This window comes from Nicotiana tomentosiformis, chromosome 1 (assembly GCF_000390325.3).
Source record: "Nicotiana tomentosiformis chromosome 1, ASM39032v3, whole genome shotgun sequence".
In the NCBI taxonomy this organism is placed as follows: Eukaryota; Viridiplantae; Streptophyta; class Magnoliopsida; order Solanales; family Solanaceae; genus Nicotiana; species Nicotiana tomentosiformis.
The window spans coordinates 97,022,040-97,166,218 of NC_090812.1; the positions used below are offsets into that span (position 1 = coordinate 97,022,040).

General features: G+C 37.9%; 3 protein-coding genes and 3 non-coding genes across 12 annotated transcripts; 3 read left to right on the top strand and 3 right to left on the bottom strand.

Moving 5' to 3' along the window:
• Window positions 1-58,843: 58,843 nt before the first annotated feature.
• Window positions 58,844-65,745, bottom strand: LOC104099393 (uncharacterized). The gene is made up of 3 exons (XM_009606362.4): window positions 65,181-65,745; window positions 59,752-60,088; window positions 58,844-59,306 (listed from the first exon to the last, which is right to left on the bottom strand). Exons 1-3 carry the CDS (start codon window positions 65,612-65,614, stop codon window positions 59,079-59,081), a joined length of 999 nt encoding a protein of 332 aa, XP_009604657.1. The 5' UTR covers window positions 65,615-65,745; the 3' UTR covers window positions 58,844-59,078.
• A 25,074-nt stretch (window positions 65,746-90,819) lies between these two features.
• LOC117277517 (small nucleolar RNA R41) lies at window positions 90,820-90,915 on the top strand. The gene has a single exon (XR_004507816.1). It is a non-coding gene; the product is annotated as a small nucleolar RNA R41 (small nucleolar RNA).
• A 74-nt stretch (window positions 90,916-90,989) lies between these two features.
• Window positions 90,990-91,071, top strand: LOC117277518 (small nucleolar RNA Z155). The gene has a single exon (XR_004507817.1). It is a non-coding gene; the product is annotated as a small nucleolar RNA Z155 (small nucleolar RNA).
• A 321-nt stretch (window positions 91,072-91,392) lies between these two features.
• Window positions 91,393-91,473, top strand: LOC117277519 (small nucleolar RNA Z155). Its single transcript, XR_004507818.1, has one exon. It is a non-coding gene; the product is annotated as a small nucleolar RNA Z155 (small nucleolar RNA).
• Window positions 91,474-91,564: 91 nt separating this feature from the next.
• Window positions 91,565-101,081, bottom strand: LOC104099394 (metal tolerance protein 2). 7 transcript variants are annotated; one of them, XM_009606365.3, is made up of 12 exons: window positions 100,589-101,080; window positions 99,899-99,968; window positions 99,271-99,368; window positions 99,034-99,188; window positions 98,170-98,285; window positions 95,273-95,312; window positions 93,600-93,684; window positions 93,205-93,267; window positions 92,960-93,074; window positions 92,413-92,555; window positions 92,069-92,160; window positions 91,565-91,970 (listed from the first exon to the last, which is right to left on the bottom strand). In XM_009606365.3, the coding sequence occupies exons 1-12, from the start codon at window positions 100,946-100,948 to the stop codon at window positions 91,808-91,810; spliced, it is 1,500 nt and encodes a 499-aa protein (XP_009604660.1). In that variant the 5' UTR covers window positions 100,949-101,080; the 3' UTR covers window positions 91,565-91,807. The 7 variants fall into 7 exon arrangements, with proteins under 7 accessions (XP_009604660.1, XP_009604658.1, XP_009604659.1 ...); XM_009606363.3 differs by having other exon boundaries at window positions 95,273-95,369; window positions 100,589-101,079; XM_009606364.3 differs by having other exon boundaries at window positions 92,960-93,065; window positions 95,273-95,369; window positions 100,589-101,078.
• A 970-nt stretch (window positions 101,082-102,051) lies between these two features.
• Window positions 102,052-113,331, bottom strand: LOC104099395 (homeobox protein LUMINIDEPENDENS). The gene is made up of 13 exons (XM_009606369.4): window positions 112,808-113,331; window positions 112,134-112,161; window positions 111,526-111,656; window positions 110,553-110,902; window positions 110,365-110,458; window positions 110,178-110,271; window positions 109,208-109,337; window positions 109,083-109,134; window positions 108,951-108,994; window positions 108,792-108,880; window positions 108,077-108,499; window positions 103,644-104,173; window positions 102,052-103,181 (listed from the first exon to the last, which is right to left on the bottom strand). Exons 1-13 carry the CDS (start codon window positions 112,970-112,972, stop codon window positions 102,264-102,266), a joined length of 3,048 nt encoding a protein of 1,015 aa, XP_009604664.1. The 5' UTR covers window positions 112,973-113,331; the 3' UTR covers window positions 102,052-102,263.
• Window positions 113,332-144,179: the final 30,848 nt, after the last annotated feature.

Genomic DNA, 144,179 nt, shown 5'->3' on the forward strand with positions numbered 1-144,179 from the left:
GCTCTGGCGCATCATTCAGCGGTTTGAGACCCTGAGCAGCTTCACTTCAGGTATTATGACTTGTACGTATGGTCGGAATTGAATTTCAGAAAGTTCGAAGTTAGTTTGGGAAGAAAATCTAATTTCGGAAGCTTTAAGTTGGAAGAAATTAACTAAGGTTTGATTTTTGAGTAAACGACCTCGGAATCAACATTGGAAGGTTCCAACAGGTTCGTATGATGATTTTGGACTTGGGTGTATGTCTGGATCGGGTTTTGGATGACCCGGGAGCGTTTCGGCGCCTATTATGGAAGTTGGAATATTGTAAGAATTTCCTAAATTTGGGTTGAAGTGTATTTCAATGTTGTTGATGTATGTTTGGGATTCCGAATCTGGGAATAGCTCTGTAAGGCGATTCTGGTATTGGGAGAGTGTCCGGATGTGGATTTGGAGATCCGTAGGTCATTTTGGGGTTATTTGGCGAAAGTTAAAAATTTGAAGGTTTTTGAGAAGTTTGACCGGGAGTAAACTTTTTGATATCGGAGTCGGATTCCGATTCCGGAAGCTTGAATAGGTCCGTAATGTCAATTATGACTTGTGTGCAAAATTTAAGGTCAATCGGATGTGATTTGATAAGTTTCGGCATCGAAGGTAGAAGTTTGAAGTTCTAAAGTTCATTAAACTTGAATTGGGGTGCGATTCATGATTTCGATGTTGTTTGATGTGATTTGAGGCCTCGAGCAGGTCCCTGTTATGTTATTGGACTGGTTGGTGGGATTGGACGGGGTCCCGGGGGCCTCAGGTAAGTTTTGGATGCTTAACGGGTCGATTTTTGGACTAAGAAAAATACTAAGGCAACTAGTATCTGGTGTATCCGCACCTGCGAGGTTTTGGCCGTAGGTGCGGAGCCGCAGAAGCGGCCAGGAGAGTCGCAGAAGAGGTTTTGGGCGAGCTGGGCAGTGCCCACAGGTGCGAGACTTCTTCCGCATCTGCGATGGCGCAGATACGGCCTCTTTGAGCGCTGAAGGAACTTTAAAAGGTTAAACTCTATTCTTCTTGACCGTAAATGAGAATTTGTATTTCTTGAATAGTTGCCTTAATAAATCTTGAATTTGGTTGTTTTAAATTATATTTTCTCTTTTGTGGAACGGGCCGAACGCCTCGGCAGATTAAATAAATGCATCTATGGTTCACGTCGTTTGACCCTCGACAGTGCACATTTTAAATATTTATGTTGGAGCGGGTCGTACGACCTCGGCATGATTTGTGCATGATATATCTTTAGAATTGATAATAATTGATATTGCTTTCATTGGCCAAAGGTCCAAAAAATTATTAAATGACGAAAATAAATTTGAAAATTTATTATTAACAAAAGAATTATTTACTTATTTCATGATATTGAGCTTTCATCCGTTCTACGTAATCCACGCTTAGTTATATCATTGATATTTTATTTATAGTCTATAGTAAGTGTCGAAGTTGACCCCTCGTCACTACTTCTTCGAGGTTATGCGGGATACTTAGTGGGTACGCGTTGATTTACGTACTCATACTATACTTGCTACATATTTTTGTACAGGTACATATATGTCTAGTGGCCTTGTGGGCGCAGAGGCACGATTATTGCGGGGACTTAGGTGAGCTGTATTCTATACTACGACCCGCAACCAGCAGAGTCTCCTTCAGAGTATTTATATTTCCCCTGTCTAAATTTGTATTTCGGACAGATGTTGTATTTTAATTTACATTCCTAGTTGAGGCTCATGCACTTGTGATACCAGGTTTTGGGGTGGTTATGGGTTGTCCGGTATTGAAATTGTTAAAAATATTTTTATTTATTTTGTAAATTTCATCTTTTACTATTTAATTGAAGGAAATATGATTTCAGAAATATTAAAATGAGAACCCAATTAAGTATTTATTTTTGACTTGCCTGACAGCGGTGTTCGCGCGCCATCACGACCTTTAATGGATTTTGGGTCGTGACATATAAATATTTTTCATCTCCTCCAACTCTATCTACAAAGAATAATCCTACTCTATGAGAGTCAACTATTTTTAATATAGTCTCGAAAATTTGCTCTTGATCATGATTTAGCTTTGATTGGGCATTGGATTTTCCACATGTATTTTTATGGACTTTCTAAAAAAAAAAATTTATTATGATAAAATATTATCATCTAGCCCCTGATCAAGTTTAGGTGTATCATATTTTTCTTACACTTTTGCTCGTATTCTCTAAGAAATAATTAATACTTTTCAACGCGTATTGTAGTTGATTATTAGATGAACTGTCATGTATCCTTCTAAATTTGTCTAACTTGTTTCCATAATATGTTTCTCACAATTTTATAACATCGGTTGGATTATACTGCAACAATATAGTTACAAATATATTTCGAAAGGACTGTCTCACCTAATCACTCTGAAATGCTATAATCTAATTCTAGTAATCCTTATCTTTTGTAAGTTTTTTGAATGTTTTGAAACTATCTTCCATTAATAGTAAGACAATTTTTGAATGAAGAGAGTTCTCTGACATAGTCATTAATAATAAATTAAATTTAAAAAACACATATTTTTTTTAGCACAAGTACTAATTATGCCTTACTAATAGGTTAACCAAATAGAAAATATTTGTCCATATCTTCAGTTGAGGCACGTTCCAATACACTTAGGGAGCAATGAGCATGATTAGATTTATATTGTTGATGGCACAACAATTTATTAATTTTTTCTTTTCTAATAATATATTTTTTTCTAGTAGCATATAAATATTTTTTTCAGGTTTATTGATCCAATCTCAAGATTTTTAAGGTCTTATGACTAAATCAAAATAATCTTTCAAGATTTTATAACGAAAAACTAATACTACTATATTTCACCTTATCTGAACGGTCTTGGTTAATCTAAGAAAAGGATTTGTCATTTTGAAAGTTTAATTTTTCTCTTTCTTTCCTCAAAGTCAATAACTAAAAAGGTTTTGGATAATTGATAAATATCATTTTCCCATTTCTTCATGTTTCCCCATTTTCCTTTGCGATGTGCTAATAACTAACAAGCTCATATTTTCTTAAAAAATTCATTGATCATTAGCAGAAAAAAGTAAGATAAATCCAGTGGAGAGTTTACCTATAATTTCTTTTTCCCAATTTAAGAAATAAAAAAATTAGCCTTTAAATCTAACACCACTGCCACGTTTCGGAGTTGTCACGTTGCTCTAGGGAATACTTATTATTTTATTCTAAACAATTATAATTGTAGTCACACAACAATATTTAGCTAATTATTAGTTGAACTAAAAGTTTTAAGTATAGAGTGAAATCTAAAATATTACACTTTTATTCAATATGCAATTGTACCTTCAATGAAATAAAAATATATTATAAATTTTTAAAAACTCTGTTATTAGTTTACTTTAAAGTTTTAAATATTTACAATCTTATCCAACACAATGTTATTTTTATAAAAATAATTTAACTTTGGAAGAATATAAAAGTAGTTGGTTACAATTTTGACCTTGATAGGAATAATAACTTATTTTACTTTACTATATTTTTCTTTGATATATTGTTATTTTAGATATTAGATTATTCTTTGTTTTATCAAAAAGAAAAAATAATAAATAAAAGTAAACCTAAATAAAACTAAAGAAAACACTCCCCAAAAGATCAGACCCAACTCACGGCCAACCTTAGTTTCCAATAAGAAGTCTATTTCATTGGAAGTAATATTTCGTTAAAACTCTATTTATATTCTTTTATCAAGATAACCTACATATTTATGTTAATAATAATGTAAAAATAATATAAATATAGATAAATATATAGTTATTTTTTACAATTTAGTGTGCTAAGACACTTGTTTCTATTAGTGTGGTGAGTTATAAGAACTTGGCATATAAGAAGATTTGGCAATTACTTATAGTTGTATATGGCAACCGTAAGAATATTTTATTTACACCCATAATATTCTAGGAATTAAAGTTCCTATACGCAATACTTTGATTCCTTCATATTAGGGGAAGTGCTTCTAATATAAGAGTTAAAGGTAGTACTGGGAAGTACTATAAAGAGAGTTCTAGGATGAATAAATTCTAGTTCCTTCTCAATTGATAGATGATAGTACTAATTTTTTTTAAAATACACAGTTTCTTGGATATAATTTCGTTGGAAAAAGGAGCAAGTTTTATCTATTTTTAGATTTAACGATATTTCTTATGGCGTTTAAAAGTGGCCATGATATTAGAACTTCAAAACAAAGTTGGAAATTGGATTATATGGTGGCCCTAGCGTTCTTTTAGGGTTTTGGTTTAAGTATGTCCAAAAAATTAGGCTTCACCCTAACATGTATTATTTCAATGGTGTCCTTTTCTTGGTAGTAATTGTGCTTCTATATTTTAGGGCTATTTTAGTCCATCAACATAGTATTCATACTTTTATAATAACTAATATTTATGTACGTGCGTTGCACGTAAATATTTTATCAATTAAAGGGTAGCTCAGTGCACAAGGTATCCCGCATTCACGCAAGGTCCAGAGAAAGACCGCACCTCAACGGGTGTGATGTAGATAACCTACCTTAATACAAACATTATTTTATATAAAAGATGTATATATGGCTTGTTGTAAAGCAATTAATATGGAAAAAATAATAAAATCTTTTAAATGCAAAAAATCATTGTCATTACATGGGAAAAAAAATCAAACATCGTCTAAACTTGCATATGTAATCAATTTAATCAAGTTAGATAGTATTTATATTTATTGATAGTTTAGAAATATGCAATATGGTCATATCTTATTTAATATATTTATTTACTTTAAAAACATGCAATGATCAAGTAATATTAAATTTTAGGTAGCACAAAATTATATAAAAAGATAAATTAATCTTGGATATTTAAAGGTAAACTCGCAGAAGATTGTTTTTTAATAAAGTAGCATTTTTTCAAGAAGGAATTAAATTGTGTTTAAAGTAAGAAAATACATTCCTAAAATTCCTAACCTAAACTGAATAAAAAGGTTTTAAAAGCATCCCTAAAATTTCTAACTCAAATAAAAAGGAAAATATATTTTTAACGAAGGAATCAAATATTTTCAATTCCGAGAATTCTTATTCGTAATGCAAATAAAAGAGGAAATTACCTTCTTAAGAAAGAATCTATTTTGTTCCATTCCTAAGAACATAACAAATAAAGAAAGGAAAATATTTGCTCCTAAATATAAATAAGAGAACGAAAAATAGTGACTCTACAGAAAGAGTCCCATCAAAATCGTTGCCCTGTAGAGCTTGATTTTTTCATCCGAAGTAATTTTAAGTTTTTCTTCTGTCTATTACTTTAGAGTTTAGACTATATTATAAAGAGGTCAATGTACTATTTTGACCTTTCATTCCATTTTGTGATTATAGTAATTTTTATTCTAGTACTCTCTGCGAAAACAGTTTGATTACGTGAATTTATTAAAAATTACTGCTTCTATGAAGACAAAATTTGGTAATGTAATTATACATATGAATAGTAACTTTGGAAGTTTATTTATTTAGAGATTAACTTTTCCGTTACTATACGATGTGTTTATTGTTAAAGTTATTTTGGCCATGAACAATTGAAGAAGTTCTTCAAGTCCCAAATACTGTAACAAAAATTACTTAAATAAAAATAATAATAAAGTGACTAGGGACTATGATTAGCAGTATCATCAACAATAACAATAACACAGTATAATCTCACGAGTAGGTATAATTAGCAGCATCAATAGAAAGAAAATTTTAGATAACAGGACATAACAAATATGAAGTTTAGTTATAACGCTACATAAACTACCTCTTTGGTCTCGTACAAATTGGAAGAGAGATCGTTACAACTTGCACCTTGTAAAACTACAAGAGGAATGTAATTCATATCACTTTATATAGTGGTTTAATGGCGTAAAATTTGTTTGTCTTCGCTAATAGGTAGGACACTTGATTGGTATTAGAATCCCATGCAAATTGAATCATACTTGCTTTTAAAGACCATAAATAGTAGGAATTCAATTAGCGATTGTTACTATTTTATCCCAGATGCAATGAAGCTTAATTTAATTTCTTAAGATTAAAAGAGTCGATCAATATATCAAGGATATTTTTGTCATTCAATATTTAGTGTGTAACATTCGTGCTTTTATAATATATATATATATATATATATATATATATATATATATATATATATATATATAGAGATTAATCTAATATTATCTTTTAGAATTTAGTTTTAATTATTCCTTTTTAAGTTACGGTCAATGCATGGACCTCATTGGTGTAGATATTAATTTAATGGACATTGACCTACCTACTCTAGTAATGACCATATATATAGTCGGTGCCGATCTGCCTTATTTTCTTTCTTGGTTTCTCTCTTGATTTTGATTGCTATTGACTAGTATATATTGTATGACAATTTCTCATTATTCATCACTATAATGATTGCATCTTAATTATAGTTGCATGCAGTTACATGGACTTTTAATACTCCGTCCATCTCACTAAAATGATTTTGATTAGCGCGTGCACTTGAAAGGATAAAGTTCAAAATTATTTACAATTTTGATTTTGGTAAAATAATTTTAATAGGTAATTTGAATTGTTTGAAAAAATTAAAATACTTAGTGTACGATATGTTCAAGAATGGGAAATCAATGCAATATTTGATATATCGCGGGACTTGTGAACAATGTAACAAGACAGGTGGAATGAAATAGTCCCAAAGTTATGCCTCTGCTTGACAAAATTTGTGAACAAGGCAAGATTCGTCCATATGGTAAAACGTGTTAATAATTGAGTGAATACCCTAAAATCTCCCTAAATTATCACGTTTTTGTAAGTTATATACTTAAACTATCAGTTGTCCCTCCCTAAAACCCCCCTAACTATATCCCCCTATATATTAATAAAAAACTCATCGATTTTTTAATGAAATATGTAAGGTAACTCGTCAAAAGACGCGTGAGAGATAAAATTATAAGTAAAAATGGCCCAATTGATTGTCTCTAACGGTTAATTACCGTTACCCTCTTTAAAAAAATTAATTTTTCTATTTTCCTCTATTTTCTTTGTATTCTAGCCTTCTTCTTCATTTTTTTTTTTATCTTTCTTCTTCTTTTATTATGGGTTTCATCTGGAAAAAATTTCTTCTCTTGTTTCTTCTAAAATTATCTTTCTTCTTCATTTAGGTTTTCTTCTTTCAACACTATTTAGTCCATCAAAAGCCCATAATTTTTACCAAACCCTAAATTTTTCTATCCCAAATCTCGCATTAAACTAAAATTCCCAATGAAAACGAAGGTTAATAAAAAATCCAATGTTTAATCGAAGTTTAATGGTGAAAATCACGATTGAGACATGGTGTAGCCATTATCTGAAGAGATGGAAGAGATTTTTTTATTTTTTTTACAAATGACCATGTGTTTATCCCTTCATCCTCTTTTTTTGATTTTTTAACCCCCCAAACATTTACTCATTTAATTATTTTTATTATTAGTTAAAATTCTTAATTAAATTGATATATTAGATTAGGCTGAGTAAATTGAAGGGTGTATCACACTCACCACTAACAAACCAATGAGGGATTTTTAATATATAGGTGTATATAGTTAAGAGAAATTTTGGGGACACTTGATACCTTAAGTAGGTGACTGACAAAAACATGATAGTTTAGGGGAATTTCAGGGTATTCACTCTTTAATAAACCAAGGACAATGAAGATAGTATCAAATTATATATAACCTACCAAAACTTGTGAATAAGACTAAATTTACCCATTAAGAAAAACTTATAAATAATATAACAAAATATGCAGTGAAGATAGTACCAAGTTATGTTTCGTCCGACAAAACTTGTGAACAATTGAACAAACATAATTTTTTATTCTTCCATATGTGGTAATGCCAAAGCGATTTTCGCAAAACATCCTTGAACACGAACCCATGTCACAATTGCGACATCAACAGCTGATCAAAAGGGCTGAAAGTTTAGATTTTATCTCATATTCTCTCATTTTAGAACCCTAGACTCAGTATGAGGCAATTTGGAGAGGGAATTTTCATCTACAAACTTTGGGTAAGTGATTCTAATCTATTTTCAATCATATTCCATCGAGTTTTTGACCATTTTCATCCCTGTTGTTTCACCTCACCTTTCACTACATCCTTATAATATCCCACTTAATTGAAAACATCCCTTAAGTTTTCCAAACTTAACCAAGAACAACCTTCTGTTATCTTTTCCATCACTTTCTAACAGAGCTTTCTTTTTCTCACGTGCACTTCATGTTTTCCACTGAGAAAGCTTTTTTGAAATTCTGTATCTGAAGCCTTCTTGCATCACAAATGCATCACGGATTTAATTTGTCAAGGTTTGGGCTGGTTATAGAGAACGACTCTTATTTTCATCTACAGATTGCCAAACTAATTGTTCGTGAAATGCTTTACATTTTACGGTCACCCAAAACTAATTTACTCCACTAAGAAATTTATATTCTTATTGAAGAAACTAACCCATTAATAAAATAACAGAAAAGTTATTAACTTAAATTATTGAAACTAGAGATCAAATCTTATATTATCTTTCCTGCAGGTTCTTGCTATTCTTCTTCATTCACTCCCTGTGATTCTTCTTCCCTCCCCCTCCTCCCCAAAAAGAAAAAAACCTTACTGTCTCTGTAACGACCCAACTTGTCGTTTTGAACATTTACGCTCCTTCCAACTATTTGAAGTCTTGAATAGATTCATATGATGTATTATGACGTGTATGAATCATCGGTTTTATTTTCAGGTATTTCGGAACATGTTCGGAAGAATAAATTTCATGTTGGAAGCCTTAAGTTGAAAGAGTTGACCAAATTTGACTTTTTATTATTCTGTCACGACCCAAAAAACTCACCACAAGCGTCGTGATGGCACTTAGTCTCTAAGACTAAGTAAGCCGATTATAATCATAATTCAAGCTTTTTTTTTTATAAAGATATAATTTAATACACGTGTCGAAACCAAAAGTGGAAATAATTTTAAAAACCTCCCAAGACTGGTAATACTGAGTCACGAACTCTAACTGAATACATGAAATGATCGTAAGGATCGAATACTCAATACTGTTTGAATAATAAATAATAATACAATAAAATGAAAAGACTCCAAGGAACTGCGACGACCAAGCAGTTCTACCTTGAATCCTTGCGGTCCCACTCTAACTCTGTACGAGTCCGATATCTCCAATACCTGGCTCTGCACAAAAATATGCAGAAGTGTAGTATGAGTACACCACGGTCGGTACCCAGTAAGTATCAAGACTAATCTCAGTGGAGTAGAGACGAGGTACAGTCAAGACACTCACTAATCTAATAACCTGTGCAATATGATATATAAAATAATAGAAAACAAATAGCAGTTATAGCAACACAAATCAACTAGTAATTTAAACAGCAAGGCAACATGAATACCGTAAATATTACTCAAACGAATAATAAACACAGGTATAACTAATTAATCAAGTCATTTCAATATACATCTTTTATCTATAAGTTTTTCAATAAAAGTCTCTAGAATATAATCCTTTTCAATAAATATATTTCGAATATACTTCCTTCAAATAAATATCCTTCTATTATAATTCTTTCAAATAAATATCTTTCGAATATAATTCTTTCAAGTAAATATCTTTCAAATATAATTCTTTCAAGTAAATATCTTTCAAATATACTTCTTTCAAGTAATTATATTTCTAATATAATTCTTTTAAATAAATATCCTTCTAATATAATTCTTTCAAGTAAATATCCTTCAAATATAATTTTTTCAAATAAAAGTCACCTTGTGACATCTCATTTAACTTTCCTGGCGTGAGAAATATATTCAACATATCACATCAAATGGCACGACAATACCTTCGTGCACTTGTCTCATTCTCACCCAATACATATATGTAGATCAAATCAATTGGCACGGTAACACCCTTCGTGTATTTATATCTTTCTCACCGTGCATACATATAACAGTATCAACTAGGTGGGAGAAATGCCAATAACAATAAAAGAAATAAAGTGGAGGTACACAGGAAGCAACAACGACTACAAGTCACATAGAAAACAAAGGTGCACAATAACATCTCAAGATAAAGGCATGAATGTATACACAACAAAATGATATCACAATATAATGTATGTCTCTCGTCCTCGCCTGCACGGAAACACCCTTAGTGCCATGAATATATGATAATATAAAAATAGTTGTACGGCATCACCCTTCGTGCTTTTACTCTCATCCTCACTTGATAATATAAATGAAATAGCATGGCATCACCCTTCGTGCTTTATACTCTCAATGGAACGGCATCACCCTTCGTGCTTTACACTCTCAAATGGCACGGCATCACCCTTCGTGCTTTACACTCTCAAATGGCACGACATCACCCTTCGTGCTTTACACTCTCCCTCGCTTGATAATATAGTTCAAATGGCACGGCATCACCCTTCGTGCTTTTACTCTCAATGGCACGGCATCACCCTTCGTGCTTTACACTCTTCCTTATCAAGCACATGTATATCATTAACAAGTAAGGTAGAAAGCATAAATAACATCAAGGAGAGTGTTTAAACCACAACACAATACAACAATTCATATCACAATTTTTCACTGACCAAAATCAAATTCCAAATATGTAGCAGAATCAATAAATTCTTCAACAAATAGCCCAAGGCTCCAAAAAAATGTATATAAAACCTCAAAACAATCAACAGAGGTAAAAAATACTCAGTATAGGGCAACACCTTCATCAATCCAAATTCTTGATAATTATATTAACTCCTCAATTTAAACTTATTTAATAAATATTTACAGATAAGGATTCCATCATGAATTTAATTCCAAAAAAAATATCAAATCAACAAACACACGTAATTCACATAAAATCCAAATAACAATAACACCAAGTTATTATATAAAATACAAACTTGACAAATAAGGAATGAGGCGTGATAATTCAAGAGTTTACTAATGCCAACAATTATCTAATTTAATACATAAGAATGCCTAAAACTTTAAACCAATAAAATTTGCACATATAAATCTGAGTACGTACTCGTCACCTCGTGTACACGGCTTTCAAATCACACAATTTCCACATAAGACTCAATGCCTAAGGGGTAATTCCTCCACTCGAGGTTAGGCAAGATACTTACCTTATTGAAGTTATGTCGATATTCCAAAATCGCCTTCTTGCTTGAATTGACCTCCGGACAGCTCAAATCTATCCAAATTAATTGTACTACTTCATTAAAATTCATCGAAAATAATTCCGGATAATAAAATACCAACTTAAAATTTTATTCTAAAAAGTCAGCGCGGGGCCCACTCCTCGGAACCTGACAAATATTTTACGAAATCCGAACACTCATTCCGTTATGAGTTCAACCATACCAAAATTATCAAATTTCGATAACAGATTGCCCTTCAAATCTTAAATTAAAGTCTAGAGGATTTCTACCATTTTCAACCCAATTCACTAATTTAGTGATAAAAATAACACTAGATTCATGTAATTTAACCAAAATCAAGTTAGGAATTCTTACCCCAATGTTTTCCTTGGAAAACTCTCAAAACATCGCCTCACCCGAGCTTCTTTGGTCCAAAAATGGAAGAATGAGACGAATTTGGACTTTATTCTGCTGCCCAGGGATTTGTTCTTCGCGTTCGTGACCCTTCCCTAGCGTTCGCGATGAACAAATTCTCCAACAACCATTTTCAAATTCTTCTCCAACAGCCTCTAGTATAATGCTCATAACATTTTGTACAAAATTCCAAATGACAAATGGTTTAACGATTTGGAAACTAGACTCAAAGGGCTATAACTTTCATTTGTTGCTCATCTCCTCATTCCTTATAGATTGCGAGATATAAGCTTCCAAAGTCAGCCCTGTGCAATAGAGATTTCCAAACTCTTCCCAGACAGCCTGTAGTATATCCACCATAACATTTGGTACACAACTCCAAATGATAAATGGTTCACCTTTCTGAAAATTAGATACAAAGGTCTACAACCTTTTTTTTTGGATCATCTCCAAATTCTGTATAGATTGTGAGATATGAGCCTCCAAAGTCATTCTATTGCAACAGAGATTTCCTTCTTCGCGAACGCGAAGAACAAAATCCCATAAGTCAAATCCTTCTTCGCGAACACGAGAGGCTCCTCGCGAACGCGAAGAACAACACCAGATATCAGCAAATCAGCATCCAAAGTAGCCCAAAATGATTCGAAACACACCCGAGGTCCTCGGGACCTCAACCAAACATACCAAAGTGTCTCATAACATCATAAAAACTTAGTCGAACCTTCAAATCACCTTCAACAACACCAAAAACATGAATTCCACACATATTCAAGCCTAATGAACTTAGAAATTTTTGAATTTCACAAATGACGCCGAAACCTCCCAAACCACGTCCGAATGACCTCAAATTTTGCACATAAGTCATAAATGGCACAACGAAGCTATTCCAATTTCCATAATCGGATTCCGACCCCGATATCAAAAAGTCCACCCCCCCGGTCAAACTTCCCAAAAATTCATCTTTCGCCATTTCAAGCCTAATTCCACTACAGACCTCCAAATAATTTTTTGGACACGCTCCTAAGTCCATAATTGCCATACGGAGCTATTGACATTATCAAAATTCTATTCCGGAGCAATTTGCTCAAAAGTCAACTCTCCGATCCACTCTTTACATTTAAGCTTATAAATAAGGATTCTTCTTTTAATTTAATTCCGAATCTTCAGTAATTCAACTCGACCACACCCGCGGGTTATAATACATAATGCGAAACTGCTCGAGACCTTAAGTCACTGAACGAGGCATTAATTCTTAAAATGATAAGTCGGGTCGTTACATATTCGACCTCGGATTAGAGTTTTGACAGTTTTCTTAGGTCCGGATGGTGATTTTGGACTTGGGCGTATGTCCGGATTTGCATTTGGATAAGTCTAGAAGGTTTCAGCACTAATTGGCGAAAGTTGAAAATATTAAGCAGAAAAGGTGTCTTAATTTGAAAAACACCTACCTTTGGACGGGTATAACTCTTATAATGTGAAGATACTTTTCATGAATTTTACACCTAGAGTGTAGCCCTTTGAGTCTAGTTTCTAATGCATCAAGCCCTTCATCATTTGGACATTCCTACTAAAAGTTATGATCAAATTACCAAAGTTAGATCACCCAGTTATTTTGGCGGACAGCGAAGTGAGGGTCACTTTGCCAGACCGGGCGCGGATCCTGCCTTCTCTTGCATGCAGTGGAAAGTGAAGTGAGGGTCACTTCGCCAGACCGGGCGCGGACCAGCTCCAGCTCTTTTTAAACTAATTCAGGGCTCATTTTCCCCATATCATTTGGACGAATTTTGGAGCTCTTCTCCACTCTCTCAAGATCACCAACTCCTCCCATCTTCAAGGTAAGCAATACCCATTATCTTGGTGTGAAATTCCATCATTTCTACACTAGTATTGATGAGATCTACACACAAAATACATAGATCTTCAAGAGCTCAAAGGAGGGTTTTGCTAGATTTCTTCCAAAAGATAATCCTATACCCTTAGACATACATGTATGGATATATTAAGGGAATATGCATATGAATTAAATATTAGAACTTATGATATGGTGATTGGAAGCCATATGTTCCCAATTTAAATACATAACTATTCTAGAGATTGAAATGTGATTATTTAATGGAATTTTGTTGGTTGGGTGTGGACGGATGGTCATGTATGTGATGCTGGAAGTTATAAATTATTGGTAAATAGTAGTAGTTGGATGACCTAATTCTATGATTAAGATATGTAGAGATTCATGCCTACAAGGTGTTTGATAAAATGCTTAAATGACCAAATTTGGAAATTTATTTACTAATATTGGTCCAATTGAATTATGTTGATGTAGATTGAAGTTATAAGAGTAGTGAGGAGTTTTTAATATCACTAAAGAACTGAATTAAGAAATCTCAATTTGTTGAGATCTTATTATTGAGGGATTTTCAAGAAAATCATCGGGATTTGAGCCGTTCGGAGGTTGATACGCGTGGAATGAAATTTCCGGAGTATTGTACAACTTGCTCGGTATTGGATTTGGCTAGTTTGAGGTACGTAACTCTTCTAATCTTGGAGCTGAGGGTATGAACCCTGATTATACGTGTTATGTGTTTGGTGTTGAGGTGACGCAAATGCTAGTTGACGGGCGTGTGAGCGTGCACCGTTTGAACTGTGACCCCGTTATTCCTGTGGTACTGTGTAGTTACCTGAACATATCTGTAATCATGAAATCTCTACGTACTAGAGTTATCGAGTTATGACTCTTGTTTGAAAAAACAATGCTTAGGCAAATGTTGGTATTACTGGGACCCATAGAGGTCATTTCTACTGTCGATTTATTTATTTAAATTATAAATTCATACTCAGTCATGTTCATTCATTTAATATTATCTCTCAGTCATGTTCATTTATTTAATATTATCTCTCAGTCTCTGTTGCTATTTATTGATTCATTATATCATCATTTTGGGCTAGTTTCATGACATTGTGAGCCCGAGATACTGGAGAGATTGATCACTGAGTGATGCTTAGGGCCTGATTGTGAGGAAAATTATGGGATAAGGCTGCACGCTGCAGCATGCCATATTAGCTTTATATACTTTATTATTATGGGATCGTGGTTGTCACGATCCAATTTTACCTATAGGTCGTGATGGCGCCAACACTACAGCTAGGCAAGCCAACTAATAAGTCAAACGTACATTGGTTAAATTTTTATTCTAAGAAAATAATAAAATACCAACTTCTACCAATGTGTGTGTGCCAAGACCCGGTGTCACAAGTGCATGAGCATCTAGTAGATTATACAAAATTCCAAATATTGTCTGAAATGAAATAGACAGAATATAAATATAAGAAAAGATACTGGTAGAAGCAGAACTGCTCAGAAAGGCATCTCACCACTATGCCTCGAGATGACGTGGGTATGTGATGATAGGTCCTCCACTAGTACTTGTCTCAGATCCTGCACAAAAAGTGTAGCAAGTGTAGTATGAGTACGTAAACAACGTGTACCCAGTAAGTAACAAGCCTAATCTCGAAGTGGTAGAGACGAGATGACCGACTTTGACACTCACTATGGGTCAATAATAATAACTGAAATAAAACTAGGATATTTAAATCAGCATGATTTACAAAATTTACAATAATTTATTTAATCAGCAGAAATAATCAAATTCCTTCAAATGTAACAATTCTCAATATACTAATTAAATTCTTTCAGTTCAAATAATTTCCAATTTATCAATTAAACCTCATTTACAGGAGTAACAATTAATTCCTTAACAAGCAAGAATAATAATTCATTAAATTTCAAGGATTTTTTAATTTATTAATTAGCTTCACAAGCTGAAATAAATTATTAAAGTATCGTGTAATTATTATTATTAAGCACGATTTCTGCCGAGGACGTATGACCCGATCCAGAGTGTCGTGTACACTGCCGAGGGACGTGCAGCGCGATCCATAGATGTATCTATCCTGCCGAGACGTTCAGCCCGCTCCACAAGAAAGGAGGATATTTTTTTATGTGCCTCTGGAAGGAGAGTATATTTATTATAAGATAAATTTGGGAGGAGAACAATTTCTTTTAACAATTAATTAATTAAAACAGACAATCAAGCCTATGAGATTTTCATCCTTTAATATCTTTATCTAACAATTCACAATATATATATATATATATATATATATATATATAAAAAAAATCAAAGAATACAATTTACACAAGTAAGGCATCTCCTAAACTACCCGAACTTTAGCATTTATAGTAGCTATGCACGGACTCTCCTCACCTCGTTCGTACGTAGCCCCCGCAATTAGCAATAATTATTTAATTTTAATCACCTATGAGGTAATTTCTCCCTCACAAGATTAGACAAGAGACTTATCTAAGAGTTTTCAACTTCTACATTCAATGTCGGAACCTATCAAATCAACTCCGATTGACCTCAAATTTTACACACAAGTCATAAATTATATAACGGAGCTATGAAAATTTTCGAAACTGGATTCCGACTCCGGTATCAAAAAGTCAACTCATCGGTCAAACTTCCAAACTTAAGTTCTTGTTTTTAGCCGTTTCATGCCTAATTTAACTACGGACTTCCAAATAAAATTGCGAACACGCTCCTAAGTCCAAAATCACCATACGGAGCTGTTGGAATTATTAAAATTCTATTTCGGGGTCGTTTTCTCAAAATATTAACCGAAGTCAAACTTAGCACTTTAAGGCCAACTTAAGGAGCCAAGTGTTCTGGTTTCACCCCAAACACTTTCAAATCCCGAACCAACCATCCCCACAAGTCATAAATTATTACAAGCACCTACGGGAAGTTTTATTTTAGGGAACTGGGTTCTAAAAGTTAAAATGACCGGTTGGGTCATTACATTCTCCACCTCTTAAATTAACGTTCGTCCTCGAACGGGTTTAGAATTGTACCTGGAGTGCTGAATAAGTGTGGATATCTGCTCCGCATGTCTTCCTCGGCCTCCCAAGTTGCTTCCCCGACAGGTTGGTCCCTCCACTGGACTTTTACTGCAGAAATCCTCTTGGATCTCAACTGGCGAACCTGTTTATCAACAATGGCAATTGGCTCTTCTTTATAACCCAAGCTATTATCTAGTTGAACTGTGCTGAAGTCTAACATATGTGATAGGTCGGCATGATACTTCCGGAGCATAGATACGTGAAAAACCGGATGAACTCCCGATAGGCTGGGAGGCAATGCAAGCTCATAAGCAACCTCCCCAACTCGTTTCAACACCTCAAATGGGCCTATAAACCTTGGGCTCAACTTGCCCTTCTTCCCGAATCTCAAAATTCCCTTCATCGGCGAAACCTTCAAGAGAACTTTTTCACCTACCATAAATGATATATCACGCGCTTTCTGATCCGCGTAACTCTTTTGTCTGGACTGTGCTGTACGAAGTCGCTCCTGAATCAACTTTACCTTTTCCAAGGCATCCCTTACCAAATCAGTACCATATAACTTAGCCTCACCTGGCTCAAACCATCCGATAGGTGAACGACATCGCCGACCATATAAAGCCTCAAATGGAGCCATCTCGATGCTGGATTGGTAATTGTTATTATAAGCAAACTCAGCCAAAGGCAGGAAACAATCCCACTGACCTCCAAAGTTAATCACACATGCCCTGAGCATATCCTCCAAAATCTGAATTATCCTCTCTGACTGTCCATCGGTCTGCGGATGAAAGGCTGTGCTAAGCTCTACACGGGTCCCTAACTCACTCTGTACTGCTCTCCAGAAATGTGAAGTAAACTGAGGACCTCTATCTGATATGATGGAAATTGGCACACCGTGCAACCGAACTATCTCCTGAATATAAATCTGAGCCAACCTCTCTGAAGTATACATAGTCACAACAGGAATAAAATGTGTCGACTTAGTCAACCTGTCAACAATCACCCAAACTACATCAAACTTCCTCAAGGTCCGCGGCAACCCAACTACAAAATCCATAGTAATTCGCTCCCATTTCCACTCTGGTATGGTCATCTACTGAAGTAGGCCACCTGGCCTCTGGTGCTCATATTTAACTTGCTGGCAATTTAGACACCGAGCTACATACTTAACTATCCCCTTTTTCATTCGTCGCCACCAATAATGCTGCCTCAAGTCACGATACATCTTCGTGGCACCTGGATGAATAGAATATCGAGAACTGTGTGCCTCCTCCAGGATCTTTTTCCTCAGTTCATCCACATTAGCAACACACAGATGATCCTGGAGTCGTAGAACACCATCTGCACCAATAGTGACTTCCTTGGCACCACCTTGTAGTACCGTTTCACGAAGAATCACCAGGTGTGGGTCATCATACTGGCGAGCCTTGATCTATTCAAATAGTGAAGACTGGGCCACAACACATGCAAGAACTCGGCTGGGCTCTGAAATATCCAGCCTCACAAGTCTGTTAGCCAAGGATTGAATATCTGAGGCTAATGGCCTTTCCTCTGCTGAAATAAAAGCCAAACTACCCATACTCTCCGCCTTTCTGCTCAAGGCATCTGCAACAACATTTGCTTTGCCCGGATGATACAGGATAGTAATATCATAATCTTTTAGTAACTCCAGCCATCTGCGCTGTCTCAAATTTAGGTCCCTCTGCTTGAAAAAATGCTGCAAACTGCGATGATCAGTGTAAACTTCATAAGACACCCCATAAAGATAATGCCTCCAAATCTTAAGAGCGTGAACAATCGTAGCTAACTCCAAATTATGTACCAGACAATTCTTTTCGTGGGGCTTCAGCTGACATGAAGCATATGCAATAACTTGCCCTTCCTGCATCAATACACAACCCAAGCCAACGCGCGAAGCGTCGCAATACACTGTATACATCCCCGAACCGGAAGGCAACACTAACACTGGTGCTGTAGTCAATGATGTCTTGAGCTTCTGAAATCTCACCTCACAACCATCGGACCATCGGAAAGGAGCACCCTTCTGGGTTAATTTGGTCAAAGGTGCTGCAATAGATGAAAAACCTTCCACGAACCGACGATAATTACCTGCCAAACCCAGAAAACTCCTGATCTCCATCGTCGAAGTGGGACGATGCCAATTCTGAACTGCCTCAATCTTTTTGGGATCAACTTTAATACCTTCGCCCGATACAATATGTCCCAAATATGCTACAGACTCTAGCCAAAACTCATATTTAGAGAACTTAGCATATAGCTTTTGTTTCCGCAATGTCTGAAGCACTACTTTCATATGCTGCTCATGCTCCTCCTTACTACGTGAGTAGATCAAAATGTCATCAATGAAGACAATGACAAATGAGTCAATATATGGCCTGAATACCCTGTTCATCACATCCATAAACGCTGGCGGGGCATTAGTTAAACCAAAAGACATTACCAGAAACTCATAATGACCATATCTAGTACGGAAAGCAGTCTTCGAAACATCCGAATCCCGAATTTTCAATTGATGGTACCCCGACCTCAAGTCGATCTTAGAGAATACCCTAGCACTCTGCAACTGGTCAAATAGATCATCAATACGCGGCAACGGGTACTTGTTCTTAATAGTGACTTTGTTCAATTGGCGATAATCAATACACATCCGCATTGTTCCATCCTTCTTTTTCACAAATAATACTGGTGCACCCCAAGGCGATACTTTCGGTCTGACAAACCCTTTGGCTAGTAACTCTTCAAGCTGTTCTTTCAATTCTTTCGGAGTCATGCGATACGGTGGGATAGATATAGGCTAGGTATCTGAAGCCAAGTCAATACAGAAATCAATATCACGATCAGGTGGCATACCTGGAAGATCTGACGAAAATACATCAGGGAACTCCCGAACTACAGGCACTGAATCAATAGCCGGAGTCTCTGCAGTAGTATCCCGAACATAGGCTAGATAAGCCAAACAACCCTTCTCAACTATGTGTTGAGCCTTTATAAAAGAAATAACTCGATTAAATAAACTAACAGGCGAACCCTTCCACTCCAGCTTAGGCAATGCTGGAATAGCCAAGGTAACAGTCTTGGCATGACAATCTAGAATAGCATGATATGGAGATAACCAGTCCATACCCAGAATAATTTCAAAATCGCTCATCTCAAGCAATAGGAGATCTGCTCTAGTTTCATAACCATAGAATGTAATAATACAGGACTGGTAGATTCGGTTCACAACAACAGAATCGCCCACAGGAGTGGACACATAAACAGGAGTACTCAAGGACTCACGAGAAACACCTAGGAATGGAGCAAATAGAGAAGACACATATGAATACATAGATCCTGGATCAAATAATACTGAGGCATCTTTGCCACAAATAGAAATAATACCTATAATCATGGCATCTGAGGGCTCTACATCTGGTCTAGCCAGAAAAGCATAGAACCGAGCTGGAGCGCCAACTGTCTGGCCTCCGCCTGGCTGACCTCCACCTCTAGGACAGCCCCTACCCACCTGTCCTCCACCTCTGGGTGGTCGGACTACTGGTGGAGCAACTGGTCCGGTAAGCATAGGCTGCTGACCCTGCTGTACTGGTCTACCCCGAAGCCTGGGGCAAAACCTCCGCATGTGACTGGGATCCCCGCACTCGTAACAACTCTTCGGTGCGAAGGGCTGCTGACTAAGTGTCTGGCCCTGGGGACCTGAATACCCATTGAGAGGACCCTGAATAGCTGGTGGGCGGTAAGAACTCTCTGGGATAGCACTGATATAAGGTCGCACTGGATCACCTCGAAGAGGTGGTGGTGCTGGATATGGGGGTCTGCTAGACTGTCCCCTCACGAACTAACCTCTACCCCCAGACGGAGCACCTCTTAACTCTCCAGAGTACTTGAACCGTTTATCTCTCATAATCTGCTCTCGGCTCCGCTGACGTACACCCTCAATCCTCCGGGCTATCTCCACAACTCGCTCATAAGAAGTACCCATCTCAACCTCTCGAGCCATAGTGGCCTGAATACCAGTATGTAAACCGGCTACAAACCTTCGCACTCTCTCTGCCTCAGTAGGGAGTATCATTAGTGCATGGCGAGATAATTCAGAAAACCTCGCCTCATAATCAGTCACTGACATCTGACCCTGCTGGAGCTGCTCAAACTGAAACTGCAACTCTTCCCTCTGGGAGGATGGAATATACATGTCCAAGAAGATACGGGTGAACCTGTCCCAAGTCATGGGAGTATAATATGCTGGTCTGCCAAGAGCATAAGACTGCCACCATCAACGGGCTCTACCCTCTAGCTGAAAAGTAGCGAAATCAACCCCATGTGATTCCAATATCCTCATGTTGTACAGTCTATCCTTGCAACGATCAATGAAATCCTACGGATCCTCATGTCGCTCACCCCCGAAGACAGAAGGATGTAGTCTAGTCCATCTGTCCAATAGTTTCTGAGGATCGGCGGCTACAGCTGGCCTGGGCTGAGGTATAGCTGCTGCTACTGGTTGGACTCCACCCACGGGTAGTGCACCCTGGGTCTGATATACAGTAGCTGCCTGTCCATGAGCCTGCGCGGTAGGGGTATGTGCTCCCCCGCCCTCCTGAGATGTGGCTGGGTCTGCCGAAAATAAACTGGCCTGAGTCATATTGTCCATGAATCGCAGCATACGACCCATGACATCCTGAAATCCCAGTGCAGATGTGAAGTCCACCAGAGCTGGCTCTGCCACAGGCACCTCACCCTGATCCTCAATAATGGGATTCTCTGCTGGATCCACTGGCGGCATAACCGGAATAGTCCTGGGACGTCCTCGCCCTCTACCACGGGCTGGAGCCCTCCCTCGGCCTCTAGCAACTGGGGGACTAGCTCTTCCCTGGTCTGGAATCTCATTAGAGCGGGTTCTCACCATCTGTGAGAGAATAAGAGAAGGATATTTAGTACTACATCAATTGCATGATGGAATATGAAGAAAGGTAGTTTCCTAACACCATATAGCCTCTCGAAGATAAGTACAGAAGTCTCCGTACCGATCCGCAAGACTCTATTAGGTCTGCTCATAACTTGTGAGACCTACGTGAACCAAGTGCTCTGATACCATGTTGTCACGACCCAATTTCACCTATAGGTCGTGGTGGCGCCCAACACTACAGCTAGGCAAGCCAACTAATAAGTCAAACGTACATTGGTTAAACTTTTATTCCAAGAAAATAATAAAATACCAACTTCTACCAATGTGTGTGTGCTAAGACCCGGTGTCACAAGTGCATGAGCATCTAGTAGATTATACAAAATTTCAAATACTGTCTGAAATAAAATAGACAGAATATAAATATAAGAAAAGACACTGGTAGCTGCAGAAAGGCTCAGAAAGGCATCTCACCACTATGCCTCGAGATGACGTGGGTATGTGATAATAGGTCCTCCACTAGTACCTGTCTCAGATCCTGCACAAAAAGTACAACAAGTGTAGTATGAGTACGTAAATAACGTGTACCCAGTAAGTATCAAGCCTAATCTCAAAGTGGTAGAGACGAGATGGCTGACTTTGACACTCACTATGGGTCAATAATAATAACTGAAATAAAACTAGGATATTTAAATCAGCATGATTTACAAAATTTACAATAATTTATTTAATCAGCAGAAATAATCAAATTCCTTCAAATGTAACAATTCTCAATATACTAATTAAATTCTTTCAGTTCAAATAATTTCCAATTTATCAATTAAACCTCATTTATAGGAGTAACAATTAATTCCTTAACAAGCAAGAATAATAATTCATTAAATTCCAAGGATTTTCCAATTTATTAATTAGCTTCACAAGCTGAAATAAATTATTAAAGTATCGTGTAATTATTATTATTAAGCACGATTTCTGCCAAGGACGTACGACCCGATCCAGAGTGTCGTGTATACTGTCGAGAACGTGCGGCGCGATCCGTAGATGCATCTATCCTGCCGAGACGTTCGGCCCGCTCCACAAGAAAGGAGGACATTTTCTTATGTGCCTCCGGAAGGAGAGTATATTTATTATAAGATAAATTTGGGAGGAGAACAATTTCTTTTAACAATTAATTGATTAAAACAGACAATCAAGCCTATGAGATTTCCATCCTTTAATATCTTTATCTAACAATTCATAATATATTCATATAGATATCAATTAATATAAATAAATCAAAGAATACAATTTACACAAGTAAGGCATGCTTTGATATATATATATAATACAATTTACACAAGTAAGGCATGTTTTGAGTCCTAAATTACCCGGACTTTAGCATTTATAGTAGCTACGCACGGACTCTCGTCACCTCGTGCATACGTAGCTCCCGCAATTAGCAACAATTATTTAATTTTAATCACCTATGAGGTAATTTTCCCCTCACAAGATTAGACAAGAGACTTACCTCGTCTTGCTCCAATTTAATCCACAATTTTGCCTTTTCCACGATTATCCAACTCTGTCTGGCTCGAATCTAGCCAAAATAATTCGATACAATCACTAAAAATTATAGGAAATAAATTCTATAAGGAAATACTACATTTTTAAATAAAAATCCTGAAATTAATTAAAAATTTGCCCGCGGGGCCCACATCTCGGACTCCAGCGAAAGTTATGAAATCCAATTACCCATTCAATTACGAGTCCAACCATACCAGTTTCACTCAAATCCGACTCCGAATCCATACCGAAATCTCAAAATTTTATTTCTATGAGATTTCTAAACTTTTCCAAATTTCAATCTCAAAACACTAATTAAATTGTGAAAACAATGATATACTTGTATGTGTAGACCAAATCCGAGTTAGAATCACTTACCCAATATTTTTCCCTTGAAAATCTACCAAAAGTCGTCTCTGCTCAAGCTCAAGTTCGTCAAAAATGGCAAATGGGACGAATGCCCTCTTTTTATAAAACTGCCCAGCAGCCTTCGGAACTGGTCCTCAAACTGGGCCTCGATCGGGGCTTCGATCACAGGCTTGAGCCTGGACCTCGGTCATGGCCTCGATCAGGGCATCGAGGTTGTGCCTTCAATCAGGGCATCGAGCATGGGTCTCGATCCTAGCCCTCGAGCCTTACCTTCGATCATGCCCTCGAGCCTTGCCCTCGAGCCTTGCCTTCGATCATGGACCTCGAGTTGGACCTTCGATCATGGCCCTCGAGTTGGACCTTCGATCATGGCTTCGATACACTAGCTCGAGCATGTACCTCGTCAACCCTGGGCTCGATACCTAGGCTCAATATCTGGCTCGATATCTGGGCTCGATATTTAGCTCGATATCTGGGCTCGATCACATCCCAAAATGTCCAACAGAAGAAAAAAATTGCAGCAACTTTTTAACTCAAATTTTTGATCTGTTAACCATCCGAAACTCACCCGAGGTCCTCGGGACCTCAACCAAATATACTAACAAGTCCTAAAACATCATACGAACTTAGTCGAACCTCTAAATCACATCAAACAACGCTAAAACCATGAATCATACCCCAATTCAAGCTTAATGAAACTAAGAGTTTTCAACTTCTACATTCAATGTCGGAACCTATCAAATCAACTCTGATTGACCTCAAATTTTATACACAAGTCATAAATTACATAACGGAGCTATGAAAATTTTCGGAACTGGATTTCGACTCCGGTATCAAAAAGTCAACTCATCGGTCAAACTTCCAAACTTAAGTTCTTGTTTTTAGTCGTTTCATGCCTAATTTAACTACGGACTTCCAAATGAAATTCCGAACACACTCCTAAGTCCAAAATTACCATACGGAGCTGTTGGAATCATCAAAATTCTATTCCGGGGTCATTTTCTCAAAATGTTGACCGAAGTTAAACTTAGCACTTTAAGGCCAACTTAAGGAACCAAGTGTTCTGGTTTCACCCCAAACACTTCCAAATTCCGAACCAACAATCTCCGCAAGTCATAAATCATTACAAGTACCTACGGAAAGTTTTATTTTAGGGAACGGGATTCTAAAAGTTAAAATGACCAGTTGGGTCATTACAGGGCTGCACGCCATAGCATGCCAGATTGGCTTATTATAGCACATGAGTTGTCCGTGCGGATACAGATGTTGATACTATAGCACGTGAGTTGTCCATGCAGAACGTGAGTTGTCCGTGTAGATTATAGCGCTTGGGATGAAGGAATCCCTCCGGAGTCTGTACACACACCCAGTGAGCACAGGTACCTATTGAGTGCGAGTGCCGAGTGCGAGTGCCGAGTGACTTGGGAGGATTGAAAGATTGTGACGCATGCGTGACTGGGAGGATTGAGTAACTGGGAGGACTGAGTGACTGAGAGTATTAAGTGACTGGGAAGACTGAGTGAATTGATACTATGAGAGTATGCATATGGTTTTATCACTATGTTGCATTGCATTGGCATGCACATTGATATGTAGGCATAGAGATGCACTTTCCTCATGCTATTTGAAAAATGAAATTTCCTGTTGTGGAAGAATGATTTTGGGAAAAATCACAGTTGTTTTTTCAGACTTACTCGTATGTTGGTGATTTCAGTGAAAAGAATTGAGTTTTACTATTATACTTGAAAAGAAAATGTTTATTTTTTCGGAACTGTGAACGAGCTGAGCATTTTATTATTAAGTTATTCTTTGTGCTGCTTTAATTAGATTGTTATGAGATGTTACTGGATATTGGTGTGGACTCTGACCTTGGTACAAGCTCGTCACTACTTTCAACCTAAGGTTAGGTTTGTTACTTATTGAGTACATAGGGTCGGTTGTACTCATACTACACTTCTGCACCTTGCGTGTAGATTTTGGATGTTGATGTTGCCATGCATGGCGGGAGCTAGCATTGAAGATGTACCTGAGATCCAGTCACAGTTGCCTCTTATTCTTGGTAGCTTTAGAATTATTAATCTGTTCATGTATATTTCAAACAGATGATGTATTTTATTTCACACCAACTTTGCAAATTCAAATCTTAGAAGCTCGTGATTTGTACTACCAGTCCTTGGGGAGTGTATTAGAGTCAGTTAAATATTAATTGAATCGTATATTTGTTATTTGGCTTACCTAGCAGGTGAGGTTAGGTGCCATCACGGCTAGTCGAATTTTGAGTCGTGACATTCTCTCTCCCACATGGGCTAACCTTGCATATGAGGAATCTAGTGATATGTGTTGAATATGCGAGGTTTTGAACATAAAAAGAAGGAGAAATATTTGGAGAAGGTGTGTTGCCGGTTTGATGTCGGACGACTAACTAGTAAATTATTTCTATTTTTTAAAGAGATTGTCAGCTTGCTGGAAATTATCGGGAAAAAAATGAAGAAGAAGCAATGCACATGAGAAAAAGAAAGCTCCGCTAGAAAGTGATGGAAAAGTTAACAGAAGGATGTTCTCGATTAAGTTTGAAAAACTTAAGGGATGTTCTCAGTTAAGTGGGATATTATAAGGATGTAGTGAAAGTTGAGATGGAACAACTGGGATAAAAAAGGTCAAAAACTCATATTCTATTAATATATCTTAGATTTTAAAATCAAAATCATATGAAAGTGAAAATTTGTGAAACTTTGTCAAGTTCTTGAAAAATAAGAATTTGAGTTTTGATAGTCGATTTGGACTCGAATTTTGAAACTAATCACATATATGAACTTGTGGGGTCATGGGTAGTCAGAATCTACCATTGGACCTGGGTTTTGACCGGGCGAGCCTCAAGTTGACTTTTGTTGACGTTTTGGGAAAAGTGTAAAGATCATAGATTTGTCTATTATAATTGATTTCCCTTGCATTGTTTGATGATATTAAGTCGATTTTGGTTAGATTTGAGCTGTGTGGAGGCGAATTTTAGGGGAAAAGCTATTTTCGAGAGTTGAATTTGCTTAATTGAGGTAAGTATCTTGCCTAACTTTGTGTGGGGGAACTACCCCTTAGGATTTGGGATTGACTGTGTCATTTGTGTTATGTGAAAGTCGTGTACGTAAAGTGACGAGTGGGTACACGGGTTATAGGTGATATTTGACCTATTTAGGCTACTTAGACTCTTCCCATGCTTTAATTGAATTGTCGTATCATGTTCTAAATTCTCATAGTTAATCTACTCTTATTTGTATTAGTCTATCTTCACATTCCTTAAATGACTTTGTTAATACTTGTTCATATCTTACTTGATATTTTGCTCTTATGCTTTAGTTGAACTTGTTGCTTCTCTCATTGTTACATGTTATCTCTTTCATTATTGAGATATTATTATTTGAAGTTATTGTTACATGTTATTTCTTTCATTATTGATTATCATCATCCGAAGTCATTGTTATATGTTATCTCTTTCATGGTCAATTCTCCTTATATGAAGCCATCGGTATATGTTACCTCTTTTATTGTGAGTTGTTCTTATTTAGTATCGTAGTTACACATTATCTTTCTCATTGTTGAGTTATTGTTGTTGGAAGTTGTGAAAGTTGTTATCACGTTGAGGCAAAGTGTTAATTGTTGAGACCTCTTTCTTGTTGAGAATTTACATTCATTGTTGTTGTTGATATTGTTATACACATTGTGATGGAGACATGGGCAATTGTTGTGGAAATATTGATATTGTTGATTATTCGCAAATTACGACATATGGGCACTTGTGGTGCGAGTTGATATTGTGATGTGATATTGACGCGCATACGGCGGTATAAGGATAGAGGTTAATGTGCATGCGGTGGCATAAGGTGGGACTTATGTGCGTGTTGCTTGTAAGGGAATTACGGGAAGCCACACGACATCATAAGGTGGGCTAAAGTGCGTGTAGCTATTTCAGAGAAAATATTTTCAAAACTATTTAAATGTAAGTCTCACGCTACGGTATAAGGAAAGATTGTGATTGAGATTGTGAATTGTGAATATGAGGCGGTACCTCGGTTGTGATTCTTGATATATACACGAGGCGGAACCTCGTTGTGATGAAGAGTTTTGGTGGGAACACTTCTTGTTGTGTTGTTCTTCCTTGTTCTATGAGTTATTGCCCATATATGATCATTGTGGTTCTCTTTTATTGATTTTCTTATGTTATTTCCATGCTTACAATTCCGGTATTAGTTCATGCTATTAACTTGTTTCGTATCCTTATTTCTCCGCCTTCCATTATTTATCCTTATTATGTTTTCATACTACTTATTTATATCCTAGTATGTGTCTTGACCTGGCCTCGTCACTACTCTACCGAGGTTAGGCTTAATACTTACTGGGTACCGTTGTGGTGTACTCATACTATTCTTCTGCATATCTTTTTGTGCAGATCCAGGTATGTCTGCTCGAGCCGGACATTAGTGATCGACTGTTAGCTGCTTTACAGAGACTTCAAGGTATGCCTGCTCGGTGTCCGCAGGCCTCAAAGTCACCTTACTTTATCTTTACTTCCTGTTGTATTTTTATTCAGACAGTGATGTAGTAGACATTTTAGTTTACTCTGTAGAGCTTATTACTCAGTTCCACCGATTTTGTGAAGTGCGATTTTGAGATTCTATTTCAGAAAATTATATTAGTTTATCAAACTTGCTTTAGTATTTTTGTCAATTATTTATGTTAAGTTATTATAAAATGTTAGGCTTACCTAGTCATAGACACTAGGTGCCATCACGACATCCTACGGAGAGAAACTGAGGTCGTGACAGCTGGAAAGAAATATCATCTTCGGTCTCTGTGGCCATCTGTAGCCTAATATCGAAAGTAAGTCCATTAATGAACCTCCTCACTCTCTCCCTTTCAGTAGGGAATAATATAACTTCATGGCGAGCTAGGTCCATAAATAGGGTCCCATATTGGGTAACAGTCATGCTACCCTACTGAAGGCACTCGAACTGTCCGCGGTACTCCTCTCTCGGAGTGAAAGGAATAAACTTCTCTAGAAACAACTGCAAAAATTGATCCCAAGTGAATGGCGGTGAACCAGTTGGTCTGCTCCACACATAATCCTACCACCATGGCTGAACCAGTCATCTAAAACACTGCAAAGTCAACTCCACTGGACTCCACAATAGCCATAGTGTGTAACACCTTATGGCAACGGTCCAAATAATCATGTGGGGCCTCCGAAAGCGCACCACTAAAATTCATAGGAAAGATCTTTGTGAACTTATCCAATCTCATCAATCCCTGAGAAGAAATCGTGAGCCTCTCCTCGGTATGTGTAGCAACAATATGTTGAACTACCCCAACTGGCGGAACTGTCGGAGTCTCATATATGGGATCCATCTGCTCCGGAGTGTGAGTAGCGAGAGTCTGTACTCCTCCCCCAGCCTGAGAGACAGCTGGTGCCACCGAAAATGCACCGGTCTGGTCCATGTTCTCCATAAGGCCCACCAAGCGGACTAGAAAGTCCTGAATTACTGGGGTGGTAATAAATCCCTCCGGGACCTGAGCTGGCCCCACTGGAATGGGTGTTGTTGCATGTGCTCTAGGCTAAGCTCTGCCTCTACCTCGATCTCTGGCTTAACCTCGACCCCGGCCTTTACCCCTTGTAGTAGCTGCAACAGGGGGCTTCGGCTCTTGCTCGGCTGTAGATGTTGTGTGTTCTCACCATTTGCGAGAGAACAAGAATGAAATGGTCCAAACATCAATGATAGAAATAAATCGCATGATAGGGAAAAAAGTGAAGTGTTCCTCAAGTTTCATAGCCTCTAGAAGATAAGTACAGACGTCTCTGTACCAATCCTCCAGATTCTACTAAGCTTGCACATGACTCGTGAGACCTAAGCAACCTAGTGCTCTGATACCAACTTGTAACGACCCGAAATCCCACTCCCAAAATCGTGATGGTGCCTAATACTTCACTTTCTAGGCAAGCCAACGCTAGCTAGATTATTTAACCAATTTTAACAATTTAAAATAAAACGCTAATAAAAATAAATCTGAATAGTCTGAAATGGAATAATAAAATATATATAACGATATCTAAACATCTCCTAGAATCAGGAGTCACGAATACATGAGCAACTAGAGTACTACACATATGTTCTAAAGCAAATACAACTGTTTGAGAATAGATAAACAGTAAAATAGATAAATAAGGGGACTTCAGGGCTGAGGATGATGTGCAGCTATAACTCAAGTCTCTGAATATAGCTGAATCCGAGCAGAACATCACTAGACGTTGCTGGGATCAACACCAATATTTGCACAAGAAGTGTAGAAGTATAGCATGAGTACAACCAACCTAATGTACTCCGTAAGTGTCGAGTCTAACCTTGATGAGCTAGTGACGAGGCTATGATAAGACACCTATGTAAATTCTTGCACAGATATATACATAAAACAACAAAATAACAAGTAGAACAATTAAAATATTAACTGGGAGGGGACATTCTGTCACGAACCAAACTCCCTCTATATAACGCCGTGATGACACCTAGTCTCTACGACTAGGTAAGCCTAACAAATTGCAAAAAATAACAAAACGAAAGTAAAACTTGGCAACTAACAACAGTGGATAACTGAATAACTAGTAACAATACCGCTCGGCATGTACAATAACCAATACTCTATAAATACACAGTCTTCCCAAAACCCGAAACATCGTAAGTCATAAGCTATAGAAGGGAAACTAGTATCTCTATACACCAGAATCTAATAAAAGGAGTACGGAAGGTAAATGACATAGGAGAGAATAGATGGGGACTCCTAAGTCTGCGGACGCGAGCAGATGTACCTTGAAGTTTTTGAAACAACAACAAATGCACAACTAATAGCGAGGCTGGTATGATGAACCTGGATCTGCATATGAAAACATGTGCAGAAGAGTAGCATGAGTACATGATAAGTGGGGATTTTGACTACTTATTTGTGCCTTTTGACTTTCATTTTAGTTCAAAAATGCTTAAAGGTATTCCTGAAAACTGATGAAATATGCTTACTTGCAGGAGTATTGGAAAATGAGCCAAAGTGATGAAATTCAACTCAAGAAGTAGTGATTTTGAACAAGGACAAAAATCAAGCAAAAAGGCTAAAGTGCGTACCGCAGAATTTTGTCTGCGGCTGCAGAACAAGAAGAAAATTTGACAGTGCTGCAATGCAAAGTGCAAGGTTCAGAGAGTTGGGAATTCAAGACAATTAAGATCCGCAGACCACACTATAATTGTGCGGCCGCAGAAATCAAATGTGCGGCCGCACCCAGAATTGTGCGGTCTGCAGAACTCAAGAAGTGCGGCCGTAGTTCAGAATTGTGCGGCCGCAGATCCAACTCCTGTCAGGAGCTGAAGCAAAGTGCGGACCGCGCATATAATTGTGCAGCTGCAGAACCTTCGAAAGGGCAATTTTGTCCGAACATTCCAACTTTGTATAAATAGACTACTTTCACGAAATTAGGGCAAGTTTTGAATACCAGAAAGTCTGTAGCCGTTTTTCTTTACTCTTTTAAGCAACGTTTTCTCATCTTGTTGATTTTACATTGGATTTTCATCTATTTATCTTTCAATATGAGTTTTATCATCTTTTCTTCTTTATTTCTTCATTACCCACTATGAGTAGCTAAATTTCTAGCTAGGGTTATGACCCAACCCTAGTGTGCGAACCTAATGGGTGTTTGATTTAGGGCTTGTTTATGGCTGGGTGTGTATTATTTAGCCTAGTTCTTGCTATAATTGTAGAATCAATGGTTGCAAACATTGGTTCAAGCCTATTTGATTTGGTCTCTACTTGAGAAAGAAAGACTTAGTCTAGAAAAACTTGGTTAACAAGAGTTTGGGATGAAATCAAGAGATTGATAGTCTCAATTAAAGGTTTGAACCTAGAGATAGTAAAACCCGACTTGAGAAATTTTTCAACTGTTTAGTTCAAGCAAGCGGACAAGTGGAAGTCACCAACCGGGAGATCAAGAGTATTTTGTCAAAGACCGTGAATGCCAACCGGATGGATTGGTCGAAGAAACTTGATGATGCTCTATAGGCTTATAGGACGGCTTACAAAACACCGATTGGGATGTCTCCATACCAGTTGGTGTTCGGGAAAGCTTGTCACCTTCCGATGGAACTTGAGCACAAGGCTATTTGGGCATTGAAGAAGCTTAATCTTGAGTGGGATGTCACCGCTAACCTGAGGGTGGAACAATTGAATGAGCTCGATGAATTACGGTACCATGCATATACAAGTTCTTCCATATACAAGGAGAAGATGAAGTACCTCCATGACAAGTACATCTGGAAGAGGAGTTCAAAGAAGGTGATCTCGTGTTATTGTTCAATTCTTGGTTACAGATGTTTTCAGAAAAGTTGAAGTCTAAGTGGAGTGGTTTGTTTGAGGTTGTGAAGGTGACACCCTTTGGTGCATTAGACTTGAAGAATAAAAATGATGAAGTGTTTAGAGCCAATGGTCACCGGGTGAAGCATTATCTTGGAAAGGTTGATGATGGCCACGTCGTGGCATTAATTCATTTCAAGTGATTGGTGGTAATCTACGTCGTGTCGGGACGTTAAATCAGGCGCTTCTTGCGAGGCAACCCATGTTTCTTTTTATTCTTCTTTTTCTTCTTTTTAGATAGGTTTTGTTTTTGTGATAACTGGTTTTGAAGTGAATTACAGGAATGAGTGTCCTTTGCTCGAAAAAAATGGCTAAGTATTGGAAAAGTGCGGACCGCACAATGTTGCATGCCACAGTAGAAATGAGTCTGCGGCCGCACAATTCTTTGGGCGGCCGCATAACTGGAGACCCAAAAATGCAAACTCTCTAAAGTTTGCAATTGCAGAGAAATGGCCAATCTGCGACCGCACTTGAAATTGTGTAGCCCGCACAAATATCTGCGGCCGCACCCAATTTTGTGTGGACCGCAGATCTTTAGAGGGACCAGGTACAGTGTGCGGATCGCACACAAAATTGTGCGGCCGCACTCAGCTGCACATTTTCAACCTATAAATAAGTCGTCCTCTCACTGTTCCAAATTTTACACACTTTGAACTCTTGGCACCTAAGCAAGCACAATGCACAAAAATTGTTTCAAACATCACACTCATTTCATTGTCCTGGATTCTCCCCTGCATCCTTCATCACTGGTATGTTCAATTCGTATTTAAATTTTTCCAAATTTTCTTAGTTTTTGTTCTTAATTAGTATAGTTATTTTTAGCCTAAATGTCAGATGATTCATCATGAGTGCTTAAAATTATGTGGGTAATTTCATATGTACTCATTGGGGGTTGGGTAAATCATGCATCATGTCTAATTTGCCAATACTATGTCTAAATTGTGTAAAAAAATTGAAAACCCTAAGTTTAGTGCCATTTAATTTTGAATTGTGCGGCCGCACATGAAATTGTGCGGTCCGCAGATCCTTAGTTTTAGGGCAAGTTTGTGCATTCAATGTGCGGACCGCACTCAAAATTGTGCGGTACGCAGAAAATGATCTGCGGCCGCAGAAAAGTTTATGCGACCACGGATCCAAACTTCAGAGAATTGGTATTACTGGGCCTGGAATTATGCTGCCGCACTCATAATTGTGCGGTCCGAACTTCAATTGTGCGGTCCGCATAAGGCAGTCTGCGGCCGCACTCAGAATTGTGCGGACCGCACTTTCACCTCTGCATACTGTTTTGTCTGCAGCCTTTTGTTTAGCCTGTTTCTGAACTTTAACTGACTCATGTTGCTTTGTATCGCAGATAATGGTTCGATCAAGAGGTCGTAGTGATACTTATAAAGGGAGGGGTGAACACTCCCGAGACCGAGGTAGGGGTACTCAACCTCTTGCAGTACAGAAGAAAGCAATATCAAAGAAGAAAACCACTGGGAGAGGTAGCGCCACAGAGCGCTCAGAATCAAGTTCTTATATCCTGTTTAGGGAAGCTTCCGAGGGTCACTCAGTAGAGGAACAACCTGAGGCCCAATCTCAACCACCACAGTTCCCTAAGAGATACAAACTCTTAAATGAACCCTCCACCTCAGCAAGTTCTTCTAAGGTTTCGGATAGAGGCAGCCAGGGTTTAGAACCCTCATCTACACACACTCCCGCTGCACCAGTCGTAGTGGATGATGTTGATGACATTCCAGACGATGGTAGATGGGGTGATACGAGAGTGGCCAACCTAGAGAGGTCAAAAAAGAAGAAAGTCTAGGAAGACAGATTTGTGAGCTTGACAGCATTTAATAAATTCAGAGAGTGGTGGCCCCAGAGATTGCTCACACTTGAGCGACAGTTTCTATTGAAGGATTTGAATAGATTCAATCTAAATGTGGCTAAACAGTTCAGGGAGCGAAAGGGATGTACATAGTTCACTCAGAGTATTATGGATGCTAAGGAGCATTTAGTACTAGAGTTATAAGCCAATGTGGCACATATCAAGAAGGGTACTAAAGTGACTAAGGTGGGAAACTTGAAGGTTCAATTTGATCAAATCACCCTGAACACATATTTGGGGCTTGAGGATATAGAGCCAGTTCAGTACCTGGAAAAGTTTTCAATGGGTGATGAAGCTCGCCCTTGGTTAGCAGAGATCTTGGAGGCCCTAGGACCATCACCACCATGGATAACAATGGGGGTTCCCATTGCACGAGCTACCCTCAACTTTGAAGCAAAAGGGTGGCAAACATTTGTGTGTAGCCGCATAGACCCGAGCCAAAATAAGAACAATCTTCCAATACCCCAGGGTGTCTTGGTGGCATCTATCATGGCTGGGTACCCAATCAATGTGGGTGCCATTATGTCGGCCAACATTTCAGTAGCTGTTAGACAGGGTGAGATCTCCTACCCGTATCCTAACACCCTCACGGAGTATCTCACAGATGCGGGGGTGGAGCCGAGGAGCTTTGATACGAAGGTTCGGGCTAAGAAGCCCTTCTCCTGGTATTCTTTGAAGGACCCAAGGAACCCGAAGCTCAAAGGTAAGTCAACTGCTACCGTAGGCCAGTCTGATGAGCCACTGGTGGTGGTTGCAGATTCAGCAGCTATGCCTTCTACAACTTACATGCCTTCCACAGCAGCCGGTCCTTCCATCGAGACAGCTGACATGCCACCACCTCCATTTTCTAGACCATCAACATCAGTATTAGTGCCTTCCTCCTCCACATATCCACTCACTGCGCTGCGAGTCTCCCAAACATTGGCAAGTCTCAACAATTGGGTGCAGGCAGCTACTGCAAAGCTGTCTGACATATCCAGTACCGTTGCAGCTCAATCTTCTACCCCAGCAGCACCACAGGTTCCTCCGTCAGTGGAGGAAACATTGAAAAAGATCTTGGATAATCAGAAGACAATCATGGATACATTGGTGGCACATGGGGGAGCTATTGAGTAGTTGGGTAAACAGGTGAAGAAGATGATGAAATCACAAGCCTCAAGAAAATCAATGGACAAGTTGAGAAAAGAGGTGACCAAGATAGCAGCAGTTGGTGATCTTCCATTTGACTTACTGATGGATACAGATCCATCAGTACCAGCAGACCCAGCAGCAACCACCAGTGGCACTAGCTGGCCAGTCTAATGAGCCAGACCTTGCTGCCTATATTGCTGAGGAGGTGCTTCAGATGTTCATCAACCCCGTTACTCCCCGAGCATAGGATGATGAGATCCAGTTGGAGAAGCCTGAGGGTGGTGATGTTTCCATGCACACTGAGACCACGTAGGGAGTTCTCTTTACTCCCTTCCTTCCCTTATTTAGATTTTTGTTAAGCATTGAGGACAATGCTTATTCTTATTCAGGGGGGTGGTCCATTTTGATTTGATATTACATTGGCATGTAATAACTATAATACTCTTTTTTGTATCTTTATTTTCTTTTTCATTATGTATATATTCCTCCCTCTCTATTGATGTATATATTCTCTTTCCCATTCTCGACTTGTATATTCATTTTTGCTTTCAGTAGTTACTTCATAGCTTCTTTATTTTGTTTCTTAGTAGTTTATCTTCTTATTTACTTTAATAGCTTCTTGTTGAACCGGGTGGCTCTTCCCAACGATGGATGGCATGACAACCTTCTTAATAGATTGAGTCTGTTTTTGATGATTAGGTAAAACAGTAGTAATAATGAATCAAGGGGTGAAGCATGCTTCACTTGGTACCAACACACTTAACTACACGCTTATGGTTGAAAATAAGTTCTTGGAAAGAAATGGCTCTAGTTAGTGACCTTGTGACTCTTATGTTGACTTAGGCAATCATCGAGTGGTTTAGTTGAACCATTAGCAATTTTCAATCTTGAATACGGTTGTTATGGGCCCTCGCCTCTATCCTCTTTAACAATCCAGCTGTGTGAGAGGTGAGATGTTTTGTTACAAGTCCAAGTACCCGTGCGAATGGTCTAGAACTTGCCCCAAATGTGTTTCTAGGCAAAATTCTAAGTTTTGCTAGGCTTGAGAAGTGATTGTAGGCTATCCTTAACCCGTTTTGAAATTTTCCATGACCCACCAATGATGTTATCCCTAGTCAACCCTTTTGAGCCTAAAGCCTTTCTCATTTGATAACCATGTTACAAGTCTTTACCCGTTTTGTAGTGACCCTCTCTTGGCACCCGAGCTTTCCTTAACACTCATGAGAAGCAAATTGGCGAAAGCATAAGTTTGGGGGAGAGACGAGGAGTTTGAAAGTGGTATCAAGGTACAAAAAAAGAGAGAAAAGAAATGAAGAAAAAGAAAGAACAAAAGAAAAACACAAAAAGAAAGTGAATAAATTGAAGAGTTGAAGGGATTCAAAGAAAAGCAAAAATGCAAAGCATGGAAAAAAAAGAAGAGAAAATGAATATCATGACCAAGAAAGAGTGATGTCAAGTCTCTCTAGTTCCCCTAAGGAAAAAGAAAATGACTCAAAGAGTCGGCAAAGCATGAGCCAAAAAGAGAAAATGGAGTGCTTAAGGAAAGATGAACCCGTTCTATTCCAACATTTCCTACCTTAGTCCAAAAGCCTTCATTACATGCCGAAAAAGTCCTACATGATTTCAAGCCGAGTGAGCTTACATTAGTGGTGATTTACATGAGGGGCAAGCATATGGTACTTAGAGTCGTACTTGTCACATTCTTTTAAGAGTGATGAGCGAACTTTTCACAAATCATTGAATTGAGTATTACATTCTTAAGTGAGATGAGCTAACGGAGAGTATAGGAGGAGGAGTTTGGGATCCACAGTGACCTACATGAAAGTGCGAACTTCCTTGATGAGTAAAGTCAACTCTGGATGCTCAAGTGTCACATTAGAGCTATTTGTGCTTTAACTTTCAAAATATTGCCCTGTTGATGATTCATGAGTATGTGGGTAATTGTTGGTCCCAATTGATGTGTGTTTTGTTCACCTTAGCTTAGCCGGAGTAGCTCTTTTCTTGTGGACGTGAGAATTACCTTATTTTCTTTAAGAAAAGCAAAATCTTAAGTTTGGGGGAGTTGATAAGTGGGGATTTTGACTACTTATTTGTGCCTTTTGACTTTCGTTTTAGTTCAAAAATGCTTAAAGGTATTCCCGAAAACTGATAAAATATGCTTACTTGAAGGAGTATTGGAAAATGAGCCAAAGTGATAAAATTCAACTTAAGAAGGAGTGATTTTGAACAAGGACAAAAATCAAGCAAAAAGGCTAAAGTGCAGACCGTAGAATTATGTCTGCGGCCGCAAAACAAGAAAAAAATTTGACAATATTGCAATGCAAAGTGCGGACCGCACAATAATTCAGAGAGTTGGGAATTCAAGACAATAAAGATCTGCGAACCGCATTATAATTGTGCGACCGCAAAAATCAAATGTGCGGCCGCACCCAGAATTGTGCGGTCCGCAGAACTCAAGAAGTGCGACCGTAGTTCAGAATTGTGCGGCCGCAGATCCAACTCCTGTCAAGAGCTAAAGCAAAGTGCGGACCGCACATATAATTGTGCGGCCGCAGAACCTTCGAAAGGGCAATTTTATCCGAAAATTTCAGCTTTGTATAAATAGACTACTTTCACAAAATTAGGGCAAGTTTTGAATACCAGAAAGTCTGTAGCCGTTTTTCTTTACTCTTTTAGGCAACTTTAGCTCATCTTGTGGATTTTACATTGTATTTTCATCTATTTATCTTTTAATATGAGTTTTATCATCTTTTTCTTCTTTATTTTCTTCATTACCCACTATGAGTAGCTAAATTTCTAGCTAGAGTTGTGACCCAACCCTAGTGTGGGAACCTAATGGATGTTTGATGTAGGGCTTGTTTATGGTTGGTGTGTATTATTTAGCCTAGTTCTTGCTGTAATTGTAGAATCAATGGTTGCAAACATTGGTTCAAGCTTATTTGATTTGGTCTCTATTTGAGAAAGTGAGACTTAGTCAGGGAAAACCTGATTAACAAGAGTTTGGATAAAATCAAGAGATTGATAGTCCCAATTAAAGGGTTGAACCTAGAGATAGTAAAACCCGACTTGAGCAATTTGTCAATTGTTTAGTTCAATACCCATTTGGACTTGAGAAAGCCAAATTGGGCAAAACCACTCTCATACCGAGAGGTATTGAGTGGGTATTTGAGTGTTGATTGCTATAATACACCCCGACCAACGAAATACGCTCTAAAGCCCACAACCCATTAGGCAAACACCTAGGTAGAAGCCACAACCCTAACCTTTTACACATTTGAAAAACAACAACAAAATCATTCTTCTCTAGTTTCATATTTTTCAATTGCAATCCTTAGTATAACTTTAAAGGTAAAATCAAAACAAAGTTTGTGGAAGTGCAACTTAGACAATTCACGGGCTTAGATCAAATACATACCACTAATCCCATCTACGCTCCCTGTGGATTCGATCTCGACTCCTAGTTGGTATTATTATTGCAATCGACTGCTTTACAACCCCAATTTGAGGTGTGACTTGGGTGAGATCAGTAAACCACAATAGTACCCAATAAGTGCCAAGACTAACCTCGGCCGAGTAGTGACGAGGTCAGGTCCACTGGTAAATAATAAATAAGGCAGGAGAATATACAGTATAATGAGAGACTAGAATTTAACAAAAGAAAACACAACAAGGCAACAGTATAACACACGGGGGTAAACAACAGGGGATCTCCCGAGATACCGTCTCGTAGTACCAAAATTAATATACAAGGAGAACTCTCGAGGTACCGCCTCGTAGTCTTAAAAGTAAATATACAGGGAGAACTCCCGAGGTACCGCCTCGTAGTCTCAAAAGTAAATATGCAGGGAGAATTTCCTAGGTATTGCCTCGTAGTCTCAAAAGTAAATGTGCATGGAGAACTCATGAGGAACCGCCTGGTAGTCTCAAAAGTAAATGTGCAGGGAGAACTCCCGAGGAACCGCCTCATAGTCTCAAAACTAAACACACAGCTCAAACTGATAAATACAACAGTTAACAGCAGGATTTCTACAGTTATACTGATAATGAACAAGGAAAAATAGGAAATCAACTAGGGGAAGAAACTAGTTTAGAATCACTTACCAATGATTTAGGGAAGAAAGGTTCTTTGACAAATTGCCTCTAGGGTTTCTTGTTTTAAAAATCTGAGAGAATGAACCAAAATCCCGTCTAAGTCCCATTTTGATCAGTTGCAGAAATCACATTTGCGACCTGGGGTTCGCAAATGTGAACCCCACAAATGCGAAGTCCTTCTCATATCTTCTTTCATCGCAAATGCGTTGACTTGTTCGTAATTGTGAACATTGATCTTCCATATTTGCGACTAAATGGATTGCAAATGCGACCAAGCCTGTCCCAGCCCCACTTCGCAAATGCGAACTCTTGATCGCAAATGCGAACTTACGCTGACCCAGGTACTCTTCGCAAATGTGAAGAATTTTCTCGCAAATGCGAGCCTGTCAGGATTGGGGAATGTTTGCAAATGCGAACACTAATCTCGAAATTGCGAGATCAGACACCAGTCACTAGAAATTGCAGAACCAGCTGAGTTTTCTAAGTTCAAACCACTCAGTAGCCTATTTGAAACTCTCCCGAGCCGTCGGGGATCTAAACCAAATGTGCACACAAGTCTAAAAACAGAATACAAACTTGCTCGCGCAATCAAATAGCCAAAATAACACCTAGAACTATGAATCGGACACCAAAATCAAATGAAATTTTCAAGAAACTTTAGAATTGCTATATTAACAACCAGACGTCCGAATCATGTCAAACCAACTCCGTTTCACACTAAATTTGACAGATAAGTCATAAATATAGTATTGGACCTATACTGGTTTCAAAACTAAAATACGAACCCGATATCAATAAAGTCAAACATTGGTCAAACTTTCAAAGTCATTAAGCTTTCAAAACTTTCAAAGTCATTAAACTTTCAATCTTATCAAATTTCAACAAAGTCCGATAACTCGGGCTAGGTACTTCCGAATTTGATTCCGGGCATATGTCCAAGTCTCAAATCACGATACGGACCCCCCGAGACCTTTAAAATACGAATCTGGGTCTGTTTGCTCAAAACGTTGATCGAAGCCAACTCAAATGGATCTTAAGGCAAATTTTTCATATTTTATCAGTTTGTTTTTTAACATAAAAGCTTTTCTTTTGAGAAAAACACCCGGATTGCGCACCCAAATCGAGGAAAGCTAAAATGAGGTATTTAAGGCTTCAAAGCGCAGAATTATGTTCTAAAACATAAGATGACCTATCGGGTCATCACATTTTCCACCTCTAAAACAATCGTTCGTCCTCGAAAGGATATAGAAAAGTACATGGGCTGGTGAAAAGGTGGTGATATCTACTCCACATGTCCGACTCGGACTCCCAAGTAGCTGCCTTGATGGACTGACCTCTCCACCGCACTCGGACAGAAGGATAACTCTTCGACCTCAACTGATGAACCTGCCGGGCTAGAATAGCCACCGTCTCCTCCTCGTAAGTCAAATCCTTGTCCAACTAGACAGAGCTAAAATCTAACACATGAGACGGATCGCCGTGATACTTCCGGAACATGGACACATGGAACACCGGATGAACTGCTGATAAACGCGATGGCAACGCAAGCCTGTAAGCCACCTCCCCCACTCTCTCAAGAATCTCAAAAGTCCTGATATACTTAGGGCTCAACTTGCCCTTCTTTCCGAACCTCATCACACCCTTCATGGGTGACACTCAGAGCAAGACCTGTTCCCTAACCATGAATGCAACATCGCAAACCTTCTGATCCGCATAACTCTTCCGTCTAGATTGGCTGTGCGAAGTCGATCCTGAATCAACTTAACCTTTTCCAAAGCATCCTGAACCAAGTCTGTACCCAATAATCTAGCCTCACCCGGCTCGAACCAATCCACTGGAGACAGACACCGCCCACCATACAGAGCCTCATACGGTGCCATCTAGATGCTTGACTGATAAATGTTGTTGTAGGCAAACTCCGCAAGTGGCAAGAACTGATCCCAAGAACCTCCAAAATCTATCACACATGCATGGAGCATTTTCTCTAATATCTGAATAGTACGCTCGGACTGTCCGTTCGTCTGAGGGTGAAATGTTGTGCTCAACTCCACTCGAGTACCTAAATCATGTTGTATGACCCTCCAAAACCGTGATGTAAACTACATACCCCGGTTAGAGATGATAGATACTAGTACGCCATGAAGCCTAACGATCTCGCGCATATAAATTTGAGCCAGCTGCTCGGAAGAATAGGTAGTCATCACAGGAAGGAAATGAGCTGACTTGGTCAGCCTATCCATAATCATCCAAACTGAATCAAACTTCCACTGGGTCCGTGGAAGTCCAACCATGAAATCCATAGTGATCCGCTTCCATTTTCACTCCGAAATCTCTAACTTCTGAAGCAATCCGCATGGTCGTTGATGCTCATACTTTACATGTTGGCAATTCAGACACCAAGCTACATATTCCACTATGTCCTTCTTCATTCTTCTCCACCAGTAATATTTTCTCAAGTCCTGATACATATTTGCGACACACGGATGAATGGAGTACCGCGAACTGTGAGCCTCCTGGAGAATCAACTCACGCAAACCATCTACATTGGGCACACATAGCCTGCATTGCATCCTCAATGCACTATCATCCCCAATGGTGACCTCATTAGTGACACAGTGCTGGACCGTGTCCTTAAGGAAAAGCATATAGGGGTCATCATACTGATGCTCCCTGATACGATCATAAAGAGAAGACCGAGAGACCATACAAGCCAATACTCGACTCGGCTCAGAAATGTCCAATCTCACAAATTGGCTGACCAAAGACTGAACATCCAACGTCAAAATTGTGAATCGCGCATCGAATCGAATTATGAGTTTTTAAATCTTCCAATTTCTATAATTTGTGCTGAAACGTATCAAATCAATCCGGAATGACTTCAATTTTTTACACACAAGTCATAAATGATGTAATGGAGCTGTTCAAATTTCCGGAATCAAAATCCGACTTCATTATCAACCAATCGACTTACGGTCGAATTTATGAATATTTCAAGAACTTCATTTTTTTCTAACTTTTTGCCGAAATGTGCCGAATTGTCCTATGGACTTCCAAATCCAAATCTGGACATACGCCTAAGTCCGAAATTACCATCTCAGTTGTGATTATCTCTTTTATCAACATTTATAAACTCTAAAACCAATTTCTTACACTCCAAACATTTTCAAAAAGCCTAGTTTTTACATCAACACACAGTATTAGTCTCAACCGGCTATAGAAACTCGAGCCTACGCACACATCATACGTATGCCCACAACCACATCTCTGGTCATAATAGTTGTTCATAATTAATTCCAGCATCGCTAATTAACCTCACATTATCCAAAACCTCATTTCAAATTTTTCACAACACTGACAGCAACACACGAGGCATAAAGACCTCATAATTATTTATCCGAATTAACAAGTCACATTTAACGACAACTGGGCACTCATCTCGTAGGCTAAAACACATTAATTACAGCACGAATATTGCACAAAAACACATAAAAGAATTATCAAATAAGCCTAACAGGCATGCCTCCCTATTAGTACTACAGTACAAATTAAATTTCACAAAGGGAGAATTTAAAACACATAAGTTTTCATCACAAAGATCTCGTCCATATATCACTTCCACTGCGGCTTATAGCCCTATTTAAACATTTCACATCATATTAAAATGCAAACATCTTGTCCTCAGCTCTGAATCACAAGTACTTTGCACATTGTGCCAAACTAAAAAAAATTCATATCTTTTTTTTCTTCTTTTTTTTTTTAATAATTTCCGTGAAATAATTTCACAACACATAATGAATCCCCTATACCGGTAGGTCATATAATTCATAAAATTGTAATGAATTATCCCAAAATCACTGCAAAATTCACCGTAATGAGTAACAGAAAGTCACTTTTGGACGCATAGCCCTCAATAAGGTACAAAACAGAATGATAGGCACGGCTATCGCAATAAAATCTCCCAACAGGGGTAAACACATAAGTATGTTACAGAATTACGAAGCTCACCCATAAGTGGAGCATAATAGGAGGACTCACCTCGATACTCAGAGCTGAATCAAACTAAGGGAAATATTCCTTTATAACAAATCGGGATCGTACCTGTAATGACACCATCTGGTGTGGCGGCCTCAGCCATACCATACCAATTATATCAACGGGCTGGGCCTCCCCCTCTAGGGTGCCCTCTACTCGTCTGACCTTCACCCCAAACTGTTGTACATGTGGGGTAGGAACTGGAATAGAGCCTGTAGCCTGAATGTTTTGATGAAATTCGCCTCTTCCAAGTCTGGGACAATCTCTCATGATGTTCATAGTATCACCACATGCATAACAACTCCTCTGAGGTCGCGACTGCTCGTGTTGAGTCTATGTCGGATAACTGAAATAAACTCGTGCCGGTGGTGCACTAAAAGCATTAACTGAACACTACGAATATTCTAAATTGCGGACTGGGCTGACCGACTGCCCAAGCCTCCACCATGATGAGTCATAGCTACAGAGTAGAATCCACTGAATCCTCCAGAGTTCCGAGACCTTTTGGCCCCCTTAAACTCTATTTCCTCACATCGAACACGTTCTAACATTCTGGAAATCTCTACTACTTGCTGAAATGGAATGTCATTCTGCAACTTTCAAGCCATACATATTGAAAAACCTTAATCGAGCCCTTCGATAAATCTGCGGACTCGCTCTCTAACTGTATGAACCAAGATAGGTGCATAACGGGCTAACTCACTGAACCTGATAGCATATTCTGACGCCGTTTTGGTGCCCTGGCGCAACCGTTCAAACTTTATGTGCCACGCATCCCAGAGAATCCGGGGAACATACTCCCTCAAGAACATGTCCGCAAACTGAGTCCATGTAAGTGAAGCTCTCTCAGTCGGACTACTCAACTTATAAGCACGCCACAACTGAAAGACTGCTCCTCTAAGCTGGAATGAAGTAAATAAAACCCCACTCGACTCCGCTACACCCATAGTATGGAGAATACGGTGACACTCTTCCAGAAAACCCTGGGCATCCTATGACGCTAATCTACTAAATGTATGAGGGTGGTACTTCTTGTACCTCTCAAGTCTGAGCTGCTCCACCTAAGAAATTGTTGCCCCTAAGCTCGGGCTGAACTGGAGCTACCGGCTACACTAGTATGATCTCTAGATCCTAGTCTACCTGAACTCGTTGTACTGGGGTACCGACGACGGGAGTCTATGCTCCTTCCCCGGCCTCAAATGTGGAAGGAGCAAGTGGAATCAATCTAGCCTGAGCTAAGGTGCTGAACATGCTCAGAAATTGGACTAGAGTCTCCTGGAGGGCTGGTATAGCAATAGGTACCTCAGGTGTCTGCCCTCCGACTCGAGCTACTGGGGGCACCTCTGTAGCAGCTCGTGCGGGTGCTCTGGCTGCACCGCGTGGATGTTCTCGGCCTCTACCCCAGCTTCGGCCTCTCATGGCTCTAACAGGGGGCGTAGGTGTCTGGTCATCAGATCCGCCTGTACGTGTCCTCACCATCCGTGAAAGAATAGAATACAGAAGTTTAGAATTTTGAAGTCAATAATTTTTGCACGACAAGGAATCAAGGAGTGTAATTTTTCCTAACAGTTCCATAGCCTCCCGAAGATAAGTATAGACGTCTCTGTACCGATCTGCGAGACTATAATAAACCAGCTTATGACTCACGACACCTATGAACCTAGAGATCTGATATCAACTTGTCACGACCCAAACTCCTTTCATATAACGTCGTGACGACACCTAGTCTCCACGACTAGGTAAGCCTAACAAATTGCATAAAATAACAAAATGAAAGTAAAACTAGGCAACTAACAGCAGTAGATAACTGAATAACTAGTAATAATGTCGCTCGGCATGTACAATAACCAATACTCTATAAATACACAGTCTTCCCAAACCCCGGAACATCGTAAGTCACAAGCTATAGAAGGGAAACTAGTATCTCTATACACCAGAGTCTAATAAAATGAGTACGGAAGGTAAATGACATAGGAGAGAATAGAGGGGGACTCCTAGGTCTGCAGACGCGAGTAGATGTACCTTGAAGTCTCCGGAATAGCAGCAAATGCACAACTAATAGCGAGACAGGTATGATGAACCTGGATCTGCACACAAAAATATGTGCAGAAGAGTAGCATGAGTACACCACAATGGTACCCAGTAAGTGTCGATCGAGTATTGACGAGGTCAGGTCAGGCCCGCTGATAAATAATAAATAAGGCAGGAGAATATATAGTATAATGAGAGACTAGAATTTAACAAATGCGAAGTATTGTTTGCAAATGCGAACTCTGGACTCCCCGCAATTATGAACTCTTGATCGCAAATGCAAACTTACACTGACCAAGTACTCTTCACAAATGCGAAGAATTTTCTCGCAAATGCGAGCCTGTCAGGAATCTCAAAATTGCGAGCCTGTCAGGATTGGGGAATGTTCGCAAATGCGAACACTAATCTCGAAATTGCGAGATCAGACACCAGTCACCAGAAATTGTAGAACCAACTGAGTTTTCTAAGTTCAAACCACTCTGTAGCCTATCTGAAACTCCCCCGAGCCCTCAGACCTCTAAACTAAATGTGCACACAAGTCTAAAAACAACATACAAACTTGCTCGCGCGATCAAATCGCCAAAATAACACCTAGAACTATGAATCAGACACCAAAATCCTATGAAATTTTCAAGAAACTTTAGAATTGTTGACTTTTTTCAAAATCATTAAAAATTAAACCTTTTTAACTCATGGGTAGTTTCTAAAGCCTATTTTAAATTATTTGAACTATATTTGGCAAGATTTTGATTGGTTTGGAGGCTAATTCTAAATAAAAGGCAGTGGTTGTGCCTTGATTTGGTTGCAAAGTGAGGTAAGTATTGTGGTTAACCTTGACTTGAGGGATTAGGACTTATTGGTCTATTTGCAACGTGTATTATGTATGGGGATGATGCATATATGAGGTGACGAGTACATATGTGTTGTTATTGGGTTAAAGCATGTGGGTGAGAATTGTTTCTTTGTACTACGTTGTTTCATTTACTATGTTTTCCATGCTTAGTATAGATTATTACTTCTTTAATTATTCGCCTCGTATTTATTGTTTAATTTTAAGATGTTGAAAATTTTGGAAGTTGAGTTTGTTATCACGGCACTATAATTGAAGTGAAATTGCTTTCCGCCTTGTAATTGTTAACTTGGATTTGTATTGTTGCTTGGTGAGAAAGAGTGAAAATCATGAAGGATGTTGTTGTGCCTTATTTACATTCATTATAATCTATTGAGAGGTTGTGAGGATTAAAGCACGAAAGGTGATGCCATGCATTTGATTACTTATCATCATTTATCATATTATGGAAGGTTGAGAGTAAAAGCACGAAGGGTGATTCCGTGCATTTGATTACTTATAATCATTTATCATATTATGGGAGGTTGAGAGTCAATGCAAGAAGGGTAATGCCGTGACATTTTATTTATGATATTACATGGTGAGGACGAGAGTAAAAGCATGAAAGGTTATGCCGTGTGCTTTATTTGATTTCCTAATTGGTGATTTACTTGGTTACATTGTTGCTTATTTCAGAAGATGTTATTTGGTGGTTTTGTACTTGTCGTGCTTATGACATTTCTCCTTTCAAATGTGTGATGACCCGATAGGTCATCTTATGTTTTAGAACCTAATTTTGTGCTTGAAGCCTTAAATACCTCATTTTAGCTTTCCTCAATTTGCGTGCACAGTCCAGGTACTTTTTCGAAAAAAAAAGCTTTTATGTTAAAAGAAACTGAGAAAATATGAAATTTTTACCTTAAGATCTATTTGAGTTGACTTCGATCAACGTTTTGAGCAAACGGTCCCGGATTCATATTTTGACAGTCCTGGTGGGTCCGTATCGTTATTTGGTACTTGGGCGTATGCCCGAAATCGAATTCGGAAGTCCCTAACCCGAGTTATCAAACTTTGTTGAAATTTGAAAGTTTGAAAGCTTAATGACTTTGAAAGTTTGACCAATATTTGACTTTATTGATATAGGGTCTGTATTTTGGTTCTCGAACCCGGTATAGGTCCAATACTATATTTACGACTTATATGTCAAATTTGGTGTGAAACGGAGTTGGTTTGACGTGATTCAGACGTCCGGTTGTTAATATAGCAGGATAGAACGGGCTCAAAGATGATTGCGAAGGATCGGGATCGAAGTAAAGGTCTCATCAATTCAGAATCTGGGGGCACGTTGTCTGCCCTCAGAAATATTGGGGTCATGAGTTGAGATCGATCCAAATCTTGGAAGACTTCGGGTAATCGAACATGACCAACAGAAGGCCGTAATATCCGCGATCGGCCGAATATCACGGCGTGGGTCTCGGCACGTATCGATGAAGGATCGGTAATTAGTTAAACTGAATATTTTTTTATTTTTTATAGAGTTGTACTTAGAGTATGATTCTCCTGCTATATAAAGGAGGGTCTGATAATTCATTAAACATATTGTAACACGTATTCCAAAGCAATATACTACTATTTTTACTGTTATTGTAAGTTGTTTTCTCTCGTTCGTCAAAGTTGTCCTCTGAGGGCCCGGATCGAGGGTGAATGCTTCACTGAGGCTGGAATCATCCTCCTCGCGTGGTTTGAATTTACTGTATCTTTACTTGTCCATTCTAATTCAATTTATCGTTTTGTATCAAATTAATTCGCATATCCTTAAAACCACTTACAAATTTAATTATTATCTGATTTTGAGGGTAAACAATACTTTAGTAAATGTAGATGTACGAAAGATCTAAAAAGAATTCTGACGGGAAAAAAAGGACCTAAAAAGAAAAAAAATGAACTTACTACTAATTTTGGGTGATTTAATTTGCAAGAATGACCTCTATAAGTGGTGGGCTTGAATTTTTTTTATCCACCTAACAAAAACTTAAAAATATGACTTTTGTTGGCATCGAATGTAAGCAATAAACATAAATTAGTTTTGCCTATGAGACAGGAGTTCGGGACATTTCAATACGTGAACCTGCTCAATTGGCCACAAGTTTTGCCTCATAAGCAAAAGCTGTTAGTGGCACTCAATTATTCACAATTCAATGCAATTGAAACTTCTGCCCACTATGCAACACATTAAGATATCTTTACTGATTGTAACTTGATGAAATGTTAACTCTTGCCTCACCAACAAAACTAACGTATGTACACATTACAACTAGAACCTATGCTTGATAGGCAACAAAGGTAATTGTTGAATGGGGCCAAAAATTCAAGACCACCCCTTATCGTGTCCTTTTTCTGCAATTTCTACCCTAATATTTTGTTGTGTACCGATATTAGTCATAATAATGTTTAAATCATGAAAATAAGAATGGCCTAAAGACCATTGATTGCTGAGTGTTGCCCTTTATGCAAAGTAACCCTTTAGCAAGTGGAAAAGAAGAGATCTTTTGGAGTACTTTGTCAAAGATTTTCTGGAGATTATGAAAGCTGACCGTTAGACTAAATCACAAATCTGATGACATAAATAGTCCAATCTTTCCTCATTCATTGAGGAGAGCTAAAATAGTACACATGAGAGTACTTTCCGTATTTCTACGGCTCTACCTAATTGTTGCACACAGTTTCCCAAATTTCCTAAGCAATCAATCATTTGATGCTAATGATGAATAGTGGAAATTTTTAGTTTGTCTTACTTTTACCAAATATTTTTTGCCAATAAATTTAGCATGTTTCGTGAAGATATGTCTATCACCTAGGAGGACCATTTCATTTTTCTGTTTATGCTTCATTCGCGTTGGATTATACCTCGAGATTTGTCTAAAGTTCAATTGATTATAAAAACATATAGAAAATTTAAAACAAAAGAAAAAATTTAGGAATACCTATAGGAGTCAAAATAATTATCTTACTACCTACTAGCATGCTCATTAAGCTAAGTCAAGCCGAACTAAGCCAAGTAAAGCCAAGCTAAGTCTGGCCAAACATTCAATTTTCAAGAGATGATGGATACTTAAGGTAATTATTTTAAGTTTAATGGATACTTTGTATGATTTTTCCTAAAAACATCATAAATTAAAATCAAATGATGGCCCTAAAGTGAGTATTAGTGTGACGATTCAAAATTCACTAAGTCATGATGGTACCTAACCCAACTCGCTAGATAAGACAAACAATATAAATTATAACTAAACTGAAAAATCAACAAAATATATAATAGAAACTACAATCAAATTCAATGCAACTACCCCCAAGGACTGGTAGTACAAGTCATGAGCCACTATGATTTAGATTTACAAAATCGGTATGAAGAATAAATACAATATCTATTTGAAGTTTACATAAACAGAACTTAAATCCAAAACTAGCATGAACAAGAGGTAGCTTGAATCTGGAATGCAGGTACGTTTGCAATACAAGGCTTCACCTTACACATCTATGCATCTCCAAGATATGCACGCAAGGTATAAGAAGTGTAGTATGAGTACAACTGACCCCATGTACTCACTAGGTAACTTGACAAACCTCGGTGAAGTAGTGACGAGGTTTTAAGTCAAAAGATACTCACTTACTATGTACCTGTGCAGATGATAAGCAGGAAAAATAAGGCAAGAGATCTATAGAATATTAGGGAGAGTGATGTTAGGCTAAAAATCCATGTTTTTGAATGTAATTTTCTTGCATCTTATTAAATTTGATATGAATATTTGTGATTCGAGCTTAATAATGGTATTTATATGTGTAGGAGTCAATTGAAAGTGATTTGAAAATTTTGCATGCAAATTGAAATAAAAACGGAAGAATTTGGAGGAAGTATGACTTTGGTGCCCAGGTTCACGCCAGGTACCAACCAAAACGCCAAGGGCAGCAGAGCACAAAAGTGAAAAATATTTGGTATCTAGGTTCACGTCAGGCGCAAAGCGGGATCCCCAAGGACGGATTTCGTCCTAATTCGTCTGGGACATGGTAGTTTCAACCCTACACGCCCCCAACATTTATAAAAGGGTTTCTAAACCTTTTTTTTGGGGGGGGGGGGGGGAAGACATTATTCGGAGACATTATTAGTTAGACATTATTGGAGAGGAAAAAGTCTACGGGAACACTTAGAAGCAACAAATTGCAAGAGTTTTTATCTTCTGTTCTTCCTTAATCTGTATTTTAATGCTTTCAGTTATTATCTTGATTGTTAGTATGGTTATGAGTTGCTAAAATTTTCATCTAGGATTTGAAGGAACCTTTTGAAGGATGATTTTCGGTTGCGTTTAATATAATTTTACCCTTGGATTTTCTCTACTTGTTCAACTACGTGATTATCTTAATTGATTGAAGGGCTCTCAATTGACTGTGCCTATTAAGTGTGTATTGCTTGTAAAAAGATACATATTTAGGTAGTCGTTGAACAACATCACTCCTAACGTAAGTGAGAAATCAATACGGAGGATTTAAAGGTGGGATTAGGAATAATGAAACATTGGTGCGATCTTGGTGAGCGGTGAACTAGTGCCAGCTAGCGTAGTTTGGAAGAATACGTCTAGTAAATTGTGGTAGTTGCTCGAAAGAGAATTACGACACCCGAAGTACTCACGATCGGTAGAGAATACTTAGGCAAAATTATAGGAGACGTCACGGGAAGGATTCTGATAATTGGGGAAGTCACAACTTCTCCGTAATCTTGTCTCCAACCCTTAGTATCTTTAGTTATTAATTTACTATTTTAATTTGTTAAGTAATTAGTTAGACATAAGAATATTGATATTTACAGCTTAGAAATTATTCGAGCTTGTCTTCTTAGTGATACTTAACAGTTACAACAAAACCTTAGTTCTCTGTGGGATTCGACTACAGACTCTTAAATATTTGTAACGACCTCTTAGTCCTTTTTATAAAGTATAGTTGGGCGTGATCAATTTTTATTGTCGGGGAATTAACGGTATAGATGTAGCTGTACATATTGCTTGATTTCAAGTTTGAATTTTTATTTTTATTTCTTTTCTTATTTATTTTTTAATTTTACTTGTTGATTAGAGAAACATAACATTTTGGAATTATGGAAGATTCAGTGTTGATAATTCTGCTTTTGATCTTCCTTATCCTCCCCCAACTCCTTATGATGATGGTTCTACTTTTTCTTGTGAAGTTAATAGGAACAAAGAACATGGGAATGTCGACTTGAAGAAGATCATGGATATGTTTAAGTGCCTTGTGGAATAATATTATAAGCAGCCACTGCAAATACAAAGGCAAGAGAAAACTATTCAAAACTTGGAGGCTCAAGTGAGTCAACTAGTTGAATCCTATAAAGCGCAACAAGCTGACATTGTGGATAGTAGCCAAGAAGAGCATGAATTAGCGGCAGAAATTGTCATTATAATGAAGGAGTTGAGAGTAGAATATAACCAAACCAACCAACTAGAATTTGATGATGTCGATGTTGAAAAAATAGTACTGGAGTCAACTGAGGACCTTACAGATACAATTTTAATTGATTCTAGTTTGTGGCAAGAAGAGGAGGTTGATAACAAGTTGAATTTTCAGTTTGAGCGCATTGGTCTTCACTCCAAGAATTTTTCGACATTATGTTCGGAAGGAGATATAGAAATTGATTTGTATGAGCCAATGCAAGAGTCAAAGGAAGAGGTAGATGAGCCATATATTCTAAAATTTTCAAGGTCGTCTAGGCAAGGTCACACTCCTCGGTTGAAGCCAAAAAGTGCATAAAAGATCATTTAATTTTTGGCTCGCAACAATTTGTATCGCCCCAAGAGCATGATCATAGAGCAGAATTAAAACCTAGGGTCCAATTCATAAGTTCTAAGTGGAGGCAAAGAGTGGTTCATGTTGTGCCACAACGTTAACTAAGGCGCTCGTTGGGAGGCAACCCAACTTTACTATTTTATTATTTTATTTTATTTCTTTAATTTTTATTATATTATTTTTGTAGTGTAGTTTTTTTATTTTATAGGAGCATGGAAAATAAATTCATTGGAAGGAAGAAAAATCAAATCAAATGGTTGGAACTAAGTGTGGAGTGCCCGCACAAAGGACCAAGCATGGGAGAAGTTTGAGTAACCCATGAGCTACTAATACTTCGGCCTTTAGCCTACTAGGGAGTTTCTTTCACCTTCCTATTATTTATGGTGTACATTGGGGACAATACAAAATTTTAAGTATGGGGTGAGGAGATTGTCTGGGTGATTTTTTATGATATTTTAGTTGTAAAAAAATGGGACTTTTCGTGACGATGAATCTCTTGGACAACTTTCTTGAGGGATTAAGGTCCAATTAAAAAAATTCCAATAATATTTTTTTATTTTTAGTTAGTCATAGGTAGATAATAATCCTCCTTAATTTTTCTTTTAGCATCGGTTCTTTTCCAATGGATGTAACTTGAACCAGATATTATATATATTAGAAAACCGAGGGAAGAAAACTTGAGTTTTCTATATGCCTTTTGACATGTTTGATGCTAGCATAGTTAGGCCTTAGCATGCAAATTACCTTTCTAATATGTTTTAATAAAAATTAATTCAGTGAAAAGATTGAATTGCCTGTATGTGACGCTTTCTATCAGTTACTTGACCCATTGTTCGTGTAGTGCTTTATTACTTAATACTTCTTGACTTTGTGATTACTTGCCTAAAATTGAGAGTTGGAATGGAACCTAATGATTGAGGTCATGTGCATTGTGTGATCTGAGATTTCAATCACATTTTGTGCTATCATGTGTTTATCTAGAACTTGTCCTATGTGTTAGTCGAAGCGAAATAAGTAAGCTTTGTGAGTCTAGAAGATGATGTTGGCGTTTCTTTGATTGTCCATTGAGCTATTATGCCACCATAAATGAAATTATCCTTAGATAGCCCATTTAGGCCTATAAGCTTTTTCTTTGGCACCCACATTACAAGCAGATTCTCATTTTATTCTTAATTAAATCTTTTCGAACCTTTACCTTCGAAAGCACTTAAGTCGCTAGAAGAGTAAGGTGAGAGTTGGGGTAGCTTTAGAGTGGAACTATAGAAAGCTCAAAAGGTGCATGTATGTTTTGGAAGATCATTAGCCGGGCAACCCAAGTTTGTGGAGAGTGTTGGAAAAAAAAAAGGCGAGAAGTAAACAAAAAAAGCAAAGAAATACCACAAAAAAAGAGAAAAAAGTATATAAAAAATACACCTCCTATTCATCGTGATCCGGGCTAGTAAATGCATAGTTGTGCTTAAAGAAGAAGGGCCAAGTTGTAAATGGTTTCGTGGCATTGCTTGAATTGGTCATGAAAAATGTGTATTTGAAAGTTAAGTGTAGTGTATTAAAGTGCTTAGGAGGGTTAGTCACTATACTTAAAATATATCTTACCCGTCCCTTAGCCTACATTACAACCCGTAAAGACTTAATTGATCTTAGACTTTGCGAGCTTAGATTAGTAGAGATATACACTACGGCCAAACTTATGGTACAACCACGGAATGAACATGAATTTCTTTGTAAGATTGAGTGGTTCTTTGCTCATATATGTGATGTCCTTAAATTATATTCGAATGCATATTTAAATGTGAAGACGAAATATTATCTTATTCCTTGATGAGGCACATGATTCCATGACGGATAGATAACGTTATTAAACATCTCTTGATGGGTGAGTGCACGAGTTGAGAGTGCTTATTGGCGATGAGTCGGTCTTTGAAGTTGGGTGGTTACGGGCAGGTTGTTTGAGTGTTTTAAATTGGTCGCTAATGTTCAGGCATGTAAAAGTTGGAAAAGGTATGAATGCGTATGCAAGGGCTTAATTGTTGGTATCAACCACGGTCATAGGTGTAGTGGGTTGAATTGCTAAATGTTCCTCCGTTATATGATGTCCTGCATGCATTGTTTGGTTAGCAAGGTTTTAGGTTGCTCGAGGACGAGCAAGAAGTTAAGTGTAGGGTGGTGATGTTAGGCTAAAAATCTATGTTTTTGCATGTAATTTGCCTTGTATTATGCCTCGGTCTTGTTAACTTTGGTGTGAATATTTGTGACTCGAGCTTAATAATGGTATTTATATGTGTATGAGTCAATTGGAAGTGATTTGAAAACTTTGCATGCAAATTGAAGTAAAAACGGAAGAATTTGGAGGAAGTATGACTTTGGTGCTCAGGTTCACACCAGGCACCAACCAAAACGCCAAGGGCAGCAGAGCACAAATGTTAGGTGTCCAGGTTCGCACCAGGCACAAAGCGGGATGCCCAAGGGCAGATTTCGTCTTAATTCACCCAGGTTCTAAACCTTTTTTAGGGGGGAGACATTATTTGTTAGACATTATTGGAAAGGAAAAAGGTTATGGGAATGCTTAGAAGCAACGAATCGCAAGAGTTTTTCCCTTTCATTCTTCCTTAATCTGTATTTTAATGCTTTCAATTATTATCTTGATTATTAGTATGGTTATGAGTAGCTAAACTTTCTCATCTAGGGTTTTATGGAACCTTTTGAAGGATGATTTTCTGTTGCGTTTAATATAATTTTACCCTTGGATTTTCTCTACTTGTTCAACTACGTGATTATCTTAGTTGATTGAAGGGCCATCAATTAATTGTGCCTATTTAGTATGTATTGCTTGGAAAAAGGATACATATTTAGGTAGTTGTTGAACAACATTACTCCTAACATATGTGAGGAATCAATACGGAGGATTTAAAGGTGTTAGGAATAACGAAACCTTGGTGCGATCTTGGTGAGCGGCGAACTAGTGCCAGCTAGCATAGTTCGGAAGAATACGTCTAGTAAATTGTGGTAGTTGCTCGGCAAATAAATTACGACACCCGAAGTACTCACGATCGGTAGAGAATACTTAGGCAAAATTATAGGAGACGTCGCGGGAAGGATTCCGACAATTGGGGGAGTCACAACTCTAGTCTTCTCCTTAATTTTGTCTCCAACCCTTAGTATCTTTAGTTATTAATTTACTATTTTAATTTGTTAAGTAATTAGTTAGACAAAAGAATATTGATATTTGCAGTTTAGAAATTGTTTGAGCTTGTTTTCTTAGTGATACTTGACAGTTACAGCAAAACCTTAGTTCTCTATGGGATTCGACTCCGGACTCTTAAACCAGATTATATTTGCAACAACCGCTTAGTCCTTTTTATAAGGCATAGTTGGGCGTGATTAGAGAGCATCAACTGGACAGCTATAGAGCAAGTTAACATACATGGAAAACAAGACATAACCTCATAACCATTTCTACGAAGAAAACAATAATCATGAAATACGCGCAATGATCATAACCAAACATCACTAACAAAGACTGTTGCGGCGTATAATCCGATCCCAATCTCAATTAACATTGTTGCGACGTGTAACCCGATTCCAATATCAATAAACACTGTTGCGGCATGCAATCCAGTCCCAATATCAATTAACATTGTTGCGACGTACAACCCGGTCCAAATATGAATTAACAATATTGCGATGTGCAACCCGATCTCAATATCAATTAACATTGTTGAGGCGTGCAACCCGATCCTAATATCAATTAACATTGTTACAACGTGCATCCCGATCCCAATATCAATTAATATTATTGCGGCGTGTAACCCGATCCCTAAATATATACCGCTCGTATGAAATCGTTCAACAACAACCAAGCACAGGAGAGTTCACAACGTAACACCAAGAAACGAACACGCGGAATTTAACTAGGGAATACAAACTTTAACCAAGTAAGATGAGTAACACAATATCCCAGAGCTAGTCTCTCACATAAAGACAAAGCTTCCACAACGCATAACACACAACCAATCTAAAAGTCATTCAACCTGTCTAAGCAAAGAAACGTAGACCATGAAACGAGTAAAGATGTTTGTCAGATAAGAACAGGAATCACATGAAGGCATTCAATATGTGAAATCATGTAGCAAGTAGAGGCATGTAGCAAGTAAATGCATATAATAAATGAAGGCATATGGTAAGTAAAAGTATATAATAAGTGAAGATATGAAGTAAGTGAAAGCATGTAGTAAGTGAAGACATATAGCAGGTTATGACATCTAGCAAGTAAATCACAAGACAATTAAGGGCGTGTATCATGCATGTAAAGGATAGCAACAAGTAAGAGCATGACCTAAGTAAGGGAAGATCGCAGTAATAACTCAAGTAAAAGCGTAGATGTAACGGTAATAAACAAGGCAAGAACCTCAATAATATAGTAAGAGGCCAAATAGGAAACATAGAGATAAACTCCATAAAGAACACCAGCGTGAACGTAACATACAAAGCAGATAATATAGATGGAAACCAAGGTAGAGAGCATGCACATGACTAACGAACGAGTAATCATAACTGAAATCCAACTTCCTTTCTTTTCGCACGGTAACAACCAATAAGTCAATCACATTTCAAATCGCTTGAAAATACTCATCGTGGCAACATTATATCAACCGCACGAAAATACCCATCGTGCAAATATTGCCCTAAGGCCCCAATCATCATTTCTTGTTATGGATAAAGAAGCTCAAGTAACATGACAATAATAGGTGTAGAAATGGGTTCATGATAGTCCGATTAAGTTAAGAATGTAAATTAGTCTCCAAAATGGCACGTTAAATCCTTTTAAGAAACCATACGCCCTAACATGATCTCTAACATAGATAAATAAAGTCATCGGTCATAAAATCAAGCGAAGCGTAAATTGAGGGATTACCAAGTTCAACAAAGCACAAAGAAGCATATAATTCCCCCTCCCGAGTATGAAAACCATGGCACATGCATATACGCTTGTCACCTTGTATATGCGTCACTGACGCATGTAGCAAATAATATCATTTAGTAGGAAAAATTCTCTCAACAAAGCTAGGCAAGACACTTACCTCTTTCCGGAATACAATCAACATCCCAATACAACTTTTCCTTTAGAACAAGCCTCCAAACCAATCGAATCTAGCCAAATATCGTTCAAACAATTCAATACAAGCTTTAGAAACTATCCACGAATGAAAAAAGTTTAATTTTGATCATAATTGGAAAGGTCAACAAAAAAATCAACCCGGGCCTACATAGTCGAAATCCAAGATTCATAACAAATTCTGATTACCCATTCACCCTCGAGCCCGGATATGTGATTTGTTTTGAAATTCGATCTCAATTTGAGGTCTAAATCTCAATTTTACAAAATCCCTAAAATTCTACCAAAACTCCTAATTTCTACTTTGGAATTTATATATTTGTATTAAAATTCATGAAAAAGTAATTAAAATTGATTGAAAAAAAGTTTAAGTTGCTTACCAATGAATTTGGAAAAAAATAGCTTTTCAAAAATCGCCTCTATGAAGTCTAGGCTTAAAAAATGAGTTAAGACCCGAAATTTTCACATTTCACCCAACTGCAAATATCATAATTGCGAACAAGAAGCGGTCCAAACTTCGCTTTTGTGAAGCTTCCCCAATCTGGCCAGTGTCGCAAATGCGATCAACCCAACTATCGCATATGCGCCTCAGACTTCGCATTAGCGAAGTCTCCTGCCCCTTCTCAGTATCGCAAATGCGAGCATTATCACGCAAATGTGAGGCCCGCATTTGCGATCAATTCATGGCAAATGCGAGATCTGCAGACTTGATGCACCATCATTCCTCAACAGTCCAAAATCATTTTTTAACATATCTGAAACTCAACCGAGCCCCTCGGACCCCAAACCGAACATGCACACAAGGGTAATAATATCATACAAACTCGCTCGCTAACTCAAATCATCAAAATAACATCAAATATCAAGAAGCGACCATTAAAACTCAAGAATTTTCAAGTTAAAACTCATTTTTTAAATTTTTCACATAATGCACCGAAACGCGCTCGGGTCACCCGGAACCCCAACCAAACATACGTACAAGTCCAAAAATATCATATGAACCTACCGGAATCGTCAAAACACCGATCCGATGCCATTTACCAAAAATATTGACCGTGGTCAACTCTAATTATTTTTAAAGTTAAAAATTATATTTTCTTCAAAATTTTACATGTAAGTTTTCCAAAACAAACGACGCGGACTACACACGCAATTCATAAATCATCAAATAAAGTTATGAGGGGTCTCGGAATACAGGTAAAAAAAACTAGTACTCAAAACGAGCGGTAAAATCATTACAATTAGATACTGAGCGAAAAATCAAAATAACAACGGGTCATGCAGGTTGTGGACGTGACTTTGGCGTTATTAGCACGTAACTTTGCCAACTTAAAATAAGCCTTGGTTCGACCTGTAGTTAAATAAACCTTATAAATTGCTAAAAGTATTTGAACTTACACATATCTTACGCAACAGACATAGCAATTTAGTATTAGAAGTCCAAAAATAGCATTTGATCTAGTTCATGAATCTTCCAAACATATACAAGCTTAACAAAATTCCCAATAAGACCTGATAAATGTGTGAAGATAATCCTAATTATCAGCTAGGTCTGTCAAATGAGCAACTTGCTTCAAGATATTGGGCAGTTCACAACCCGGTTAATGATGTTATAAAAGTTCGAGTTGATTGAATTTGTCACTCGGACACAAACCAAAAAGTTATAGCAATGGTCATTCAATTGAACATGTTCGAGTCAAAGCAATGATTCGAAGCACTTCTTTTTACGCTTGAATTAAAACTCTGTCAAAGAAGCATTCTATTTTAAAAAGGCTTAGGACTAGGCTATACCTCCCTCAAAGTCACGAAGTCTCACCGCTCTTATTCGGAGAACTAGTGATATTTCTTGAATGGCAGATTCAATAGTATCGATTATGAGCTCCAAATTAAAACTAATCGCTCATTCCCACCCTCAAGAGACTTTAATAACTATAGCATATAAGGAACAGAGAGTTAAGATAGTTAGACCTATACCTTGAAAATCTCTCATCATTAATTTGAGCTTATGGTTCCATTCTTAGTGTTGTTGGACATACGCATCCCTATCCTTCGTGTGGAACGATATATGCTCAAAACTAAGCCTATATAATGAATCAAAAAAGAAGCAAAATAACCACACGCCACAACCTTTAGCACTTAATGTCTTACAAATCCCAGTTTTAAGGTACATCATTTCCTTTACAAAACCACACACTATATACATGACATAACAGCAAAAAATTAAGGAATAAAAACAGGAAGAAGAAAGAAAAAATAGAAAAAATGAAACGAAATTTTTCGGCGCCGTACGTTCCAAAGGAAGATAATTTAATTATTACTTAATTTTTTTAGATTATTTAATTATTTGTGCACATAAACAGAAACATTCTGTATACTAAGATTAATATAACTAAAATTAAAACCTGATCAGATAGGGTAATTCTCTTTTGTGTTTTATAGGCGTCATCAATCAAGTTAGTGAATGACCACTTGAGCTCCAAGGATAATAATGCTTGATCTATGTGAAGATTTGCTTTCAGTGCTACTTCTCCATCTGCTGACCTGAATTTCCCATCACTCCATTCCTATTACAAGGAACAATTTTAGTTTAATCATATCAGGATGTCCACATAACATTGCATTCTTTCTTTTACAAATTGATTTTCAGAAATTGCTTTTCAATCATTGTTTGATCTTAGTTCATGCTAAGCTTCATTTAACAGAGTGTTGAAGCTTTCTCTTTCTTTAACATCAGACGATGCTTGTAAGAACTTTTTTTGGGAGCGGGAGGGGTTGGTGGGGGGAGGGGGGGGGGGGTAATATTCTCTGTCTTTACTCCCCTCTAGTCTATATTATCTGATGTTTAAGGTCTTTGCACCCTTTAACGTACAAATATATTTAATAGCCTTAATCATTTGAATAGTTGTCTAAACTATTCTTTATTTTTTCTTAAATAATTGTACTTAGTTAACACTCTGCAAATTAAATAATAATAATAATAATAATAATAAGAAAATTATATATATATACCTCAAATTGATGTCCAATAGTGACAATGATTGTGTCTGGGCTGGTCTTAAACGGCAATCGACCACGTTTTGAATGCACAGAGAATTCAAGTGGTTCCAGTGGGAGATAAAGGTTCAAAGCATACTTAAATGAATCTTCAAGTGTTGCATTAATGTGGGGTGGAAGCCAAGTTTGGTCCATGCTACTGGATTGGTTCTTAGTGCATCTGTATATGTACATCTTTACTTCTTCTGCTTCAATTTTCTTCCAAGATTGATCACTCTCACTCGATCTGATTATTTCATCCACTTCTTTTGCTATTCCTTTTAGTTTGTTCAATACCTCTTCCAACTGTTGCCTGCACCAAAATTAAATATATCATTATCAATCTTCTTCTTTTTTTAAATCAAATAAAGAAATTAAAAGAAAAACAGAACATAAAGTTGTTTACAGCAAGAATAAAAAAATACTTTTTTTATAACTTTACTTCTTTTTAGTTAGTCATCCGGAATTCGAAACGTATTGGCTGATTAATACGTATTCGTATCGGGTAAGCCCTCTATGAGGGTAAGGATCTTTGTATTACAAGAAGTTCTTCATTTTCAGGATTTGAACTCGAGACCTCTGGTTAAGAGTGAAAGGATTCTAACTAGAATTGCAATTTTATCGGTTAAGCTACTGTCCAAATAAAAGTTCAACAGTTTGGAACATATAGTCAGTGGTATACTGTTACAGCATACTATATAATGTAACAATATACTATTACAGATTGGTCCTTTTAGAATTTTTTGAAATTTTCATTGAGTTCTTTTTTAACTTTTCAACGGAGTTTTTATATTTTATTATTTTTTTCTTAAACCAAAATATTTAGTTTGAAATATTTTATTGGAGGTTGGTGGCTAAAGTTTGAGTCAATTTGATGGAAATTCTGGAGTAAAGTTTTGAAATTTAGGTTGAAATTAAGTTGAACTAGTGAAGATAACTAATTTATACTACCAAAATAACATATTATATACTGTTTTGGTATATAATATTTAATTCAATAGTGTATAATTAATTGCACAGTATACTATTACAATATATGATATAATGTAACAATATATTTTTCTACTAATATACTATTTTTGATATACTATATGCTAAAGTAAGTTATTTTTTAATAATAAATATATAAAAAATACAAATAAATAAAAAGAACACAAAAAGGAGCAAAAAATGTGTGCAAAATTAGATTATGAAAAAAATGGAAATAAAATAATGATTTGAAATAATAATAAATAAAAGAAAAAAAGAAAAAAAAGAGAAGAGAAAATTGTTATAATATATAAGTTGTTCTAATAATTGAATTAAACAAAGAAAATAAGAAGAAAAAAAAAGATAAAATATATATTATACCAGTTATATTAAAAAAAAAAAGGTGAACAAATATTAACTATATCAGTTATTTTTTTCTTACTGTATAAATAAAGAAGAAATAAAAAAAGAGAAAAAACAAATAAAATTAGATTATGAAGAGAAAAAAATAAAAAGAAAAAAAGGAGTTAAATAAAATTAGAAAAGGAACATGAAATAAAGAAAATAAACAAAAGAAAAAAAGAAAAAAAAGAAATAAGGAGCCAAATTTGAGTGTGAATAATAATAATAATAATAATAATAATAATAATAATAATAATAATAATAATAATAATAATAATAATAATAATAATAATAATAATAATAATGTGATTTGGGAAAAAAATAAATGAACCAAAAAAGAGAAAAAAGAAAAAAGTAAGAAGAAAACGAAAAAAAAAAAGGAGAAAAGAAGCAGAGAAATAAAAAAGAAAAGGAGAAAAAAGAAGAAATTACTCACAAAAGTTGTTATGGGTAAGAAAAGTAATTAGTTTTATGGGTAGAAAAATAAATGGGTAGGCAAGGGTAAATAGTTTTATATTTGTGGGTAATTGTGTCGTTCACCCTTTAAAGATCAGCCGCCTTTATTGATTCTTCTTTTTGCTTTGTATTTTTTAGAGTAAAATCCATTTTACCCCCTTAGTTTTTAAGTGTGGGAAACAATACCCCCTCACATTTTGAATGGGAAAGGGAACCCCTTATGCAATATATTTTTTGGTGAGAGTTTCTTTTTTAAGATAAGGATTTTTTTTTCTCTCTCTATCCTTTCAAAGGTGAAGTATAATATTTTTTCTCCAAACCAATACTTGAATTTCGTCTTTCTTTCTTGTAAAATTTAAGATATGAGGCCATTAATAAAAATTTTGCAATAAATAAAAAAATCTTACATACAAAATTCAAGAAATATGCTGAACGCATATTCACCATGGATACTTTAGCATTAATTCAATTTGAAGGGAAAAAGTTACACTGAAATAGTCAATTCTCTAACATATATATTAGACGAAAGAATTGCTGCTATGAGTATTAATTTATTTATGTATTTTCTTTATATATTAAAATTATTATACTAAAGCCATTATTAAACTTTACATTTTTGATAATATCTTTATTATTAAACTTTACTTATTTCGACCAAAAGAAAAGAAAATATCTTTATTGAACAAAAATTATAGTTGATAATGTCACATTTGAAAATTTATTATGGAGCCGTTTTTTGCTTTACATCATATCTTAAACTATGCGGGAAGAAGGCTAAAGGGAAACTCCATAAATTATATAGATCCCAATTGTTTGTCATATCTTACTTTTGGCTATAATGAAAGAACTTGGTTATTCTAAAAATTATCTATTGAAAAAAAATTATTAAAAGAAATTGTTTCACGAAAAAGCTATTGCACAAGGGAGTTCCTTTTCCCATTCAAAACGCGAAGGGGGTATTGTTTCCCAACCCTAAAAGGTTAAGGAATAAAATGAATTTGACTATATTTTTAGTTATTATTTTTACACCCCACTTAAACTTGTCACGTGTAAATTGCAGTGGTGGATCCCATGTTTGATTTTCTAATTTCATCATATTTTTTTGGAAAAATACATAAGTTACACTCTGTGGCTGTACAGAAAAGTCAGTTTCACATTTAGCCTTTGCTGATGTCTCCTTACCTCCCAATTCTTTTTTCGGCAAAGGGCCAAATATACCTATCTACTTTCGAAAATGATCTAAGAATACCACTCGTTATACAATTGGGTTGTCTATACCCCTGCAGTCATACTTTGGGTTCAAATATATCCCTCATTTAAACGGAGAGATCATGTTGGTCAATTCTAAATATCTTCTAATTAATTAAAAAGACCATTATCCATACCCGAAAAATAATTTATTTTTTATAAAAACTGGAAAAATCACCAAAGTTGTGATTTTCAAGAGTGGTCTACAAGATATAATTCTAATACTCCAAACTCATTTACTCTGAGTAGTTAGAAGTATTTGTCGCATTTATTACAGGTTTTAATGGTTAAAAAGTTAGATTTTAAAAGCCTAGTTTATAATGTGAATAGTGTTCTTGAGAAAATAAGGGAGAAGGTAAATAATATTCTTGGAAATAAAATTGATGGATGCAATTAACCTATTGAATAATTTGTTAGCTAAATTGAAATCGAAAAACTAATGATTAAAGAAAATAATAAATAATGACTTGATAGTATTAGGTAGTTAATGTTTATCATTAATGAATCCAATAGAGTATTAAATGAAAATAATAAAATTAAATAGGCTACTGAGTGAACCTACTAGACGATTCGAGTTGTAGAAGGCTTGTAGCGAACTTGTGAGCCCTAAATAGATATTAATAAATATTGTGTGTTATATTTTGATATATTTGTGATTCTAATTGTAGATATCGACTAGTTGGTGATGATTGAGAATTTTAATCAAAGTTAGAATGTCAAAAAAAATCGAGGGCTTAAAATTAGTAAAGAGAAAGTGAAATAAGTTGATAAAGACTTACTCTTCTTGAGAGATTTTCTCTAAAGCATATTTCTAATTAATATGTCCATTATTTGTAAATGTGCATCTGTACTTGTGCGGACAATTGAAAAATGATGTCGGCATGCGTTTTAAATCATGTTGCATATGAAGTATCATGTGATTTATTAAAAAAAAAATCTTATTTTCAAAAACTTGTTGGTAAAACGATACTTGAGGCAAGTGATATAACTTCTTTTAAAACATATATATATATATATATATATATATATATATATATATATATATAAAAAAAAATTAGATTGACTATGGACATCATAATTTGAAAATAATAGATCCATTGAGCTATTAGACTATAAATTTATTTTTTATATGTTAAATATTTTGAGAGTTACTAGTGGAGACTACCAAGATTAATTCGAATATTGAGTTCGTTACCATAGAACTAATGTGACAGTGTAGGAACACATTTCATGGCTAAGCCGTGATTTGTGGCCTAAAGTCCCCTAGAGGGAAATTTATTATTACTTAAATTAATAAGGTAAAGTTGACTCGTATGGTATTACAAGAAGCCTCTTGAACAAGTATGGTCAAATAATTATTGCTAGGTTGATCACCTAGTAATTATTTATTATATCGGTATCGGTATAGTGCTCGTGATGAAAGATAAAAGAGAATTTTCTTATATTTAGGCCTAAGAAACCGAAAGTGGTTTCAATGACTTAATGAAATTGAAATAATTTTGTATGATCTTTATTAAAATTATGGATTGATATAAATATTTTAAAAGTTATATCATAGTTTATATTTCACTTTTCATTTAAAGTGATAAAAATTATGATTGATATAATTGTTTATCGCTTTATATTAAATATTGGTTGCATTGTTTTGTAAAACCTTGTTTCCTAGGAGCTTGAATTAGAGAAAGTTTATGATACTTATTGAGTACTATGACAGTGTACCCAGCTCACGTGGGCTCCCTCCAGTGTCCCGCCTACTTTATATATATTAGGATGAGGTGTAGTACGTGATGAGCAGGCCTGATTAGGATGATACTCTTCCCGAGATATATATTGAGGCACCAATTATATTTCGTGATAGTTGTCGTGTTATTCTTATCTTCTTTAGTCAAAAATTGTCCCAAGTGCTTATTTCTATTCTTTGATGGATTATAGTAATTGGATTGTACACGACATAATTAAAAAAATATTTATTTTATTTGATTTTATCATTATTATAAAGGCTTCATGTGTAGTTTTAATTGAAAATTATTTCATTATTTAACATGAATATATATATATGATTTTCAAATAGCTTCCGCAGTTAAATTGATTTTCATGCATATGATTGGGTGTACTATATGGTTTGGTTCACTCGGATTAAATAGTGTGCCGAGTGTCGATCATGAGGATTTGGATGATGACATGTATAATGGTCATTAAATAGTGTGTGAGTGTCGATCAAGTGGATTTGGATGATTACATGTATAATGGTCCAACTTTCATGAAAGGCAGGTCTAAATCCAAATAATAAAGAAAAACACAAGAAAATTAAGATATGTTGTAGAGCTTACCGGAAAAATAGAAAATTTTGCTCCCCCATCGCAACCTTGGCCATTTGTTCCATCGTGTTATCAGACCAATCCCAAACGAACTTATCATAATTAGCATACTTTTCACTTGATAATCCAAACAACCATTCATTCCCAGTCAGCATTGTTCTCAACTCTTCACCAGATATGCCGTGACAAATAATCCTAACCACTCCGAATTCAGCAGCAGAGCTCAACAACTTATTCATTACATCATTTTCCCTCAGCAAAAGTGATGGATAATGGATTTCATCAGGCACCCAACGATATGTATTTTTCGGGAGAGTCAAGTGAGGAACGTGGATAGATTGATCAATGTACTCTCCCAAAATTGAGTCGACAGCGGAACGTGATCCTCTGCCTGTGGGAATCGGAGAAGGTGGTGGTGCTACGGACGAGAACAAACGTTTTCTCATGATCGTCAACGATGATCGCTGGGAATGAAGTTGGATCGACGATCAACTGTTTGATTAAATGCGAAATAGAGAAAAAGAAAAGTAAAGGATTGAGAAAATTTTAATTTGATTTGAATGGAACAACTTTAGTTTGGTGCATAATGGGACCTTAGCTTGGTGGCGGGGTGCACATCTAAAGAGTAGTAGTAAGCACGTCTTCCTTTTTCACATTGTAGTGTTAACTGTCAAAGTTACAACCTTTTCACTAATTAGATCTTTTTTCCCTTTGTATCGAATTTATTAGCGTACTGGTTTGGTTAATGTTCAATTGAATATGCTTCCAGCACAATATTCAAATATGCAGATATGAGTAAGTTTTTTATATGACTGTCACTTACCTGCCTTAGTAATGTAAGGGTGGTCTCATAATTAAAGTAAGACATTTTTCTTTAAAGTAATAATACGTCCCCTTTTTTTGAATCATACAAGCGGACATCTTCAAGAAACTAAAATGAGATGTCTTATTTCAAAACAAGTTGGATTCCCTAGCAGAAATAGGGATAAATAGTCGTTTTAGTCATGAATAAAATGTGAGGATGAAACAAGTGAAATGAAAAAGTATTACTGAAATGCTATTGCAGGTACATGGGATGAAATAATCAAAAGAGGCAAAGAGCTATATTTTTTAGAGGATTGAATATTGTTCCTATCATAATGCATGATTACTTAATGGGAAAATTTATCAAAAATACTAACTTGATTCATTATTGTCGAGATAATGGTCTCTACTATGTCTTATTTTAGTTATGTTAGGATTGTCACATAATTAATGGGGTACTATTTTATGTGATACACATGATAAAAAGTTTCAGTTTGAGAGTTGTCTTGAATCACGCAAACTGTAGTAGGACCTAGCACAAATATTTGAACAAAATGTCCCAAAAGAATTGCAAGATATGACAAGGCCATAAGTGATGAATTATGATTATTGCAATATTTGTTGTAATTTCTCGTAGTATCTGCATATGCTAATAAATACAAAGAAATACATAAATCAACAAATCAAACTGAAAATGCATATCATTTGTTATGATTAAGTATTGAAAACTATATATACAAAGCATATGTCTTATATTTGTTGGCTTGGTGTAAACAGCCAGTGCAGGTAAAATTTTATCTATATACACTATACTAATATTAGTACCTGCACGATGTATGGTTAATATAAAAGACAATAATAATAAAATATTATTGTATTTGTTTGAGCACATTAAATCAAATTTTTTTAACAAAATTTCAACTATTATTCTTTCTCTATGCAATGTATCCAAAAACAAAATTAAAATAAATCATATCGTCGGTGATTAGCTCTTGTATGATAAAACAATACAATAATTAATTTTTAGTATTATTTCATGACTAATATGACTTAACTAGTTCGTCACTCGACTAAATATCTTTGTCCACTATTTTTTTCTGTTTAATATCTTATCCATGTCACGATCCAAAACCACCACCGATCGTGATGACGCCTAACCCACTTGCTAGGCAAGCCACTCATGAAATATTAACAAAACATGATAACGAATTACAGAAAAGATAAATCTGAACGACAAATAACCATAGATAATATCAAATCACAATACAACTCCCTAGAACTAGTAATACTGAGTCATGAGCTCTACAATACGAATACAAGTTTGAAATACATATATACTGTTTGAAACAACAACAATAACATAGGAAGATACTCCAGGAACTACGATCATGGAGCAGCTCTACCTCAGTCTCCAAAGCACAGCAAATAGCTACGCTCACAAAACTCATCTTGATCCAACTCCTGAATCTGCACAATTAAGTGTAGAGTATAGTATGAGTACAACCGACCTCATATACTCCGTAAGTATTATTACTAATCTCGGCAAGTTAGTAGTGGCAAGAATTACCAAAGATACTCACATAACAACCTACTTAGTTCATAAATCTACAAGTACATAACAGTGGTACCAAAACTAAGCATGAAATACAGGTATAACCTAATTGGTGCACATAGAGAAGATGTGTGCAAGTCTTATAATAGTTTAACAACTCAGCATATAGATAAGATATGTGTTTATCACCAAAGGATCATCTACATCAGCATATAGAGAAGATGTGCATTAAGAATCAAGTCAATATGCACAGGTTTAACATATAGAGAAGATATGTACTATGCCCTCACTTTTCGGTCAAAATAGCATATATAGAAGATATGCATAAAGAGGCATGTATACATTCCAAAACTAGCTCAAACCAAGGCTATGCAAGATACTTACCTCAAACAAGTCAAACCAATACTCTAAAAACGTCCTCCCTCGTGAATCGGCATTTGAACTGCTCGAATCTAGCCAAAAATAACTCAATGACATCAAATAAAACTATATGAATCAAAACAATAAAACATTATTCTTTATTTTATTTCAAAAGGTCAACAAAAGTCAACCCGAGCCCACATGGTCAAAATTCGAGTTAAGGGGCAGATCCCGACTATGCATAACCTTATGAGTCCAAATATGTGATTAGATTCCAAAACCAAGTCCAAATCCACCTTCAAATCCCCAAATTTCACTCTCTTAAGTTGTAGGTTAAACCCCAAATTTTCTTATTTCAAATCCATGTTCCAAGTGCACAAATATATAGGAATTGAGATATATAATCAAATCCAAGTAAAAGAAAATACTTACCCTCAAAGTGGTAATGAAAATTTACTCAAATATTACCTTTAGTCGAGCTCCAAAACTATAAATAATAAAAAATAAGCTAAATATGTGAGCTCGCAGGCGCGGTCCAAATCTGCGCATCTGCAGCCTTCTCACAACTGGCCAAACCTCGAAGGTGTGGGACCCCTTCACAAATATGATGTATGTATCTGCGGACCATCCTCGCAGAAGCCACCTAGCTTAACAAAAGCGGTTATTTCCCCCTCCTCTTCACATATGCGAACCCCCTGCGCACACCATCTCTGCAGGTGCGATGCACCAACACAAGATCTGCCAACCACTACTAATATGGTTCGGAATCCATCTGAAACACACCTGAGACCCCGGGAATCCCTCCAATCATACCAATAAGTACTAATACCTCCCCCAAACCTATCCAAAGTCTCAAAACACCATAAATAACATCGAAACCAAGAATCGGCGATCAAAACACAAGTTGAACTTCTCTTAAGTTCAATAACTTCCAAACTTCAAATCAAGCATCTAATTCAAGCCTAACTAATCTGAATTACATCGAAACTTAGCACACAAGTACCAGATGACAAAACGAACCTATTCCAAGTTTAGGAACAACAATCTGAATATGATATCATCAAAGTCAACCCCCGGTCAAACCTATAAACTTTTCAAACTTTCAAATTTCGTCAAATAGAGTCAAAACATCCTAGTAACCTCCAAATCCAAATTCGAATATACTCTTAAGTTCAAAATCATCATACAAACCTATTGGAACAATTACATCACCAATCTGAGATTGTCTACTCAAAAGCCAAACATTGGCCAACTCTTACAACTTAAGCTTCTAAAATAAGACTAAGTGCCTCCAATCACTCTCAAACCTTCATAATATCAAAGTTACCCAACTCCACAAGTCATAAAATATCAAATACACATACGAAAAATATCAAATAGGGAAATGGGACTCAAATACACAAAATGACCGGCTGGGTCGTTACATTCTTCCTCTCTTAAACAAATGTTCATCCTCGAACAGGTTTAGAATAATATCGAAAGGCCAAAAAGGTGAGGGTATCTGCTCCATATATTATGCTCAGTCTCTCACGTTTCCTCCTCAATCGGCTAACCTTTCTACTGGACCTTCACTGATGCGATCTCCTTATACCTGAGCTTCCAAAACTGCCTATCCAAAATGGCCACGGCTCTTCCTCATAAACTGGATTCTCATCCAACTGCACTATGTTGAAGTCCGAAACATGTGACTTATCTTCATGGTACTTCTAAAGCATAGAAATATGAAACGCTAGGTGAATTTCCGAAAAGCTGGGTGACAAAGCAAGCTTGTAAGCCACCTCACCAACTCTCTCCAAAACCTCAAATGGACCAACGTACCTCGGGCTCAGCTTGCCCTTCTTCACAAACGTCATCACACCCTTCATAGGCGTAACTCTAAGAAGAACCTTCTCACCCTCCATGAATGCCACATCACGAACCTTACTATTAGCATAACTTTTCTGCATGGACTACACTATACGAAGCCTCTCCTGAATCATTATTCGTATAGGTTTATTCTGAGTGTATTGTCATAGCCCCATCACTACTTTGCCGAGGTTAGGCTAGACACTTACAGAGTACATAGGGTCGGTGGTGCACATGCTACACTTCTTGTGCAGATCCCGATGCTGGTCTTAGCGGCGTATAGCGGAGACTGCTCGAATTCGACTGCTGTAGGAGACTTGAGGTAGAGCTGCTCAATGTTCGTAATCCCTGAAGTCCCCTTCTATCATGTCTTGTTGTTATTCTAGTTTTAGACCATGTTTGTAGTATTCTAGATGTTGATGTACTTGTGACTTCGAATTTCTGGGAGTAGTTTAGTACCGCATTATTTATATTAATACCGTGTTCATTTTTGCATTTATCAATTATTAATTATCATCACTTTGTTATAAATTGTTAAAACTTGTTAAGTACATATCTAACGTTGTTTTGCCTAGAAAGTGGATGTTAGGCGCCATCACGACCCCACGGTTAGGATTTCGGGTCATGACAACTAATTACTAAGTTCATTTTTGATACCCGACTAAATCAATATTGGGTTCTTTTCAATCTTACCCAGGCCAATTTCATTTTTTGCGTTTGTGACACTGAAGGTTAAAGTTGCGTGATTATCTAATTTGGCAAGGGCTTATTCCTCTTTCAAGGGGACTAGAGGGAATGCAACTACTGAGACAGCAACTCAAACAAAATTCCGAGAGAAAATAAAAGATAAGTGAGGTAAGGTCTATGGACTGTAAGGCATAAGGCTTGAAAGGAAGAGCACTCCTACTTACTTTTGGGAGATATATTTAACTTGTTAATTCGTAGGGCCTTATTAATGTGTCTGTTGCATTTCCTTAATAATGATTTTTTGCTTGTGTGAATACTTCATTTGAATGATTGTGGTGGGAATATTTGACTTGGATATTCCTTTATTGAACGGATAATGAAGAATCACAACTTATTGGCTCAAAATCAAAAATCCAAAATATCCAGTCCGATTAATTCGAAACTGAACTTAAAAAGTTTGATCCAATCCGATCTTATTTGGTTTGGATTTGGAATGTAATTTCTTCAATCCAAAAAGCGAAAATCTAAATTGAAATTTCCATACCCAATCAGAATTGCCCGAACGCCGACCCCTACTTACATTGTACAAACTTGGTTTTAATTAGCTCATATGTTGAAGGAACTAGCCAATTTTGTAGCAATTTTAAACTTAGCTAATAGTTTATTTCCCACGGACCCTACCACATCTCAGGTGGGAGGGGGAGCACAGACCCTTACCGCTCAGGCTCCAGGGCACGCCGCTGCCATTATCAGACCCTAGGTACACTACTTGCGGGCAAAGCCCAGCTTGTTGCAGCGGCAGAGCCCAATCAGTTTGAGCGACTCCGTCAGGGTCACATGTTTATCACCGATTATGAGGCGAGATTTACTGACTTGTCTCGACATGCATCTATTATACTCCCTATAGATACAGAGAGGGTGCGGAGGTTCATTGCAGGTCTGCACCCTAAGATTTAGGTACCTATGGCCCGTGAGGCGGAGATGGGGACTTTTTTGTTCAGATTGTGGATATAGATCGGAGGATCGAGTGTATTTGCAACCACAGTGGAGAGTTTGCACCGAGGGACAAGCGGCCCCGACAGTTTGGAGGATTCAGTGGCACCCCATCTGGGGGCAGAGGTAAGTTCATGAGGGGTCAGCCTAGTAGGCCCATGCAATTAGCACCACCTCCTTCTCGGGGTGCTCCAACATGACCCTATTTTAGTGCCATTCCATAGAGTACTTACCGCCCTCCATCTATTCAGGGTTCCTCCAGTGGGTATTCAGGCCATTAGGGTCAGACTTCAGGTCTGCAGTCCACCATTTCGAGGGGTTGTTTCAAGTGCGGGGATCTTGGCCACGTGAAGATGTTTTGTCCCAGACTTCAAGGCAAGGCTGAGCAGTAGGACTATCGGCCCATGATTATCATACCAGTTGTCGCACCAGCCGTCTGGCCACCCAGAGGCAGAGGGCAGGTGTGTAGGAGTCATCCTAGAGGCGGAGGCCAGCCAGGTGGCACTCCATCTAGGTTCTATGCCTTTCTAGCCATACCATATGCAGTAGCCTCAGATGCCATGATCACATGTATTACTTCTGTATGCGGCATGGATGCTACTGTACTATTTGATCTAGGGTCCAGGTATTCATATATTTCATCTCTGTTTTCTCATTTTCTGGGGTGTTCCTCGTGAGTCCTTGGGTACTCTTTTATATGTATCCACGCCAGTGGGCGATTCTATTATTGTGGATCGGATTTACCGATCTTGTATCATGATGTTTTGTAGTTATGAGACTAGAGAAGATCTTTTGTTGCTTGATATGACTGACTTTAAGGTCATCCTGGGCATGGACCGGTTATCTCCATATCATGTTGTCCTTGATTGCCATGCCAAGACTGTTACCTTGGCAATACTAGAGTTGCCTAGATTGGAGTGAAAGGGTTCAACTGTTAGTGCATCTAGTCGGGTTATCTCTTTCCTGAAGGCTCGACACATGGTCGAGAAGGGTTTTTTGGCTTATCTGGCTTATGATCGGGATATTGCTGCAGAGACTCCGATGATTAATTCAGTGCCCGTGGTGCAGGAGTTCTCCAATGTGTTTCCTTCTGATCTCCCAAGCATGCCACCTGATCGTGATATCAATTTCTATATTGATTTATCTCCAGGTACCTAGCCTATCTCTATTCCATCGTACCGTATGGCTCTAAAAGAGTTGAAGGAACAACTTAAGGAGTTGCTAGCAAAGGGATTTGTCAGACCGAGTGTGTCATCTTGGGGTGCGCCATTGTTGTTCGTGAAGAAGAAGGATGGGACTATGCGAATATGCATTGATTACCGCCAGTTGAACAAAGTTACCATTAAGAACAAGTACTTGTTGCCGCGTATTGATGATTTATTTGACCAGTTGCAGGGTGCCAGGGTGTTCTCTAAGATTAAATTGAGATCCGGGTATCATCAGTTGAAGATTCATGCTTTGTATGTTCCGAAGACAGCCTTACGGACTAGATATGGTCACTATGAGTTTTTGGTGATGCCCTTTGGCTTGACTAACGCCCCGGCGGCATTTATGGATTTGATAAACTGAGTTTTCAGGTTGTATCTTGATTCCTTTGTCATTGTCTTCATTGATGACATGTTGATCTACTCGCGTAGTATGGGGGAGCACGAGCAGCATTTGAGAGTTGTTCTTCAGACCTTGCGGGAACAGAAGCTATATGCTAAGTTCTCCAAGTGCGAGTTTTGTTTAGATTTTGTGGCATTCTTGGGGCATGTTGTATCAGGCGACGGTATTAAGGTAGATCCCGGGAAGATCGAGGCAGTCTAGAGTTGCCTTATCCTACCACAACGACCAAGATCAGGAGTTTCCTGGGGTTAGCTGGTTATTATCACCGGTTTGTGGAGGGCTTTTCATCTATTTGCAGCACCTTTGACTAGATTGACCTAGAAGGGTGCTCCGTTTTGATGGTCCGAAGATTGTGAGGCGAGCTTTCAGAAGCTCAAGACCGCATTGACTACATCACCAGTGTTAGTGTTGCCTTCTAGTTCAGGGATGTATACTATGTATTATGACACTTCACGCGTTGGATTGGGTTGTGTATTGATGTAGGAGAGGCGAGTTATTGCATATGCTTCATGTCCGCTGAAGCCCCACTAGAAGAATTACCTCATACATGATTTGGAGTTGGCCGCGATAGTTCATGCTCTCAAGATCTGGCAGCATTATCTTTATGGGGTGTCCTGTGAGGTTTACATCGGTCATCGCAACTTGCAGTATTTGTTCAAATAGAGGGATCTTAATTTGAGGTAGCGCATGTGGCTTGAGTTACTAAAGGACTATGATATTACCAATTTACCATCATTTTATCATCTAGGCAAGCCAAATATGGCTGCGGATGCCTTGAGCAGAAAGGCTGAGGGTATGGGCAGTTTGGCATTCATTTCAGCAAACGAGAGGCCATTGTCTTTGGACATTCAGTCTTTAGCTAATAGACTTGTGAGGTTGAATATTTCAGAGCCCGGTCGGATTCTTGCATGTGTCGTGGCTCAGTCTTCATTACTCGAGAAGATTAAGGCTCGTCAGTATGATGATCCGCACTTGTTGGTTCTCAGAGAGACGGTACTATACGGGGGTGCCAAGGAGGTTACTATCGGTGAGGATGGTGTTCTGCGGCTCCAAGGTCGCCTATGTGTTCCTAGTATTGATGGCTTAAGGAGAAAATTTTAGAGGAGGCACACAGTTCTCAGTATTCTATTCATCCCGGGGCAACGAAGATGTATCGCGACCTGAGGCAGCATTATTGGTGGCGACGGATAAAGAAGAACATAGTTGAGTATGTGGCGAGATGTCTAAATTGCCAGCAGGTCAAGTATGAGCACCAGAGGCTAGGTGGCCTACTTCAACAGATGGTTATACCTGAGTGGAAATGGGAGCGTATTACTATGGATTTTATAGTTGGGTTGCCGAGGAGTTTGAGGAATTTTGATGCAAGTTGGGTCATTATCGACAGGTTGACCAAGTCGGCACACTTTATTCCGATTGTGACTACGTATTCTTCAGAGAGATTGGCCCAAATTTACATTTAGGAGATTGCTCAGTTTCATGGTGTGCATGTTTCCATCATTTCAGATAGAGGCCCTCAGTTCACTTTGTACTTCTGGAGAGCAGTACATAGTGAGTTGGGTACCCGAGTAGAGCTCAGCACAACTTTTCATCCGCAGACCGACGGGAAGTCGGAGCGGACAGTTCAGATTCTGTAGGATATGCTCAGAAAATATGTCATTGACTTCGGGGGTCAGTGAGATAGATATTTTCCCTTGGCTGAGTTTGCTTACAATAACAGTTATCAGTCCAGCATCGAGATGGCTCCATTTGAGGCTTTATATGGTCGGCGATGTCGTTCGCCCATCGGATGATTTGAGCCCGACGAGGCTAAGTTATATGGTACTAATTTAGCAAAGGATGCCTTGGAAAAGGTAAAGTTAATTCAGGAGCGACTTTGCACAGCACAATCCAAACATAAGAGTTACGCGGAACAGAAGGCACGTGATTTATCATTTATGGTGGGCGAGAAGGTTCTCTTGAAAGTTTCACCGATGAAGGGAATCATGAGGTTCGGGAAGAAGGGCAAGCCAAGCCCAGGGTTTATTAGCCCATTTGAGGTGTTGAGGCGACTTGGGGAAGTTACTTATGAGCTTGCTTTGCATCCCAATCTATCGGAAGTTCATCCGGTCTTTCATGTGTCTATGCTCTGGAGGTATCATGCCGACAGATAGCATGTGCTAGATTACAACACATTTCAACTAGATGAGAGTTTGGGTTATGAAGAGGAGCCAGTTGCCATTGTTGATAGGCCGATTTGCCAGTTGAGGTCCAAGAAGATTGCTGCGATGAAGGTCCAGTGGAGGGGTCAACCATTCGAGGAAGCACCTTGGGAGGCCGAGGAGGACATGAGGAGCAGATATCCACATCTTTTTAGCACTCCGGGTATGATTCTAGACCCGTTCGAGGACGAATATTTGTTTAAGAGGTGAAGAATGTAACGACCCGACTTGATTTTGCTTTCTAGATATCTGTTCCCCTAATTAAGACCCCACGTATGTGCTTTTACTATTTTATGACCTGCAGGGATGGTTGGTTTAAGTTTGGAAGGGTTCGGGTTGAAATCGAAACACTTAGTTCCTTAACAGTAGCCTATGATGGTTAAGTTTGACTTGAGTCAATATTTTGAGTAAACGACCTCGGAACCGTGATTTAACGGTCCCAATAGATTCGTATGGTGATTTTGGACTTGGGCGTGTGTTTAGATCGGGTTTCGAATGACCCGGGAGCGTTTCGGTGCTTAATATTGAAAGTTGGTGCATTGAAGGTTTTCCAAGTTCTTTAAGTTTGGTTTGGAGTATACTTTGGTGTTATCGAGGTTAGTTTGGGATTCCGAGCCTGTGAGTAGTTCTGCATGGTGATTTATGACTTACACGCAAAATTTGGCGTCATTCTGAGTTGATTTGATAGGAATCGAACGCGCGAAAGTGTTTTTAGAAGTTTTGAGTTTCATGATTTGATTCATGCTCTTTGGCATTCGATTCATGATTCTAGATGTTATTTTATTGTTTCGATCGCGCGAGCAAGTTCGTATGATGTTTTTAGACTTGTGTAGACGTTTGGTGTGGAACCCTGAGCTCGGGTGAGTTTCTAACGCGTTCGGAGGGGTGGAAGGACTTCAGTTTTTCTAGTTTTTTGGACGATGCCTCAAGTATCGCAAATGAAAGGTTTTGTTCGCATTTTCGAGGTGGGCTTTGCAATTGCGAGAAGCCTAGGCGAAGCAAGACTCGAATTTGCGAGCTTTTCCTTCGCTTTTGCGATCAACACCACCTCGCATTTGCGAAGCTTTTGATCACAAATGCTACTTGGACAGAAATGATCAGACTTCGCAATTGCGATACTTTTGTCGCATTTGCGACCATCGTATTTGCAAGCCAGATGTCGCAAATACGACATCTGCGATTGGTGCAAGGGCTTTTATTACGGGACTTAGACCTTTTTCCTCACATTTTCATTAAGTCTTGGGAGATTTTGTGAGCACTTTAGAGGGGGATTCTCATCAACATTTTAAGGTAAGTAATTCCCACCCATTTTCAAGTTAATTATGCGGATTTTAGGTAGATTAAACATGGAAAAATTATGAAAACTTGGAAAATTTGTGAAAACCCTAGGGTTTTGGTAAAAATGAGATTTGATCACGAAATTGGTTATGGAATTAAGTAAAAATTATATATTTGAGTTCGTCGGGCTATGGGTGATATTTACCTTCGAAAATTTCCGAAATCCTGGCACGTGGGCCCGGGGGCAAATTTTAAGAATCTTCCAATTTGGGTTGGGTAATTACTCTAATAGCTAAATTATGAACTTTTGAGTATATATTGATTAAATTATATAATATTTGACTAGTTTTGGATTGTTCGGCATCGACTTGGGGTTTTCAGAGCGAATTAGTGGACCAAATGTGAGCTTGGGAATGAGGTAAGTCTCTTGCCTAACCATGTAAGAGGGAACTCACCCCCTTAGGTGTATCTCGATGTGTCTTACTTATGTGGGGAACTACGTACGCACGAGGTGATGAGAGCCCGTGCGTAGATATATTCCATGATATGTCCGGGTAGACTTAGATCAACATCATGTTTTTAATTGTACTGTTGTGTTTATCATGCATATTAACTGCCTTGAATAGAGCTGGGACTAGGGATTTTAAAGTTGTAATTATCGACTTAGCCTTCTTATTTTGGAAAATTGAGGAATGCTTAATAATAATGAAAAATCCATGGCATCTCGCGTCGCAAGTACTTCCGCGAGCGAGGTAAACTTCTCTACTCTAATGGGATCGGGCCGTTCGCCTCGGCTGTGTAGTAACAACACTTTTATGGGATTAGGATGCTCGCCTCTGCATTATAGTAACACTACTCTTATGGTATCGGGTCGTTCACCTCGACAGTATGGTAACACCACTCTTATGGGATTGGGATATTCGCCTCGGCATTATGGTAACACCACTCTTATGAGATCGGGTCATTCACCTTAGCAGTACTGAGTACCACTATTCTTATGGGATTAGGCTGTTCGCCTCGACAACTTCGTGCTTAGTAATCAAAACGGGTTCCAGTTGGGACATAATTGAGTTAGGGTCTTCACGGCCAGTTACGAGATGTTAGTGATGTGCTACGGACTCATGTTGTATTTATTGTAATTGCTTATATTTGTCTCATTGATACTTGTTGTATGTTTAACATGTCTACTTTATGCACTTTTATTATTATTATTGACCTCTAGTAAGTGTCAAGTCGGCCCCTCGTCACTACTTTTTCGAGGTTAGACAAGATATTTACTGGGTACGCGTTGTTCTTCGTACTCACGCTACACTTCTGCACTTATGTGCAGATACTAAGACATGTTCCACTAGTAGTCACACAGGCGCGTAGCCGATCATCTATGGAGACTTAGGGGTGGGTAGGTTGCCTTGCTATGATCTGCAGCACCGGAGTCTCCTTCCATCTTATTTACTATTCCTATCTATTACTTCCGGACATTAGTTTTTAGTAGTTTTGTGTATTTTCTAGATTGCTCATGTACTTGTGACACCGGATTTCGGGGATTGGTAGCACTTATGTACTGTTGTACTTGTCATTTCTATCACCACAGAGTATGCACTTATTATGTTGATATTTTGGTTTAAAAGAACTTATCACAGTTGCATGAAATTTAGTGTAATTAAAAATATGTTTAAAAGAGATAAATAAATAGTAGTCTCACTTGTGGGATTGCCTAACAGTGGCATTAGGTGCAGTCTCGACCTAATAAAGAATTGGGTCGTGACATTGGTGAATTACATGAACATTAGGTTGAGCACTTAAGTTGAGCAAGCCAGTAGATGGTGGCAGGCTTATCTTTGAACAAGCCAATAAATAGTAGTCTCGCTTATGGAATGAAGAAACAAAGTTGTTTGAAGAAAATCATTTGAACTTTTATGATTTGCTTAATGGATTGAAATTAACTCTCATGTATGGTAAATGAAGGTAAGCATCAGAACTATATAATCTCCTAGTTGATTCATCATAAGCCATAGGCTCAATACCTTTATAATTATATTTGTAAAAGTAGGTGTTACTTTTAGTGAGCAGACTAAAAAGAATTGGTCTAAACTAAAGAAAATTGAGGTGACACTAGACTAAATAAAACTAAGATGATACTAAACTAAAGAAAATTGAGTCTTGAAGCAATATTTACTTCTAGTTGAATCTTTTTTTGAATTTGTACTTTTATTAGTTTATGATGAAGCTAACACTTCTTTAAGCTTAGTTCGATACAAAATTCATATAATAATTTTTCTAACTACATTCCTACTTTATAATTTAGTCTTAAAATTCAGTGAAAATGTATTTTACCAAAGCACCAATATCAAATTTGGCTTCTCATACTCAACCTATCCAGGAAGAGATCACCCATTTAGAAGTACCATCTTTTGATGAATTTGATTTGAATTCTTTAAAGTTTGACCCAGGGTAAAGAACTAAAATCTTGGACTTCCATCCAAATCATTGTGATATTATTAGAAGGAAATACCTTCGACTGGTCCTTGCCAACCCCGGCTTCATAACTTTCCTAAAATATTTTTTTCTGGATCAATGCGTCGATTTAATCCTAAATGGTTTGATGATGAATATCATGATTGGTTGGAGTACTCTGTAAGTAAAGATGCAGCATATTATTTGTATTATTTTCTATTTAAAGATAATAATATTCATCAAGGTGGATGTGATGTATTTTTAAGTGTAGGGTTTAAGAGTTGGCATAAAAAGAAAAGTTTTGATAAACATATTAGTAGGTCGAGCATTCACAATCAGTCAAAAAAGAAATGTCAAGATTTGCGACAACAACAATCTATTCAATCTTCATTTGAGAGTCAATCTAATCAACTTAAGCATGAGTATTGGGTCTGCTTATCTACTTCAGTTAATGTAGCAAGACTTCTTATAACTCAAGGATTAGCATTTCGAGGTCATGATGAATCTAAGTCATCACTTAGTAGGGATAATTTTCTTCAAACTCTCTCATGGCAGGCCAAAGTGTGTGATAACATTTGTGATTATGTACTGGAACATGCTCCTCAAATTGATCAAATCACTTCTCTAATGATTTCAGAAAGACATTGTTACTGCATGTAAAATAGAAACAACTAAAGCTATCATTGAGGAACTAAATATTGATTATTTTGCCTTGCTAGTTGATGAATCTTTTGATACATCATGCAAGGAGCAAATGGCTATTGTCTTACGGTATGTTGATAGAATGATATTTGTGATGGAGTGACTTATTGATGTTGTTCATGTTCAAAATACTAGTGCTTCATCTCTGAAGAGTACAATTGTTAATTTACTTGCTCAACACTCCTTAAGTTTATCATATGTGCATGGACAATATTACGATGAGGCAAGCAATAAGCAAGGTGAGATAAATGGTCTTAAAATATTGATTAAGCGAGAATGTAGATCGGCTCATCTCATTCATTGTTTTGCTCATCAACTTCAACTTACCCTTGTTGCGATTTCTAAGAAATGTCTTCAAGTGGGAGAACTTGTAGTATTGGTTTCAAATATTGTGAATATATTGGGATCTTCTTTTAAGCGTATGGATGAATTTCGAGAATCTCAAAACGAAAGAATTCAAGAGGAATTAGATATGGGTGAGCTTACAACCAGTAGAACTTGGTCTTTCAAGAGCATGTGATACTCGTTGGGGATCTCACTTTAAATCTTTTAATAATTTTATTATGAGGTTTGGCTCTATTCTTGATGTTCTTGAATCGCTTGTTCTTGAAAGAGCCAAGGCAATAGGATATCTCTGGGCTTGTCAAACATTTGATGTTGCATCCATGTTGCATTTGATGAAAGATATTTTAGAAATCACAAATGAGCTCAATAAATGCTTAAAAAAAAGAGCAAGACATTGCAAACGCCATGCTACTTGTTGAAGCAGCAAAGAAAAGGTTGCAAAAGAGGGAAGAGGAATGAAAATCTCTTATTGCTAAGATATCTGCATTTTGTATCAAATGTGATATTTTGATACCTCACTTTGATGAGCCATATTTTAGTTCTTTAAGATCACGCCATAAACCTGTTGATTGTACGGTATCACATCATTATCGAATTGAAGTATTTTGTAAAATTATTGATTGACAAATGCAAAAACTTAATGAACGTTTTGACGAAGTGACGACTTATTTGCTTCATGGAATTGCTTGTTTGAACCAGTTAACTCATTTCAAGTTTTGACATCACGAAAATAATGAGAATGACTGAGTTATATCCTGATGACTTTGATAAATTTAGTATGGGTGCTCTTGAGAATTAGTTTGCAAGCTATATTATTGATGTTCGTGATGTTTGTTTACCCGTAAAATGGTACAGTTAAATTTATACATATTTTCTAGACAAGTGAATTAATTTGATCCTGAAATAATATAATAATTGAAGAAATGTATAATATTTAGCCTTAAAATATAGATAAAAACAGCAGAGATAATAATTTCGGGATAGTGTTTCTGGGCACAGCGATGATGAGATCAAAAAGTAAGAAAGAAAAATTTTATTTCTTTGTATAGAATAGAGTGTAAGTTTAACTAGAAAATTCGTGTCCTTAACAATGATGAGTGAGCTCACTATTTTATAGCTATATCTAGGGAAGGAAGTCCTAGGATCATGTCCTCCTTTAATGTCAATTATGAGGGTCATTAATGAAGACATAATGGTGAACATAAATGCCAAATTCTCTGTAACTGAAATATAGATGAAAACGGCAGAGATGACAATTTCGGGACAGTGTTTTCGGGCACAGCGATGATGAGATCAAAAGGTAAGAAAGTAAAATTTTATTTCCTTGTATAGAATAGAGTGTAAGTTTAGCCAGAAAATTCATGTCCTTAACAATAATAACTGAGCTCACTATTTTATAGCTATGTCTAAGGAAGGAAGTCCTAAGATCATGTCCTCCTTTAATGTCAATTATGAGGGTCATTGATGAAGACATAACGGTGAACATAAATGTCAAATTCTCTGTAACTGAAATATAGATGAAAACAACAGAGATGACAATTTCGGGACAGTGTTTCCGGGCACAGCGATGATGAGATCAAAAAGTAAGAAAGTAAAATTGTATAAAGCTTATATAGAATAGAGTGTAAGTTTAGCCAGAAAATTTGTGTCCTTAACAATGATAACTGAGCTCACTATTTTATAGCTATGTCTAGGGAAGGAAGTCCTAGGATCATGTTCTCCTTTAATGTCAATTATGAGGGTCATTGATAAAGAAATAACGGTGAACATAAATGCCAAATTCTCTGTAAATGACCATCGCTCTTAATGCTGCAGAATATTCCATATTAAATGCTACCTGACGCAGAGTATTTAACACACCTTTATGAACGTTATCCTTTCCGGTGACAAGCGGAATGTCTGTGTTCGGTCTTCGGTCATTCCTGTCTTGAGTTCCACGTGCCCTCTCTTTAGACGTCCACGTGTCATATCATATTTCACCATATACAGATAGTCCCCCTGCTTTCCGGTGACATAACTTTGTGTTACCAGAAAATTGGTAGAAATACCTTTTTGGCGGGAATTACTATAATTCCCTCTGAAAGTTCCTCACAGTTGATTATCGAGGTAATCATAGCTATGAATTTAGCCGCTAAAATTTTACTTATACGCCACATTCTTTTCCTTTGCATTTCATAATTTCTCGAGCTCCTGATTTGCATCTTTATTTTCCATTCTTTCTCTAGTTCTTTTCAAACACAAAACCTTTTCCTTCTTCTTTTTCAATGGCTTCTTCCTCTAAACGTGATGGTTCTACAAAGAACAAAATTGAGGACTTTATTCCTCCAATGGTGGGTTCCATCATCCCAAGAAATCTCAGTACCACAAAGGACCTTGAAGAGAAATTTCCTACTGCTAACTCTCGTATATGGGTTGTTAGTAAGTACCCTTTCTTCCATTCGTCCTTATAGTATTCCTGTTGTTAAGGAAGACTGTCGCTGCCATGAGTTGGATATCATCGCTCGTGATCTATCGGAGCGAGTGACCCTTCCCAAGGAAGGTTTTACATACTTTTACACGTATCCCTTTACTTTGGGTGCGTTTTCTTTGAGTAGAGAGCTTGATTCCGTGATTGCGGAGTTTTGCCTTTGCTACCAAGTGTGTTTGGCACAGGTAAGTCCTTCAGTGTGGAGGACGGTCACCTGTCTTCGATGCTTATGCCAGGAAACTGGAGAGGAGCTAACCTTATCTCATATGATAAATCTCTATTCCCCCAAAATCTTCCGCGAGGGAATGATAAACATTTACAGCGTGGCCACCATGCTTTGCTGTCTAGCATGGATGATGACAAGGACCGTGGGTAGATGGAACGGTTTGTTGTATTTGCCACCAACGACATTATTCCGACAACGGCTTCATCTTTTTTGGCTGTTTGGAACCGCACTCGTAAGCTCTTTGTTTTGTATTTCTTCTTACTAGATATTTCTTTGTGGTCGTATTAACTCTTCACCCTTCGCACGTTTCAGTAACTCGATGGATCCCACCGGTGGTGGAAGGTTTGGACTGGTGGGTTCAAAAGATCTTGTATGTCACAAAGCCGAAACTCATTTATGGAAAGAATTGGCCCTTAAATACGGGTGGAAGGCCAAAAATTATGGTAATTTTAATTTACCTTGCTTTCATTATGAAGAACTTGCTTGAACCCCTCTGACTTGTTCATGAAATTAGATCTACCTGTGGGCTCTATTGTTGTCCTCTAGGAGGAAGTTTTGGCTAATCCCGCTAATGCAGCGAGGCTGCTTCAGGAAGCACTTACTCAAACAGGTATCTCCGAGCTTGTTTCGGATGCGAACAATTCTTTACGGAGTCCCCGACCGGAGGATAAGCAACCAAAGAGAAGATGTTCCTCCGCGGTCGGGGAAAAGAATAAGAGGGCAAAGACTGATGCTCCTGAGTCATTTTTGGTGGCGATGACGACTGGTCCTTCTTCCGGGCTGGTCATAGACACCGTGATGATTGATGATGATGATGAAGTTGTTGATGAAGGAGCTTTTTTACATAGAAGGCGACGATCCTCATCATCTCAACAGGATGCTCGACCTGCTGAGATAGTTACACCAACTGAAGACGATGTCTCGGCACTTTGGGGAGAATTTGATTTGGTAGAATATGCCAACTCCCATTTTCGGGCCCCAATTGCTGTAAATGGTGCTGCGGGGCTGAGTAACGGGTCCTTACCATCTTTGGTTGGCGAGCATCCAACAGCCAGCACTGCATTTGATACAGCTTCTTCTCATTCTTCAACTTCATCAGCTTCATCTCTACCTTCACCAACACCAACAACTGCTACATCACTTCCATCTTCATCCACTCTTCCACCAACAGTTGCTACATCACCTCCATCGGCCGCACCAGACCATGAAGAAGGTATTCCTCTTCCACAGTCTCTAGTTCATGGGAATCTGGGGCAAAATTATGATGCCCCTTCTGAAGATCCACAAATAATGAGGAACGTTACTCTTTCGGTCTCTACCGGATGCAACTTGCTATCACGACTGATGGAGCTTGCTAAATATCTGAAGCCTTTGGCTTCAAAAAAAGACAGGGAAAATATTCGGGCACTCTCGGGAGAGTGCTTGTTGAACAATACTATGCACAACGCCGCAGCGGTACGTTCTTTTCTTCCTTCATTACATCTTCTACTTTTATGAATGTATTCTAAGTTTTACTTCGTCTTCTCTTGTAGGCCAACTTTCTTTCTTTTGAGGGCCTTCAAAGGTTGATTCGTGAAAAGGACAAACTTACTTCTGAATGAAATCAGCTTTTGGTGGAACGGGACCAAACTGTTCTCCGCCTCTCGGAACTGGAAAGAAAAGTTGTTGAGGCCGTTATTTTGGAGGCTCGTTTGCAGCAGAGCAAGCAAGAAGTGGTAACCCTTAGCCAAAAGATTGGCCCGCTGAGGGTTAGATTTGATGAAGTCAAGGCCAAATGGGCTGAAGTCCAAGATGTCGTTCTTGCTGCAACCGATCGTGAGACTGTCTCCGCTGAAAGAGTGATTAACTTGGAGGCAACCTTGAACTCCAAAATTGAAGATCTTGCTGTTGTGGGGGCGAAACATGCCCAGTTAGAAGAGAAGTACAGGAAAACTATCGAGAATAATAGGCTTTTTAGTTCAACTGTCTGCGACCTCGATGTCAGCCTCAAATATGCTAGGTTCGCCCGGGAAAGCCTTTCCGCCGAGGTTACCCAACTCAAAGAAGAACTTAAGCACCGAGCGACTTCCCTCGTTGTTGAAAAAACTTATTCCATGTACAGCATGAGGAGAAAAACCTTGGAAGAGGCAAAAACTTGTATCATTGACGTTGATGTCGAAATTGCTAAGGCCCGAGAGCATGTGTTGGCTGCTAATAATGGACTCCCGACGCAGTCTGATGCTCCTGGTTCTTCTGGTTCTGGTTCCGAGTTTTCAAGAACTGAAGAGGGATCGGAAGGCGATAATGCTGAAGACCAAACTAGGGAAAATGTTGAGCCATCGATGGACTCACCTACATTTCCCGGGCATGCGGACACTTCTCTTCCTCCTGGTTCCGGAGATACTGCAATTTAGCTTTTCCTTTCTTTTTCCCATTTAGTACTTTTACCATTTTGGCACGTTCTTGTAAATAAAGACATATTTTTGTTCAAGTATCGTTTGAGTCTTACTTTCGTTTGAATATCCATAAAAGTATTTAATCTTTGCATTTGCTCAAGAGTGCTGCGCACGTTTTCATATTCGCGCTTTACTATGTGTGGTCTCAAATGTGCTTTCCTTGAAGCACTTTGGTTCCTAGTATTATCCCTTTTACGTGAGGGTTTCTATAAGTATTTGCGCAAGTTTACGTTTTGCGTCCTTTTCATATGCAACTTCAAGTGTATTTTTCCCCGATGGCATTTTATATTCCGGGTATAAATTCTTCCGGAACCAACCCTTTAACGTGAGGGTTTTTATAAGAGAGTGCCATTTTATGTTTACGGTGCTCTTGAGGAGGACGTCTTATGTTCATTACGACACTAATAATTGAAGTACTTGTTTAACTTTCAAATAACAAAGTTTATTCATCGTTCAGACAAGAAACAATATAAAAACAAAAGAATTTTATTTTATTCCTTCTATTTTCAAAAAATACATAAGCATTTGCTATGCTAAAAAGAAATTGTCATTACTTGTGGCTATCTTGTACAACTTGTTTCTACGGGGCTGGCTGTGCTGTCCCCGGTCCCGATGATGCATTTAGTTTCCGAATTTTCGATCCCCGGTTGACGTGGCAGTCATTGTTGTCGTATTCTCATATCATTCCCCCCTAGTGTTCGAATGCGAACAATGCGAATTGGAACACTGGAAGTCTTGTATCTTCGAAGATTCCACTAATGAATTGCTAGATAATCCTTCACTCAGCAACATACCTTAGTTCCCCTTAGGAATACATGTTATCGAGTGAAAGAATACCTAACAGTCCTCTAGTGGTTTGTGCTCGTGAACGATCGGGCAACCTCCATTCAGTAGCAAACTTAGCTTCCTAGTGGGAATTTGCTATCGAATAAAAGATTATCTAATCGTCCACAAGTGGAAGCTTGTTTGTTTGCCTTGCTATCAAAGATCTTATTGATGTTGTTTTCATAGTATGCTTTACGTTGATGCTTCATTAAAAACCTTGCCAGAAAAACCCAATTGAGACAAAAACTGAACGAAAGGGAAAAAGAGTGCAGCACATACTTTCCGCTTGATTATCGTTCATCAGTAATAATATCCTTTGAGGTGTGCCACATTCCAGTTGTTAGGCAACTTGTCTCCATTATGGTTCTCCAACTCGTATGAACCTTTCCCAGTGATAACTGAAATTCGGTAGGGACCTTCCCACGTTGGACCTAGCTTCCCCGCATTGAGCTCCTGGGTATTTGGGGTTACTTTCCTCATAACCAAGTCTCCTACTTTGAAATAACGAAAGTTGGCTCTTCGATTATAATATCGCTCCATTCTCTGCTTTTGAGCTACCATTCTTACATGCGCCGAGTCCCTGCATTTTTCGAGCAGTTCTAAGTTGATTAACATTGCTTCGTTGTTCGATTCTTCATCTACCTAAAAATATCTCAAAGTGTGTTCACCTACTTCCACCAGGATTAGGGCTTCAGCACCGTACACGAAGGAAAAAGGAGTTTCTCTTATACTCAACTTGGTCGTTGTTCGGTAGGCCCATAGAACTCTGGGCAATTTTCGGGTCATTTGCCCTTTGTTGCTTTCAACCTTTTCTTGAGGTATTGAATAATCACTTTGTTTGTTGACTCCGCTTGCCCGTTTGCGCTTGGATGATAAGGAAAAAATGTGATCCTCTTTATCTTCAAATCTCCAAGAAATTTTGTAACTTTTGCACTGATAAATTGTGGCACATTATCGCATGATATCTCTTTTGGTATTCCGAACCTGTAAATTAAATTTTCCCATAGGAAATTGACCACTTCGCGTTCTCCGATCTTCTAATAAGGACTTGCCTCCACCCATTTAGAAAAATAGTCAGTCAAAATTAAAAGAAACCTTACCTTTTCGGGAGCCGGTGGCAGCAGTCTGACGATGTCCGCCCCCATTTCATGAATGGCCATGGGGACAGAACCGAATGTAAGGGTTATACCGGTTGATGTACTAGTGGTGCGTAGCATTGGCACTTAACACATTTTCGTACGAAATCTTTGGCGTCTTGTTCCATGCGAGGCCAGTAATATCCTGGCCGTACCAACTTTAGCACCAAAGAATCTGCGCTCGAGTGATTGTTGCATATCCCTTCGTAGACTTCTCTCATGACATAATTAGCTTTTGACACTCCTAATAATCGAGCCAATGGGACTTGGAAAGATCTTTTATACAATTGACCTCTCTTGAAGCTATAACGTGCAGCTTTGGCGCGTAACGCCCGTGATACTTTGGGGTCTTCGGGCAACTTCCCGTGCTCGAGATAGTTGATTATTTCATTTCTCCAGTCCCACACCAGATACTCAAATTTAGCTCGTAGTAACCATCTGTATCCAGGACTGAGCTCATCAGTTGTACTACCATTCCAAATTCTGATCCATTTATCTCTGTCGATGATCCTAAGTTTGCTAATGCATCCGCTTTTGCGTTATCCTCCCTCGGGATGTGAGTAATTGACCACTCCCAAAATTGTGTCAAAAGAGCCTAGACCTTTACCACATATTGTTCCATACGTTCTTCTTTGGTTTCAAAGATCTCGTAGACCTAATTTAGCACCAGCTGCGAGTCACATTTAATTTCGATAACCTTGGAATCAAGTTCCCGGGCCAATTCGAGCCCTGCAATCAAAGCTTCATACTCTGCTTCATTGTTAGTTGAAGTGATTGTTCTGATGGCTTGCCTTAGGATTTCCCCCGAAGGCATGATTAAGACTATTCCGAGTCTAGACCCTTTTATGTTGGAAGCTCCATCCGTAAATAAAGTCCAGACCCCCAATGTCGATTCCGACACCATTACTGCCTCCTCGGTTGCCAGAGGAAGTAGTCCCGAACTGAAATCGGCCACGAAGTCAGCCAAGACTTGTGACTTAATTGCAGTCCTTGGTTTATATTCTATGTCGAACTCACTCATTTTGACGGCCTATTTTGGCCAATCTGCCTGAGAGCTCTGGTTTATGGAGGATGTTCCCAAAGGGAAAGTAGTCACCACAACTATCGGTGACAGTGAAAGTAGGGCCTCAGCTTCCGAGCGGCGACTACGAGAGCTAACGCTAGTTTTTCCAAATGTGGGTAGCGAGTTTCTGCTCCCGTTAAAATTTTGCTAACGTAATAAATGAGAAATTGCTTACCTTAATCCTCTCGGACTAAAACTGCACTTACCGCAACTTCTGAAACCACGAGGTAGAGTAGAATTATTTCACCCTTTTTCAATTTTGAGAACAATGGATGACTTGATAAGTACTTCTTCAGGTCCCTCAAAGCCTGCTGGCACTCCGGTGTCCATTCAAAATTATTTTTCTTTTTGAGCAGCATGAAGAAGCGATGACATTTTTCCGACAACCAGGAAATGAACCTGCTCAAAGCTGCTAACCTTCCTGTGAGTCTTTGGACTTCCTTTACGTTTGACAATTGATCCGGGATATCGTCTATGGCCTTAATTTTGTCGGGGTTTACCTTAATTCCGCTTTGTGAGGCTAGAAACCCAGGAACTTACCAGAACTGACCCCGAACACGCACTTCTCGGGATTAAGTTTCATGTTATGCTTCCTCAGGATGTCGAATATTTCTTGTAAATACTTAAGGTGCTCACCTGCATTCAAAGACTTAACGAGCATATCGTCTATATAAACTTTCATGGTCTTTCCTATTTTGCTTTTCAAACATCTTATTTACTAGCCTTTGATAAGTGGCTCCAGCGTTTTTTAACCCGAAGGGCATTACATTGTAATAATATGTACCGAAATTCATTATAAATGAAGTTTTTTCCTGATCTTCCGGGTTTATCTTAATTTGGTTGTACCCGGAATAAGCATCAAGGAAACTCATCAATTCGTCCTCGGTCATGAAATCAATCATTTGATCGATATTTGGCAGTGGGGACGAGTCTTTCAGGCGTGCCTTATTAAGATCTTTATAGTCTACGTACAAGTGAAATTTATTGTTCTTCTTAGGAACTACTACTACATTGGCTAGCCAGTCCAGATATCTCACCTCTCGGACCGAACCGATTTTAAACAAGCGAGTTACCTCTTCTTTGACGAATTTATTCCTGGCCTCGGCAATAGGGCGTTTCTTCCACCTTACCAAAGGTATGTTGGGATCCAAACTCAGCTTGTGCACGACTATTTCCATCAGGATACATGTCATATACTCGTGCGACCATGCAAAATAATCAGTATTAAATTTAATGAATTCAATAAAACCAGACCTGAGCTCCGGGTGTAATCCTGTCCCCAAATAGAATTTTCTTTGCATCTATACCCGATTTTGGGGTAAAAATTAAAGTTATAGCCACTTTGCAAAAAAAAAATATTTACAAGCCTACTTGCTTCACAATCAACTCCAAACTTATCGGATTTGAAGTTAAAAAAAAATAAGTATGAAGTGCAATGTACTTAAGGCCAATTAAGTCTAAAGTGCAAAAATTGCACTTAAGAGGCACTTAAGGCCAAGTAGGTATAAAGTGCAATAAATATTTTCATGCACTTAAGGTCAGAGAGATCTGAAGTGCAATAAATATTTTCATGCACTTAAGGTCAGAGAGGTCTGAAGTGAAACAATTGCACTTCAAATGTACTTAAGGCCAAATAGGTCTAAAGTACAACCAATGGTTTCATGCACTTAAGGTCAATAAGTCTGAAATGGAATAATTGCCCATAAGGCAAATGGTTTTATGCACTTAAGGCCAATTAAGTAAAGTACAAAAATTACACTTAAGATGCACCAAATAGGTCTGAAGTGCAATAAATATTTTCATGCACTTAAGGTCAGAGAGGTTTGAAGTGAAAAAATTACACTTCAGATGCACTTAAGACCAAATAGGTCTGAAGTGCAACCAACGTTTTCATGCACTTAAGGCCAAATAGGCTTGAAGTGCAAATTGTCCAGAAACAAAAATTTGTTCTTCGAATTTTAACAATCCAATATACGATTTAACACTTAAGAAAAAATATCATCAAGATGCACTTAAGGCCAAGTAGCTCAGATATGAAACATAACCTTCAAATATCATCAAGAACAAATCTCAATCATCAATTTGTCAAAACAACAATAAATTTAACGAACCCATTTTGCAATTAAGAAAAAAAAATAAAGAAGAAACCCTAAGCAATTAAAAAAAAATAAAGTGCAACAACAGCTTACCACTGTAAAACACCATAAACTACCTTAAAATATATTTACAAAAATCATATAAAATCATTGTAACCCGAAGAAGAAGAAAAATGAGAAAAATGTCCGAAGTTGTTTAAACTTTGGGTATTAGTTAAAAAAATTTAAAAAGTGAATACAAATTAAATGAGAGCGACCAAATAGGGTGCCCCGTACAATTTTTACCCGTAGCCCGCTGTCCAACCAAGATGGGCCGTATCTACGAAAGCCCAGTCAGACAAAATCGTATAGGAACAAGGCATAAAACCCTAATTATTGGGGCAAGCACCTATATATAGCGTTCTAAAACTCCGTTAATTCACCACTTCATTATCTTCTCCACTCCTGTGAATACCTTCATCTTCTATAATGTTTCTGCATAGGCACGATAGTGATATTTTGAGTTTTTTTTTCCCTTCAAGTCGCGTTTACTAATATGACTTTGATTTTTTTGTTTGTGAAATAAAAGGAGATCGATGAGTAGGCTATGATGCTCAAATCTACCTATTTGCTGATAGGAGATTTTCTCCGTCTGTGATTAATAACATAACCAATGGATCCTTCTGAGCCTACTCATATTTTCTTCCCAACTTTTGAACTTTCGTTTTGCTTTTATTTATAGATTTTTAAACTTCTTTTGTTCTGAACCATTGAAGTGATGATATCCGATTCAGGAATGTTTTATGTGTCGATCCCAAAAATCATCCAGACTACAATTATCTGATCAATGGTTCACCTCCTTTCTCTTTGTTTTTAAACTCTTTCCTTCTGATTCTACCTTTTTAGTTGTTTGGTTTATGTTCAGTGGATTTTAAACTTGTTTCAATTATTCAAATTTCAATGTGAGAAACCAGAACAAGTATTTTTTGAAAACTAAAAGCTAGCACTATGTATATTGTATCTAAAATTTAAAGTCTAATGAAACATTTGAAAAGATTAGAACAAATTTATGAAAGCTAAAAGGTAGCATTACCCTTCTGTTGTACCAGAAAAAGATAAAGAATAAAATTCAGAAAACGGTGTTAAAAAATTATGTTTGAACGTTTTGAACCATTGAAGTGATGATTTCCGATTCAGGAATGTTAATATGTCGATCCCAAAAATCATCCAGACTACAATTATCTGATCAATGGTTCAACTCTTTTTTCTTTATTTTTTCAACCCTAATTTTTTCTACACTTTCAAATTCAGTAGAATTCAGACTTGTTCAAATTCCAGGAATGTGAGACACTACAACAAGATAATATCATTTGAAGACTGAAAATTTAGCCTCATAACTTGTACAAAAATGTTGTTGCACCACTAAAAGACATCTAATAACTAAATTTAGGAAAACAATGTCAAAAAGTTTCATTTGTGATCAGATTTGAGTAGTGTAGTATTATCATTAGAGCTAAGATCCAATATTGAGATTCTCATCAAAGCCTATGCAGCAAAATTTTGTGTTCCAAGCGGACAGGAGGTAACTATATTTGATTAGGATCTTTCCTCCCACTTCTACTGTCCACCAATTCCTTGTAAGGCTCTGGCATAGGTTGCCCTAGGCGTAGCTGAATGCTCACATGAACAATATCTGGTGCTGCCTCTATGATTAATTTCTCTGCTTCTTTTGCAACTTTTCCCGCATCCCTGGAAAGTTAACAAGCAGTCCCAAGTAAAATAAATGAGACTTATAAGAAAGCACACAAAGATCTGATGCCCCAGGTGAAGCACCTTGAATAGTGTACCTAATCAAGAGATCAGGAGGCATAGAAACTTCAACTTGAAGTAAAATCTGTCCTTGCAATAGATGTGGAGTTACACGCTCAATTATCATCTTCTGTAAAATCAATGAACAGTATCCCATGTCAAGATGTGCAGTGTGGGGATCATTGGTAAAGGACGGTCTGGAAGGGCAAGGAAATTAAGTTGGTAGAGGTTAGGTGTATCTTGGTGATTGTTTCATCTTACTAAATGTTGTAACAAAAGAATGTGAATTAGGACACCTAAAGTGCATGAAGGGCGAAGGCAAAATGCCAACAACCTCTCTTTAGGGTAAAGAACTGAAGAAAATCTAGAAAGGTAGAGATACCTGAGAAAAGTTTGTAGAAAATATGTTGTAAACTATATTTTCAATGTCTGCAAGCTCCATTGAAGAATGGTCTTGGGGGCCACCCATTGTGTTAGCCTTCTGTTGAAATACAACAGTTTGTGGAATGTGTATAGTGGATGGCTCTACAAGTTGGAATCAACAATATTAGCCAGCAACAACAATCAAATAGAAAGTTAGCCCTGCAAATGTTAACAATATCTTTTCAGGATGACAAGACTGCATGTGACGATAAATGATACAGTGATGCGTAAAGCAATGTGATGACGGATTGGAAGAAGTTGCGACAACTTGATATATACCTAGCCCGTGGCTTGAGGTCCCTTGACTACCCCCACTGAACACCCAGAAAAAGTGAAAAAATAACTTGCTGAAACACTCTAACCAACCATGTTCAGCTTTCCGGGTTTTGACAACGTTTTCTTTTTTCTTTTTTTAGGTTGTATTTGTTTAGCATTTCGCAACCACTACTATAAACAATTCTGAAGCCTCCATTAACATCTGCAGATGCGAGAAAAGTCATTAGTACCTATGTGTACGAAAACTTCAGCAATTTCGGGATGTAACTGCTGGATTTCACGGCCGACGTTTTCCCCGATTTCATGTGCGGCACTCACACTAGAAAAGGGGTCAACCTGCATATACTAAATGCCATTTTAAATCTGCCTAAGAAGCTGTATAACACATCTGATAATCATACAGGACATAAACAACGTAAATAAATTATGATAGGGGAATATCCCTATTAACTATTTGACATGACTTGCGAACTACCTCAACAATAACATCAAGATAGAGATATGAACCAGCCCTCCTTCCCCTCAGGTGACTGCATCCCTGCAGAGGTCAAATAAGCTGTTTATTTAATCTACAAGCAATTGAACAACAATCTGGAACAGTGTCCCAAGGTGAAGCCATCAAAGTGGAGTACTCTGAACCGTCAACCCATGTTTCTCAAATATCTCATCAGCATACATAATTAAGTGCTGACAAGTAGGTGGGAGAAGGGAATTTCTGACAACAGTATCAACATCAAGTAGGTGGGAGAAGGGAATTGCTGTCAACAGGATCAACATCAAAAAGACACAAAACTAAGTTGATAAAGTAGTATATAAATGAAAGTCGAGGAACAAAAATAAAATCGACTTCCTAGCAAGAGAATGACTTGCCTTAACTCCGTCAACTTGTAGAATCGTGCGCTTGAAAGGCTTCAGGGTATGTGAAGGAATAGCAGCATCAACCAATTCCAAGACACTATAAAAAAATGGATCGATACAATGGTCAAGTTAAAGCACTGGTAACCTCCAAAGAAAGCTTAAACACTATTTACTATTTGGAAACCAATCGACCACGTATGGAGAATATCCATTAACTTTTTTTTATCGGTAAGAATATCCATAACTTGCAAATGGCGAGTTGAAGTCTTTCTAGAGTGTATATTTCAAAAATAAATTAAGACTACATGATGTTAGAAGATAGCCACTAGCACATCTATATCAATATTACATTAATACCACCTGATGTAAAAAGATAACCATTAGCATATCTAATATCAACGTTACATCCTATGGAAAAGTCTTAACTAAGTTAGACCAGCTTCCAACAATCAACATAAATTACACTTCCAATCCTCAAATAAACCTAATATGGTCAACTATAGCCTTCAACTTGTCCAAAGCATGCAAGTTTACCCTTGGCTCAAGGACGACCACTTCCACAATTTAGTGCCCACTGAAGCTCAAAGGAGAGATCAATCCTACTTTTCTATGACAACAAAGCGTGCATTTCAGTTACCAATGAGGGCAGAGTCAGAGACTTGAAAAATCACACACCGACCCACAACAACCACCATTGGCGGACCCAGGATTTTATACAAGCAGGTTCAGATAAAAGACTAAATGTTCGGTTGCATCTGATAGTAGAAGCAATACTAGACTTGACAAATAGAATTTACCTTTTACTCTTTGTTTCGGTTCATAACAGAACCTTCAAAAAATGTTTTGCTCGCTATTTTTTTTTTTTTCAAATCCTGAGGTCGCCTTTTAAAAACATATAAAGATAAGTTTTAACGATAATTTATCTACTTTCTTATATTTAACAATTTATTAAATTTTACAAAATTTTATTTGATACCAAAATACTAAATTCTACTTATTCGTTAAAATTTACTAATTAACAAACTCTAAAATAAACTAGATTAATAACTTCTTTAATATAATAATTCTGGAACTATGAAAATATGCAAAACTAAAACAAATAATGATAAGTAAAAAACAAGTGTTTGGTCTTTTGAAGATTCATCTCAACAGTTCCATTCTTAAATAAATCTTCCAAAGACTAAAATTGTAAAGTTGGGCCATGGGTCTTTTAAATTTACCCATTTTTGGAAAAACTGTGAAAATAACATGAATGGGTAAGAGCTAAGACTCGATCCCTTGACCTTCTACTTTGATGACCCCGCTTGAACCATTGCACCATGGCTCACTGTTTTTGAAGTGGGTTCAACATTTATTATTTCACTTTATTTTGGTGCTTGGAAAAATAAGTTACATATAAAAATTATATAATTTTTTTACGAAGCGGATTCAACTGAACCTGCTTGAACCAACCTAGGTCCGCCCCTGACAACCACCCTTTGCCTTAGAAACTACTCCAACAAAAGGGGTGAAGAATGCATGCTTTATTTCTTGTCGTTCAAGTGCCCAACCAACAATGAAGATATGAAGGGTTAAGTTTATACCCTTTCCATCTTCAAACATATCTCAGATCTGCACAGGTTTAAAAAGAGAAGAAGATGATCAGGAATGCAAAATTTAAATAGCTCAGTAATTGGAAGACATACCTCTGATATCCGGTTTCAAGTCCAGCTTTCATGATCATGCCTGCAACAACAAGCCCAGCAAGTGGATCAAGGATCCTCACCCCAAGGATCGAACCACCTAATTTCATGAAGAGTTCAATTTAAAAAGCGAGACATCTTCTAATCACTCATTCAGTTGACTAAGACTTAATTTCAATTCAAAGGCATGTTTCACTTCTACAAGCTTTTAGATAAAGCATTCTTCGAATAGTTGACTTGGATTGGATTTTTAAAAAATACATTACTCAAGTGCCCATTAAAATATCATAGACTTTACCCTAGAGCTCTTTGGTAATGGAAGTCTTTTCTTCCCTTTTCACACAGACTTTAAACTAAACCTTTTATTATCCTCATGTCCTGCTGCAGTTTCATTTTAGCTTAAGCATCTGAGAGATCCTTTATCTTATAAAAGAGAACTCTCTCTGGATTAGTATGTAACCTATAGAGTTCTCAACTTATATCTCTGAAAATGAGGAAGAATGCCACAGATTATGTAACATTGTCAGTTTGTAGCTTGACTATCTCCCTGTGAAATATCTGGGCGGCTCTAGATTCCCGTAATTGTAATGTGCTTACTAAGAAGATCATAATAAGAGTTAAGAGCTTGGAAAATAATAGACTTCATATGCAGCTACACTATAGCATATCAAAGACATTATTGTTGAAACCTTATCAAAAAGACGTTATTGTTGATACTCAGATATGTGTACTGCCTGCTTCTCTTACCTAAGAATGTCTGAGAGCTATTAAGCAAACATTTCACACTTTCCCTTCAACTGGATATGAGCCTAAAACCACTGGAACCAAAGAAAGATGGGAGGAGGTATGTTCTACCCACAAAGAGAGAGGACTTGGCCTTACCAACTCAGTACTGCAGATAAAGCTGTTATTCTGAGATAAATCCGGGCTTCTTCTGCAAAATTGCACTTTCTGGATAAGATCATCAATGTGATATTAAAGGCTAGAAGCTTAGGGAAATTAGTACCCTAACGTGAAATGACTACCCTTGGAAATGGACGAAAATCCTGCAACCATCTTTTCTACTGGTACAATATGTAGGCCTACATACCTCTGCACCCCCTAGGTCCTCCTTCACTAGTGACCTCCTGAGTCATTCGGCTTAACTACTAAATTCCAGGTTCAAGATTTCACTGACGGAACAAACTGAAAATGCAAAAGAAGATATAGACTATTTTTTGAGACAGATTTAAAAAGGCCTTAAATTCAGCCCTTACCCTGTTTGTGAGGACACTTTGAGTGGCTAGCCTCCCTACTGGAAGGTTCAGCATAAAGCACTATTATCAAGCACTGATGCCCCAAAAGTAACTGTGTAATGGTGGAGGATTCTCTGGTTCAACATGACTACATGAGAGTGTGCAGCTATTCCTTTGTCTTGTTGCTAACATACCAAACGGAACTCTCAACTTTAGATAGACTAAATGAATATGCGTTGTTCAAACTGATACAATATACTAACACTACGCAACATGACTACTGCATCTTTCGACCAACTTCTGTTTATTACCCTTTCTTCAAGAGAGTGTGGGGAGAAAGATTACATTTATGTTCTAAAACTTGTTGTGTATCACAAACCACAGGCGGTCCAAAATGTTGTCATGAAATGGCAGTCAATTCCAAACTCCAAGGAAGTGAGAGCTTATCTCAGTTGGAAATTGGAATCATGATCTGAGGATCCTTGGAAAATACTAGAGGAAACACCAGAGGAAACCCTACTAGATCCTTGTAAACACCAAAGGAAACCCTACCAACAATAATCTCTTTTATTCTTTTAATATTGGTAGTACTCTGGCCAGTTTGAGCACACCTCAACTAATCAACCGGCAGCATGTCCAGCCACAAAAACAGCTTGACAAGGTAATCCTGCCCGCCAAAGCTGGAGCAAATGGGATCTCCAGGTTATTTATCTCATGCCTCAGCCACTAAACCATCCCCTTGGTGACCACCATAATCTTGTCTATTTACAATAATGAAGTCTTTCAAATTACCAAAAAGATCAAATCTCAGCATATATAAAACCTAAATCCACCAGAATAGACGAAATGCAAAGAGCCTAAGCATTTGCTTATACAGTAACCATAAATCATGGAAGATAGGAAACAGCCATGTTTGATTAGACAGACTTAGCAGCTGGGTCTATATTTCTTTACATTATTTTTCCTTTAATTCACTGAATCATTTAGTCTTTCAGTAATGTATCCTGACATTGGTGTACAAGTTCAATATTAGAGTTTAAAATAGCATAGGCACCACTCCCCAGGAAACAAAGCTTTTCGATTAAGAACTAACGAAGGGGAAAAAATACCGACAAGGTTAATGGGATGAATCAATAGCCCCAGTTCTAGATCCAGATTCCTCCTAGAAATGAACTAGATTCCTCTTAGAAATGAACATACTGGTATAGAACGAAGGGAAAACTTCACCACCAGCACGCAGTTAAATCTATCAAGCATACTAGCTATGAAAGTATAAACTGTTCTTGATTAACCATAACGATAGTAATTATTATAAACTCTTACATCGTCAGGATTATATATCATTGCATTTCAAAGCGCAAGATAGGGAATAAATTACTTATGCCCTAATTATTAAAGATAGATATTACAAACATATAATGCACAGTATCCACACAAAAAATTAAACGATTGTACAACTATAAAAACTCATTACTATGCTAGGCCAAACTAACAGTAACACGACAATACATATTAGCATCTCATGCTTAACGACAATCCCATACACACACTTTATTTAACTCTCAATGATACAATTAGACAAATCAAATGGTGAAACTTGTTTTCTAAAAGATCAGATTTATCTCCAGCCATAAGTAGGTAAAATTTGAGTATAAAGGTCATTACCAACTCCTACGAGAGCAACGACAGAGGATACTGCATCAGCACGATGATGCCAAGCATTGGCTTTCATCAGTCCACTGCCAATCTTATCCCCCGCTCTCTTTGTTATCCAGTATAATCTACAAGAAAAAATTATATAGATTGAGCACATATAGAGGAACAAACTCGCAGAAAAAGAACTAGTTTTCCTACAAAAGATAAATCAAAGAAATTTGTAGACGCATATTCTTCAGTAGCCAGTACTATCGGAGCATCTGACAAGAAGTATAGCGACTTCACTGTTTGCTTTTATAATCACTACAAAGCAACTGTTTTTCATAATAATAAAACTGCTTCACAAACTCGGGATCCCGCCTGTACACAATACAACTCAGCAGATATATGCGTGTGTGCGTATAGCTTCTCTAAATATAGGAGCACAATGGAAAATATTTGCTCAAAACAAATAGGAACCCAGTCAATTATCCTTTCTTTTTCATACTTCAGGGTTCTATCGGAAAGTCCAATGTAAGTTTTCTAATGCTAAAGGGTGGCAGAGATGATCTCCCCCAACAGTATCTTGCAGCAATCACTAGACGGAAAGCTTGAGAGAAAACCTCACAATTGTTGGGTTATTCACCACTCTTTTGCACTAGTATAGAATGAAAGTGATGCTCAGTCAGTATTTCGGCAGAAGTCTTCTTATCTTCCTTTTTTTTAAAAGTAAACTAATATAAACATACATACCTTTTTTACAGGATTAACCTACCACATCATACAACAAGGGAAATAATAAAGATTGCTACAGTCATTAACAATCTCAGAAAAGGATAGAAGAGGGGACAATTTCTTTTATTTTTTTCTGATTAAGGTGAAAATGACTCTTACCCTTCTTTAACAGCTATAGAGAGTATAGTCACATTCAAAGCAAGAATAGGGTGATCCATATCTATTCCATGGTGATGTCCACTATGATGTTGCTCATGCACGTCCAAATGACTCAATGACTGATTAACAACTTCAGGCGCTGTAGACCATAGTCCCTGCAACAAATGTCCCAAGAATTTTAAAACAGTAGAGAACATAGACTCCTAGGGATATTGAATACTAGCAGTAGTACAATACCAGCAAAACATCTAAAGCATGCCATCCAATACCTCCAGCAGTAGCCAATAGTACACCAGAAATTCCAAGAGCTCCAAGAGTCTCAAATTTACCATGTCCTACTCATATAAATTAAAAAAGTCAGTTGCAAAATCAGAAGCATGATTTGATCAGATAACATTGAGCTTTCAATAAATAATCTAGTAAGAATTCAATTTCATTAACTATTGATATAAACTTATGTTCTCTATCAAACTAACTTTTCAACCATCACTTTAATGTTTTTTCCCACTACTAGTAATATAATATATGAGTCAGATGTACATATTTAAACTCCACGCCCAATCAAACGTGTGTCAAACAAAATATGAATGGAGGGAGTGCATGTTTCTAGGGCATTCTGCCTTTCACTAAGTTGTAAAAATAGATTCATACCTTGTTAGCTCTATGATATTCTATATTGATTAGATTTTACCAAATCACCCATGGGAACAAACCCTGCCCTTACGTAACTTAATAATTAGGTTGGCATTTATTACGCCCACCTATTACACAAGTAAATGCAAACAGAAAATTAAAAGGTAAAATCATGCAAGACCAAGTGATGTAAGATCAAAAGAGTAAAGTGTAGATACAAATCAAGAGTGACCATAAGGATGTTCTTTGTCCTTGGGAACCCTTGCAGCTTTAAACGACAACAATGCCACTCCACTCAAAACCTGCAAAGACAGAAATTGAACATTAGACGTTAATGTTTACAAAGTTGTTTCAACATCACTCTGACCTCCGGGAGAGGATGCAAGTGTTAGGTGGCAGGTCCATCCGAACCCACCAGATTCAACTCGACTTCTAAATACACAATTAATATTTTGTTTAAAATATGTATTTATACGGACAGACCGCTGCATACAACTTGATCACTCTATATATAAAAGTTAACCTTTTCAATTGCATATTAATGCTAAAATCATACCCACCATCACAAATTTAGTTCTTTCGTAGATTTTTTTTCTAGCCATTGACTTAAAATAGTGAATTCGCCTCAATTCTCAAATGGTCAAGAGAATTAACACTAGCTAACAGATAGATATGACTAACACTTGATCTTTCTATATAAATAAAGTTAAAAATCTTTTTCAATTATATATTTACGCTAAAACCACCTCCACAATCACTTTACTTCTTCTATAAACCAAGAAACAGATTTTTTTTCTGGACACCTGACTTAAAATCCTGGATTCGCTTCTATTTTGAAAAGGTCAAGAGATACAAGTGGAACAAAATAGTTCATTTTATAGATCAAAGCTAGCTAACAAATAGACTATGAGTAGATAGGTACCACATCGGAGATAGAATGGGCGGCATCAGCGATAATGGCGGTGCTACCGCATATATAACCTGTGAAAGCTTTACTGGCGGCGAGGCCAATATCAGCAGCGAGGCCAAGCCGGAAAATCCTCTCGCCGTCTTTACCGGAGCGGAGGTCGTCATGGTCATGATGTGAATGTGAATGCCCCATATGCCATCTTTTCTGAAGCATAAAGCTGCGATTCCCAATACTTGTAGCTGAATCATCATTATCGAATTGCAAATTGGGAGATAGATATAGAGGAGTGAAATTGTTATTGTATCTAATAGTTGATGCTATATACGTTTTTCGTATTCGATTTAGATTGCTTGAAATGAATCTAGCTACCATGTTTAGAAGTTCTATGAAATTTGGGAGAATTGCTCGGATTTGAGACGCCGATGAAGAGTGATTAAAGAAAGCAACTGATTAAGTGATTATCCATGGAGTTGTAATAGTTAATTACCGTTTTCCGCCATTAAAAATTAATCGTTTGGATGTGCAAGAAAGAATCAGATACTTCGCGTAGTACCCGTCAAGTTGTATAATCACCAATTATTTTTTGATTTTCTTGTTTTTGTAGTTTGTATGTAAAATTACATGTTTTGTAATGTAAAAGTAAAACCACGAAGCTGCAGCTAAATTTTAATAAGTGTAACTTAAATTGTCCTAAAATTTCCAAGCTATTAAGTCTAACCCCGATCATGAACGACAAAGATTGCTTCGTTTTCTTTTGCCAATGACAACTACGTACTAATAGTAGTATAATAACTACTGCCCTCCATTTCATTTCAGGAATATATTTGACTGGACACAAAATTTTAAAAAAAAAATTCTTTTAAACTTGTGAGGTAAAATAAGACACATATATTTTGTGTGATTATAAATCATTACATAAAAATTATAAAAAATGATCATTCTTTTTAACACGTCACATAAATTGAAACGGGTGAAATAATTATTTTGAATTTCATATAGTCCGATATATAGCATTTGATGTAAAACAATTACTATCTTTTCTAACCGCTGGTCCAAAAGATAGAAAGTTTTGTACAACAAGCGATCAAAAGTAGTCCACTCAATCAAGGCATAGTGTTAACCCCTGACCAGGACTAATTTATACTCCCTCCCATTCATAATAAATAATATTTTTGTATTTGGCACACCCTTAAAAAAAAATACTCTTATAGAAAAAAAATATTTTGAAAATTACCCTTAATTAAAATCTACATATTATTAACTTGACACAATTGAATATATAAATAAGGACGAATTTTAAAAAAAAAAAATTAATTTTTTCTTGATTATATAAAAGGACAATTATTTTGGACCAAAATAAAGAGATCAAAAAGTCACTTATTATCGACCGATTCCACAATATCCTTTGCACGAAAAAAAACACTCAATTAGCAAATAATCTTCACTTCTACCAAAAGTACTAGGATGACTGCAAGTGAGCTAAATTTCATTTTTTTTCTTCTTTTTGCTGTTGACATGTAATCTAAAGGTATCGATTGGGAAACAGAATAAAGTGATGTAACATGCTGACATTACAGGTTTACAACCATCTCACGTTGCAAATCCCCTCTTGAAAATATCCTACTCTATCCTAAACACTAACAAACATCTCTTGTCAAAAGAATTAAATGGTCAGCCGTTTGAGAGGTTATCTTCTTCTATCACCCCACCTCCTATTTCCACCATCGTCAGGACCACGGTAACCGGAATGATAACTGGGATTTCGCGATGTAGACAAATCCGATCTGTAGTTTTCTCTCATATTCATCCTATGTTCTGAGTGATTCCATCTTCCTACTTGTTCTTGACGCCTAACAGGACTATTATCAGGACTCCAAGACTCAAATCCAGCCTCCTCCACATAATTTCCTCTCCATGCAGCATGTTGTAGTCCAGGTTCTACATGCCCGGCAAGATGTGCATTATAATGGTTCGGGATCGAATTTTCTTGATAACCCCGATTTAGAGCAGAACCCGACATAGTTCCCCACATATGTTCAGGTGTGTAGCCAGGTTGTGGCTGGGTTTGTAGTTGTGGCCTTGGTGGTGTATGTGATACTGCCATTTGAGGCATATGTAGGCTTACAGTTCTTTGTTGTACATTAGCTATAGGCATTGGCGAGGATCTAATATTACCAGATGTTTCACCCTGGATTCTTGTGGTTGCTGCAGTGGCACTGTGTAGATTGTATTCCGTCAATCCAAAGGGAGAGTAATTATTTCTATTTACGGCTGGTTCTGAGGTAGATAATTGTGAATGCATAGGATTTGCTAGGGCAGTCTGGTTTAGACTAGGATTTAATGGAGACGGTCGATGATCCTTTTCAAAAGATCCTGCAGCTGCTTGAAGCAGTGATAGTTGTTGGGCCAATTGTGGGGCTATCGGCAATTGCTGTGATGCTAACATTGTGGTGGATGTACTCTGCGGATATATTGAGCTGCTAGCTTGAAGCTTTTCTTGTGAACGGACCAAACCTGCAAGTCGGGTTGCACCATTTGCTTCTGGAACCGCCATTAAACTTCTCTGCGAGAAAGGATTTTTAGCAAAGTTCTGCATTGATCCACTCTGCACGAAAAAAAGAAAAAAAAAATTTAGAGCTGTTTCAGAGAAGTACCAAGATGGCAATAAGAGGGTATAGGACAACAATTAATTGGTGATATTAAGGCCTCCATTAATTTTTGTAGTATCATGATAAACAGAACATACTTTTTTTTTTGGTCCGATCAAAGAAAAAGCAACTTCGGATTTATCACCGTGATCTGCAGGGCTTTATTTGAATTCATAATTGTTTTATTGATTTATTTTATTTCGCATAACATCGTGTAGTTGAAAACCGACCAGTAAACCTCAAATGGGTTGGATAAAGTGAAGCAGAAAAGAAGATGAAGAAGAAACTCTTGCCGTTATGCATGTCAGCAAGTAAAAATAGAATAGAGAGAGAGAGAAGAGGAGGCAATGCAAGAAAAGAAGGCCCGCCCAAGTTCCATAAAACGTAAAAGTGGTACAAAATGTGACTAAATAACGCACCGTTCCAGGATCACTGGAAGGAGTAGGGGATGGAAGAGAAACTTCAACTTTCTTCTCAGCAATTCTGCCTAAATCTGTTACACTGTTCAGTGAATTCATCCCATTTGCTTTGATCATATCAAGCAGCTTCACAGTTTCCTCACTGGACAAGTTTCCAGCTTGGCCAGATGTCAAGGCATAAACCAACTCGGGATTTTTTAGCAGTACGGCAAGCAACTCTACATCTGGTTCTGCTGTAGTTGCAATGCCATTTGACGTACTGGCTGATGCAGCTTCAGTTTCTTCGTCCTCCGGCCGCAAAACAACTGTTTCAGCACCTTCAGTGTCTGGTAATTGCTCAATCGGAATTTCTGTGGTTAATGTGTCATCAGGGTCCATTTCACGGTCCCAAGGTTCCTTGGGGTTCAACGGAATTTCTTGGACTGTCCTGTAAATGGTTTCCCTCTCTCGACGGATTCTTTTATTCTGAATGTCAACTTCTTTGCTCTCACCCCCAGCACAAACCTTCCATGCATCACTCATCGTCACCTCTGCATCAAACAAAAAAGGTTGGAAAAGGCTAATTGAAGAATAAGGACGGCCATTAATTTCTGAGAAATCCTAGTTTTGTGTTGGTACATTATCTCCCAAACAAGATACTAGCAGCTGTTGACGAGGGGCCAGAATTACACTGAATGCCAATGTCCTTATTAATGTTGAATAATTGGGCCCAACGGCACATGGTGAAGTGGTAAAGACCTTGAGCCAAATAAATAAAAGAGTCACTACTTTCCACCCCTACCTCGTGTCCGCAAAAAAAAGGACAAAATATAAATCATATTACAATCCAACATTAAAATGAAAGCCATGTCCGCACCACTAATTAACATTTGAAACACTTAATTACTTTCCCTGTCCACAAATTTGGAGCTCAAGTAAAAACAACAAGTTATATAGCTGCAATCAACCAACTTATTTAAGTTTGTTAAGCTTCAAATTTAGATTTGGCTTCTTGGAATCACATGCGGTAGTAAGTACGTAAAAAACTTGCTGAATGTTGGCATTCCTACTTATATATGCAAAAGATGGATTGCATTTGACCTTCCGAAATGTGCATCTACAAGCAGCACTGGATGGTGCTTTCGTTAATGAGTTTATCTAACACCTTTTATTATGCTAAGATGTGCTATGCTTTTTGGGGTAAGGGGTGATCAGTTAATCTTGCATCAGAGTATCATCAAAGACGGTCCAAGATTTCTCTTCCTTTTCTCTGTGTGTGTGTGTGTTTTGGGGTGGGGTGGGGGGGGGAGGGGGGTTACGGAGGATAAGGAACTGACAGTCCAAATATTATGTCTTATCAATTTATGCACTCTGTTTAGCCATAAGAAAGATCTTATATCTGCGGCAACCCTTGTTTCCCTCTTGTTTAGTCCCAAAAACTGCCGCCCCAGGGAGAGAAACGGATGGGGTTAGTCATTCTCTGCAGTTCAACAAATCCCACATATCCTGCTATCGAATTTTCTTTTTGTATAGAGTGTAGCCTCTAATATCTTTTGCTATCAAACCAACCAATAGAAAGTATTAAAAGGATAAAATAAAACGTCAAGCTTCTCAATGAATTACATATAGAATTTTCATCATCCCAAAATCTTCACTCGCTAATTGATATTGGAAAGGGGGGGGGGGGGGGGCAGTAGCTGATGAAAGTGAACAGTCAGTAGACAACATCTAGCCAGCTATTGGAAGAGCAGACAACTATTGTTCACGCCTTTAAAAAAAGTCATTTCAAAGGTGCACCTTTTACAGACAATCCATGAAAAATATATTTTGCGGAAAATGTTTTACAACTGGTCATCATTTTCTCGATCATTTCCAAGGTTTTATGCAAAATAAAAATGGCATATGGTAATCATGCAATGTGCAGGATAAGATGAGAGAATAGTTCGTTGATAATATTTTTGATAATTAGATATTAAAATAATGTTGAACTGTTGATTGAAGCGATAAGGAGTAAGAGTTAGAATATTTGTAAAGAAAAATGACTCCATCTTGCATAAGCTTTTGTCCAAAGGTACTTAAACACTAGAAAACGTTTTTCTTGATTAAACAGTTTCGCGAAAATATTTTCCATCATGCCAAACACCGCATTTTTGTCAGAAAATAAATACAAAACCGTACACTTGAAAAAATAGGAACACACATTTGGCTTCATCAATGTTTCATGTCAAACTAAGTTCAGCATTTGACCAAAACTAAAATTCTGATAGATAAAACACCCTGTGCTAATAAGAATTTTGCAGAACCATGGCTAGTTATGATATGGGCTGATAATAATGTGTAGATCTAATTAGACGCGAGTAATAATTTTAACTGGGAAAGGGTATCAGTGTTGTCAAAGGCGAAAAGCACTAAAGAGCGCTCTAAGTCAATTGAGGCTTTAAGCGCAAAGCATAACTTAAGTGTGGGCTTTCGTTAAAAAAGGCGCAATGCAAGAAAAAAATAAAAATATATATGCAATTCAAGAAAAAAGTAATAAATTCATTCATATTGTTTTCCTTAACAACTAATGCACTTATTTGCAATTATATTTGTAGTCTAGTATTGCTCCATTCAAGATACAACTTATGGGCAATAAGGGGCACGTCTTGGTGCCTTGCCTGCACTGAAACACAGCTCAAGTGAGGCGAAGTGCTCTCCCTGAGCTTTTCTGAGCTTCAAGGCTTAAGTGAGCCTTTGATGTGGAAAATGATTTGCTTTTATTTTTTTGGTCTAGAGCATTTTCCACAACTTTAAAACAACCAAAAACAGGAAAAAACATAATGTACTCTGTACCTAGTGATCGAGCCTTTTGTAAAAAGTTTATGCCAATGAAAGGTCAAAGTATAAAAGACTAGGTGATACAGCATACTCCTACCTTAAATATAGTGTTCTTGCCTCTCAATCTGATAATTTATGAAATCACACTATATGCAGTTATAAGTAAATATCATGTTAAAAATAGATTGATACCCTCCCAAGACGGGTCTCCCACAAAGTTCCATTAACTTTTACTCCACTGCTTCTTTCTTTGATTATTCTTCTCTGCTTAATTTTAAGCATAATTAGGAACATATTCCTCCGGATCGGGCAAAAAGAAATTACCCTTAACCGCAAGTAGGATTTCCTTAACAATGCAACGCACGCTTATCAATCAACTGCTCCACAGAAAACCCATAATTTCCAAGAGATTTTTGAAATACAACACAAAAACCAAATGGAAAAAACTGCTTAGTAAGATTAAAATCTAAACCACACATAAGATGCCCAATTGCTAGTTTAACCATGGAAAAACAATTGTTTGCTTCAGAAATGCTTCTATAATTTAGTTTTACCAAGAAGCACTCATATTTCCATGCTAATGGTTACTATAGTAACGGATCTATGGATCACAAGAGACACCAGAGCATCTTTAGGTCAACTACCGTGAAAAATACAATTAGAGACCAAAGCCAACTTTTTGTTTTTCTTTTTCTTTCTCCTTTTTTGTAAGTTAGATACCGATGCTAACTTTCCTAGTTAGAGACCAAGGCTGAGTTGCTAACTACTACTATGGAGACATGTCGCAATCGCATCTTGCGTATTTGTAGCAGGTGCTATCTTTGCGGAAACGAAACAGAAAGTGTGAATCATCTTTTTGTTCACTGTGATGCAACGAGAAACTTTGGTAAATCTTCCTGAATTTGGTGGGCAGTGGCGGAGCCGCCTTATAGCAAGGGGTGTCAACACCCCTTCGCAACAAAAATACATCGTGTAGGTAGGTTTAAAAAAATTATGTATATATATTATATGTTACCCTTAATAAAAATCTTGGCTCCGCCGTGGATAGTGGAGCTTAGAAGGGTGATGCCTACAACTCAATTGCTACAAAACTGGTCCCTAAGGAAAAGAAATAGAAGACAAAAATTATGGTGGAATACCATATTGGCATGTATTTGGTGGACCCTATGGAAGGAAAGGAATGCCAGATGTTTTGAAGACAAAGCATGCTCGATCCAGCAAATCAAGCCCAAGAGTAGACTTTTGTTTTCTTTGTGGTGTAAAGAGGAATTCGAAAATGATGCAGAATAGATATTTAGCCTATTAGAATCCCTATAAGATTAGAATGAGGTTTTCTTTTGGTTTTTGTTCACTTGTACATATTTCAGCACTTTCTTGTTGCTGCTGACATTATAAAACTTACCATTTCTCAAAAAAAGGGAGAAGAAATTGAGAAACGAGTAATATTAGACAAGATAGGAAATTGGTTATGATCTAATTTCATCGAATTTGGAAGCAAACCTAGAGCCTAAAGAGTATCAAGTGATTATCTAATGTTCCTCTTTTCGGACGATCAAAAACAAAACTAATGTTCCCCCTTTTCTGAAATCTACAGGTTAGCAAGAACAGCCTTTCAGTAAAAACAAAAGCAAATTTACCTGGTGGTTTGCACCAAGGGATCTGCATTCTCCTGCACCTTTTCCATGGAGGTTCTTCTACGTCAAAACTCAACTTGCGATGACTTTCCTGCTGATTGGACCCTTTCAAGGCAACACTATCAAGCTTTTCATGTTCATCATCTTTAGGACAACCTTGCAATTTTGGAGCTCCCTGCAAGATATCATCTTGTGGAGAGGTAACTCCATTTGGAGCTTCAGGTTTCACCAGAGAACTCTCATCATTTTTAGCTTTCCCATATTTACTCTGCATAAATTGAGCACGCATTTTTGCTTTTTGGATATCATCTGCTGAAAGTGGGCGGCCTTGAGTTGCAGTTGCTGGTCTTCCTACTGCTAGGCTCCTTCCCGTCGTTCTTTGGCTTGGTTGTTCCATTAGCTGAACTTTTCTTCGCTCTCGAGTTTCTGAAGTAGCTAAGGCACTCAACGATGTGCAAGTGATAAGAAAACAGAAAAAGAGAGAAAAGAAACATAGCTATTTTCTTATATGGTCAAATCTATTTGATGAATATGTCATATTGAAACTTCTGAATACTCGTTATTTAGAGCATGAAAATAGATGAGAAATCCAAATTTCTGCTGATGACAGTTTACTGTCCATGGAAGGAGGAGCCATCATTCAATCAAGACAAATGAGGACCTTATACTTTCATAAATATTGATAAACTGAATTAAACACAGAGGCATCTAAGGATACTAGACGCTAAAGCTCCTTTATTAAGCCTCTTGTTAGAGTCATCTGAAGATGCTGTAAGCAATTTAACTGGATGTGGAGAATCCAACTTCCTGAAAGAGAGGTGTGTGTTCAGAAATTCATCAACAATTACAAAAAGCAAGGCAGTAAGAACACACAGACCTCGAATTCTCTGAAGGTCCACAGAGGTTTGCATAAGATTCTCCCTAGAAGACCAAAAGGAAGGAAAACAATTACCAATAGAAGACCCAGAATCTTCTTAACCAAATTCATTTAAGTTATCAATGAACTTACGACGTCCTCAGCTTTTGAGTTCCATATTTCGTCGCCCATAACTTCACCAATGCTGCAAAACAACAATAAAAGTGTTGATAACTAAGAAAAGTTAAACAGTTCTTTGAGACAAAACCAAAGCTTACCTCTGCTGCAATAGCAACTCATCCTGCACATCACTAGCAGATTTAATCCCATTACGTTTCTTCATAGCCTGGCTCTTTGCAAACATTTTGCTCCATTTTGCAAGCAAAATTCTTGCCCTGTTTGAGATATCTGATCTTCAAATCAGATGAATGAGATCCAAAACACTGATGGGGCTAAAGGAGGATTCATCACACTCAACCACCCCCTCTTCCCGAAAAAGTATATATATGGTGCAGTACAAATTACAAAAGTCTCATGAAAATACAGTAGAAATTCCACCTAAATATTAGACTAAATTATTATGAGTGGCTGAAACAAATAAAAGGAACTGCAAGCACATCATATCTAGTGTCTTCTTGGTTCTTATCCAACAAATTTTAAACTACTGATGTAGTCCAGAGATATACATATACACCATTCTTCCCTGAGTCTTTCCAAATGTCTCTCGGAATATGATCAGTTAAAGTATCAAATCAGGACCTTTAAATATTTTACACATCAAAACTCCAAAAATCATCCGAGACAATGAGATATATAATTGAGTGTACAGACAGTGCAGTAGTTCCAGAACAATGTCTTCATTTGACAGCAAAAACACAACAAATCATCTGAGATAATCTAATGAAAATGATTACAGTACCAGTACAGTGATTTCCAAGTAATGTCCTAATATCACATGCCTTATAGGAATATTTCTTAAGAGCAGCACTATGTAATGTATGATTCACAGAGTAAATAGCTCAATAGAGATGCTTCAGTGTTGGTATAAAATGCTGTGCCGACTTAATTTGACACTTATTCCCATATATCCAACTTAGTTTCAGATACTTCTGTAATATCTCAATAATGTGAAGTTTCCAGCCAAGCTACCAGATAGGTATAAGCCATGGAGATCAACAGTTTAAATTTTTTAATGTATTTTGTAGCAAAAAGATACCCAAAGATAAAATAAGGCGCATGACAACACACCTGGAGTCCGATAAAATCGCAGTCTATTAACACTCTGCAGTATAGCAGACATATGTACAGGAAATGCTTTGTGTAGAGGAAGATGGCATAGTACCTGATAACACAAGCAACCATTAGAACAACAATTTGTTGCAGAAAAAGTTGATATTATGGGCCAATTATCTAAAATTAAGGGATGAATATAGACCTTAAGGATGATATGAAGAACACTGGTTTGTTCTTCGACAGCTGCTTGACTCAACCATGTAGCCAAAATCATTACACCGCCTTTAGCTAAAAACCTACAAATATGTTATTAAGAAAACCAATTATATTGGGAAAGGAGTAAACTAGTACTTATATAACTAAAATTCAACGACCATAATTCTCAAGTACCAAAATAGCACGGAAGGGTTTTGTACTTCCAAGATCCAGTCCATCAACTTAACCTGCCCAGAGAAGGTTTCTTCTTTTCTCATTAAAGTAAGGATATTATCAAGAAAATGTTTATCTGTCTCCTCTATGCCAGTTAGGACCTCATCCTGTGTAGAACAAGATGGCCCCACGTCTGTACAGGTTGGAGCCACGCTGTCTAGAGGAACTGGCTCTGTGTGTGAACTAGGATCAGAACTCAATGGGATCGGACAAGGCCCTTCAATAAATGCATTTGATATGCTAGCCTTCTCTCTAGACAACCTCAGGAACTTTCTAACTCTTGTACGCTGAGCTGTAAAGAAGTCACGCACCTGCAAATGCAGACATGGTATTCAAACAAGCTGTGTAAGTTGTCAGAAGATGAAATTAAAGAATGCACAGATCTTATATCATCGTTTAACTAAAATTGCACCAAGGAAAGCCACTGAATGACTATGCAGAGTGGATTAAGGAATCCGTCCATACACATATCGCCAAAAAGGCAAAGAAGAAAAGGGGAACATATATCTAAGGAGCTATACTTTACATAATAAGATGCATAATTCCATAACAAGCTGTTCTCATTTCTCAAAAGCAATAGTGTGCCTAATATCCAAAATAGAAAAACTGAAACAAGAAAGATGGTGCAACTAATATACCAACATGTGCTCGTTTCGAAGTTTTAAAGGGTGATTCCAAGGAAAAAGATAATCTTTTGAACAATCATGACTCATGAGCATAGGAGTAAAACACACCATTGCATGAAACAAAGGTAAGATACTAAAATTTACAAGTCAAACCACTGTTCTTATTGATCTACGATCCAAACCCAATTTAAGCCAAGGAATCCAATCAAATATGAAATAGTCAAACATTCAGAAATATAGAGAAGTTTAAACAAGATTACAGCCAGGTGGAATGGGGAATGGATTACTCAAACTGAAAAAGAACACACCTGTGTGACTGTGACACCAAAAAGAGCACTAATTTCACGGGTTTCCTTCTTGTTGATTGCGTCTTTGATAGAGAAAACAGACTGCATATACTTTATTGCCTTGGGGTTTAGAAGATCTCGTGGCCTTTTGCCTGCAACAGGAGATGTTAAACTATCAGAATACAAATGGAATCAGAGTAGCTCGTACAAAAGTTTAAGAAGTCAAGATCATCATTTATGATAATAATCAAAAAGACATATTACATGCAATTTGGATCAAAAGATCACCTTGTAAGAGAAAACTATGACAGTAGCAACTGAGTTCACTTAGATCATTAAGCTAGTTCCCATTAAACATCAAGACAAGTAATTCTGGTAGATGACGCAATGATGTACGTGGCAACAAAAAGAAAGTAAACTACTATTAAAGCAAATAAAATAAAATAGAACCTTCAAACGTAAACAAACATAGTTATGTAGTATAATCAATATGCAAAAGATAATATAGAGTAACCAATCAACATGTCACTGTGACCTACTGTTTTTTCATTCTCAAAGGATCCAAGTCTATCAAATTTAAAACTTGACCACAAAAGCATCATCATTTAATTTCGGCCATGGGGGCTTACCAATTTTTATTGAAAGAGCTCCAGCAGCCTGCACAGTGGAAGAAAAAATGAATGAGCAATCAGTCAGAGGAAAATTTTGCACTTTGAGTGTCAAAAGTTGACAACAATGTCTAAGTACTGATTGAAACAATTAATATAGCAACAGTTAGATTTAATTATAATAGAGAATGACATTCGCCCATTAGTGACAGAAATTATAAGTTTTCTCCTTAGCAAAAACATTACGCAATTCAAGGTAACTAAACACAGGAATATTATTTTACTGAGGAAAACATTTTCTGTGAAACAAATTTCTAAAACGCAAAATACACCTGAGATCTTAAATTTTCTGAACGCAAATGTAATACAACAGGTAGCTAGTGTTTTTCTATCCTTCTGGATAAACAGAAGCTAAAAGACATGCTAGTCCTCAACTCAAAAAAGAAAAAGATTGGATAAAGATTGCTAGTCTCAAACTATTTTTAATCCTTCAATTGTACAACCACAAAAAGAATGTTGCTTATGACCAACACAAAAGCATTACCATTTTTGTACAGTAAAGGCGAATCTAAATTAACTAATTGAGATACAACTTAATGAACTGTCAACTTAACCAATGCCAGTTCCTACATTACCATAAACAGAAATAAGTAATAAAATAATTTTGTAAAAACAATAAAGATAAGAAGACTAACCATCTCTTGAGAGAGGGGATTGACGCCAGTGAGGTTGCATTGACGTAAAACGATGTTTTCGAGCTGATCAATCTGGTTACGGAGAAGTTCCTTCTGCGAGTCGAACAAGGTCATGAATGACGCCGTCGGACTGGACAACAAGGCTAGTTGTAATTGATTTTCCATTGTAGATTCCGCCAATCGAAACTTCTAACCTCGAAGCAATAGATCGTATGAATTCACGCATCAGAATCAGCCAATTGAAGAAGAGGACTAGGGCTAAATTCAATCAGGATAAGTTCTAGGGTTTCCACAGCAGCTAATGTAAAGGGGAAAGATGTTTGGACAATACTGAAGAAGAATGAAAGAGGAACGCTGTGGTTTGTCCCCCACCTGTTTGAAGAAAGGCAAGAGAGGACGCCGAAGGATAAAATAAGCGACGGGCAAAATTTGAGAATTGAGAGATGATGGACGGAGTGAACTGAAGTAGAAACCCCAGGGGCTCCTAAAGGCTTGCCGAGTTTGGTAGCAGATGTCCAACTTTTGGGGGCTTGTTTTTTCTCCCTCTAGTTCACCTTCTTCTTCTTTTTTTTTTTTTAACTTGTTTATACTCAATAATGTTATTTTTTAAATAAACAAATGGGCATAATCACAAAAGATTATTAGCCCGTTTGGCCAAGCTGTAAAAATCAATTTATTTTGAGAAGTATTTTTTCTCAAAAGTACTTTTGGTGAAAAGCAGTTTAGGTTTGGCGAATTAATTTAAAAAATACTTTTGGGCAGCAATTAGTGTTTGGCCAAGCTTTAAAAAAATACTTCAAAGTGTATTTTTCTCAAAAGTGCTTTTCAAAAAAGTATTTTTGGAGATAATCTATTTTTTTCTATTTCTCCATAATTGATTCTCCTTCTACTTCTCCTCAAAAGTACTTTTTTTCCTTTCAAAAACTTGGCCAAACACCTTAATTTTACAACAAAAAAACATTTTTGTCTCAAAAGAAGCTTGGCCAAACAGGGTATATGTTTGGTTCAGTTTTATTGTTCATTTAATAATTTTATATTATGTTCTTAAAGACGTTTGTGGTATCATTGGTTCAGATGCTATGCAGATATTATAATGTTAAAATTGTTATGGGCTAAACAATAATAAATGAATTCTTATTTGATGAATAATTGTGTATTGATTGTTATGCAATGAATAAAAATATAGTATATAATAATTGCCTACCTTAAGAGCATTTTGTCTTTAAATATTTGTATTTCTGTATTGTTAATACACACATATTCTTACATTTTTTTTTGTAATAACTCTATATTAAAGCACACTAAGAATCATGACAAGGGTGAGTTTTTGGCCAATATTGTCACTTATCTTTGAGGGTAGGTCTATTTTGGTACCTCAAATGTAGCCTTGAGCATATTTAATCCCTTAAGCATATTTAATCCCTTAAGTATGCTAAAGTGGAGCAACTTTAATCTCATTGACATAATGTATTCAAAAACTAACAGTGTTACGCAACTCTGATTTATGAAATAAATCTTCTGCACTGAAGCAAAATATTTCCTCTCCTTTTATTGGATAACGCAAATTATCACTTTAATTTCTCATTTTTAGATAATGTCTTCTAAAATTTTGACCTTGAAAATATCCCCTTCTGTGCCAGTTTTCAATGAGAAAATGACATTGTATAGCCGTTGTAAAAATAATAGCCGAAAAATATATATTTTTTGTATATATATATATATATATATATATATATATATATATATATATATATATATATATATATATATATATTAATATACAAAAATTATACAAATTTTATATACTTTTTTCGCTACCAGATGTAAATAGTTTATGGCACGAGCTAAAAGTGATAATACAACCTGGTTATTCATGTGCTTCAATAATATGCCTAGAAGTGATTCTGGCAGCTCTATTCTTTTTCAAATTTTAACTTTTCTTTTTGAAAAAATCAATCAAAATTTTTAAATGTATATATATACAAATTTTATACATTTTTCGGCTATTATTTTTTGCAGCGGCTATACAATATCATTTTTCCATTGAAAACTTGCACATAAGGGAATATTTTCAAGATCAAAATTTTAGAAGACATTATCTAAAAATAAGGAATTAAAGTGATAATTTGTGTTATCCAATAAAAGGAGAGGAAACGTTTTTGCTTCAGAGTAGAAGATTTGGTTTATGAATCAGAGTTGGGTAACACCACTAGTTTTTGAATATATTATGTCAGTGAGACTAAAGGTGCTCCACTTTAGCATACTTAAGGGAATAAATATGCTCAGGGTTATATTTGAGGGATCAAAATATACCTACCCTCAAAGATAAGGGACAATATTGGTCAAAAACTCTTACAAGGGTCATAACAAACCGGGACTACTCTAGAACATAGATTTCCTAACTTGTCCTTTTCAAAAGAAAGCGGAGCAAAATACAACTTAGGGACTTCCAAAAAAACTGCTTCCATTCTTTCTCTAAACACATGCGTCACAAGTGGTTTTCCGGCTCTAGATAACATCCATTTGTAATTATTTATCAAGTTTCTACGAAGATAAGATTTGTATATCACCGGTGTAGTGGTGGTAAAATGGTTAAAAGAAAATAATTATCCATTCATATAATCCATTAAAATGAGTTGGATAATGAACTTTTTAAAAATTGGTCAAGTATGGATATGATCCATATTATCCACTAGGTCTCTCTAAGGGAGAGTACTAGGTTCTTAAAGGTTAATGGTAGGGGGAGGTAGAGGTAAGGGGAGGGTTCATTAAGGGTACTTTCGTTAAGGGAATTTAAGAGAACGAGATAAGGGTGCTTTTACTGGTATCCCTACCGGTCCTAAAGGGGATACTTAAGGGTACGATACGGGTACTTAGGGGTATTTTTAAATTAAAAATTAAAAAAATATTTAAATATAAACAAACTTTAATGGATGAAATATTCAATATTTTTATTTCAATACTTATAAAAATAAAATTACAAGTATTGTTTTTTGGACAATTTGCGAAATTTTTCAATAACTTCTATTGGTTTTTCGTTTGAAATTGATAGCACATGTTATTTTGCGTTCCAACTGTATCCGGTAGATAGTTTATCACTATAGGCATCGTCGTCTTCTTGAATTATTTTTGGAAGACCAAAATTTTTTCTCTTCCAACATTTCAGCAAGTCTTCATTTCCTTCATCATCGCAAATATTATTTCTAATCGTTGTTCTTTAAAAAGCTAGATTATATGCTTCTTGTATGTAACGCCTAAACCCGGATTGGTTAGGATTTATTTCAAAATAAGGACTCCCCTTACTCAATCTATTACACACTTTTTACTAGTTTAGAAGTCATTTTAAATAATAAATAATTAAAATTACGACAATAGCAACACAAGTATAACAAAAATAAGTGTGAAAATTAATATGAGTGTTAGAACGTTAATTACAATTAGAGATAGAGAACTAGAGAGATATGAAAGTTTTAACTTTCATACCTCTCTAATGGATAATTAGTGGGCTTAACTTTTACATTTGTAAAGTCTCAAATTGGGGGTTCCTCAAATTTGGGAGACTAGAAATTCTCCCAAAAGTGATCATATTCAATAAGCCATGGATAATAGGGATATTCATATTATCCGTCGGTTAACCCATTTTTTATCAGTATTAAAATATGTGTCGGGTCGGATAATTAGTCCGTTTTTTAAATTACCCATTTTTGACCCGTCCATATTCGATCTCGACCCGCCTATTTGTCACCCCTAACCAGTGGTAATAGATTTTTCTCCAATGCTAGTTTAATTCCATTAAATAGTGATAAGGCTTCCATATAGGTGTTGGTTGTATTAGCTTCAATCATGTTGTATTCAAGGATCCATTCACTGTTTTTATTCCTAAAAACACTTCTAAAGCCTCCTTTCCTTGGGTTTCCCTGCACAAAAGTTGTCTATATTGAGTTTGAAGGTGTTTTGGTCTCGTGAACTCTATTTGATATATATAGTAGGTTTTGGTGTTGGAAAGTTATTTGAGTCTGATAGTAATTTGAACTTAAGGGATGTCGATCCTAATTTCCCTCCGTAGGATATCGTGATGATACCTAGTCTCTAAGACTAGGTAAGCCTAACAAACATGCGGAATATAACTGAAATAACAAATAAATTCAAGATACTCAACATCTATATAGAATAAATTCTGTTGCTCAACATATACAATTTCCTCAAAACCTGGTGATATCGAGTCACAAGCTCTACAACGGTATCATAGTCATCCCAATACAACTTAGTCTATTAAAAGAAGAAAAATATAGAAATAGATAGAAGGTGACTTCGAGGCCCCGCGGACGCCCGCAGGTGTACCTTGAAGTCTCCAAGTACGAACTCAACTCACTGATGCCTGGACTGGTAAGAGGTACCTGGATCTGCACAAAAGATGTGCAGAAGCATAGCATGAGTACATCACAACGGTACCCAGTAAGTGCCAACCCTAAACTCGGTAGATTAGTGACGAGGTCAGGTCAAGGCCCTACCGGAATAAATAAGAAATATATGTACAAGTGAATGGCAGTGTAGTAATGAAGGCAATGAAATTGAAAACAACAATTAACATATCAAGGTTAGCTACACGGAACTAAAGCAAACAATGCAACATGGAGAAAACAAGGAATTGATAATCTAAGGAAAGAAAACAACCAAAGACAAGTGCAGCACTAGAGAAATACCAACAAGAGTCACTACCGAGGTACCGCATCGTTGTCCCAAACACTACAAGAAAATTGTTAATTACCTGGGGATTTTACTTGGGGATTTGATTTGCAGATAATACATGCGGATTTTCATGGAAAATATTACAATTCCTAAATTTAAAATATTTTACATGCGAAAACTATTTTCCTAGGAAAATATATAGGTAGCTTTGGCGCCATTATGCGCCAAAATATTACTTGGAAAATTAGTTGGAGAAATAAATCGGCAAGTACATTTCCGTAAAAAAATTTGCAGGTAAACAAACAAAGAAAATGGGGAAAATCATACGTTAATCTAAAGGAAAATCCCTAGGTAACTCTACAGGCAAATACAACTGGGGATATTTTCTTGGCGATTTACCTGGGCATTTGGTTATTTGGAAAATAACCTAGGGATATCATTGCTGCGGATTTAGCTGAAAATTTTTTCTTGGGGATTTACCAGGGGATTCTCTTAGCTGGAGAATTACACGGGGATGTTATTACTGCCGTTTTTGTTAGGGATATTTTGTGATGACCCAAAAGGTCATCTTATATTTTAGAACTCGAATCTACACTCTTAAGCCTTAAAAATCTTATTTTTACCCTCCTCGATTTGCGTGCGCAGTCCGGCCAGGTTTCCGGAAAGCTTTTATATTGAAAACTAATAAAAATAAGAATTTTTACCTTAAAAGTTAATTTTAGTTGATTTCGGTCAATATTTTTGGTAAACGGGACCGGATCCATGCTTTGACGGTCCCTGTAGGTCTGTATCGAATTATGGGACTTGGACGTATGCCCGGAATAGAATTTGGAGGTCCCTAGCTTGAGTTATAATTTTTTGATGAAAATTAAAAGTCTGAAAATTATTTGTTTTTAAGAATTTATTGATATTTGGCAGTGTTAGTATCGGGTCAATATTTTAGTTTTTGAGCCCGGTACAGGATCATTATGATATTTAAGACATGTCTGTGAAATTTGGTGAGAAATGGAGTTGATTTGACGTGATTCGGACGTCCAGTTGAGAAATTAGAAGTTTTAAAGTGTTCTTGAGAATTTCATTTGAATTGGTGCTAATTTTAGAGTTCTAGGTGTTATTTTGACGCTTTGATCGCGCGAGCAAGTTCGTATGATGTTTTTAGACTTGTGTGCATATTTGGTTGGGAGCCCCGAGGGCTCAGGTGAGTTTCGGATAGGCCACGAGATGTTTTGGACTTTGAAAATCTGGTTTTTCTGCAGAATGTGTGTTCTGGCATATCCTTCTTCGCGTTCGCGAAGGTACTCTCACGAATGCGAAGAGTAAACTAGGCAGCTGAGGATTTCTTCTTCGCGAAGGCTTGGTCGCGAATGCGAAGCGATGGGGGCGTTACCCTTCGCGAACGCGTGGCGTTAGGCACTAGGGAGGGTGAGTCAGCATTTTCTTCATCGCGAACGCGAGCAATGTCTCGCGAACGCGAAGACCAGGGAAGGGTAGCCTACGCGAATGCGAGCACTGCCTCGCGAACGCGAAGGCTTGGCAGCCCATAAACTTCGCGAACGTGACAGTGCTCTCGCGAACGCGATGAACACTGTCGCCCAGCACTTAACAGAATCCAAAACGGGATTTTTGCCAAAAAACTCATTTTTTCTCAAAAAATCAAACGGTGAGGGGCGATTTTTCAATAGCCATTCCTTCCCCAAATTATTGGTAAGTGATTCTAAACCATTTTATTTCAATTACCCATATATTTCTTGAATTTTCAACCTAAAATCTAGAGTTTTCATGGTAGAATTAGGGGTTAGGGTAGAAAATAGGAATTTCGGGAATTTGGGGATTTAGACCTCAATTTGAGGTCGGATTCCAACACTAATTACATATTCGGGCTCGGGGGTGAATGGGTAAAAAGAATTTGGTCCGAACCTCGAGTTTTGACCAAGCGGGCCCGGAGTCAATTTTTCGACTGTTTGGAGGAAAATTTGGAAAATTCAATTTATGCAATATAATTGATTTCTTTAGTAATATTTGATATTAGTGAGTCATTTTTGAATAGATACGAGTGGTTTGGAGGTGAATTCCAAAGGAAAAGCCGTGATTGAGAATTAAGTGGCCTTCGGAGCGAGGTAAGTGTTGTGTCTAATCCTGACTTGAGGGAATTAGGAACCTTAGATTACTTGCTAAGTGAAGTTCATGTGAGCGGCGTATATGTGAGGTGACGAGTACTTATGCGCCACCAAATTTACCTGTTTTCCATGTTTCTCAATTTTACTTATATTGTCTCATTCCTATGCCTAATTGTGATGTGTTATATCAGTGTTGTTCAATTTATTGTTCTTATCATGTTTACGGATTTTCTGGTGATAATTGAGTTTTTATTTCAAAGTTGAGATTGATGTTATGGAAACAAATGTTGAGGTAAGGTTTGTACTTGTTATTCTATCTCCCTGTTGATATTTATGCATTGCATTATGGTAAGGGAGATTGTTAATACACAAAGGGTGATGCCATGCTATATTGTGAGTGTTAATGCACGAAGGGTGATGCCGTGCCATATTGTAAGTGTTAATGCTCGAAGGTTGATGCCGTGCCATATTGTGAGTGTTAATGCACGAAGGGTGATGACGTGCCATATTATGAGTATTAATGCACGAAGGGTAATGTCGTGTCATGATATGAGAGTTAACGTACGAAGGGTGATGTCGTGCCGTTTTTATTTATTTTATGGTGAGATTGAGGGTAAAAGCACGAAGGGTGATGCCGTGCATTTTTCCTTAATGTATTCACTATTTCTGCTGATTTATGGTATATTGACTGCTCCGCTGATCACTCTATTGTAGTTCTTTATCTTGTATTCCCCTCAGTATGTTTCCCTCCCGACATTTCCTGTTTGGTTCTTCATTTATGTTATTTGCATATACACAGTTAAATTGTACATGTTAATTTTTAGGTGCCTTGCCTTAGCCTCGTCACTACTTCGTCGAGGTTAGGCTCGACACTTACCAGTACATGGGGTTGGTTTTACTGATGCTGCACTCTGCACTTTCTGTGTAGATTTTGATACCGGCTCAGGTTAATCGAGATTTGCTACTGGTCTACTGTCCGGAGACTCAAGGTAGATTTGTCGGCGTTCACAGACCTTGAAGTCCCCGTCTATCTTTTATGTCCTACTGTTTTCTTTCATTCAGACAGTTGTATTTCTTTTAGACTATTACTTGTAGTAAATTCTAGAATGCTCGTGAATTGTGACTCTAGATCCGGGTGGTAGTAATTAATACAGTTTTATGATATTTCGCACTTAATATATTTCATCTTAGTTAATTATGATTATTTACTGAATGGAAATAAGAAATTGGTTTAACGATTTTTCTAACATTGGCTTGCCTATCAAGTGACATGTTAGGCACTATCACGGTTCTGTCGATGGAAAATTTTGGGTCGTGACAGTTGGTATCAGAGCACTAGGTTGCCTAGGTCTCACGATTTACGAGCAAGCTTAGTAGAGTTTGGAGGATCAGTATGGAGGCGTATGTGCTTATCTTCCAGAGGCTATGAAGTTTAGGAACAAGTTTCACTTATATTCTTTTGTGTCGTGCGATTTTGCTTTCTCAATACTGATTGAACTCTTCTACTCTTATTTTCTTGCAGATGGCGAGAAAACATACCGCTTCCTCACCTGAGCAGCAGCCAGAGCCTCCAGTAACAGCTCCTACGCGGGGCATAGGTCGAGGCCATGCCAGAGGCCGAGGCAGGGGCATGGCTCAGCCTAGAGCCCGAGCAGCAGCCCCAGCAGTGGAGCCTCAGATAGAGCTTGACGAGGAGGTTCCAGCCCAGACTGTTCCTGCCGGACCAGCTCAGGTTCCGGAGGGGTTCATTGCTACCCCAGTACTTCAGGACGCTTTGGTTCGTTTGGTGGGCTTTATGGAGAGTTTGTCCCAGACTGGCGCATTTCCCATGGCACCAGCAGTCTCTCAGGCTGGAGTAGGAGCCCAGACTCCTACCACTCCCGCTTCGGAGCAGATAGCTCCCCAGTATCAGGCTCCAGCAGCTCAGCCAGTCGGATTTGTTCAGCCGGTTATTGCGGCACAGGTCAGAGATGGGCCAGCTATGTCTTCTGAGGCTTTATGGAGATTGGACAGGTTTACCAAGCTCTTTCCTGTTCACTTCAGTGATGCTCCTTTAGAGGACCCCCAGGAGTATCTTGACAGCTGTCACGAGGTTTTACGGAATATGGGTATAGTGGAGACCAATGGGGTCAATTTTGCTGCATTTCAGATGACTGGTTTCGCCAAGAAATGGTGGAGATATTACTTGTTGACCAGACCATCTGGGTCACCTGATCTTACTTAGGACCAGTTCTCTCAGCTCTTCATAGAGAAATTTCTGCCTATCACATTGAGAGAGGAGTGTCACCATCAGTTTGAGCGTCTCCAGTAGGGCAGTATGACTGTTACTCAGTATGAGACCTGTTTTGTAGATTTGGCCCGTCATGCTATTCTTCTACTTCCTACCGAGAGAGAGAGGGTAAGGAGGTTTATTGATGGACTTGCTCAGCCTATCAGATTGCAGATAGCTAAGGAGACTGGGAGTGAGATTTCTTTTCAGGCGGCTGCTAATGGCGCCAGACGAGTCGAGATGATTCTTACTCAGGGAGGTCAGGGTTCTGACAAGAGGCCTCATCATTCCGGTGAGTTCAGCGGTGCCTCATCTAGAGGCAGGGGTACTTTTGGTAGAGGCCATCCTCCCAGGCCATTTCATTCAGTGCTCCAGGCATCCCACGGTGCCTCAGGTGGTCGTGGCCCTCAGATGCATCATTCCGACCAGCTAGCCTACAGTGCACAACCAGCTCCTATTAGTGAACCTCTACTCCAGAGTTATTAGGGTGGTTATTCAGGTCGGCAGGGTCAGTAGTCACACCAGCCGAGGTTATGTTACACTTGTGGTGATCCGAGGCACATTGCTAGATTTTGCCCTTGAGCAACGTGCATCTCACAGCATCAGAGTTTTCGTGCCATGGTTCCGACACCAGTTGCTGCACCACCTGCTCAGCCAGCCAGAAGCAGGGGTCAGGCAGCCAGAGGTAGGGGCCAGACAGTTAGAGGTGGAGGTCAGGCCGTTAGAGGTGGAGACCAGCCAGCTAGAGGCCGTCGCAGGGACGTAGTTTAGGGTAGTGGGGCCCAGCCCCTGTGTTATGCTTTCCCAGCTAGGCCTGAGGCTGAGTCATCTGACGTTGTTATCACAGGTACTGTTTCAGTTTGCAGTAGAGATGCTTCAGTTCTATTTGATCCGGGATCTACTTACTCATACGTGTCATCCTATTTTTCTTCCTATTTGGTTGTGTCCCGTGATTCTTTGAGTGCTCTTGTGTATGCGTCTATACCTGTGGGAGATGCTATTATTGTAGATCGTGTTTATCATTCGTGTGTGGTCACCATTGGGAGTCTTGAGACTCGTGTAGATCTTCTACTTCTCGACATGGTTGATTTTGATGTCATACTAGTATGGATTGACTGTCACCTTATCATGCTATATTAGATTGTCATGCCAAGACGGTGACCTTAGCCTTGTAGGGGTTGCCTCGATTAGAGTGGAGAGGGAATCTTGGCCATTCTGCCAGCAGGGTTATCTCTTATGTGAAGGCTCGGCATATGGTCGAGAAGGGGTGTCTAGCTTATTTGGCTTATGTCCGCGATTCTAGTGCGGAGGTTCCTTCTGTGGATTCAGTACCGGTTGTTCGTGAGTTTCCAGAGGTGTTTCCTGCAGACCCTCCAGGGATGCCACCCGACAGGAATATTGACTTCTGCATTGACTTGGCTCCAGGAACTCAGCCTATTTTCATTCTGCCATATCGCATGGGCCCGCTAGAGTTGAAAGAATTGAAGGAGCAGTTGCAAGATTTGCTTGATAAGGGCTTCATTAGACCTAGTGTCTCACCCTGGGTGCACCTATGTTGTTTGTGAAGAAGAAAGATGGATCGATGAGGATGTGTATAGATTATCGGTAGTTGAACAAAGTCACCATCAAGAATAAATATCCATTGCCGATGATTGATGATTTATTTGATCAGCTTCAGGGTGCCAAGGTGTTTTCAAAGATTGATTTGAGATCTGGCTACCATCAATTGAGGATTAGGGCATTCGATGTTCCTAAGACAGCTTTTCGGACTCGGTATGGGCATTATGAGTTTCTAGTGATGTCATTTGGACTGACAAATACCCCAGCAACATTCATAGATTTGATGAACCGGGTGTTCAAACCCTACTTGGATTCCTTTGTGGTTGTGTTTATTGATGATATCTTGATCTATTCCCACAGTCGAGAGGAGCATGAGCAGCATCTTCGGATCATTCTTCAGGCTCTAAAAGACAGCCAGTTATATGCTAAGTTCTCAAAATGCGAGTTTTGGTTGAGTTCAGTTGCTTTCTTGGGTCATGTTGTATCAGCAGAGGCTATTCAGGTGGATCCTAAGAAGATTGAGGCAGTCCAGAATTAGCCTAGACCCACATTAGCTACAGAGATCCGTAGTTTCCTGGGTTTGGCGGGCTATTACCGTCGATTTGTGGAGAGGTTTTCATCCATAGCAGCCCCGTTAACCAGATTGACCCAGAAGGGTGCCCCGTTCAGGTGGTCAGATGAGTGTGAAGCGAGCTTTCAGAAGCTCAAGACAGCTTTGACTACGACACCGGTATTGGTGTTACCCACAGGTTCAGGATCTTATACAGTATATTGTGACGCATCTCGTATTGGTCTGGGTGCGGTATTGATGCAGGGTGGCAAGGTTATTGCATATGCTCCACGGCAGCTGAAGGTTCACGAGAAGAATTACCATGTTCATGATCTAGAGCTGGCAGCCATTGTTCACGCGCTGAAAATTTGGAGGCACTAGTGAGGTATTCACTGATCATTGGAGCTTGCAGTATTTGTTCAAGCAGAAGGAACTCAATTTGAGGCAGAGGAGGTGGCTGGAGCTATTGAAAGACTATGATATCACCATATTGTATCATCCCGGGAAGGCCAATGTGGTGGCCGATGCTTTGAGTAGAAAGTCAGTCAGTATGGGTAGCCTTGCATATATTCCAGTTGGTGAGAGACCGCTTGCATCGGATGTTCAGGTCTTGGCCAACTAGTTCGTGAGGTTAGATGTTTCTGAGCCCAGTCATGTTCTAGCTTGTACAGTTGCTCGGTCCTCTTTATTTGAGCGCATCAGAGATCGGCAGGATGACGATCCTCATTTACTTGTCCTTAGAGACACAGTGCGTCAAGGTGGTGCCAAGCAGGTTACTATTGGAGATGACGGAGTTTTGAGGATGCATGGTCATATTTGTGTGCCTAATATGGATAGACTTCGTGAGTTAAAACTTGAGGAGTCCCACAGTTCCGCTTGGCAGCCCATACACTTCGCGAACGCGACAGTGCTCTCGCGAACGCGATGAACACTGTCGCCCAGCACTTAACAGAATCCAAAACTGGATTTTTTCCAAAAAACTCATTTTTCTCAAAACCCAAACGATGAGGGGCGATTATTCAAGAGTCATTCCTTCCCCAAATTGTTGGTAAGTGATTCTAAACCATTTTCTTTCAATTACCCATTACATTTCTTGAATTTTCTACCTAAAATCTAGAATTTTCATGGTAGAATTAGGGGTTAGGGTAGAAAATAGGGATTTCGGGAATTTGGGAATTTAGACCTCAATTTGAGGTCGGATTCCAAAACTAATTACATATTCGGGATCGGGGGTAAATGGGTAAAAAAAATTTGGTCCGAACCTCGGGTTTTGACCAAGCGGGCCCGAGGTCGATTTTTTGACTTTTTGGAGGAAAAATTGGAAAATTTAATTTATGCAATATAATTAATTCCTTTAGTAATATTTGATATTATTGAGTCATTTTTGAATAAATACGAGTGGTTTGGAGGTGAATTCCAAAGAAAAAGCTGTGATTGAGAATTAAGTGGCCTTCGGAGCGAGGTAAGTGTTGTGTCTAATCCTGACTTGAGGGAATTAGGAACATTAGATTACTTGCTAAGTAAAATTCATGTGAGCGGCGTATATGTGAGGTGACGAGTACTTATGCGCCACCAAATTTACCTGTTTTCCATGTTTCTTAATTTTACTTATATTGTCTCATTCATATGCCTAATTGTGATGTGTTATATCAATGTTGTTCAATTTATTATTCTTATCATTTTTACGGATTTTCTGATGATAATTGAGATTTTATTTCAAAGTTGAGATTAATGTTCTGGAACTAAATGTTGAGGTAAGGTTTAACCAAAGTAAAATATTACTTCGTTCTTGATAGTTATTTACTTACTCAGTGGATAGGAACATACTCTGGATCAGAATCATGGGGAGTACTTCTTGATCATTTTTACGAATGTAAATCCCCAATTCGAATTCCTTTTATGTACAGAAATATCCTCTTGGATAACTTACATAATATCAATTACTAATCCTTTGTGTACCTTCATCTTCCTAACCATCCACTCAGAAGCGGAAGTAGGCCAGCTAGGGGAGGGGCGCATCTGCGATGCATTTTCCGCAGATGCGGAGCCGTAGAAGCGGTCAATTTTCCGCAGAAGCGGAAACCATTGGGAGGCAGCGAGGTCCATTTAATACAGGACTTAGGCCATTTTGGTTCATTTATTTTACTTCTTGGGCGATTTTTGGAGCTTTTTAGAGAGGGATTTCCACCTAGCCATTGAAGGTAAGTAATTCCTACCCAATATAAGTTAAATACATAGATTGTGGGTAGATTTTAACATGTAAAATAGTGGAAATTATGGGTTTAGTTCAAAAACCTAGGTTTTGATAAAAATAGAATTTAACCACGAAAATGGTTATGGAATTGAGTGAAAAAATTATATTTGAGATCGTGAGGTTATGGGTAGTAATTTTCTTAAAATATTTCTAAAATCCGGGCACGTGGGCCTGGGGGTGAATTTTAGGAATCTTTCAAATTAGGTTGGGTAATTTCTCCAATATTTAAATTATGAACTTTTGAGTATATATTGACTTATTTACATAATATTTGTCTAGTTTTGGGTTGCTTGGCACCGAGTTGAGGACTTAGAGCGTATTTGTGGATCGAAAACAAGCTTGATAACAAGGTAAGTCTCTTACCTAACTTTGTAAGAGGGAACTCATCCCCTAGGTGTATCTTGTTGTGTGTTAATTGTATGGGGAGCTATATATGCACTAGGTGACGAGAGTCCGTACGTAGCTATTTTTTATAAGATGTTCGGGTAGACTTAGATTTACATCATGCCTTAAATTGTACTATCACAATTGTTATGTATATTAATTTTCTTGAATAGTGTTGAGACTGAAGATTTTTAAAGTTGAAAACTTCTAATTTAGAATTCTTATTTTGGGGGAAGAAGTGTTGAATACTTAATACCTTTGAGAAATCTATGTCCTCTCGCGTCGCAAGTACTTCCGCGAGCGAGGTAAACTTCTCTATTCTCATGGGAGTAGGTCGTTCTCCTCGGCAGTGTAATAGATGCATTTATGGTTCGTGCCATTCGACCCTCGGCATTGCACACAATATATATTTTTGGACCGGGTCATACGACCTCGACATAAATCATACGTAATAATACTCGGAACCTAATTACACTTGATATTACTTTATGGCTCGAATGGTTATAAATTTATTAAATGACAAAAATTGATTCGGGGTTAAAATATGTATTTTAGAGATTTTGAAATTTATTATCATTTAATGGGTCATTTATTTACTGCTTGACATTGTGTTGTTGTTATTATTATTATTATTGTTGTTGTTTCCATGGCTTATACCTGTTTAGAATTTCTGTATTTTATTGTTGGCCCATAGTAAGTGTCGAAGTCGACCCCTCGTCACTTCTTCTTTGAGGTTAGACTGGATACTTACTAGGTACATGTTATTTATGTACTCATGCTACACTTCTGCATTAATCATGCAGGATCTGAGGCAGGTGCATCTGGCAGTGATCCCGGTGCGCACCCCTGATACTTCGAGACTTAGTGGTGAGCTGCTTTTTGAGTCCGTTCTGCAACACCCAAAGTCTCTCTTTTGCATTTATTTTCTCTCTACTCTATTTCAGATAGTAGTTTAGTGTTTTGTATATTCTACTAGTAGCTCATACACTTGTGACACCAAGTCTTGGAAAATATGCTAGTAGACATTCGATGGCTTTTGAGTACTTATTTCACCACACTTGTTCTAATATTTGTTTATACTTTGTTTTATTAAATCCTCCACCTCTTACTTACTTAATAAATAAAGAAATCAACTATTTCGAACTTGTTAAAAAGAACAAAGAAATGGCTAGTTCACCGTTAGCTTGCCTAGCGGCGATGTTGGGCGCCATCACTGCCTATAAGTGAAATTGGGTCGTGATAGCAGGAGCAGGAGCCCCCTATTGTAGCTACCATTAGGGGTCGAGGCCGAGGTCGAGTCAGAGGCCGAGGCAGGGGCAAGGCTCAGCCTAGAGCTCGAGCAGTAGCACCCGCAATGGAGCCTCAGATTGATCATGAGGAGGAGATCCCAGCTCAGACCGCACCAGTTGGACCAACTCAGATCCCAGAGGGATTCATAACCACTCTAGTGCTTTAGGACGCTTTTATCCGGTGGCACCGGCCGTCTCTCAGGCTGGGAGAGGAGCACAGACTCCCGCTACTCACACTTCGGAGCAGATGACTCCCATATATCAGACTCCAGCAACCCAGCCAGTTGAGGTAGTTCAGCCAGTTGTTGCGACACAGGCCGGGGATTGGCCCGCTATGTCTTCTAAGGCCTTGATGAGGCTGGATAAGTTTACAAATCTCTTCCCTATTCTCTTTAGTGGCACACCTTCTGAGGACCCACATGATTTCTTGGACCGTTGCCACAAGGTGTTGCGCAATATGGGTATTGTTAAGACCAATGGGGTCAATTTTGCAATGTTCCAGATGGCCGGTTCTGCCAAGAGATAGTGGAGAGATTATGTGTTGACTAGACCAGCTGGTTCACCTTCACTTACCTAGGATAAGTTTTCACAGTTATTTCTAGAAAAGTTTATTCTTTTCACTCTAAGAGAGGGGTATCGCAGGCAGTTTGAGCGCCTTCAGCAGGGTGACATGACTGTCACCCAATATGAAACTCGATTTGTGGATCTAGCTCGCCATGCCGTTGTTTTTCTCCCTACTAAGAGGCAGAGAGTGAAGAGATTCATTGATGGACTCACTTTCAGTATCAGGCTACAGATGGCCAAGGAAACTGGAGATGATATTTCTTTTCAGAGGGCCATAGAGATTGCGAGGCGAATCGAGATGGTCTGTGGTCAGGAGAGGAGGGCGGTATCAGATAAGAGGCCTCGTCATTTTGGGGGTTTCAGTGGCACCTCATCTGGAGACAGGGGTACTTTTGGTAGAGGCCATCCTCCCAGGCCTTTTCAGTCAGCACCTCAGACATCCTATAGTGCTTTGGGTAGTCGTGGTCCTTATGTATCTCGTCCTGGACAGCTAGCCTACTGTGCACCATCAGCTCCTATTAGTGCATCTCCGATCCAGAGCTACCACAGTGGTTATCCGGGCCGTCCAGTTCAGTCTCAACTTCAGTAGCTGGGAGGGTGTTTTGAGTGTAGGGGTACATGTCACATCAAGAGGTATTGCCCTAGATTGTCGAGCAACATGTCACAACAGAGTTCTGGTACCATGGTTCCAACACTGGTTGCTTCACCGCCTGCTCAGCCAGCTAGAGGCGGTGGTTAGGCTACCAGAGGTGGAGGTCAAGCCATTAGAGGTAGAGGTCAGGCCGTTAGAGGTAGAGGCCAACCGGCTAAAGGTCGTCCAAGAGGCGAAGGTCAGGGTGGTGGGGCCCAACCCAATTTTTATGCATTCTCAGCTAGACCTGAGGCCTAGCCATCTGACGTCGTTATCATATGTATTATTCCAGTTTTTCATAGATATGCTTCAGTTCTATTTGATTCGGGCTTTACTTATTCCTACGTGTCATCCTATTTTGCTTCATATTTGGTTGTGCCTCGTGATTCTTTGAGTGCTCCTGTGTATGTGTCCAGGCCTATAGTAGATTCTATTATTGTATACCATGCTTATCGCTCATGCGTGATTACTATTGGGAGTCTTGAGACTAGTGTAGATCTCCTACTTCTTGATATGGTAGACTTTGATGTTATTTTGGGCATGGATTGGCTGTCACTGTATCATGTTATATTGGACTGTCACGCCAAGACGGTGACCTTAACTATGCCGGGGTTGCGTCGATTAAAATGGAGAGGGACTCCTGGCTATTCTACCAGCATGCTTATTTCTTATGTGAAGGCTCCGCGTATGGTCGAGAAGGGGGTGTTTAACTTATTTGGCTTATATGTGCGATTCTAGTGCAGAGGTTCCTTCCATGAATTCGGTACCAGTTGTGCATGAGTTTCTAGAGGTGTTTCCTGTAGATCCGTCGGAGATGCCACCTGACAGAGATATTGACTTCTGTATTGACTTGGCTCCGGGCACTCAACCTATTTCTATTCTACCATACCGTATGGCCCCGTTGTAGTTGAAGGAACTAAAGGAACAGTTGCAAGATTTGCTTAATAAGAGTTTTATTAGACCTAGTGTCTCGCCTTGGGGTGCGTCCGTGTTGTTCGTGAAGAAGAAGGATGGTTCGATGAGGATGTGTATAGACTATCGACAGTTGAACAAAGTTACTATCAAGAAAAGGTATTTGTTACTGAGGATTGATGACTTATTTGATCAGCTTCAGCATGGCAAAGTGTTTTCGAAGATTGATTTGAGATCTGGCTACCATCTACTCTCGCGGTCGAGAGGAGCATGAGTAGCATCTTTGATTTGTACTTCAGACTCTGAGAGATAGTCAGTTATATGCCAAGTTTTCAAAGTATGAGTTTTGGTTGGATGCGGTAGCTTTTTTTGGGCATATTGTATCGACCAATGGCATAAAAGTGGATCATAAGAAGATTGAGGCAGTTCAGAACTGGCCTATACCTACTTCAGCTACAGACATTCAGAGTTTTCTGGGTTTGGCAGGTTATTATTGCCAGTTCGTGGAGGGGTTTTCATCCATAGCAACCAAACTGACTAGATTGACCTAGAAGGGTGCTCCATTCAGGTGGTCCGACGAGTGTGAGTTGAGCTTTCAGAAGCTTAAGACAGCCTTGACTACATCCCCAGTATTGGTGTTGCCCACAGGTTCAGGATCCTACACGGTGTATTGTGACGCATTGTGTATTGGGCTCGATGCAATATTGATGCAGTATAGCATGGTGATTGCATACGCGCCGCGGCAGTTGAAGATTCATGAGAAGAATTACCCTGTTCATGACTTAGAGTTGGCAGCCATTGTTCATACACTTAAGATTTGGAGGCATTACCTGTACGGCGTGTCATGCGAGGTATTCACGGATCATTAGAGTCTATAGTATTTGTTCAAGTAAAAGGATCTCAACTTGTGGCAGCGGAGGTGGTTGGAACTGTTGAAAGACTATGATATCACCATTCTGTATCATCCCGGAAGGCCAATGTGGTGGCTGATGCCTTGCGTAGAAAGACTATGAGTATGTGTCGCCTTGCATATATTCTAGTTGGTGAGAGACCGTTAGCATCATATGTTCAGGCCTTGGCCAATCAGTTCGTGAGGTTAGATATTTCGGAGCCTAGTCAATTTCTAGCTTGCACGATCACTCGATCTTCTTTGTATGAGCGCATCAGAGAGCGTTAGTATGATGACCCCCATTTGCTTATCCTTAAGGACATGGTGCGACACGGTGGTGCAAAGCAGGTTTCTATTGGGGATAATGAGGTGTTGCAGATGTAGGGTCGGATTTGTGTGCCCAATGTGGATGAGCTTCGTGAGTTGATTCTTGAGGAGGCCCACAGTTCGCGGTATTCCATTCATCCGGGTTCTGCCAAGATGTATCAGGATTTGATGCAGCATTATCGGTGGAGAATAATGAAGAAAGATTTAGTTGCATATGTGGCTCGGTGTTTGAATTGCCAGCAGGTAAAGTATAAACATCAGAGGCCTGGCGGTTTACTTCAGAGACCTGAGATTCGCAAGTGGAAGTGGGAGCGTATTACCATGGATTTAGTTGTTGGGCTCCCACAGACTTCGAAGAAATTCGACGTAGTATGGGTCATTGTGGACAAGTTGACCAAGTCGGCACATTTCATTCCAATGGCAGTTAGCGATTCTTTAGAGCGGTTGGCTGAGATCTATATCCGCGTGATCGTTCATATTCACAGTGTACATGTGTCCATCATTTTTGATCGGGGCACGCAATTCACATCGCACTTCTGGAGGGTCGTACAACGTGAGTTAGGCACACAGGTTGAGTTGAGTACAACATTTCACCCCCAGACGGACGGACAGTCCGAGCGCACCATTCAAATATTGGAGGATATGCTTCGCGCTAGCGTTATGGATTTCGGGGGTTCTTGTGATCATCTCTTGCCACTTGCGGAGTTTGCCTACAACAACAACTACCAATCGAGTATTCAGATGGCTCCCTATGAGACATTATATGGAAGGTGGTGTCGTTCGTCAGTTGGTTGGTTTGAGCCGCGAAAGGCTTGGTTGTTGGGTACCGATTTGGTTCAGGATACCTTGGAAAAGGTCAAGATGATTTAGGATCGACTTCACACAACTCAGTCTAGGAAGAAGAGTTATGCCGATCGTAGAGTTCGTGATGTTGCACTCATGGTTGGAGAGAGGGTTTTGCTCCGGGTTTCACCCATGAAGGGTACGATGCGGTTCGAAAAGAAGGGCAAGGTGAGCCTTAGGTATATCAGACCCTTTGAGATTCTTGAGAGAGTTGGTGAGATGGCCTACAAGCTTGCATTTCAACCTAGCTTATCAGCAGTTCACCCGGTGTTCCATGTATCCATGCTCCGAAAGTATCACGGTGATTCGTCCCATGTATTAGATTTCAGCTCAGTCCAATTGGACAAGGATTTGACTTATGAGGAGGAGCTAGTGTCCATTCTAGCACGGCAGGGTCGCAAGTTGAGGTCTAATAGTTATCCTTCTGTTAGAGTACAGTGGAGAGATCAGCCGATCGAGGCATTCACGTGGGAGTCCAAGTCCGACATGCAGAGTAGATACCCACACCTTTTCACCAGTCCAGGTACCTTTCTATGTTCGTTCGAGGACGAACGTTTGTTTTAGAGGTAGAGAATATGATGACTGATAGGTCATTTTGAGTTTTAGCCTTTATTTCCATGTTTTGAGACCTTGGTTAGCTCTGTCTAGCGTTCCTCAATTTGCGTACGCAGTCCGTGTCTTATTTCGGAAAGTCTTTATGTGAAAAATTGAAGAAAGTATAAATTTTTGCCTTAAAATAATTTGAGTTGACTATGGTCAATATTTTTGTATAAACGGACCCAGATCAGTATTTTTATGATCTCGGTGAATCCGTATCGTGATTTAGGACTTAAGCGTATGCCCGAAATTGGATTCGGAAGTCCCTAACTTGATTTAACGTGATTTGTTAAAAACTAGTAATTTGAAGGTTTAAAAATTTTTAAAATTTTACCGTAGGTTGACTTTATAACTATCGAGTTAGGATTTCGGTTATGGGACTTGATATTGGCTCATTTTACTATTTATGACATGTCTGTAAAATTTGGTGCAAAATGGAGTTGATTTGACATGATTCAGACGCTCAGTTGTGAATTTGAAAGTTCTTGAGTTTCTTTGAAAATTTCATGTATTTTGATGTCTGATTCGTAGTTCTAGATGTTATTTTGGTATTTTGATCACGAGAGCGAGTTTGTAAGATGTTATTACACTTGTGTGCATGTTTGGTTTGGAGCCCGAAGGGCTCGGGTGAGTTTCAGAGGTGTTTCAGATGAGTTTGTTGAGGTTGGAATAGCTGGTGCACTTCTGTTGCTGGTGTTTTGCTGTAGATCTCGCATTTGCGAGGTCTGGCTCGCAATTGCGAGCCTCGCTTTTGCGAACAAGTATTCGCATTTGCAAGCTTGGACTAGACTGGGTAACCTCGCATTTGCGAGGAAGATATTCGCATTTGCGAACTATCAGAGTCGCATATGCGACGCAGTGTGTTCTTGAGTTATATTCGCATTTGCAAAGGAAGGATCCGCATTTGTGAGCATTTGCAAGCTAAATATCGCAATTGCGACATCTGGGGCCTGTGTGACAGGGTTCGCATTTGCGAACCTTGTTTCGCATTTGCGGTGTTCGCAATTGCGAACATGACTTCGCAATTGCAACCATGATTTGCAATTGCGACACCTATAACTTGGTAAAAATAGGGGAAATGGAACTTAGCTCATTTCACACCATTTTTTAGCCCTAAACACTTTAGAGGCGATTTTCTAAGAGACTTTTCTTCCCAAATTCATTGGTAAGTAACTTTAATCCATATCTTTCCAATTACCCATTACATTTCATGAGATTTCAACATCAAAAGTAGGATTTTCATGGTAGAAATTAGGGATTTGGGTAGAATTAGGAGTTTTTGCAAAATTGATATTTAGACCTCGAGTTGAGGTCGAATTTCGAAACAAATCACATAGACGGGCTCAGGGGTGAATGGGTAATTGAGTTTTGGTCTGAATCTCGGGTTTTGACCAAGTTGACTTTTGTTGATTTTTTTCCAAATTATTGAATCTTTTTCACTCGTGGGTAGTTTCTAAAGCCTATTTTGAATTATTTGAACTATATTTGCTAGATTTGGTTGGTTTGGAGAGTTGTTCAAAAGGGAAGGCCATGGTTAGTTGATTGATTTGGTTCTCGCAATGAGGTAAGTATTAGATCTAACCTTAACTTGAGGGAATTAGAAATTTTCGAACTATGTGTTGTGTGGATTATATGAGAAAACGGCGTATATGCGATGCGACGTGTGTATATACGCCATCAAGATATTTGTTTCCATGTTTTCCGTTATTTCATGAATTATATTGTTCCATGCTTTATTTGACTTCTATACCGTAATTGTTATATGTCATTTAATTATTCTTGTATTAAATTGTTCGTCTCTTCCATGGCTCCATGCTTATTTGCTACTTGCCTTTAACTGTTTTACTTGCACACCTTAATTGTCACATGATTTACTTGTCCTATTATATTTGTAATATTTGTTGCATTCTATGATGTAGTTTCATTTGCGTGGGTTGTTGAGTTTGTTAGACACCTTTAAACTTGTAAAGTAGAAACTTCAAATTTTAAAGATGCTTTGATTATTATGTGGTCCTTTATTGCCTTGTACTTTTACTCTTTTGATGTAGAAATTCTTGTAAATTGAGTTGTTGGATTGTTTATGTTAATTGAAATTGTTTGGGGAGCGGGTTGCACGCCGCAACGGAAATTGAAAGATAATAAATTGAAATAGTAGAATAAGGGCGGATTATGATATTAATAAATGAAGATATGGTGGGATCCGGTTGCGCGCCGCAATGGATTGTATATGTGGTATTTTATATTGATAAATGATAATATGGTGGGACAGAGTTTCGCGGCGCAACAGATTGTATATGTGGTACTTGGCATTAACAAAGAATGATAAGGTGGGATCAGGTTGCGCGCTGCAACAGATTGTGTGTGTTATATTTGTTGTTATTGTTAAGTTGGCTTCGATATTTTTATATGAGCTTACGAGACTTGTTATTCTGGGCTTTCCGATAGTGAGGTTTGAGTTCATTTTCACAAGTTAATTGTTGTACTTCCATTTCTTGTTTTTCCTTTCCTGTTATTATTATTATTATTATTATTATTATTATTATTATTATTATTATTATTATTATTATTATTATTGTTGTTGTTGTTGTTGTTGTTGTTATTATCATTATTATTATTATTATTATTATTATTATTATTATTATTATTATTATTGCTTACAGGTTATCTTAAGTGACCGCTTTAGCCTCGTCACTACTTCGTCAAGGCTAGACTCGACACTTACAGAGTACATGGGGTCGGTTGTACTCATACTACACTCTGCACTTCTTGTGCGGATAACGGAGTTGGTCCCGTCAACGTTCCGTGAGGTCGCCCCGGATTTAGCTACTGACGGAGACTTGAAGTATAGCTGCACGGCGTTCGCAGCCCTGAAGTCCCCTTCTATGTCACTATTACTGTTTATTTTGAAACAAGTGTATTTTATTCAGACTATTATCTTTAGTATTCTAGACGCTCATGTATTCATGACTCCAATTTGTGGGTTGTATTTGGATTATGTCGTTCAGTAACTTATCACCTTATTTCAGATTATTCAGTTGTTATTGTTATCATTTAATTGGAATTGTTAAAAACTAGCTAATAAATATAGCTAACGTTAGCTTACCTAATAAGTGAATTGTTAGGTGCCATCATGACCTCGAGGTTGGGATTTCGGGTCGTGACACCATCCAAGAAAATGAACAATAGACATTTCCAACTTCTTAGTCACAGCGCTGGAAACCAATGAACAATAAATTTCATATTTTTGTATTATATTTAAATTATTCTATCTACTGAATTTTTTGTGTAATATTTGAAAATTACACTCAATAATTAAAATAAATAACTAAAAAAATATTTAAGAATTTAACAGCGAAAGCGAGAGATAAGTGGTTGGCAAGAGTCAATAACATTCATGCTTCTGCAAACACAAAGATTCAAAAATATATTAGAGCAATTTCTCTACCCTTTAAATAAAATTCTTATTAAATTATAATTATAGTTAAATATTTAAAATTTGAAACAAGCTAATACAAAGATTTATAATAAAAATTAAATTATTTCCTTTAATATTAGAAACAAGTAAACAAGTCTTTAAGTTAATTAATAGCAGAAAAATCTCATTGAATTATTTTTTAAATTAATCATATAAAAACATATTTTCAAGTTGAGAGAACTATTAGGGTACATAAATTTGTTTCCGTTAGAAGAGCATTAGTGAAGAAACAAATTAAAAAACAAAGCAAAATGGATCATAGTATAGTAGTAAGAGTCAAATTTGTTAATGCAAACCTGAAGCAACAAAGATGAAACAGTAGATGACAAAATGTCTTTTAACTGAGCTGTCATTAAAAAAAAATTCATTTATTCTAACAAATGATAATTTTAAATATTTTATATATTAATTTATTTATTATAAAATATTAACTAAAGATTAGTCATTTTTAGACTTTATGTTGTCACTTTTTTCCTTTTCTTGGAGTGATAGAACCAGCCATCTAATCTCAAAATTTCCAAAAAGGATTATAAAATTCAAAATTTTAATTTGTTACTTCATAAATTTTGAAGAACCGTGTTAAAGTTTTTTGGGTTACTTGTTTATTTTCAATATTAGGTCACATAAGTAATAATAATTTTCATAAGATATTCTCACATAAATCCTCATTGATCATAATAAGGCATCCGCGAATTTAGGTGGCACAAGATTTTTCTTGTAGTAGACTAGCTAAATAGGATCAACATTCACTATTTTAGGACGCCATATTCTTATCTTTAATTTTTATTTTTAACAAAATAACATTTTAAATACTAATATACATGTATAATAATTTTAAAATTAGCTACTCATGAATATAGGGTACACTAACAAAGCGTTTACCTAAGACTAGTCTTATTTAAAATTGACAATCCACAATGCATTATTTATGCATGTGGTGTTTATTTTTTCTTGTGACAAATCAAATAATGTAATAGTTATATGGTTTCTTTCTAACCTCTTAAACCATAATTATTTTTTAATCTCTCTAATTACATAGGAGTATTATATTATATTAGGTTATATTATATTAAATACTATATTAATTTATGTTATGTTTGGAATATTTTTTCTAATATAGCAAATGAAGAACTGTATAGTTCATTAAGATTTATCCGTTAAGATTGTTACTGTGTTATTAACTAAGATCCTCTTGTGGGTTAAATCTTCGAAGTTTTCTGATAATTGCTGGAGTTCTAATTCCTTAAGCCCTATTGCAAATGCAATTGAGATTTCTTTATTTGCAGATGTACTGCTAAACAGACAAGGATATCATTTGCTAGGATGCCAATATAGGTGAATGCCACTAAACCATTACCAAATAAAATTATTGAATGGATCCTTTTTGGCAAAATGTGCCACAAACTATGTTGTATGGTTGGCAACCTGAGCTTTGTGGAAAATATTTGCAAGTTGCCCGTGATTGTTGCAACAGTTATCAAAGAGGAGACTATCAGATATGAGCACCGAGACAATGAGATCTAATATCATCCTTCCTTTTTTACTTTAGGTATGGAGTACCCAAGTAAATGTTTAACAACAACAACCTACTAAAAATCCCACAAGTGGAGTCTAGAGAGAGGGTAGAGTGTACGCAGACCTTACCCCTATCCCGGAGGGGGAGGGGTAGAGAGGCTGTTTCCGAAAGACCCTCGGCTCAAGAAGAAGAAACTAAACAACAGACAATAGATCAGTGACAACAACAGAAGCCAGGAAAATAAAATAATATCAGCATCGTAAGAAAGAGAAAATAAATGTATAGAAAATAGTGTGGAAGCTACATAAACCACTAACAACCCAAGGCGAAACATTATCAGCCTAGTCTCACACTCGGAGACAACGTAGAAAAACGCTCGACTCCCTCCTAACCTACAACTAATGCTCGACATCCACACCTTCCTATCCATAGTCATGTACTCAGAGATTTGAAGTCACGCCATATCCTGCATGATCACTTCACCCCAATACTTCTTAGGCCGCCATCTACCTCTCCTCATACCTGCCAATATCAACCACTCACACCTCCTAACCGGGGCATCTATGCTTCTCCTTCGTACATGCCCGTACTATCTTAGCCTCGCTTCCTGCATCTTGTTGTCCATGGGAGCCACGCCCACCTTCTCCCGAATATCTTAATTCCTAATCTTATCCCGCATAGTGTCCCCACACATCCATCTCAACGTCCTCATTTCTGCCACTTTCATCTTCTAGGTATGAGAATTCTTGGCTGCCCAACATTCAGCCCCATACAACTTGGTTGATCTAACCACCGCTCTATAGAACTTGCCTTTAAGTTTCGGTGGCACTTTCTTGTCACACAGGACTCCAGATGCTAACCTCTATTTCATCCATCCCACTCCTATATGGTGCGTGACATCCTCGTCAATCTTCCCATCCCCCTAGATAATTGACCCAAGGTACTTGAAACTTCCTCTCTTGGGGATGACTTGTGAGTCAGGCCTCACGTCCATGTCCACTTCCCCTGATGCATCGCTAAAGTTACACTCCAGATATTCTGTCTTAGTTTTACTCAACTTGAAACCTTTAGACTCTAGGGTTTGTCTCCAAACATCCAACCTTACATTAACGCCGCCTCACGTCTCATCAATCAGAACGATATCATCAGCGAACAACATACACCATGGCACCTCCCCTTGAACATGGTGTGTTAGTGCATCCATCGCTAGGGCAAATAAGAACGGGTTGAGCGCAGACCCTTGGTGCAACCATATAACAACCGGAAAGTTCTTCGATTCATCTCCATAATCTTAACTCGAGTCTTAGCTCCCTCGTACATGTCCTTTATCACCCTAATGTAGGCTACCGGCACACCTTTCACCTCCAAGCATCTCTAATAAACCTCCACGGGAATCTTGTCATACACTTTCTCTAGGTCAATAAACACCAAGTGCAAATCCTTCTTCCTATCACTATACTGTTCCACCAACCTCCTGATAAGGTGGATAACTTCCATAGTAGAACGGTCCGGCATGAACCCAAATTGGTTGTCGGATATAGGCACTGCCCTCCTCACCCTCCCTTCCACCACCCGCTTCCAAACTTTCACGGTATTACTTAGTAACTTGATTCCCCAATAGTTGTTACAATTCTGAATATCACCCTTGTTCTTGTACAGCGGTATCATCGTACTCCACCTCTATTCATCTGACATCCTCTTCGTCCTAAAGATAACATTAAGGACCCGTTTGGCCATAGATTTTGCCAAAATAAATTTGGATTTTATTTGGTAAATACATGTTTGGCCATAGATTTTGCCTACATTTTGGTAAAATCTCAAATTCCAAATTTCAAATCCCAAAACCAGCCAAAATATCATTATTATATTTTTTAAAAATTGTCCCAAACTTTTGTATTTTATAAAAGAGCCCACCATTTATTATTTTGTAAAAATATTATTTCGTCTTATCGGTCAATTGATAGTGTATCAATTATCATGTAGTTCATTATAAAAATGATAATTTTGTATCAAATTTATTTATGTTCAGGACTATGGTTTGCGATAATATAATGAATGTTATTGATAATGGTATTATTGGGTATTTGTGATAGTTTTTAGAACTTGTGAGTATAAGTCATGTTTCATATTTTTTCAAAATAAATTTGGAAAATATGTTTTGAAAATTGATGTCCAAACACATTTTCATCTCCAAACCTAACTTCACCCAAATCAGATTTTTCAGAACAAATTTGGGAACCTATTGCCAAACGCTCGCTAAATAGCGCCGTCAACCATTCCAAGCTTTCTCTACCCACACACATTCACAATTCCACCGGAATTTAGTCCGACCTGATTGCTCGGCCCCTACTCAGCTTGCGCATAGCTCCCACGACCTCCTCAGCCTTAATACACTTACCCAAGTATACGTTTAAATAGGCCGGAAAACAATCAAGAAATTTAATTTCATCCAAAATGTTCAAAGCTAACGATTGCACATCTTCGCTTTGTTGATAATCTATTGTTATTTCCTAGAAGACACATTGTATTAATAACATTACTTCATGAATGTTTGGCAGATTCCCTGCAGCACCTGACTTGCAATCTAATCTGTCAAAAAGCTTAGTGTATTTTGGTGGAGTTGAAGAAGCGAGAAACAGTGATACTACTACAGTTAGGACATGGCCAAGAAAAATTATTATTATGATACTTAAGCATCCCTTTGGTTACAAAGAAGCTCAATATGATATAATAACAACCTTATGGTGGATAGAATAGTAAAAAAAAGTTCATCGTAGACAATAAAGATGTTCGTATATACAGGGGAATTCAATTAGTTCAAAACTATAATATATGGAATGCAAGCTTATTGGTCACCGATCACGCCCAACTATACCTTATAAAAAGAACTAAACGGTCGTTGTAAATATAATCCGGTCTAAGAGTCCGGAGTCGAATTCCACAGAGAACTAAGGTTTTGTTGTAACTGTTAAGTATCACTAAGAAGACAAGTTCAGACAATTTCTAAGATGTAAATATCAACATTCTTATGTCTAACTAATTAATTAACAAATTAAAATAGTAAATTAACAAATAAAGATACTAAGGGCTGGATACAAGATTAAGGAAAGATCTAGAGTTATGATTTTCCCAATTATCGAAATTCTTCCTACTACGTTTCCTATAATTTCACCTAAGTATTCTCTACTGATTGTGAACACTTCAGGTATCGTAATTCTCTTTCGAGCAATTACCACAATTTACTAGACATATTCTCTCGAACTACGCTAGCTGGCACTAGTTCATCGCTCACTAAGATCACACCAATATTTCGTTATTTCTAATCCCGCATTTAACCCATTCATATTGATTTCCCATATACGTTAGGAGTGATGTTGTTCAACAACTACCTAAATGTGTACTCTCTTTCAAGCAGTACACACTAAATAGGCACAGTCAATTGATGGTCATTCAATCAACAGCAACAAACACGTAGTTGAATAAGTAGAAAAATTCAACGACTCAATTATATAAAAAATATAACAAGAATTTATCCTACAAAAGGTATCAAAACCCTAGATAACAAATTAGTTATTCATAGTCATGCTAACAATCATATTAATAATCGAAAGCATTAAAATACAGCTTAAGGAAGAACGAAGAGAAAACTGTTGTGATTTCTTGCTTTCAAGTGTTCCCGTGGCCTTCTTGACTCTCCAATAATGTCTCACCCATAAAAAATAGGTTTATAACCCTTTTATACATGTTGAGGGATTGTAAGTGATCGGTGTACCTAGTTTTAGAAACTAGGTATATAACGACTTAGCCGGTCGTTTTGAGTATTTTAGCCTCGATCCCCTATTTATTGCCTCCTCTATGTTGTATCATGATTATGTGAGTTGTCGGGGGTGTTTGGTTTTGGTTTCGGAGTGAAATGGGACACATAATCCATAAGTTGTAGTCTTAAGTTGATAGAGTTGACCGTAGTTTGACTTTTGTTAAGACAACTTTAGAATAGAATTTTGACAGTTCCAATAGCTCAGTATGATGATTTTAGAATTAGGAGCGTGTTCGGATGTTGATTTGGAGGTCCGTAGATCGTTTCGGCGTGAATTGGCGAAAGTTAAAAAGTTGGAAGATTGCGAAATTTGACTGGGAGTTGACTTTATTAATATCGAGATCGGATACCGATTCCGAAAGTTGGAATATGTGATTAATGTCACTTATGATTTGTGTGCAAAATTTAAAATCAACCGGAGTTGTTTTGGTATGAATCGGTATTAGTTTCTGAATTCGGAAGTTCATAGTTCATAGGCTTGAATTTGGGTTGCGATTCGTAGAATCGATGTTCTTTGATGTGATTTTTGACCTCGAGTAGGTCCGTTCTATTTTTGGGACTTGTCGGTATATTCAGACGGGGTCCGGGGGGCCGGGTGTGAAACGGATTCAACCGGATCAAAATTTGGACTTATTGGATTGCTGAAGTTTCCAGCTTCTGGTGTCATCTTACCTGTGGAGGGATTGGTCGCATGTGCGGACTCACAAAAGCGAACAGTAGACCACAAAAGCAAAGCTGGATTTGCCCAGCTGGAATCACAGGTGCGAGGTGGTGTCCGCATCTGCGAGTCCGCAGGTGCGAAGTAGTGGTCGCAGATGCAGAATGGGGCAAGCTTGGTCGGTCATCACAGAAGCGGAAAGTTTTTTGCAGGAGCGCACTCGTAGGTGTGAGATTTTATCTGCAGAAGCGGAATCCCCTGAGCTTAAGTGGAATCCGCACCTGCAATAGTTTTTCAGCAGGTGCGGCGTCGCATAAGCGACAAAAAGGCCGCAGAAGCGAAAGTTGCTGGGCAGAAATAAGAAAATTCGAGGGTTTGATTCATAATCCATTTTTGGACTTAGAGAGCTCGGTGAGAGGCGATTTTTCTTTCGAGAATTTTTCAAGAAAAACTTTGGGGTAAGGAATCCTAACTCGGGTTTGATTAATTTACGTGAATCTATTGATAATTTCACCATTTAATTAGTGGTTTTAGTTGGCAAATTGGGGGCAAATGGTAAAAATTTCCTAGACTAAATTTTTGAGTTTTGAAAGGCGATTTGCGGTCGGATTTGGGTAATTCTTGTATGGTTGGACTTGTTATTGAATAGGTGTTCGAATTTTCTATTTTTGGTCGGGTTCTGAGGCGCGAGCCCGAGTTGACTTTTTAATTCTTTGCAAAGATCGTAATTTCATTGTTTGAATTAGCTTCCTATAGTTTATATTTATAGTATGAAGTTGTTTTGGATAGATTCGAGCCGTTCGAAATTGGATAATCGAGGGAAATATCTTCTAGTGGATTGAGTTAGCGTCTTTCGAGGTAAGTGACTTATCTAATCTTGTGTGGGGGAATTACCCCTTAGGATTTGTGTTGGTTGTGATAATTATGATATATGAAAGTCGTGTACGCAAGGTGACAAGTGTGTACATGAGCTAAATGTTATAGTCATTGAGTTGCCTTAACATGTTATAGTCATCATTTCTAGTCTATTTTCACATGTCTACTTATCTTATTCTCTTACATGCTAATTGCCCTACATGTTTAATTGAAGTTCTTGTTTTCTTTATTCCGTATTCATTATTTGATCATTGAACTCTTTACTTGAAGTTGTTAAATCGTGGGATATCTTGTTGTTGAAATTGGTATTGAGGTATAGAAACCGTAATTCACATTGAGTCAAAGTGTTAAGTTGTGAAATACCATTCTATTGAGTTGTTCATTCCGGTTGTTATTGTTGAGACTCTTGTGTACATTGTGGTTGAGCCATGGGCACTTTACTGTGAAAATATTGTTATTGTTTGGTTTCTCTGGCAAGTTGTGATATTGGGCACTTTAGGTGCGAATTGTGATACGTTACGATATTGATACACGTGCGGTAGTATAAGGTTTTGGAGTTGAAACACATGCGGTGAGATAAGGTGGGCTTGATACGCGTGGCTAGTAGGGAAAATATTAGACGTCATGCGGTATGATAAGGTGGGCTAAACGCGGGATGTTATTTCGAAAATATGATTTTCAAAACTAAATGTAAAGGCTCCCGCGATGATATAAGGTAAGATTGTGAGTTATTTTTGTGATTTGGGACTACGAGGTTATAACGACCCGGTCGGTCATTTCGAGAGTTATAGCCCGTTTTCCCATTTCTACTTCTTTTTGTGTTATTCAGCTATATTATGTTATATAGGGTTAGTTGGTTCGGGACCGGAGTCGTTTCAGAGTGAATTGAGACACTTAGTCTCTTAAGTAGAAACTTGGAAAAGTCAACCGGATGTTGACCTATGTGTAAACGATCTCAGATTTGAATTCTGATGGTTCCATTAGTTCCATTAGGTGATTTTGGACTTAGGAGTGCGTCCGGAATGTGATTCCGGGTGGTTAACGGATTTGTTGAAGTTGGAAATTGCAGCTGGAGCTGCTGCTTATGCTATTTTCGCACCTGCGGAAGAAAGGGTCGCAGGTGCGAGGCCGCTGGTGCGCGTGGGGAGTGCACAG

Bases quoted from the DNA above. Each gene is read 5' to 3' on its own strand.
- LOC104099393 (XM_009606362.4), bottom strand. From the start codon at position 65,614: ATGAGAAAACGTTTGTTCTCGTCCGTAGCACCACCACCTTCTCCGATT. The intron at 60,089-65,180 runs GTAAGCTCTACA...ATTTTGGTGCAG, and splicing joins CAAAATTTTCTATTTTTCCG to GCAACAGTTGGAAGAGGTAT. The intron at 59,307-59,751 runs GTATATATATAT...TCCTTGTAATAG, and splicing joins CTATTGGACATCAATTTGAG to GAATGGAGTGATGGGAAATT.
- LOC104099394 (XM_009606363.3), bottom strand. From the start codon at position 100,948: ATGGTAGCTAGATTCATTTCAAGCAATCTAAATCGAATACGAAAAACG. The intron at 93,268-93,599 runs GCAAGTCATTCT...TGACCTCTGCAG, and splicing joins TACAAGTTGACGGAGTTAAG to GGATGCAGTCACCTGAGGGG. The intron at 91,971-92,068 runs GTACACTATTCA...TTAACTTTCCAG, and splicing joins CCTCCTGATCTCTTGATTAG to GGATGCGGGAAAAGTTGCAA.
- LOC104099395 (XM_009606369.4), bottom strand. From the start codon at position 112,972: ATGGAAAATCAATTACAACTAGCCTTGTTGTCCAGTCCGACGGCGTCA. The intron at 110,459-110,552 runs GTACTTGAGAAT...ACATATTTGTAG, and splicing joins AACCCTTCCGTGCTATTTTG to GTTTTTAGCTAAAGGCGGTG. The intron at 109,338-110,177 runs GTGTGTTGTCAT...TTTGAAGATCAG, and splicing joins GCGATTTTATCGGACTCCAG to ATATCTCAAACAGGGCAAGA.